This window comes from Nymphalis io, chromosome 25 (assembly GCF_905147045.1).
Source record: "Nymphalis io chromosome 25, ilAglIoxx1.1, whole genome shotgun sequence".
Lineage (NCBI taxonomy): Eukaryota > Metazoa > Arthropoda > Insecta > Lepidoptera > Nymphalidae > Nymphalis > Nymphalis io.
The window spans coordinates 2,621,057-2,726,234 of NC_065912.1; the positions used below are offsets into that span (position 1 = coordinate 2,621,057).

At 34.9% G+C, this 105,178-nt stretch overlaps 3 protein-coding genes across 4 annotated transcripts; 1 reads left to right on the forward strand and 2 right to left on the reverse strand.

The window, feature by feature from the left end:
- Positions 1–890: 890 nt before the first annotated feature.
- LOC126778207 (vacuolar protein sorting-associated protein 16B) lies at positions 891–8,345 on the reverse strand. Its single transcript, XM_050501682.1, has 11 exons — positions 8,201–8,345; positions 7,606–7,747; positions 6,823–7,007; positions 5,713–5,849; positions 5,468–5,495; positions 4,290–4,440; positions 3,665–3,801; positions 3,307–3,396; positions 2,867–3,022; positions 2,234–2,359; positions 891–1,666 (listed from the first exon to the last, which is right to left on the reverse strand). The coding sequence occupies exons 1-11, from the start codon at positions 8,267–8,269 to the stop codon at positions 1,646–1,648; spliced, it is 1,242 nt and encodes a 413-aa protein (XP_050357639.1). The 5' UTR covers positions 8,270–8,345; the 3' UTR covers positions 891–1,645.
- Positions 8,346–8,663: 318 nt separating this feature from the next.
- LOC126778187 (facilitated trehalose transporter Tret1-like) lies at positions 8,664–23,422 on the forward strand. Of its 2 annotated transcripts, none has more exons than XM_050501645.1 (7): positions 8,664–8,725; positions 17,891–18,046; positions 18,251–18,453; positions 18,644–18,830; positions 20,677–21,062; positions 21,570–21,684; positions 22,604–23,422. In XM_050501645.1, the coding sequence occupies exons 2-7, from the start codon at positions 17,896–17,898 to the stop codon at positions 22,918–22,920; spliced, it is 1,359 nt and encodes a 452-aa protein (XP_050357602.1). In that variant the 5' UTR covers positions 8,664–8,725; positions 17,891–17,895; the 3' UTR covers positions 22,921–23,422. The 2 variants fall into 2 exon arrangements, with proteins under 2 accessions (XP_050357602.1, XP_050357601.1); XM_050501644.1 differs by lacking the exon at positions 8,664–8,725 and adding an exon at positions 11,835–11,889.
- Positions 23,423–23,942: 520 nt separating this feature from the next.
- Positions 23,943–93,347, reverse strand: LOC126778113 (ABC transporter G family member 23-like). Its single transcript, XM_050501506.1, has 16 exons — positions 93,163–93,347; positions 55,108–55,270; positions 51,788–51,947; positions 50,869–51,131; positions 41,617–41,707; positions 34,364–34,505; positions 33,408–33,508; positions 32,801–32,901; positions 28,134–28,255; positions 27,139–27,263; positions 26,668–26,842; positions 26,253–26,356; positions 26,084–26,166; positions 25,816–25,969; positions 25,385–25,583; positions 23,943–24,705 (listed from the first exon to the last, which is right to left on the reverse strand). The coding sequence occupies exons 2-16, from the start codon at positions 55,221–55,223 to the stop codon at positions 24,491–24,493; spliced, it is 2,151 nt and encodes a 716-aa protein (XP_050357463.1). The 5' UTR covers positions 55,224–55,270; positions 93,163–93,347; the 3' UTR covers positions 23,943–24,490.
- Between the last annotated feature and the right edge of the window lie 11,831 nt (positions 93,348–105,178).

Genomic DNA, 105,178 nt, shown 5'->3' on the forward strand with positions numbered 1-105,178 from the left:
TGAATGTCATTTTTCAATTGTAATTTTAAAAAAATGCCTTAAAGAATATTACCTTCGTCTACAAGTAGAAGTGGCTACGTAACAAAAACTTTACAAATTAATGCGAATGAAGCAAAATATGAAAGAATAGAATCCTAAAAACTTAGACTTCTCTTTATTTTTATTTAATCATAGTTTCAATTGTCCTAGCCATGACGTACACGTAGAGTTATGGTTGTTATGATGCGAAGATGTGCATGCGTGTATTAAGTTTTTGTATTAATAGAACACTATTAATGTTCAGCTTTAAAATGTAGTTATTGATCTGGAGAAATTGCTTATTTACTTCTTTTTGTGCTATATAATTATGTCACCGGTTTCTCTTTTACTTGCTTTTATATCAGTTTTTGTTTTTTTTTATTTTTTGTTTTATCATTTTCATTATACTTTAATATGATACGGAACGGTGCGGCGCTCTCAACTAAATCAACATAATATAGAAGGAGCAAGCTGAAAATCAGCGCTGGGCATAGCACAGCACATAGCTGAGCTTGCAACCAATTGCGATACGGTCGTCAATGAAAAAGAGTGGTAAATTAGAAAAAATGTGTCCAGTATGAATAATTTGTATCTCATAAAAAATATGTATGTTTTTCTTAAGAGTTATTTTGTAATGTACGACCTATCTGAAGCAATAAATTTTTATTATTATTATTATATAAAAGTTTAAAATAGAGGTTTGTAGTTCAGGAGGTTAGAGCGTTAACAAATACAAACATTACATTTATTTAAAAAATTTATATATCGGCTAAAATATATAATAAATGGAAAAGGGTAAATAAAGAAATTTAATGCTGATAAAAAAATTGAATTTTATTCATAATTTTAAAAGATCTCTTTTTTTACAAAGATTAGATAATGTGTAATATTTGTGTTTTTAAATACATTTTTACATAGAATATAATCTCATAATAATATCGAAGAGAAATAACAAAAACATAAGACTAAGCGAATGTCATACAAAGCGTTGACTTAGAAATTAAACAACTTCCTTACAAAGTTTTCGAATAATAACAGTAAGAGAACAGATAAACATACAATTCTAATTATTTCACAGATAATAAATAGTATTGTACGTAATGCCCGCGCTACACGCGCGACGCGAACGCCCGCGAAGGCCGTGAGCGACTGTATAGTTATATTTTTCACCACACGCGAATCAAAATTCATGGCCGAGGCATTTACAAACCAGATATGAATAAATTCAGTTGTATTCGATTGACACTGTAATTAAAGTGAAAAGGAGTAACTACTGATTTCCTTGCCGGTCTCGGTAGAATCTACATTCAGAAAAAAATACCACGCTTTACATTTAATTCAATACTGTAACATGACGATTTAAAACTGCAAGCCATCTTGAATAAAGAATTATTTGATATAATCAATTAGAATTTATTATACGGGTTGTTCGGTAACAACGGATTATTTTCTGTACGCATATTTTGATTATCCTTCCAATTTTGGATTCCGTCGTCACTTAAAACTATAATATATATGACACAAACTTTATTAAGCTTTAAAGCGATGTGATGTAGATACTCGCGGAGGCTTCAATAAATATGATAAGGTTACATTAGCTTTCAATGCCAGGCAGCCGAGGTCATTTTCAATTCTTCCATTTTATCGACTGAAAATAATAAAAACATACATGTGCTATTTAATTATCATTAATTTACAAAAATCCAGGCAATTATATAACATAAATTTATCCATATTATATATGTACAATTAATTATATTATTAATAAAACATACATAAAAAAGGTAACTGAAAAACAGTTTTAATTTGTTAATTATTATTTATACTAAAATTACACAATAAGTTATGAACTCGCTTATTAAGCCGCTTTGCTAGTAAAATTCGTGGTAAGTGTTGCCATCTGATTTTAAGTTGTCACTATTGACCATAGACATTACAAGAATAATTTATAAGCTATTCTTCAGACACTCGCCATTAATCATGGGATTTATGATGTTATATACTTTGTTACACTGGCTCACTCACAATCGAAACAGGAACACAGCAATACAATTATTAGTATTATTAATTAAACTAGTGTTAAACCTGGAGTTAGGAAGTTGTCTTATTCCCCTGGAAGCTGTTGGTCCTGATCGATGACCAGAGCGAGTAGTCTCATTGGACTGACCACAGTGGTCAAAATTGGATCAAAACACATTAAATATTTGATACTCACCGCATCTCTGAGCGTGTTATCAGCAAGGATGTACTCCTCTGATTGAGGATTCAAGGTCATTTTGTAATTAGTCAGAGTCGCCCTGTCCTTCTGCTTTGCTAGTGTTTCGATTACAACGGAATGTACCTAGGAAGTACTATATTGTTATTGTATTTTTAAGTATTTAAAATCGAAATGGCACAACAAAACGTCTATAAGAATATGCGTGCTGAGTTAGCCTTGAAGTGGCATATAATATGTTTTTATTTTTTATTTTTCTTTTAATATATAAGTTACCTATGAGACTGTTAATATTGTATGCAACGTTGGCTTCCTATTAAAATAAATAAATAACAAATTAAATTGAATTCGGTGATGCGATGTGTTAAATTTTCCACTATAGAAAGAATACTTCTTCGACTTTTGAAGTGTTAACTTAATCCACCGCGTTACTTTAGTGGATTTGTTTTTTTTTTTACCTGACCGCGTTGATAGTATTAATTAAAATATAAAAAGATGAAGTTCTTTTATTACTTTTTCGAAAAATAAAGCAATATAAACTAATAATCATTCCATTTATGATATTTACAATTTATTTAATAAACTTTATATGCAAGAATAATGTAGATATTTAATTAATAAAATAATCTTTACCTTATATTTTTGCCCTAATCTGAGTCGATCCTCTGAACTCTGTATCTTGTTGAGGCAAGTGGCCAACATTTGCTTGCTGGCGGACAACTCGCTCAGTCTCGATAGAAGCGTCTCCATCGGTATGTGGGACGACACTGTTGTACGGCCGAGCCAGTCCTGTTATTGTTGCCATGTCAAAAAATTAAACACGTAAAATAATTAAATTGAAAAAAAAATCATTATTTTCCTATTGGTTATTATTTATAACTTTTTACCTTATATAATTAGAATAAATATTTGATATTAATATAAAATCACAACGATTAATATTCTTTCGTAGAAACTCTCCCTATTCGCTTCATGATATGTTCGCAAATAATATAAGAAACAAAATAATATTGTATCGTTTTAAATGTTGCTAGTAAGAAAAATAAAGTTTTATAATAAAAGTGAAAAAATACCTTTTTCGTAAATAGAGATTCGACGATGTCCCATTTGTTGGAATTCGCGTGAACATTTAAAACCACCCAGTCATACTGCAATGGCGTCACCTGGAATATTTACACAAGAGTATGACACATACATACACACACATAAGCACGATGTGCATGTACAGTGCGTATTAATACTACATCAATTAAAAACGAAAATCATGAACATAACACATTACACAACTATTAAAGTGAATTGTTAGAGAATGTTCAAAAGGTCTGAATTAAAAAAAAAAACTCGCGGCGAGTTTTACAAATCCCTACCACAAAGTAAGAACGATACAATATAGAGGGATGTTGTAAAATATATAAACCATATATATAGTACCTGTTGTCGTTGGCAAAGCGTGAGCGGTGACATCATATTACCCGCTCCCTCGTTCCAATGATTCGTACAACAATAGGACAAGCAATGTAATGTTGATTTGTTGTTCAGTTCCATTTTATTGGCGCATTTCTGCCATTCTATAAAAACAATTTAATTACATATATAATGGACTGTAAAGGAAGTATCAGGAAGGATAGGAAGTATCGCGTGTTTCTTTATCGCCTTGTCTACGTATTTGAAACTAATTATAAAGTATAGCAACAATGTTTAGAATATTTATAATATAAATATACATAGATAATAATATAACTTTTTTATTATCTCTTGACTTAGAGTTTAGTCATATTTTATTATATTTACAATATATAATATTTACAAATAAATCTTTAATTTACTTTTAAGGTTTTTGTATTAAAAAGTATTATACTATTTTTCTACATTATAAAATAACTTAATTAACAATTTAATATTATCTGTGACATTTATTTCTTTTATTGACAAGAAATCATATTTAGAAAAAACAAATCAATCATTTTGAACGCATTTTTATAACGTATTAAACAGTATATTTTGATAATAACGCTGAGTCTCTATTCTTATAAGTTATCTATGACTTATAACTTACCCAATAATTTAACATAATCTGTGACCATTTTAGTTTGATGGGCGTCCACTCCGGGTTGGTTGAAATGATTTGATAACAAATTATTTAGTTTCCTCAACAACCCCTCGACACTGTTCCCTTGTGTTTTCACTATATGCTGGAACTGATAGACCTGAAAATTAAAAAAATCAAATAAACTCATTCAAGGACTCATTATAATATATTACTCAATATAATCGTTAATTAATAACATTAAATTAAAGGTAAAGCTTTCACACGTTTATAATGTGGATACTAAAGGTGGCTTCTCACGATACGTGATTCTGTGTGATTATTCACGCACCGCCGACGACCGCGGACAGCCACGCACCGCAACGACATTCCTTCGGTGCGTGTCGATCTTCAGATTCGAATTATTTTGTTTAATATATTCCAAAGTGCAAAGTGAATGGGAACGTATCGTTGTCGCTACGTCTCTCACACTGCACTTTCGTAGTTATCGACGCGCGGTGGATTCGACACACCGCTACGGACTTGTATGCGATTCTACAGACGATTATCTCACAGTGCGTCAATGCGGGTTGGTCCGCGTGCGTCCGTAATCTCACGCACCGTGGGAAACCACGGAGGAATTAAATTATATAAGGAGTAGAATTAAATTATATCGATTATACTTAATGAAATCAATATATTCTGCATGAAAATCGCAACGTTTTTCCTTTATACTTCATATTGTATAGATTCATAGTAGGCACTCCCGCGTTCCGGGAAGCATGTAAAGCTGTTGGGCCTGCGCCTAAACTCTTTCCGGTCGTATCGGATATATCGGAATCGAGAATCATTATATCTTAACCACTGGGTAAGGTATAGGTCGAGTCTAAGCAATAATAGCCATCCAGTATTACATACACCGCACAAAATATCTTTAAAAGGTTTTTTTTTTTTTATATAGAATAGGAAAGCGGACGAGCATATGGGCCACCTGATGGTAAGTGGTCACCAACGCCCATAGACATTGGCTTTGTGAGAAATGTTAACCATCGCTTACATCACCAATGCGCCACCAACCTCGGGAACTATGATGGTTTGTCCCTTGTGCCTGTAATTAAACTAAGACTAAAAGATTTGAGTAAAGATGTTTGTGTGTGTATGTTTTAATCATTTCAGAGCACACAAATAAAATTATTTATAATCATTACCGCTGCTTCTGGACTCCTTCCGAGCATTCTGAAAATGAAAACATACCGTTATTGAAAATTCGTAATAAACATACAAAAATGTATGAAAACGAAGTATGTTATACACTATATTTCGACATAACTATTGTATAATTTATATAGAATTTGTTTAGAGGAATCTCGTGATAACAGACAAATTAAGTTTAAAATAAGCTATTAGTACTTAAGTATTTTTAAGGTATTTTTTATTAATTATAATAACTTACGCAAGTAAATCGGTGAGGTCTGTGATTTTGCCTTCAATTTGAAGGAAACTAATATAATGATTCAACGCTAACGGTCGCGATGATAACAGCTCATACACAAGCTTCTTATTTAGTGTTTGAATCAGGAAAAGTACCACCTACCAAATATAAAAAAAAGCTGGAACATGAAACTTGTAATACTAGAAAATTCTGGGTGTTTCGGAGAAGGTATATATTTTAGTATATAATTATTACTCATTACTACTTTATTTCAGAAAAATAAAAAAACTAATTACTTTTTTGTGCTCACAATTTTTTTTTGTGTATATTTAATTAACTAGCATGCTAAATTTTAAGTTTTTAAGTTAATGCGTTAAAAAGTTATATAAGCTTCAAAGTAGTACAGTCTCGTACAAAAGTTGTTGTTCGGCAAATTTATCTGTCCTTTAGTTTCAGCATATTTTCATGATTAATTTCACGTTTTTGTTAACTAATAAACCCAATAATTGTCTCTTGTGTTGTGTGACAATTGTCACAACAATTAAATAGTTTTACAAAAAAAAAAAAAATACTTGAGTAAAAAAAAATTATCACCAATGAATTGTAATCTTAAAATTTCGATTGTAATTATGTCTGGAAATAAAACACACACACAACAAACTATTAAGCCCAAACAAATAGACACACCAAAGTCAGACAAAATGAAATGTAATTAAAATAATTTATAATTCCTAAAAAAAATTATAATATTGAAATCGGACTAGTGGAATAATCTTAAAATATTTTTTTTTGGTACACAACTATTGTTGTGTAACTATTCCTTAGTTACACTAAAGTGGCTGAAACAGCAAGCAGCTTTGCTAAATTTTTTTTATTTTTTTTATAGAATAGGTAGGCGGACGAGCATATGGGCCACCTGATAGTAAGTGGTCACCAACGCCCATAGACATTGGCATTGTAAGAAATGTTAACCATCGCTTACATCACCAATGTGCCACCAACCTTGGGAACTAAGATGTTATGTCCCTGGTGTATGGTGGAATGGTTAATATTTCTTACAGCACCAATGTCTATGGTCAGGGGTGACTTACTGTTTGTGGAAACTAGTCATAATTATTTTAATGTACTCACAGTTAAAATAGCATTTCCATCACCAATAGCTATTGCCCCATCCAGTAGTTCAGTTTTACTTTTTAGGCTACGATGTGTATGCAATAAGACACTTCGACCCAGAATTAACCTCTTTAGTGTTACTGCGACTGTTTGCTCTGGTTCAGGTTTGTCTTTTGGATCTTTGCCAGATTGTGCTAATAGAACTGAAAAAAAAATTAGGGAATTTAAACTTTTAATCTGTGGTAAGTAATAATATTTGTATATTAGTAATCAAATATACTTTAACTATTACTTGTAAGAATTTATTAAATATTTAGTTATGTTTTATATTAATATATAATATATAAAAATGTATCGAGATTCGAGATATTGAGAAACAGTTATATGAAACAAATTTTAGTACAAAATCATCAAGTAACAATGATATTAATCAGTAAATGTGTCAATGAATCAAAAAACTCAAAGGAGCATTTTTAAAACATCATTTAACAAGATTAAATTAAGCTTCACTTTAAGTTCACCATCACCATCACCAGTTTGGTATGTAGTTTCTACTAAGAACAACCAAAATCAAACTCGGGAGTATTTTTTACAATCTAATTACACCGGTATGTTAATTAAATAGAATTATTTATCCTGGAAGAAAATCTTTATAACTATATGTAGATTATCATCCAGGATAAATAATAAAATATAAAAATATACTATAATATATAACTTTCTTTAATAATTATTCTCAATAGCTATATAAGGCAATGTTAATGATTGGCTAAATCACTATAATTTTAATCTAATACTTACTTAAATCCAAAACTTTGGGTGAAATTAAACTTGTCAGAGGTAGAAGTGTGGTTTTAACATTACTGACAGTTGAAGTGAACACATTCTGTGATTGTCCTGGGTAAGACTTTTGACCAATTGCGAGGATTTCTTGAGGAGTTAACTGGAAGTAATATTATATACTTATTTTTAGTATTTATCTGTATTGTATTAAATAAATTAACTCTAACATTAGTCAAGGCATTATTAGGATTTACCCACATTGCATATAAACTATAATGGAACTCAACAACATACACAACATGAGGGGCATAACATTTCATTTCTCAAAGTTTACACGAAAGGTTAACATATTTGTGGATAATATAGATTAGTGTGAATTAAACAAAGAAATGTGCATACAGCACACATCATTACACAGAAATCAAGAACACACATGGCCTTTAAAATATTTACTAGCTGTTACTTTATACTCTACTTATATATCTAACAGTGTAAATTTCTTTGGGCGATGGTGCCCTTACCATCAAGTGCCTGTTGCCTCATTGTCTCGGACTGCCATCCTACAGAATTTTGAGAGTTTCTATTACAGATTTAAATACAGAAATCTACGTACCACATCATCGTCAAAGCTAAACGCTTTAGTTTTAGTTTCACTTGTATTCCAATAGTCATCGTCAGCCATATTCACAAATTTAATAAAAATCTTCTATTTAAAAAAATCTTATTAAAAGTAAAAACGTAAACAAACAGATTAACATCGACGTCAATTTGACATTTGTGACAATATCAAATAATGTTGACAACTGCAGAAATAATTTACCTCAGATTTTAAAAATCCCTCAGGTCTGGAAAAAAAGAAAAAAATATTATTATTATAGTTAAGAAGGACACAACCGGAGGACCCAAAAATAACCGAAATTTACTTATAAAATTATTTATTTAAAAGTAAACTAATTAATACAAATGGTTTCTAATGCAACGCGATGTTACAATCAGAATGTTTTTCAAAAATATGTTCCTACATAATTTACTCGATACTGTGAAAAACAAAAGTGTTCTATTGCCGGTGACGCAATTGCTGTCGCTGCGCCTTGTGTCGTCCGTGCATCGTTATGCTTGCACTATATTGCAAGCTATGGTATGTAACTTTATGCATTCCCAATACTCGAAAACGGATAACAATATTGTTATTATTATTTTTTATAAAACGAGTAAAATAAGTGTCGAATTGTCGTCCCATCGGATCATGAGTGTTAGGGAATAGAGGGTGTACCTGTGTTTGCGCACACATTTGTGCACTATAATATGTCCTGCGCAATAAGCTAATCTCTCATGAGATTGGCCGCCGTGGCTGAAATCGGTCTGGAGGACATTTTTATAATTAATAGTATATTCTACAGTAACAGTAACAGCCTGTTAATGTCCCACTGCTGGGCTAAGGCCTCTTCTCCCTTTTGAGGAGAGGTTTGGAGCTTATTCTACCACGCTGCTCCAATGTGGGTTGGTAGAATACACATGTGACAGAATTTCAATGAAATTAGACACATGCAGGTTTCCTCACGATGTTTTCCTTCACCGTCAAGCACGAGATGAATTAAATTCAAGTATATTCTAGATTAGCATTAATTTGCCTTTGCATTTAGTAATAAGCTTATATTTATCGACATCAAATACACACGGCATTGAATTACGCTCAGTAAATTTCTGGGCCATAAGCATGTTGTATGTCAATATGGATCTTATCGCCAAAGTCTTATAGAACTTCGCAATACTTGGTTTCAAACACGTGTTGATGTTGTAGTTCTGCATTTACTAGCATTATGTAGAACTGTATTGGTATCACATTAATCGTCACATTATAAAAATCAAAATGATTTATTCAACTTTTGGTTTTTTGGTGTTGGTCAACATTTGGTTCGGAAAAGAAACACCCAGCCCTGAGAAGAACCGGCGAAAGAAACTCAGCGGTTTTTTTTACTTGTATTATGTTTCATTTACAAAAAAAGAGAAATAACCATGCGGTAATCGTCTCATCAAATCATTAATTGTATAAACACCTTGTGTGTTAAAGGTTATTATACATTACATTTTTTTTTTAAATTTAACATTGGGGCATTTTGAACGGTTTCTGGGATCCTGTTGCAGAAACGTATACATTGCCCCACAAAAGAGTTACAAAAGAGTTAGTTAGAGAGAGTCTATGCAGTCGAGTAACGGGAGTAATTCATTTATGTTTGTTCCTTGTACCAATTTTATGAGTATCACATTTTCTCAAAAAATCATTAATATGTTTCCGTAAATAAATAACATTATGTAATATGTATTGGGAAGAAACCGATAATATTTTAATTTCTTTAAATTTCTGTTTTAGAGATTCTTAAGCTCCTAGGGTATAGATTGCGCGAATAGCCCTCTTTTGCAACACAAATATCATATTGATTGCGGCAGCATTACCAAACAGTACAATGCCGTAAGACATCATACTGTGAAAATAACTAAATATACAAGGCGGGTGGGTAACAACGTCGGTAAACAATCTTATTTTTTAACCGTAAAAGCCGCTGAGCTTAGTCTACTCGCCAATCCGTCAATATATTATAATTGTTTATATTTAACATTACAAAGACACATTTGCATAGATCCTTACAAATATCCCTCTGGCTCAAATAATAATCCAGTTAGGATATTTTATTTCCAGAATCTGTTCTTAAACGAACTCGAAACTCACCGCAATAAACAGTCGTGAAATGTTAGAAAGTGAAATCCGACATTGATCATTATAATTATAACATATCAAGAATACACGCATCAATTTTCACGGGTGAGTAATAAAGTGAGTTCTTAAAGAATCAAGTTACATTACGTTTCAAGCACAAAGTTTCAGTACGTACTATTTTATTTTATTTTGTACTTTTTATTCATTAATCTATATTGTTACAGTGTTTAGATGATATTAATTTGAATAGTTTTTAAGAGTACCTATTACTTACTATCAAGATAATCTGCGAATCCATCGTGATTTATTTCTTGTCGCAATAAATTATTATTATTGAAACACTCGAATGAAAATAGTTGGGGACTTCCTTTATCCCCCAGGGCCTCCAGATCTTATATCCGGCTCTACTAACATAAGTAAATTTGTAAGGAATGATTACTTCTACGATTATCTTTTTAATTGAACAACTATCTGCATGTAACATTATAAAATACTAGCAGCCTGTCCCGACTTCGTACAGATAGAATAAAGATTTTATTCTTAGATATTTTTTAACCAATGTAATATAAACATTCACCAACCAATATTTTATGCCCCTTCAACTTTTCTAAAACCACCGGTTCGAATTTCAAATTATAAAATGTACAACAAACTTTTAAAATGAATGTGGTTATTTATTTTTATATAATTATTAAAAATTTGTGACAAATAAATAGATGTTACTTTTTCAATTTTTCTAAACGAATACGTAAATGTTAGCTATCTATAATACTTAGATAAAATGAAATATTTACTACTTAGATAAAAAAATATTGTATAACATATATGTTATTTCTGGCGTCCAGTTATCTAACGAATTTAGTGATCAATTCGATTTATTAAAAAGCAAATAGTTTTTTTTTTTTTTAATGTATCACTGATTATCACCAGAGATAGAACGCAAGAAAAAACTGCCAAGATAATGTCTTATTGTCATCACTGTGTTGTTCCAATACAAATGTACGGTGACAGTGACAAGATTAAAATATTATATTATTATTATTATATTACGCTTTAACTTCAAAACCTAATTTTGAAAAAAAAAAAACTTCTTACTTGTATTGATTTTGTACACATACCCGCGCGTCTTATTTTATACTATAAAATAGTACCGTTTTCTACTTTAAAAATACCTTTTTATTCTTGTTGTGTTCTAAAAGCCGGTCTAATAAAAAATATTGCCTTAATGTGAACATACCTTAAGTGAAAGTTAAAGCACCTTGCGATAATCATGGCTTTGCCATTCGTATTGAGTGGTCTGTGTGAATGACACTGTGCCTGATGATGATCGCGACGTTTAAATGTTGTCTTGTCGATTAAAAAAAAGTGTTTTATTTAAAAAAGGAATAAATTGTCTATGTGTGTTTGTGATTTAAAAGTTTATAAATATAATTGCAGTTTAAATTATGAATAAAACAAATGAATTTAGAATTTATTTTTATTAGATAAAATATTATAATCTGTGACATTGTGTGTATTAAAACAATCAAAAATGAAGCTTAATATTTCACCACCGTTGATTAGGCAGTATGCTCTGGTTCTAATAGGTAATTTTTTTTGGTTTATTTTATAATAATGCAAACTATGTCTTTGTGACTACTACGTGTTTTTTTTTAATTTATTTTAATGACCAAGGGAACATTGTTTGTCCACAATAAATGTTTTTTTTTGTAATTGTATATAGTGTAAAGTATGAAAATTTAAAATAAAATGTATACCTATTTTGATGAAGCAGATTTTTGTTCTTTTGGAAGGTTAAAGGTTAAATGTATGTTTACATCAAGCTAAGCAGCTATCATTGCATAGTAGGTCATGTGTACATTTAATTTTAAACATTATATTGTAATAACACCTTGCTTTTTTTTTCTCGCTGGAAAAACACATTTATGCGTTTCCCCCACATGAGGTGGTGGGGTATGTGGGACTCGCCGGCGCTGAAGGCGCCGGAATACTCACTAAAAAACCAGCAGTACCCACTCCGTCTTGTCGGGGGACGGCACGGGATCGCTTGCGCATACTACCGTGCCGTCCCGACGGTTGGCCCGCTTCTGCGGGCCTCCAAATCTTTGGCCCCGGCGACACTCACGGCGGGAGGAGAAGATGCGCATAGCGCCGACGTCTTCTCCCCGGTCTTCTTCGGCGAGGCGGGTCAGCGGAGGCACTCTCCTCGCGCTCCCGCTCCGCGGCCTCCTTCTGCGACATGACATTTTCGCAGAAAGATACCATCTCCATCCAGCACCTTTCGCTACCAAGCATGGCATTTATCACGCTCAGCAGCGAAAGGTCTCTGCCGATTAAAGTCGCCAGGGAAAGGCGCTGAGGCCCCCAAGCACACTCCATCAGAGTGTGGCATGCCGTGTCCATAGGCGCACCACACTCGTGGCAGGAGGGCGTTACCCGCCTGACTATTCTGTGCAGGTACTTACCGAGTAATAACACCTTGTTGGTCTAGTAACATGCTTATAAGACTGGACACATAATCCTGAATCCTGAACAAACCAGAGTTTGGAAGTTGGTAGTGCTTCTTCGGAGCCTTGGCCCGCACGTAAAAAAAAAAAATTATATTAAAACTTGTTTTTTAAATTTAGATTTATTTTGTAAGCAGCTAGCATACTCATTTCGTCATACTTCTCACATATTATATATCATACAAGTATCAAATTTAGTTGCGAATGATTCTTTAATTATATCCTAAAATGTAGGGGAAAATATTATGCGATAAGATATGATTACATTGGGAATCGTGTCAGATTTTGTTTTAAAACGTAAATAATGCTTCTTATTAATTTGACCCAACTTTAAATAAAAAATCTAAAATCCACCATACAAATTCACGTGTGTATTATCACAACAAAAAATATGTGCATGCAGGCAAATTATATAAGTAAGTCATTTCTAAACGCGACGCTTAAATGAGATAGTGTACATGAAAAATTTGATATCTCCTAGTTTTCAATACTTCGTCGTGTTTTTTTTTTCATTGTTATTTTATCATTCATGTTGATGTGTAATCGAGTAGAAAGACTTAATATTTAGATAATACATCAAAAAAGCAAGTATATATAAAATTTAAAGCGTGTTATAGCTGTAAGTAGGGGCGATATCTCTTTGGTTTCGTTTATGTACCGATGACAGAGGTATCCAACATACACCTCATACTGTTCAAAGACATAAAGATGAAACTTTAGACAATTTACTACTTTCTACTGACATATTCCTTAGGGTACATGCCCGATTTTAAGTTTCAAGTTTGTTAATTCGAAAAAACTTTACTATAACACATGAAACTTTTCACTCAAGCCAAAGATTTTTGCTTTTAAGAGTTTTTGTTAAAGTATATTTCAATAACAATTATGATAATTATGGTTTTTGGTCAAATTATTAAGTACTTCTTATTCGTATTTTATTCATTCACTCAAATACCTGTCAGCTAAACAACAGCAGCATTTTGTTATTTAAATATCTGAAGATCTTTGTTATACTTAGTGTTTAGATCTAAAATTTGGCTCTTATTGTAACACGCACGCATGAGTAAAAATAATTTCTAAAGCTGGTAACCAACAACGGATATGGACACAATGACAATGACAGTTGACGTATTCCATTATGTTACATCGAACATGGTTTTAAATATGAACTAATCTCTGTAAGGACAAATGAGTTTTAACAAAGCATTTTTTTTTTTGATTTAACCTAAATTTTCAGATATCAGAGCTCACATTTATACTTTACCAACCGAAAAAAAAAAATCCTAAAATTAAACACATTTAATTTCGATACCTTGAAAACCACCTAAGGCCGTTTGTTGATTTTGCACCTCTGTCCATTGATCATATTCGTATTAGCATTGCATCAGATTAGGAGAGCCATCGAATAGAATGTTATCGTTCCTCGCTCCTGTTCCAATATTTTGCTGAATTTTTTTTTAATTTACAAAAATTCAGACCACCAATTAACATAAGATATTATTAATTACAAAAGTAAATTGGACGACCTTGTCACTATTTAACCACTTGTTGAGGTGTTTTATTTGACTTTAAACTAGTGTATTCTTCAAAGAATACTAGTCTACTCATATTTAAAGAGTCATAAAGGCTACAATATAACTTACTACTATTTAAGTTACTTACAAAGCGAATGAGCAGATGTTATCAGATGAGTTAATTTGTAAAGCCAGATAATATTTTTTTGCTAATAATGTCAAGGCATTTCTCTATTTGTAACAGACCATTAGTCGTTTTTAATATCACCATTAGGTACTATTCATGTATGATAATGACATTTGGGTTTTTTTTATCCTTATATCTAATTAATAATCTTTTTTGTTTAGCCGCTGTATATAACTAACTACCCGTGGCAGCTTCGCACGTGTTAAATATGGGCCTACATTTTTTTTATAAGGGCAAATGGGTCACTTGATGATAACTGATCACCGTTTACTTTTACTGGTCACACATTGGCGCTGTAAGAAATATTAAACATTCTTATATACTATAAATATCGAACTAAGATATTTTATCTATTATATCCCTCGTGTCTGTAGACAGTGACTCACACACCCTACAAAACACAACACGAGAATACAAGGTAAAACTGTTTCGCAGCAGAATATATGATAAGTAGGTAGAACCTACCCCGACGGGTTTACTTCTTCTTCTTCTTCGAGTGCCACTCCGACTAGCGAAGGTTGGCAGTCAGGACGGGTTTACACAAAGTTGCAATGACGGCCTATCATAAAGTTGTACTAAGTAACATATATACGTAATACATATTAATTAATGCTATTGGTTTACGCGGTGAACACCAGAAAATCTCCCATTCGGCTTGTTTTTTTCGGACATCTTTCACAATCATTGTCATACTTTAGCTAATTAATCAAAACCATAATGAATCACACCTAAACTTTCCACATGAATCACTCCATTCATTAGTGAAAACCGTATAAAAATCTGTTCGGTAGTTTTTGTATAGCATTAAGACTGACAAACAGACGCGGCGGGTGGACTTTGGTTTTATAATTTGTAGGGATATAATATTTCTTGCTTTTTAACATTCGAGTTTTAGTTTAGTTTAGTTCGATACTTGCTTTTTATATTGTAAAACTTAAATAATAGGGCGGGCCGGTTGGCGTGGTTGGTGGATGCTTGCCTTTCACGCCGAAGGTTGTTGGTTCGATTCCCACCCAGGACAGACATTTGTGTGCATGAACATGTCTGTTTGTTTTGAGTCTGGGTGTAATTATCTACATAAGTATATGTAGTATATCAGTTGCCTGGTTTCCATAGTGCAAGCTCTGCTTATTTTGGGATCAGATGGCCGTGTGTGAATAATGTCCCAGTATATTATTATGGTTATTATTATTTATTTTGTTAAATTAAAATATATAGATATTAATTATATAAGTTTTTTTTGACTAGAATTTAGATTAAAAGCTGTTCGTTTAATTATTAAATTCTTAGGCGAATCAACTTTACACTATACAATCGTATATCTAGAGAAATCATTGAATAGTTTGCTTCGTTCAAGACGCCGCATGTTGCAAGTAGAAACGAAGGTTATGAAGGCTTCAAAGGACAAATATTAAGGTCGACTCGAATCAATTACACTTTTATAAGATGATGTACTATTATACATTTTTGATGTAATATTTGATAAATCAATAAATTTACAACTGATTCATGGTAACGTGTCCGTTGCGATTTTTTGTTTATTATTTTAATGGCTATTATGACTTATATATGAAACTGAAGAGTTTGTTTTAATTTATACATTTAATTGCGTTAAATATCTCATTTATTTAGAAAGGCTAACTTTCCGCCCACGGCTGTGCTTTTAGTCTGTTTCTGTAATGATAAAGTATATTTTCTTTCCTAAAAATTGTGACGTACATACTGTTAACACCAGGAACAAGTATAAACTTACAACCATTATTACCAGATTACACAGGGTTAGTAAGTCTTTTATGGGACAGTGTATACGCTTTTACAACAGGATCCCAGAAAACGTTCAAAAATATTCAATTGTGAAATTTAAAAAAATCGTTAAGGAACGCTTGTGTGCTGATATTACACATCCGATGACTTTTTAAATGATTGCACACCCTGGGAATGAAACGATCGCCTCCAACCTGAAGGCGATCTCAAATTAAAAAAAGGTATATATAATTTGGCTAGTGTTGTATATGTATTGCACTTCTTGTAAAGAAATGAGATATAAAAAAAAACCCACTGAGTTTCTTTCGCCGGTTCTTCTCAGGTCTGAGATGTTTATTTCCGAACCGGTGGTAGATTCCTGACCATCAATAAGCAAGCAAGTGTAAGTGGGGGTGAGCTTCTATATTGAATAAAGATTTTTGACTTTGACTTTGACAAAAAATCATGATTAGTGGTTAAGTAGTTATGATGTTAAAGCGTAAAAACTAACAAACAAACTCACTTTCGCATTTATTATATTAATCAGTAAGGTCAGTTGAGTAGTTTAACCGTTAACGCGCGTAGAACCGCTCGGAGCAGCCGTGCTTTTCTGTAAGAACTTACTTCATTACCCACCCGTGAAATGTTGACAACCGTCTTACGGTGATACTATTTTGTTGCGTGTATTCATGAAATATTATAATTATTATGGTCAATGTATATATCACTAGACTTTTACAACCTTTTTCTGGGGGTGAGTTTCGGGTATTTTTTTACAGAATATCCTAAATAGATTATTATTTGAGCCAGAGGGATATTAGTAAGATTCTATGCGAATGTCTTTGTTACATAATAGCAATTATTATAAAGTGAGGCTTAGTGTGATAATAAAGTTCTTGAGATTGGCCGCCGTGGTCTAAATCGGTCTGGAGGACCTTATTTACAACAAGATCCATAGTGACATACGACATGCTTATATTGCGACTGTTTTTTGTGGTGAGTTTCGAGCTTATTCTCATATAATACAGCAGCTCACTATATACAGCTAGTGATTATTAAAATATAAATAAGATATAACGTATTAAGTAATCTATTATTGTAAATATATTATGTGTTATTTAATTACAATGTCTAAAGACTTATCGTTCCTACTTTACGAAGATAAGCCGGCAGTTATCTCAAACAATGTAATGAATTTAATCCTTAATGATATATATATATATATATATATATATATAGACGTTATATAGATAAGTGCATTTTTTTAACAATAAATATTGACCAAAGTAATAAGATTATGTAAAATGGAGATCAATTATTATTATTAGTTAAACATTACAGTGAGGTACTTTGTTAAACATTATCTTCTTGCTTTATACATTAGCATTAAAAGTATGTACTAATCAAGTAGATATCTAAAGCCGCATTCACACTCGCGAGCATGCCACGTAGAACGTTCGGAAGAGCCGTGGCGAACAAGCTAGTCAAATTGATTGTTGATATAATTTGCTATATAATGCAACAGTATTCACACGCACAATATACTTTTCACTACGTAGATGGCTATCTGTGCTCTTTTAGATCCGCCACAGCCGAAATTTTATCGAGGGGATAACTACAACACTTTTTTTCCCAGTGAACATGGCCGTTGTGACATCTGGTATGAGTCTCGCCTGGCCTTCACCGGTGCTTGTGAAATTGAGAAATGACACAGTGACGCCATTGCCACGGCCCATCACGGAAGAAGAGGGTTCGTGGATTGTTGCTGGTGGTTTCTTATGCGCCATGTTTAGTAAGTAATAGAATTATTACATTTCTAGGCTTTTTGTTTTGTTTTCTTCCGCTTTTATTTCCAAGCCGTCATTTGACGGTTAAGTCATTCATCAGTCAGGAAGGCATTACATCTTTTTATATAACATGATAAAAATGAGAAATATTTTAGTAAATTAAATAAAGGGAAGTAATAATTATTCATATGAAACAACTCCTTTTTCAGCAAATGTCTTCGGAGGAATGCTGCTAGATCTGATTGGTAGAAAATATTGCCTTTTGCTGGCATCGCTGCCCAAGCTCTGTATGGCACTTCTTCTGATATTTGCTGACAAAGTGTGGATATTCATATTCAGCAGAGCAGTAATGGCCGTCGTAGATTCATTTGTATTTATTACTGTCCCAGTATACGCATCCGAGATTGCATCTGTGAGTATAAGCTTGCTTTTTGTTGTCCTACTATAAAAGTTAGGTATTTTATTTTCTCAAAAAAAAATCTCAATTTGAAGTCAGACAGTTGGTACTAGAATTATTTAGAGTTGAGTTACGCCTTTTTCAGGATCGTTAAACAATTTTTGAATAATATGAAACATCAATAATAATATATATTTTTTTGTAGAAAGACCACCGAGGTGCTTTAGGAACGTTTCTTCAGGTATTCTCGTCACTAGGGATCGTGATAACATTGTCGGTAGGACCTTTCCTGTCCTACGCTAACTTCAGCATAGTGATGGCGTCGGTGATAGCGGTCACGACGGTGCCTTTATTCTTCTTGCCGGATACACCTTTCCATCTATATTCAAAAGGTTAGTATCACTACATCATCTTAATATGAAAACAATGTGTATCTGTCTCTCTCTCTCTCTCTCTCTGTCTGAATGCGATAAACTCAAAATCTACCAAACGGAGCTTCATACAGTTTTCACCAATGGGCAGAGTGAAAAAGGTTTTGGTGTATAATTCAATAAGGTTTTGTGTAAATTGTTAAAGATGTCGGAATCATGACAACGGGGAGCTTTACTCGCGTGCGCCGCGTAAACCAATAGTTTTTTTTTTACATAGCCAATGCGCCACCAACCTTGGGAACTAAGATTTTATGTCCCTTGTGCCTGTAATTACACTGGCTCACTCACCCTTCAAACCGGAACACAACAATAACAAGTACTGCTGTTTTGCGGAAGAATATCTGATGAGTGGGTGGTACCTACCCAGACGAGCTTGCACAAAGTTCTACCACCAGTAAATTATATTATGTATTACGATATTAATATTTTATTTGGACTCTTTCCGTGCATAGTAAGAACGGGCAGCTACTTATTATATTAAAGTATTACAGGTATGTTTTTTTTTCCGAAATTATACAGTTGATCATGATGACTTTTAACTTACATACATTGTAAGTTAAAAGGAAGGAATGGCTTTAACCATTCAAAGATAGTATAAACTGGAACGAAAATAATTATCTAAGTCAATATGACTTCAAAAATATCTGATTATGAGTAAAATATTAAAACTCACCAATATCTATGTTTAAAACTATTTCTTATAAAATAATATTTAAGCAAGAATACGATGTTTTCCTTAAGACTCTTATATGAATCAAATTAACAGATAAATTGCAATAATTATAATGTTATAATTTTTTATAAATGTTTTATCAAAACAATAGAGTTTAAAAAGTATAATATGTACTTTAAAGGCAAACTGAAGTCGATGCGAAGTCCAAAACATGTAGTATCAAAATCTAAATACTTTTTTCAACATGGGAGCATTACACTTATTAATTGATAGTCAAATTAGAAACTAACACCTGTTCGGAAAACAAACTCCTAGCCCGGCGAAAGAAACTGGCCGTTTTTTTATATTATGTTTCGTTTACAAATAATTATCAGTGTAAAAAAAATAGCCAGGAGCTCATCGTTTCATTCCCAAGGAGCTAACCTTTGCAAATGTTTTTAATTTAGCAATGCTGAGACATTTTGAACGCTTTCTGGGATTCTGTTCTAGAACCGTATACATACTGACTCTATGCAGTCGAGTAACAAGAGTAATTATGATGTAATGTTTCACTTCGCAATATGAGCTTCATGTATTTACATCATAATAATATGATTTTGTATTATTTAATGATTATGGTGAAAGCTCTCTGTTCAGGGGCCTAAACAAAGTCATACATATGGCGATTGTCGATTTAATGTTTAGAAAGGCCAAAACATATGGATATGACATAAAAATGTTATGTATTCGATTTATCAAGTGATCAGCCCTGGTATGTACAATAAAAATTCTTTGATTACCACACTCGCTCGTTTAAGGAAAATATCGTAAGGAATCCTGCGTTCATTGAAATAATTATTGGGAAATCTGTGTGCTTACTCGCTGATAGGAATTGACCTTGTACCCTTAAGCAACAATTTCAGGAATGAGTTACTAAGTTTTCATATATTAATTTTGTGTTTAAAAGTCATGTTATAATCAGCGGTGAATTGGAACATCTTGATTAAATCATTACGTGTAATTGAAGTTCCGATACATTTTTATTAAGCCTGTTGGAATAAACTTTAAAGTTATACTTAAATGGAGAGGCTTTGGCCTAGAAGTAAAACATTTACAGGCACTTTTACGTATTAACTCAGTCATTTTATTGTTCAGGTCACACAGAAGAAGCAATTAAAGTTCTAAATCAATTAAGAGGATCAGAATTACTTGCTAAGCAAGAAATAGAAGAATATGAGATATCTAAGAAAAATGAAGAAAAAGTTGATAAAATTGCGTTATTAAAAAATCGCATGTTCTTGAAATCAGTTTCTCTTGGTTTTTTGGTTGCTGGTGGAGCGCAACTGGTAGGATTTAACGCTGTGTCATTTTATCTGCAAACAATTTTAGAATCTACGAAAACAAGCGTAAAATCTGAAATTGCGTCCGTTATTATCGGCGTAATTCAAGTTTTGGCAAGTTTCTGCACTACTCTCATCATGAATAAATTTGGTAGGAGGAGTATTTTAATGACGTCTCTCTCTGGAATGTTCGTTGGAATGGTAAGTTAATTAATCGTTAGTTTAACAGCTATAACATAATAAATTAATTGTCAAATGAAGGTAGGAAATATGAGCAAATATAACTCAAAATTGACACACACATTGTCTGTTTGAATTGAGTTATTTTTAATTTATGTGTGAAGTATTTATATTGTTAGCAATTATCTGCGGTGATTTTGATATTCTTTTACGCGCCACATAATTGTTATCTGTCAATGTAAGAAATCGATGTGATCTATAAATGTTGTTTATCCCTTAGCTAATTTGAATTGTTTGTTTGGTGTTTTGACAATAGGTCCTTAAGTTAGTAATTTTGTGATTAACTACGTCTCCTAATTGATATTCCACTTCTATCCTAACATCCTCCTACCCAAGTTAAGGTAAGGGTGAAACAATAGTGGATGAATTTTATTTGACGTCGGTTTTGTTTTTTAAACAGATAATTATTTATATAAAATAAGGTCTTTTAGTATTATTTTTGTTGGTGATATTGAATTTATTTTTCAGTTAGGACTTGGGACTTTTTTCAAAATAAGTGGAGCAGAGGGCTATGAAATAATCGGCTTTATGAACTATTTGCCGATTATATCTTTAATATTTGTCATATTCTGCTACAGCGCTGGTGAGTATTCATTTCGTTTGTACTTTATCTTAGTTATTAAAAGAAAGAGTTTTTAATCGTCAATTCATATTTAACTATGAATATCCCTAATGAATATTTGATTAGAAAAAAGATTCTACCCGCATGAGAGAGGTACTCTATATTATACTCTGACGACGTATATGGAAATTTACATGATGATCGGGTCAGTAGTTAAGACGAGAAAGCGTAACAAAGAAACAATTTTCTTTCACATTTATAATATTAGAGAAGATTTAATTTCTGTTTCACTTTATATCATTTTCTTTGTATAAATTCTGTAATATATGTCGTAGCGTTATAGCCAGCGGAAAACCATATGAAATTTTATCAAAATTTGTTTAGCGATTTTTAAATTGTATACTGGATTTGTAATCTTAAATTATTTATAAAGAATATAATTCTTTATAAAGAATTATTATTTTATATATCTTTAATTACGATAAGTGGCTAGATGTTACTTGGCAATTGATTTCTTATAATTTTGACGAGCATCCACCAACCACGCCAACCGTGGCGTGGTTGGTGGATGCTTGCCTTTGTTGCCGAAGGTTGTGGGTTCGAATCCCACCCAGGACAGATATTTGTGTGCATGAACATGTCTGTTTGTCCTGAGTCTGGGTGTAATTATCTATATAAGTATGTATTTACAAAAGAAAATTAGTATATGTAGTATATCAGTTGTCTGGTTTCCATAGCACAAGCTCTGTACAAGCTTAATTTGGGATCAGATGGCCGTGAGTGAAAAATGCCTCAGGATATTATTATTATATTAATATTATAATTGGAATAGCGACAGCACTCCACCAACTTTTTAAATATATTCTAATAGCTTACATTTTAATGGAAAATTGTGACTTCTTTTTCAATTTAAAATATAATATATTTTTATTTTTAACAGGAATCGGTTCACTGTTGTGGCTGGTAATAGCAGAACTGTTCGAAGGTCCAAGTCGGGCCTTGGGTGTTTCCATCAGCCTAACCTCGTCAACATTTTTCATATTTATAACAACCAAGTATTTTGCGGCAATGACATTAGCCGTTGGTCCGGCACCAACTTACTGGTTCTTTAGTGCTATGTGTGTGTTAGTAGGAATCCTAATAGCTCTGTTCTTACCTGAAACTAAAGGTAAGACGTTTAGTGAAATTCAAGATGCTATAGGTGGAAAACCCGTGTTCCGTAGTAGATCTGATCAGGGTAGTACTGTTAAGGAATGAGTTATGAATAAAGTAAGCTTTTCAGATTTCTTCAGAATAGTGTTTTTTTATTATTATTTTTAAAACTAAAGTGACTAAAAAGTAATAAAAGAAATCTTCGCAATAATTAAATACAAAGTCCGGTAGTAAACGGATATTCAAGAAAGGATGCGTACCATTTTCACTTGCTGGTAGGGCTTTGCGCAGGTCTGGTTAGGTACCATCCACTCATCACATATTCTACCAATAGCAATACATAGTATTGTTGTATTCCGATTGAAAGGGTTAGTGAGCCAGTATAAAGGCTCAAATAACATAACAGTTCCGAAGGCTAGAAGAACTACACGCACACATATTCAGCGAGGTCCCACAATCGGCGACGGGACGCAGTGGTACGAATAGTGTCAGCTTCGATGAAATACAATGATAAGTTTTTATTAATTTAACAGTTTTATTGGCAGGTCTTAAACTTCACTCGTGACTAGATAATTATTGTAAAGACCGCTTTTTGGAATTCGTTTCGAATTTTAATGCGTTTCTAATGTATAAAGGTTTCTTCACTTGTTTATATATATATATATATATATATATATATATATATATATATATATATATATATATATATATATATATATAATTTAGATATATCTATATATATTTATCTTAATTTGTTAATATATCATGTTCTATATATACTTTTAAGGTAAATAATACCTTTTCATTAAATATTTAATATATTTTGGTATTATAGGAATGTATTGAAATAATGTTCGATATGTAATTGTAGGAAATTGTAATATATAAAAGATTGTGTAATGTAAATAAAATTTGTCAATAAATTATTGTTTTTTTTTATAACGTAATATGTTGCCTGTTGCTGTTAATCTCTTTATTATCTATAAATCTATTAATAATATAAAAAAAACTCTATCCCGTTTCTTATCTGTTTGTTTGCTTAGTTTTTTTAATCGATGTATTGACCATCGATGATGGTAATTAAATGTTTGTGCAATAATAATGCAAATAAAAAAAAAACAAAAACAATTTGTACAAAGAGCATCTTTATTTTACAAAATGCACGTATAAAATATAATAAGTGTATTTACACTTTGTAAAAATCACAATGTTTCGTATATCACTATAACGTATAACTTAAAAACTATGTGTACTTAACCGTATTAATGCTATGATACCACATAAAGCTAACATAAGCTATTTACAGCTACCCGAGAGAGCTCTGAACGGAGCTCACTTATCCTAAACATCACCAAAGAAGCGAAAGTTGTGCTAACAACGCCATCTAGTGGTCCGTTCGCCGTCACACTTGTCAAAATTAAGTATAAACTCCCCGAAGTAGTCCAAATAGGGCAAGACTATAGACTTTTTTATATATATATTTATTAAACTTATATACACATTAGCTAGCAAAATAGAAATATATGTCAATGATGATTTTAATATTTTTAAGTTTAGATTTATTAAATTTAAGTTTTTATAAACGACATTCGAACTCGCTTAAAGAAATTTATAATTTCGAAATCGTGTTAAAGATTGCGTTGAGCACAAGAATATTTAACCGTACTTAAGGAAATTACGTTTTCCTATATTTTAATCGAATAAAGCACAACGAAAGTGTACCGATGATCCACGCCACGGTGACGAGGAACCCGCTGTAGACGTCAGGGTTGGTGATAGAAGCACCCTTCTCCATTAGGTCTCGGAGGGACTTGGAGGGAAGAGTGAAGGGAAGCGCGAATGAGAACAGGCGGAGATAGTTCGGCATCCCTTCCAGAGGCCAGAGAATTCCTGTGGACAGACGTCGTGATCAAATTTTAACAATTTTAGTATTATATTCATTCTTTGTTTTTTTTTAGAAACATAATTTGTTGGTGGAATCAAAAACTAAAATAAAAAAATCCTTATTACATATATTATGTTAAACAGGAATACAATATACATTTTATTATGTAAAAGTAAGCAAATAGAAAACAATTTATTAAATAATTATATAAAAAAATACTTTTTCAGTATTTTCTTATTTATTACATATTATGCTGCTAGCATTCATGCCACTATTTTTCGGACATTATTTGAACAGTAGCTATTTTTAATTTTTATTAATTTATGTTCCTTATGCGTGGAATTACACTGACTCACTCACCCTTTAAACCGGAATACAACAATACCAAGTACTACTGTTTTGCGGTAGAATATCTGATGAGTGGGTGGTACCTACCCAGACGAGCTAACACAAAGCCCAACCACCAGTGAAGTTTTTAGTTGTGTATGTAAGTCCTAAATGTACTTAACTCTTATGTAAATAAATGTTCTATCTTCATCATTATCGCCATCTCTTTTGCGGAACCGGGAAATACGGAAAATAAGATAGAGCAACATCTTTTAAAAACATTATTGCCATTGACTAGGGACTACTGGGTGATCGAATCAATGATTGGTTTGAACTAATAATAAAAGAGTAGCTTACCACATAACAGTATCATAGGGTAGAAGCTGCCGGTGGCGATGAAGAAGGATACAGTGTAGCTAGAGCAGAGCACAGAGAGCAGGAAGCCGTAGCACATCCCGCCCAGACCTTGCAGGAACAACAGCAAGCCGCAGGCCCACAGCGACCCACGCGAGGGCAGGCGGTATCCCACGAACGCAATCAACATCATCTCGAACGTCTGTAACGAGCCCGTCGTACTCATAAGAACGAGTTCATGAAAGTGACAAAAATGCAATATCTAAGGGCGTTTGGTGACGGTGATAGTAATTTAAATTTTTACGCTGTCGCGACTTGTACGGAAGCTATTTTTATTTATATCTTATTACAGATGAATATTGGAATTTTATTAAATGTAAATGGACTTTTATTTGACCATCAAAGTCCTAAGCCGTCGTCGTGTATGCACGCACCTGCACGAGTATGACGCTGGACTGCAGCAGGATGTGCACGTGCAGCATCTCCTTGGGCAGCACGCCGGCCACCGCGCTGCGCTCCCACACGCCCTCCAGGCGGTCGGAGATCATCAGCGTCGACGTCACGATCGCCGCCAGGAAGTAGATTATGCTGCAAGTGACTCCATTCTCAGACATCGCGTATGCGTAAAGTAATCGAAGAATTACTTAATGAGGTATATTTATTTACATAAAAGTAATTCAATTGGTTATTGCATGTACTCACGTGACCATAACGCCGGGTGCCATGTACGCGACGATCTCGGAGTCCATGGTGCCGTAAACTGGCTCTTCGAATCTGACAGGGATCTGCAAAATAGCAGACCAATCCAAAGTTAAGATAGGTATGGTTACAGCATGTTTTTATTTTGGGTGATAGAGAATAATTTTCTTACTTGCACGAGTTCTTCATTTTTCCCACAGGCTCGCATGGACCGCCTCGCGAACGATTCGTACGCTTTGTGGATTTGCATCTTCACGAAGTTCGAAATCTGGTGATCTGGAATTGATATTAAAATATATGTTTGATATTTAAGTCTTTTTTTTATAGAATAGGACGTCAGACGAGCATATGGGCCACCTGATGGTAAGTGGTCACCAAACGCCCTTAGACACTGGCATAGTAAGAAATGTCAACCATCGCTTACATATTGCATGCGCCACCAACCTTGGGAACTAAGATTTTATGTCGCTTGTGCCTGTAATTACACTGTACAAGTCTAAACAGTTTATTTATTGTAACCCCCAAGTGGTGTGCACGTTAAAACTAAAACCCAAAGCTGGCGAGCAGCGGGCCGCGCCCGCACTGACCGCTCATGTCGAGCCACACGCTGACGGTGCTGTCGTCCACCACGTCGTCGCTCGCGTGTCCGTCCGTCACGCGGATGGCGAGCGCGGCGCTGAAGTTTCGCGGGAAACGCAGCGCTCCGTACAAATTCCGCTTCGTCACCGCGTACTTCGCTTCTTCCACTGATTCATATGACGTCTAAAAATTATTAAAAAAAAAAAGTTTTTAATGATCCGTTCTATTTCGAATATTTTTAAATAAATTACTGAACGGAAATGTTTTAAAAAATAAGGAAATAAAGTGGCATTTATCATCTAAGGATTTATAGTTGTGCAATGTATAATTATTAATAATATGTTTAAACACAAATATTTCATTACTACTTACTTATTCCACTATTTAATATTCCTCGTTTATTAAAATTTCAATTTATATTATCTTATATTTAAATTGTAGAAATATACTTTAATAATTTGTTCTATGACAAAACTTACAGGAAACAATTTCCGCTTTTCCATTTCTTCAAGGAACCAGCAACTAAGCATGTATTGTTCGCACGATTCGTCTTCCCTCTGCATCACAGTCGTCATATTTCCGTATTTACAAATATCTAATCCAACTGTAAATAATATAAAGGAAATTTTAAATATGTTAGTGATTTTCCGAACGAAACCTAAACTAAATCTCTACCAGTTATTAACCTTAACCCTTCCCAAGCTGGATTACTTGTCTGATATTTGCTACACATATTATGTACATTGATATTTATGAGTTCTACATGTGATGTGATTGTTATACTTTATCGTCCATCTACGGTTATTTCTATGGTCTGTGATCTAGAGTATATGGACTAAATTCGTGTCTAAATTCCATATCTGACTCTGATCTGGAATTATTGTCAAGCAATTCTTAGGAGGCAGGAGTTAGAAAGACAGCAGTATTATTCTATCATGCCTCGAATAGCACATAAGTAACGTAGATCTTGGAGTAGTTCTCCAAAAATATTTCTAAATGAAATTATGATAACACCCCGTCTTAATGTCTTTCCACTGTTCTTGACACCATTCAACGCGCTACACGTAGATAACTATTTATTATAATAATAATGTCCTCCAGACGGATTTCAGCCACGACGGCCAATCTCAAGAGAGAACTACGCAGCAGATATTATTTCTCATAATCCGATGGGACGACAATCCGACACGACCGGAAAGAGTGCAGCCGCAGGACCAACGGTTTTACGTGCTTTCCGAGGCACGGAAGTGTACGTACTTCTAACTTCCAAACTACGGGCTGCTAATGAAAAATTTTTGACAAAAAAACCCGATAACTTTTTATTGGCTCGACCTGGGAAATGAACTCAGAACCTCCGGGTTTGCGGCCTTACATCAAGCCACTAGACCAACGAGGCAATATGATAACTATTTAAGTACCCAATGTATATGACTTATGTGAATGAGCGTGTTTTAAATAAAAAATATATATTTACATGGTGAGAATGCGGCTTCATCGTTGACAACAGCTAAATGTAGATCTATGGGGTCGTGTCCCACCGCAAGGAAGAATGCAACCACTTGTATGATTGGGAAACACACCGCGAATATAAGACCCCTGAAAAGAAAGTAAATTATGTAACACAGTGCAAAAGTATACAGTCGAAAACATATGTTGGTCAGAAAATAAATCTAATATAATGAACGCTGATTGTCAGATGCTATATCCTAATCCAACTAAAGGTGAAAAGACAGATTCGGTGGCCAACACCACGCGGGATGCGAAGGCACTTGAGGAGTTAAAGGCATCCATAATGTCTGCGGTCGACGCAATAAACGCCCGCTTGAACGGCGTCGAGGAGCGCCTCCTTTCCGTCAAGGAGAATCGCCCCCCCTTAGTGGCGGACAAGAGGCGGGAGTTGATGAAGCCAAACGGTCCGACCTATGCCCAGGCGGCCCAAACGGCTTCACCGCCTTTTGTATCATCCACACCCAAGCGGGTGGCCGCGCCTGTGCGGAAGCCGGTGGCTCCAGCCGTACCACCAACACCGATAGTTGGTTCATCTGTCGCCTCGACCGCGACGGAGTCTCAGTCACGGGAGGCCCAGGAGTCGTCCTGGTCCACCATAGTAAAAAGGGGAGGAAGGGAAAGAAACCTTCCCCCACAGCTGTTGTACCCACTACAGCCGCGCCAATGGAGCCAATAGCACCTAAGCTCCGAAACCGAAGTTGGCTAACCCTCGCACGGCTGCAGTGATCGTAACATTGCAGCCGGAGGCGCAAGTAAAGGGTGTCACGTACGCCCACGTACTGGAGCGAGCCGAGCAGGGTGTAAAGCTTCAGGACCTCGGTATCTGTGGCGGACTTAAAGTCCGTCGTTCTGCGACGGGTGCCAGAGTCCTGGAGCTGCCTAGGGCGCAGTCGGACCAAACAGAAAAGCTTGCCGAGAAGCTCCGCACGGTTTTGGATGGGGTGGCCAACGTTGTCCGCCCCACAATGAAAGTGGACTTACGGGTGACGGGCCTAGACGACTCCGTCACTAGGGAAAAGTTAATCGCCGCTGTCGCTCGTGAGGAGTTGCCCCGTTGAGGCGATTAGGTGCGGAGAGATGTCACGCGGACCCGGATATATGGGTATGGTCCGTGTGACATGTCGGATAGCGGTGGCGAAAAAACTGTCTGACAGCGGTCGTCTTCTGGTTGGATGGAGTTCAGCCAGGGTGTACGTTTTGGAGCAGCGTCCTTTGCGCTGCTTCAAGTGCATGGGTCTTGGCCACACCAAGGCACTCTGCTCATCTAGGGCTGAACGTGCGGGGCTTTTCTTCCGGTGCGGCGTCGATGGCCACAAATCGGCGGGCAACAGAACAGGTCCTCCTCTCTCACTCATTGAGAGGGGCTCGGGCTACGTAGTGGCGGAGTGGGGAGAGTACGTAGTTTTAGGAACGTACTTCTCCCCTAATCGCAGCTTGGTAGAGTTCGAGACATATCTCGGATCGCTCAGAGCTGCGGTGGCCAGGCAGTCGCCGAAACCTATTCTGGTTCTCGGCGACTTAAACGCGAAGTCACGCGCCTGGGGCAACTCCGCCACGAATCTGCGAGGAAGGGCTGTCCAAGTGTGGGCACTACTCTCCGGCCTGTCCCTACTGAACAAGGGGCAGGCTCACACCTGCGTGCACCATAACGGGGGGTTCGTGGTGGACGTCTCCTTCGCCACCCCTGTCGTAGCACGCAGAGTGTCGGAATGGAGGGTAGAGGAAGAGGTGGAGACTCTGTCGGACCACCGTTATATCCAATTCGAGATCTCTACCTCTCGCAGGCTGGCAGAACCCCAGAGGATGCCGACCACTTTGCCGAGGAGGTCTCTTGGCCAGTTAGACCGCGAGCTAGTCAAGGAGGCCGCCATTGTGCAACGATGGGGTTCCGCGGGACGGAGGAAGGGTGCCAGCGTGGAAGAGCTGGCGGGCAACATGAGCCGTGCCCTCAAAGAGACTTCTTTGAGGGCACGGCGATGCGGCCATGCCGAGGACCCGTCGCAGAGCTCAGCGCCGGCATGTGTACTGGTGGTCGCCCGAAATAGCCGACTTCGGGCGACGTGCAATCGGGCGCGGCGGGCCTACGTCCATTGTCGAAGACGCAACGGCCTCGATGTGGACCTGGAGAGACAGCTTTTGGCCGCTTACCGCTAACTAAAAAAGGACCTGCAGCTGGCAATAAGTCGGGCCAAAGAGAAGGCGAGGGAAGAGCTGCTGGTCAACCGAAACCCATGGGGGCGAGCATATCGAGGGGTTCGCGGAAAATTCCGCACCCAAACTACCCCCGTGACGGAGACGCTGCCGCCGGAGCTCGTTCTGCGCCTGGTCGGGGAACTGTTTCCCCACCCAGGAGAGTTTATCCCTCCACAGATGGCCCCTCGCTCTGTGATAGAAGACCTAGTGGCTCCACCATTGATCACGGAGCGAGAAATGGAGATGGCCCTCGGCCGCTTGAGGACCAAAAACACGGCGACGGGTCCGGACGGTGTTCCAGAGCGTGTTCTGTGCGATGCCCTGGAATACCTAGGTGCAAGGCTTCGGGAGCTGTTCAACGAATGTCTGCGCAGCGGGCAGTTTCCGAAGCCTTGGAAGCAAGGGAAGTTGGTGCTCTTGCCAAAGGAGGGGCGGGCACCAGGCTCCTCTTCGGCATATGGGCCGATAGTGCTGCTGAACGAGACGGGCAAATTGTTTGAGAAGATTCTCGCAGCTCGTCTCGTTCAACACCTCGACGAGGCCGGTCCGAGTCAGGACAGGGAGGTCGTATGGGCAGGAGGCAACGGGAAGTTGGTCTTGCGTCGGGTAGGCTGCGGCGTTCCACAGGGGTCGGTCCTCGGCCCAATTCTGTGGAACGTCGGCTTTGATTGGCTTCTGAAGGCACCCATCCTTCCCGGTATGGGGGTGTTCTGTTACGCAGACGACACCCTCATTACAGCGACGGGGCAGGACTTTGGTGAGGCGCCCGCCTGGCCGTAGTTGGAACAACTTTGACCGTGGACCGAAGGGAAATGCTGGGCCTGAGTGTCTCCATATCCAAAACGGAGGCTCTCCTCTTCCACGGTCCACGGAGAGGCTCCCCTCTGGGGGCGAGCATCACCGTCCACGGGACGGTGATCAAGGTGCAGGCCCAAATGAAGTATCTGGGCTTGATCCTGGAAGGGCGATGGAGCTTCAGATAGCACTTCGTGCAACTCGGCCCGAAGCTCATCAACACAGCTGCCGCCTTGGGTCACCTCCTACCCAACGTGGGAGGACCGGGATCGCTATGTCGGCGCCTCTATGCTGGCGTAGTGAGGTCGATGGCACTGTACGGTGCCCCGATATGGGTCGATGCGCTCACTGCTCACAACCGGGCCCTACTGCAGAGGCCGCAGAGGGTCATAGCGGTAAGAGCGATAAGAGGGTATCGTACGGTGTCTTAGACAGCGGCGACGCTCCTCGCGGGCGATCCGCCCTGGGAACTCCAGGCGGAGATGCTCGCAGAGGTGTACCGCTTCCGGGCCGAGGCGAGAGACCGCGGCGACCGTCCAGGGTCGGCGGATGTCGGGCGGATCAGGGCTCTAGCCCAGCAAGCCCTTATAGCCCAATGGGAGGAAGATCTGAGGTCCCCCACAGCGGGCCTGGCGACAGTGGAGGCCGTACGTCTCCACTTAAGTCGATGGGTCAAAAGAAAACGAGGCACGCTCTCGTTTAGGTTGACGCAGGTACTTACCGGACACGCCTGCTTCGGTAAGTACCTGCACATGATAGCACGGCGGGAAATGTCACCTTCCTGCCACGAGTGTGGTGCGCCAACCGACACGGCGCAAACACACCCTGACGGAGTTTGCCGCGTGGGGGCCCCTCTGGGGCTATCTCTGGGGCCCCCAGCGTAAAAAAAAAAAGTTAGTTAAGTGGATTAGTGTTGGCCTACTAGAGCACAATTAATACACGGAAATGATCTTTGAATTAATTGCTCTTCAGTAATATTGAAGATGATAATTATGAATTATATACCAATAAGGAAGAAACGAACAAAGACAGGAACTTTATTTAGTAAACATTTAATGTTAGGAAGTCTTTCCGTTCACGTATCGAACAAGTTGGATTGTCACGTCACACACCTTATTGGTTAGCGGACAAGAATGTCTGTCTATACATACACACGTGACTAAAATATAAAATCAACCGAATAATATCCTTAAGGAAAATGTGCTGGGTGACCAAAATAAAATCAAATTTGATAATTTATAAGTTGAACCGTAAATTACGCCATTAAATAAAATTATAGCTCTAGAAAGATGTGAATCATTTGTTGTTGAGGTTTCGTTTTAAGTTCAAAAAAATTTATAAAAATAAAATAATAGTTTAAAAACTACAAAACTATTAAAAGCTATATGAATGTCACTGTTAAATTGTACGGACGGATTTATAATAAATCTAAAGAGGTTTTAAGCTGTTGACAAATTGTGCACGGAGCATTCGAATTGCAATGAAACACAAAAAAAAAGTTTTGACAGCTTAAAACCTGGCTAGATTTAGTAATGGTCCTTATCCGGTAACAAACGATAAGTGATATGTTACCGGACCAGTAAATTACCCGTTTACTAGTTATCACCATCATAAAAATATAATTAAGAAATAAGTATTTCTTACCCTGGATGTCTCGAGAACTGTTGTATACATTTTATAAAAACGGCTTTATATCGACCTTTTGACATATTCTTTTTGTATTCTTTCTCTTTGCTTGTTAATATCTGCAATAAAATATACTTTTTAATATTCAATATAATAAAAATAATGGTAAATTATATCACAACTTCTTTGTCTTAATATAAATATAGAAAAAAATGACACAATACGATATGACGTTGAAATTTACATACTAACAATTGCGGTGACGTTTTTTATAATGCTAAACTAAAAACAACTTGACCGCTATACATATACTTATATCAGTAGATGCAGCGCGCTTCGCAGTTAAATTTCCGCTTCCGCGTTAAATTTAGACTGTTGACATTTTTCAAACAACACACAAGATTAAACGATAAATAAATGTTGACTAATAAAAAAATAAAAAAATATATTGAATAAACATTAATACATAAGGCATGTTTCACAAAGATCTAGTTGAAAATGTTATCTTGAAATGTTAAAAAAAAAAATATAAATTCTACATATATTCAGCTTTTAAGAGCGTGATTAAATATAAAATTTATGTTTTTTTTCTTGAAGGATTTAATATTCTCATCCAAATACTTACATCTGTACTGCTCGTGACTATATTAAAATCTTCTCTGGACTGATAATGGCTATCATTTACTATACTGCTTTCTGGTATCACGTCAGGCGAAGTCGTGAGAGCTGAAATAAACGTCAAAAATGAACCTCCACTTTTCATTTTCTGTACCTCTGACAACGTGTATGCAAATTTTCATAATGATCGATTGAGTAGTTTAAGCGTAACAAACAAACGAATTGACTTTCAAACTTTTAATATTAGTGAAGATCTATGGAAGCATCTATTCAACAACTTTGTTATACTGATTCCTAGCAACCTACCAATATACAATATGGGCGTATCAATATATCATATTCATTTCAATAATAAATAATATTTCTCTAATATTAGGGATTTGTCTGATTTTGTCTTCTATCGCTATGTTCAATATGAGTAATGAGTTATGAGTATTTTAAATAGTAGATTTTTCATTTGATTACGTAATCATATTAAATTTGTGCAGTCGTTATATCTCCGGTCATATCGGACTCACCGTCCCTGATTATGAGAGTGAGAGAGTAGAGAGTGCACAAGTGTGTGCGTAAATATGGGGGGCATTTTTTATACGGGCACACACTTTTGGCAAGTTTTTCTTGAGAATGACCGCCGTGACTGAAATCGTTTAAGTCACCGAGCGTAGGTCTTTATGCAAGCTCGTCTGGGTAGGTACCACCTACTCATCACTCATCAGATATTCTACCGCAAAACAGCAGTACTTGGTATTGTTGTGTTCCGGTTTGAAGGGTGAGTGAGCCAGTGTAATTACAGGCACAAGGGACATAACGTCTTAGTTCCCAAGATTTTTTACAGTGCCAATGTATATGGGCGTTGGTGACAACTTACCACCAGGTGGCCCATATGCTCGTCCGCATATCTAAACTTAAAAGAATATAGTTAAGACGACAATTTTCATTGAATACAAAATTTAAATCACTCACTCGATCTCCGTCTGTGTGATGTTTCGTGTTGCCTGAGCGCCATTTTAAAGAAGGCGTCTTCGAGCGTATCACAGTCGTATTTACGAAGGATTTCATCCGGAGAATCTTCATCCAATAGCTGACCGTCTCGGAGTAGACCAATCTATATAATAATAAATCAGTTGGTAATGCATACATTTAAAATTATAAAGTAAAAGCAATGCCGTTCTGTAAGAACTTACTTCATTGAAAGAATATGTGAAATATTGACAACCGACTTATGGTGATATACTATTTCGATGCGTGTATTTATGAAATATTATAAATATTATGGTCAATGTCGCATATCTATAATAAAAAAAGCCTATGGATAACATCGTCACGGTAGCATGCGCAAGCGGTCCAGTGGCGCTCCTCGTTAAGACGGAAAGAGTACCGCTGGTTTTTTTGTCGGCGTTCCGATGTTCGGATCGTACTAGGCGTCTTGGACACCGGCGATTTTCACATCCCGCACCGCCGTGGGGGATGTAACGCGTAACGCGTTTTCCCAGACGAGAGAACTATAGACAATCACTCTACAAACTTATTTATATAATGCGATAAAATCTACAGGACAAAGGTAGTTAATAATATAATCAAAGAAACATATTATAAGGTCATTTAAATAATATGAGTAATTTACACATTTGAGTTTTAATGTTGACTGATCAATTAATATGATTTATTATCTGCATTTATAGAAGCGTCATTATTAATAAAATGATGAATGCAGAAATAAAATAATCTGCTGTACCTGTAATGGGCACTTTTTTTTTTTTTTTAATTCATTTATTTTAAAGAGGGTTTTTTCTTTAAGAAAATGCCACCCTCATAGTGCTTACAGAACATTAAACTTTTCACATTGCTTAATTACATCATTCATGTCATAGCGTTTACATCATTCTTAATAAGATCATTCACTAGCTTGTACAAAACTTTCGCTGGTTCTGATGTAGGGTCAGCGAGGACACTGTTACATGCCCCCACCTCTCCGCAATAATTAATTAAACGTAAAAAATATATTCTATCAGCTTCGTTTCGAGCACACTCCATTATTACATGATACGTGTCTTCTATTACATATACTGCAATTAGGTGAGGGTGTTTTACTCATAAGGAAACCAAAGTTATTTAATGGAATGTGTCCGGAACGAAGTCGAAGAGCTGTAACAATTGAAGACTGGTCATATTGGCACCATCAAACCAAAGACTTTTCCATAGGCCAGGCTGCATTGTTCTGTACCAGACCCCCTTAGTATGCGATCGCTCATCAAAATACTCTCTCCAAAATTTGTACAATCTTTGTTTAGCCAAATATAATAATTCCGAATGATATGGTAGGCAATGGTAGAAAATACCATTTCGTGCTGCATCTTTTGCTAGTATATCAACCTTTTCATTATTTTCTATGCCAATATGAGCAGATATCCACTGTAATATCACTTTTTTATTTTGACGAGAGAAACTTAGAATAGATTTCAAGATGGCATAGGCTATCGGAATTCCTCGAAAGGTCGAGGTAGACCGAGCCACATGCTGGAGAGCAGTTTTAGAATCTGACAGGATTACAAATCTATCACATTCTATAGAACTGATATATGATAAAGCCTCCACAATGCCTAATAGCTCTGCACGCATTACTGATATCTTAGTATCTACTCTAAGTTGAGAACTAGTATTAGCTTGGGGGTCATAAAAAGCAACACCAATATCAGAGTTATCTTTCGAAGCATCTGTAAACACTTGATAAAATGAAGAATATATTTCTGTAATTGCCCGTTCAGATAATAATTTTAAAACTGCTTTATTATAATTACTTTTACTGTTGTCAATTGTGGCTAAAGAGCATTTAATGTGAGAGGATAAATCCACATTGCTAACCCACGTGTCTAGACTAAACATTTCTAACTTATCGCTTTGGTGGATTCCGAAAGCGTTGTAATCATTGTGAATCATAATAAGTAGTGGTAGTTTCTTATTTCGCCAGTAAGAATTAGTACACACATTTTGAAACATATTTAATAGCCTGATAACTTTATTTTTAGCCATAGATTTACATTTTAGCCAAAATTTAGCTCCCAAATAATATCTTCTGATCGATAATGGTGATATGCAAAGCTCATTTTCCATTATATGGATTGGTGTAGTCTTAACAAAGCCACCAATCAATCTGAGACCTTGATTTTGTAATACATCAACTTTTTTCAAATTTGTTTTACAACTTTTATCATATAAGAAGCTGGCATAATCTATTCTGCTACGAATTAGCCCAAAATACAAACGTCTTAAGTGAATAGGATGTACGCCCCAGCCCGGTCCTCTCAGAATTTTAAGAATATTTAATAAATTTAATGTTTTTATTTTTAAGTCATTGATGTGTTTTGACCATCTCAATGAATTGTCTAGCCAAACTCCTAAGTATTTAAAAGCGTTAACCTCTTCCATGAATTGGTAATTCAATTGTAACTTTACTGTGTACTTTTTACGCCCCCTTTTAAATATGCAAACTTTAGTTTTAGTAGTCGAAATCTCTAAACCTATATCTAATAAGTAGACAGCCATAGTGTTTAATGCCGATTGTAGTTTTTCAGAACTTTCTGTCAAACTATTACATGAAGTAAATAAAAGGAAATCATCCGCGTATTGCAATAAAGAGACTAGGCTGATATTTTTGCAAATTTTATAAGTCACAATATTAAATAATAAAGGCGCTAATGGGTCTCCTTGCGCTAATCCTAGGCTGGTACTTCTTGTCATAGCGTTTCCGTCTAACCGAATTTTTAGAATTCTATGGTTTAAAAAATTCCACAGATAAGTGCACAGTTGTGACCCTACACCCAAGCTATCTAAAATCGAAATAAGAGAAGTAATATTGACATTGTTGTATGCATTATGGATGTCAATAAAGCACGCGATTGTTGGCCTATTTTTAGAAAATCCAATTAAAGTTTTAGTTATAAAGTAAGACAGGTTATCTGCACACTGATATGATTTCCTGAATCCAGTAGTATTCATCGAAAAAATGTTATTCTTTTCGCAAAACCATTCCAATCGCTTGTTAAGAATACTGTGAAAAATTTTACAAAAGCAAGACATTAAGGCAATTGGGCGTAATGACGAAACAGGTTCTGAATCTCTACCCGCTTTCGAAATAGGGACGACGATAATATTTTTCCACTGGCTAGGAACAAAGCCTTTCTCATAAAACAAATTATAAAGGTTTGTCAATACAAGTTTACTATTTTTAGGAAGATGTTTTATCATCAGATATGTAATTTCATCATCACCAGGTGATGTATTTTTAGATGGAATACAGCTTTCTAGTTCAGTCAATGAAATATTGGAACTTATTTTATTATTATGAGAACATAACGCAGGGCACATAGGGGAAACATAATCGGGTGTTAAGATACGCAAAAGTTTGTTTGCCAGATTTCCATTTATTTGTTGTTTAGAAGACTTATAGCCCTTTAACCACTTCATTTTAGACCATAACTCTGTCGATGTAGTTTTTTGATTTACAGACGAGCAAAAATTTTGAAAACAATTACTTTGAGAATTACGCATTAAGTTTTGTGCAAAGTTAATTTTTTCTTTCAAAATATCCAAATTACGTGGGATTGGATTACGACGGAATTTTGATAAAGCTAAACGTCTTTCAGCTACTGCTCTAGATAAATGCTGGTTCCAGTACGGTTTGGGGGAAAAGTTAGAAGAAGGGTTATGACTAAATCTTATTAAAGGGATAGATATTTCTGCTGCCATATTTAAGTAATCTACGAAGGTGTCGTAGTCTTTTTGGGGGTCATTAAGCCAAGAAAAATGATTGAACAAGTTTTCAAGTGTCTGCGTGTATAAGTTCCAATCAGCCAATTTAAAGTTTCTTTTATATGTGTATGGATATGAACAACTTGAATTGGTTGAGATTTTAATAACCCTGTGGTCACTGCAATGCCCATGTGGGCACATTATACACACATATACGTAAATACATTTTATGCTTCGGCCACACCTTCGGTACCGGGCCTAACTCTCTTCTTTACTGGTTCGGAATGGCCTAAGGGTTAAAGTGCCTAGGAGCCTTGAATCTTTAAGTTCAGGCCTGTAAATAGAGGGAGATTGATTAATGAAGAGCCATTAGCCCTGTAGAATCTATATTTCAAACCAGTAATTTTAGCTTTGCACGGAACGGTCCGAGATTTTTATTGTGATAGTTCGTGTTTAATAGCCTATTAATGCCAGTAATAAATAGGCTAATAAAGATTAATAAAGGTTTTATTATTGTACTAGTTTCCGCCCGTGGCTGTGCCCACGTTTGATGGAGGGAGCGGGTGTTAGATACAATATGTCCTTTTTTTTAAACCCTGACAACGTGTATGCGAAATTTCATGATAATCGGTTGAGTAATTTAGAAAACAAAGCGTAACAAACAATCAAGTAAATAACAAAACACGTTTATAATAATTGTTAAAATTAAATTTAAATTAAACTCTTGCCATTTTCATATCTCCTGGTACTTTTGGGTGGCTAGACATGTTCTAAAATCAGAGAGCTAACTTAACACAAACTGGACGTGCATAACAAAGAGATATTTGTCTGCCACGCAATTCCAAACACTATGATGAAATGCATACAATTCGATCTACTATCGCAATCAAATCGGAGCTATTTTGTAAGACATGGGCAAGTAGGAAAAAAAACAATACATTTTCAAGGTTGAAGTTAGCCGATCGTAAATTATCTCTTAACACGCTAAGCGATAAGTCGTAACAATGACTTAGTTAGGTCATAGAATACTAATTAGTTAATGAATTGCAGTAATATAATATAATAAAGATAAATTAAACATAGAACAACCGGGCACGCACCACTGAATTTTCATGTGCTTAATTTGTGATTATAATCCATCTCATGCTTGACGGTGAAGAAAAATATCGTGAAGAAACCTACATGTGTCTAATTTCATTGAAATTATGTCACATGTGTATTCTACCAACCCGCATTGGAGCAGCGTGGTGGAATAAGCTTATCCTTAAGTATGATATCGACAGGCTGTTACTGTAAACATAGAAACTAGTTAATAAGCATTTATCTGTGTTTTTTATAGGCACCTCTCTTTTATGTCAGATTTGATTTGAACCTGAAGGAAGTATTTAGTGTAAATAAGTAAGTCATTTGTAACACTATTCTGTATGATAATTTCCCAATAGTGAAGCGGATACATATATAATTAACTTCGTAAGTCTGATGACATTTGACATTGAATATTCGATTTCAATGTTACAGAAAAAATAAAACTGTTGTTTATAATTTCTAACTAGCTCGTTGATAGGGGTTTGCGCAAGCTTCGGTACTCATTACTTATTCTACTGCCAAACAACAAGATATTGCACTGAAGTGTGTTTAAAGCGTCAATAGCGCCATGGTGTACCGTCTAGTGATGTTAAAGTAGCAAGTTCAATCCCGGCTCCTTTGGCTTTTGTCTTCCCCACTTCTAACGCAAGCTGTGGGCCTAATTGGAGGGATAAATAGTGTAATTCCTTAAAACAACGAGCTATTATCCTTTTTTCATTAAATATAGCTGTGTATTAATATGTTTGTTTTTTTTGAAGAGTGTGTGCCAGTGTACACAACAAACAACCTATTCCACTTAGGGGATTTTTGTTATTTTATTTATAATGATGTACAACACAAAAAATATAAAATTGAGAGCCAAGTTTAAGTATGGGTGGGATTTTTCTAATTTGAAGTCCATTGGTATAATAAATTCATAAGAAATGACCAAATAACAGATCGGACGAAATATATTTAAATTGCAAAGTTTTATACATAAAATACAGCATTGCTTTTTTGCATGTTGTTTATATATAACTTAATAGTTTATTATGTACTAATAATATAATGTTTTAAGAACGCGATTAAGGCTAGCAAAACTAACACGACCTTCTCACGTTGCAATCTCATTTCTATTCTTTTTCTATCTACAACTATAGTATTTAAAAAAAATTCAGTGTTGCACATATTTCACAAATTATTGAAAAGTTTTTAACTATAATTATATGATAATTAATTAACAACTGATTTAAGAAACATATTTGAAGTATGGGTGCCATGTGACAGGAGATGCGGTTTTTCGCGGAAAGAATAATTATTATGCGGCAAAAGCTTTATGAATATAAAACGAAAGAGTTTACTATCTTTATGAATATAAAACGAAAGAGTTTTAAAAAAAACCCGTACAGGCAGACTCAGATTATTTGTATTTAATATTATTTTATAATTCATTATAAAAATTTTGTATTAACGTGAATATTAGAGGTAATTTGTGTATTTTTTTATCGAGAATATTATATGTTTTTTATGTTTTTGATCAGAAACAACCCTTCAACATATAGCTAATATAGTTTACATACAATATTTTATTTTAAACATGGGACTGGATGTAGTCCTACAAAATCAAATAAAAGATTAGCAATTTAGCTATATTCTAAATAAACCTACCTCATTAAGCATTTTTTTCATTAACATGATGAATCGCGTCACAAAAGCCATTAATTATAGAAACATTGTTGATAAATACGATCGTCATATATTGAGTTTTACGACTTCTTATATGACGTGACATATCTATCTTCTATAATTAATGTAAAGGAGTTTTTTTTAGTGCCTGACTGATAAAACTACTAAACTAATACACAAACTAAACCAGAAGACAGCGCTTTGCGCTTCGAAAAATATTTTAGTATATAATATTATTATAAAGAGTTGCGCTGCGCAGTTCCACCCGGTTTCAATTTAGATTATAGATGTGACGTAAATTTCATGTTCTTGTCTGTATAATATAAATGTATAAAATATAGGCAAAGATTAAATATTACTGTCCTTTTTTATCCTTTGCTTCTCAAACGATTATCTTTTTTTTGTTCAATAGCTATTGACAATGAAATAAAAGGGATGGAAACAGAATAATAATGATTATCGTTTATGTTAGCGTTCAGAGCCGTTGATGGATGTTATTATGGGCGAATTATATTTTAATTCGAAAAAATTTCAATGAATTTTTTTTTATCTGCTATTCGAGTTAAATTTTTAAATAACCTTTTTTTGTTCTCTCTTTGTATTAAAATCTAAAACAAAACCTATATTTCAACATACACATTTCAAAGGATTCATTCTTATCTGTAATAGACCTTTGTATTCTGGGCAATTACTAGCTATTATTATTAACATCATACCTTATGAGCCTGTTTCGTCTCGTCGATGTAATGCGTCGTTATTATAACCGTCGTGCCTCCCCTGGCCAGTCCAGCCAGGTACTCCCAGATTCTGAAAAAATATAACTTGGATAATTTTTGAAAAACAGAAATACATAGATCAAAGTCAGGACCAAAAATGAGGGGGGCAGATAGAGATTTATAATACTTTAAAAAGGGATTCTATTAAAACTTGGCTCGTTAATAGAGGAGTTATTTTGGCTAAATTTATACAGTATTATACTATTACCGATGGATTATATAGGATGATGTAGGACTTGACAGATACCTAACCTAATGATTTCGTTCACGCCGGTCACACAGCATACTCAATGGAAATTACGACTCTCCTCGAGTATCTCCGCGGGGCAGACATCATAATATTATGCTCAAGTGTGTGCGGAAACACAAGAGCAGCTTATTCCCTCATCATAACAAGAAAAGACATTTAATCAGACACGAACGGAAAAAGATAATTGCAGGACCTACTTTTTACGTGCATACCGAGACATGGAAATTTAACACTATTGACTTCCAGACACCAGGCTGCTGCTGACACTTTCAAGACTTCCAATAATTTAAGTAAGTTGTGCAAACTTTGGGTTGGAACTCCGGAATACAAAGTCCGGAGCATTGTAAGCTAGCATCTAGACCAACAAAGCATTCTGGTCATGCGATAGTTTGTACTTAGTAGTAGAATAGGACGAACTTTTATATATAGAAAAAAAAACTATAATCAAATTTACATCGATTGCACCTTGCTCAAGTGTTAGTTCAAGATAAAAATATCAAGATGCTACTAATTAGCGGTTTATAATCATCACAACACTAAGCTGCTGATGGAAATAAAACGAAGCGAGTCATTTTACCTTATAAGGTTATCATACGATCTTACCTTTTTATACATTTTTTATCTAATTGTTACGAGGTCTTAATCATCAATTATAAGGGGCATATATATGCTTATATATACTTATTTATGAAGCTGAAAAATCGTTTCTTTGAATGCATAAATTTCAAGAACTTATATCCTATTTGAAAAAATACTTTAGCCTCAGCTTTGCTAGCAAAATTTTAGATTTCACTTTCACGCCTCTCTTGCTACAAGATCACATTTTTTATGTTTTTCTGTTTATATTGAACGGCAGTACTATTTATATTTTTTGTGTTGTATATATTTACAATTTATTCTGTAGAATATGGTATAGTTCTCTTAACTAATACAAAACTGCGTCGTAGCGACTAAAAAAACAAATATATATTTGCAGCATGGGTGATAGGAAATGTTTTTTTGTGAATTATATCGTTTTAAAAAAAACGAAAGTGCTTGACAAAAAAACTCTAAAGGCAGCCCTATATTATTTGTAACCATAACATTTAACCATAAATCAGAAAAATTGAAAAAGATTACAGATAATTTCGCGATTTTCCATCGAAAAAAATGTATGCTTTTGATCAGACGCAATCCTTAAAAATATAACGTAGTTTACGTTCAATGTTTTAATTTTGAACTGGACTTACTTATACAAAAACAAATATTCACAATTTCACTTTATAATGAATACCACATTGAAAAATACTCTACTTTTATTTGGACCACAATCTACAGTACCCATCGTTATGGAGCGAAAATGTCATAATCATCTTGCCGATTTCCATTCCTTGATAACAATGTATGTTAAGTCACTTGATGCTATATTATGTACAACGTAACGTAACAACGTAATGTAAAAATAACATAACAATAGAAAGAGCGTAAATAGGACCTTTTAATCTTCATATACAGAATTGTATGAGTTTTAAACAAAAACTAGTATAAAGGTGTGTGGAATGTTATTGGAATTAAAATTGAATAAACATTGATATTAACTTGCGTAATATTTAACCTAACCTAACCTGCTTTGATCAATTAATATATATTATACAAGTTAAAGACTAACCAGTCACACTTAAGGTAAGCAATTCAATGCGTCTATTTGAGGGATATACTTATGATATAAAGTGGATATATGAGCACTTGATAAGGCCTTGTAATTAACTTGTACTAATTTTGAGAGCCTAGTACTAGTAGTACTAGCCGAGACGGCCTAATGGTTAGAACGCGTGAATCTTAACTGATGATTATGGCTTCAAACCCGGGCAAGCACCACTGAATTTTCGTGTGCTTAATTTGTGTTTATAATTCATCTCGTGCTTGACGGTGAAGGAAAACATCGTAAGGAAACCAGCATATGTCTAATTTCACTGAAATTCTGCCACATGTATATTGGAGCAATGTGGTGGAATCAGCTCCAAGCCTTCTCCTCAAAAAAGGAGAAGAGGCCTTAACCCAGCAGTGGGCCTTTACAGCCTGTTACTGTAATTAATTGTGACTGTGTAATTTTGAGGTTAATTGTGTTAAAACACAAATGGGAAATCCAAGCTGTGCGTCTGCAGCTCGCATGTTTCATGGAGTCGTAAATTCAATGAAGTGTTTTAAGATAGGCAGTTTAAGCTGCTGAGTGGGATCCCGGAGACCCAAAATTTGCAGCATTTTTTATATAATATCCTGGGACATTATTCACACACGGCTATCTGATCCCAAGCTAAGCAGAGCTTGTACTATGGAAACCATACAACTGATATACTACATATACTACTATTCTTTTGTAAATACATACTTATATAGATAATTACACCCACACTCAGGACAAACGGACATGTGTTCATGCAGACAAATGTCTGTCCTGGGTGGGAATCGAATTCACACCCTTCGGCAAGTCAATAGCATTTAATATTTTAAAGAAATGTTAAAACGGTAGATTAAAGCAATATTTCAAAATATTTGATAAATAATATAAAACGGCACGTGTAAAAAATGACAGGATGTTTCGGCTGGGCTGTATTTTAATTAATCGTATTCTTTTGATTTATTTTATACGCGTGTATTTTTTATTTATAAATTCATATTATTATTTTAGATTATTTATCGCACAATTTAGCACTTACTTTTATAGCGTGTTTAAATAATATCGAAGGTCACCTTCTATAATATGTTAATGATGTTCTAATATTAGCAATTTAACCTTCGCTCTTATATGACATATATCTTACTTAGTTTTAAATGACTATATATAATTTAATTCTAGAATATAATTTAAGATATAAAATATAACTGAATACATTAATTTACCATGCAACTTACCTTACATGCAAGAATCTTAACCGATCGTGGGTTCAAACCCGGGCAAGCACCACTGAATTTTCATGTGCTTAATTTGTGTTTATAATTCATCTCGTGCTTGACGGTGAAGGAAAACATCGTGAGGAAACCTACATGTGTCTAATTTTATTGAAATTGTGCCACATGTTTATTCTACCAACAACCCGCATTGGAGCAGCGTGGTGGAATAAACTCCAAACCTTCTCTTCAAAAGGGAGAGGAGGCCTTAGCTCAGCAGTGGGATATTAACAGGCTGTTACTTTACCATGCAACTTCCTCACGACAGCTTAATATAAAACTAATTAAGTACTTAACAACACTAATTAAACACAACACGTCACGACAAGAGTCACGTGTTATAAGTGTTTTAGCCCAGCAGTGGGACATTAACGGCTGTTACATTATTTTGTTTGAAACAATAGAGATATTATCGTTGTGTCGATAAATATTACACCTATAAACAATGCTTCAAACTAATCATTACACGAACATTCTCATCATCGTTAATTATTATAGATTTAACAATACAGTTTATATTTAATTTTCATGTGATTTTATCATTATGTGCTCGCAAGAAACTGACACGCGATGATCTGACCGCTCGACCGATTCCGCCCACAACGGCTTCAAAGACATAGTGCAATGATTTGTTTCACAATTTATATCAGATTAATTTTCGCCGCCGGCTTCACCTGCTCGTTAGGGGGCAGATATTACAAAAAGTAGCCTATCCTTGGGGTTCAAGTTAGAAATATTCCTATACCTTTTTCTTTAGGATTTTACTGGGTTGGTGTTGTACAAGCCCGTCTGTTGTACCACCCTTTTTGTAACGCTGGAAAAACGCGTTACGCGTTTCCCCCACGGGAAAGGGGGTGGGGTATGTGGGGCTCGCCAGTGTCCAAGGCGTCGAGTGCACCCCGAAAATCGGAATACCCACTAAAAAACCAGTGGTAAACTTTCCTTCGTAGCGAAGAGCGCCACGGGATCGCTTTCGCATGCTACCGTGACGGTCTTGTTGTGTTTCGGTTTGAAGGATGGTTAAGTGTAACAGGCGCAAGAGATATAACATCTTAGCTCCCAAGGTTAGTGGCGCATTGACGATGGTAGTAATATTTCTTATAACGCTGTCTATGGTCGATGGTAACCATTTACTATGCTGGCCCATTTCCTCGACTTTATATTTAAATAAAAGATGCTCATTTTTCTGCACTTGTGACACTTATTAATTACATCGAGTTTGAGCATGTCAGCTATTTTGCAATTAAAAAATTGCAAATGACATAGACAAATAAATTTTAAATGTACGTTATGGTTAATAAATACATGACATACATAAGTTGGATTAGAATTGAATCGGGAACGCTTCGTAATCGTTATACATTAGTATAATTGGGCCCGTGGATTTACTCATACAAAACATATAAAATATTAGCAATTTCACTTTATACCCCTTCCGAATGATAAACCGCACATAATGAATACCATTGTTACGTATTGCGGCTTTCTTTCTTGGGCTATTTATTGATAAATAAGTCGGTAGATGAAAATAGTTTTGTTATCATAAATAAACTACTACCAACAACAGAATAATCTTCTAATTTTAAGATACAATACATTTTTGCAAGTCACGTTTAAAATATATTGCATAGCGTCATCGGAAGAGACTAGCGTCTGAGACACAGGCTCGGCCTAGTTAGGGCGCTTGTAACCGTTGAAGGACACTAAATGTATTTTCTATTTTTATTTTGTGAACAATAAAGTATTTCATTTTATTTATTGAAAAATAATCGATATATCTTAGGAACACAACCTACAGTACCCACCGTTATGAAAAATGTTATAATCACCTTGCCGATTTCTATTTCTTGATAAACAATATATGTTAAGCCACAGGATGCTACATTATATATAACGTATTATACAAAACAAAAGAAATAACCTAAATATGAGATTTTAATATTCATATAAATAATTATAAAATTTTAAAACAAAAACTAGTATAAAGGTGTGTGGAATGTTATTGGGACTAAAAATTAATAAACATTGATATTTACTTGCGAATTTATTTTTAATTAAATCAATATCAGCTAACCTGCTTAGATCAATTAATATATATTATACAAGTTAAGGACAAACCAGTCGCAATTAAGCTAAGCAATTAAATGCATCTATTTGAGGAATATACTTATTAATCAAAGTGGCGACATATGGACACTTAATAAGGTATTGTAATTAACGTGTACTAATTTCATGAGGTTAATTATTATGTTAAAATGGAAACCTATGCTGTGCGTCTGTTCGCAAGTTTTGTGGTGTTGGAAGGTTTTAGGGTAAGCAGTATAAGCAGCTAAGTGGGGTCCCGGAGAACCAAATTTTTCAGCAAATGATATTTAAAAAAAACATAAAACGATAAAATAAAGCAATATTACAAAATGTTTGACAAGTATATAAAACTATTATAAATAATCGTATCTCTTTTAATTTATTTTAATATGCGTTTATATATAAATATATATAATAATAATATAAATTAATATTATCATTAACTATATCAGATTTTTTATCGCACATTTCTTGCACTTACTTTATTATGCGAAAATTAAATTCGAAGGTCATCTTGTATAACGTATTATTAATGTCCTTAGTAATTTAATCTTGGCCATATAACATTAGCTAATTGTCCCGGCTTTGCTCGGGTAGATAAGAAGAAAAATGCATTTTGATAGGGTTAGGATATCTATAGAATCTATAGTCAAACATCAAACCATTATATTACAGGTACAGGGACCCGTGTATATAAGGATGGAGAGGTCGTATTATCAGGTCAGTATTCAGTTGCAGCGTTCAGATTTGAAAGGTATGTAAGTTTAAAAGGATGTAAGTTTCTATAGGTGATGGGAATCATTTACCATAAAAGAAAATTGTCGTGATATTTTTATTTATTTAATGAAATACAATATAAATCAAATTCCTGTCATAACAGTGTAGGTAAAATAGGTACTTTTATTTAAAATAATAATGACCGTTTGGTATTTTGAAAATTGAATTATAAAAACATCACAAAATAAAAACACAATTTAATCCACGCGAAGACGGGCCAGATAGCTAGTTTAATAAGCGAGCGAGATCAAGTTGTACGAGTCACGTGTATTCGTGTAATCATCGTGTAATCAAATTTAAATTAACTTAAATTAAAAACGAAGGTTTTCATATATATTTTAAAGCGAATATTTGTTTTATGTAAATATATGCACCTTCACTTATATGTTTTATACATATTTAAAATAATATACTTGATCATTTCAACTTCCTTAGTGGTCTTTCTACTTTAAATAAATATTTGAATGAAATACCTAATACATTTCGTTGAAATGGTACATAAATTATGATAATTCCCTGGCTATCGTGGCCATTTTGGTTACGTTTCTCATTCTCAACGAACAATTGCCAACTATGCAGGATATATTACAGCGATAAAATGTATGGACAAACACAGGTGCAATCTATTCCCTCATTCAATGGAAGTGACTGAAAAGATTTGAGGCGCAGGACCAACGACTTACCTTTTTGAGTCAAAGCAATCAACATTACGACCTCCCACTAACCAACCTTTGCTGCTAGTGAGAATACCATAACAGAAACACCCAAATTATTTTTTTGGGCCAACATGGGATTTGAGTTAAAAGACGTAGGACCACTTTATAAAAAACTCTATTTCGGAAATCTAAAAATATAGCAATCTCATGTATGTGATTAAGATTAGTCACCACCAGTTTTTGCAATAATGATCAAAGTGAGATTAACTAATCTGACTCATACTTTACGCTCATTGGTCACGTATTGATAATTTAGATTAAAGTTTAGTAAATCTTAGTTTCATCAGCGTTTCTGAAACTGGTATTTTTCAGTATAGCAAATTTATTTTTTTGTTATTGTTGGCAATATATTATATATGTATGTCAAAATTTTGAAATAATTTCTGCAAATTATATGACACCAGGGATTGGTGAACGGGTTGCTCGCAGCATTCTCACATGGGCAATTCAGATTATTTGGACGATAAATGTACCAGCCTTTCCGTCAGTAGTGGAGGCAATCAGACGGGGTGTTATTTTTTTTTTTGAATTTTCGTCAAGTAACAAAAAAATAATTCAATAGCTGATATGCGACAGGGCCAATATCATAGCACGTGACCCATGACAAGGCTCTCATTGGAACTAGCGTCAGGTGTCTTGATAATATAAGGAATAATTACAGAAGGTTTAATAAGAGTAAAAATATTGCTGTTTAGAAGAGTCCTTTTTTAATGTGTCATTTAGAGAAATATTTAGGTTAGCACTGTTTACAACAATGAGACAACAACGAGAAAATGTTTACAACAACGAGATGGCCTAGTTGGTTGGCCAACGAGATGGTTAGAACGCGTGAATCTTAACCGATGATCGTGGGTTCAAACCCGGGCAAGTACCACTGAATTTTTATGTGCTTAATTTGTGTTTATAATTCATCTCGTGCTTGACGGTGAAGGAAAACATCGTGAGGAAACCTGCATGTGTCTAATTTCATTGAAATTATGCCACATGTGTATTCTGCCAACCCGCATTGAAGCAGCGTGGTGGAATAAGCTCCAAAAGTACCTTCTCCTCAAAAGGGAGAGGAGGCCTTAGCCCAGCAGTGAGACATTAACAGACTGTTAGTGTAGTGTGTGTTTACAACAAAACTATTTTGAACATATGGCGTAACTAACCATGATGTCTGTTTATTTGTATGCCGTATACACGCCAAGTGTTAAGTTTTTGAATTCTTAGAAAAGTTCAATTAAAATGATATTTAATTATATAATTAGAGCATTAAAACAAAAAATATATAATTTATTAACGCTGATGATGTTTCATATCAAAGTTGCACTTGAAATCTAGTTTTTATGGAGTTGAATGAGATGAGATCGTAATCATCTTAAATAGTTAAGTAAAATAATATATGTAAATAATATTCGTTAAATATTTAATCGGAACGATTTATAAATTTTGCTAGCATTTGTCGTATTTTGGTATTAATCCTTACTTGAATTGCTTGTAATTTTAAAGACATTAAATTAAAATAATTATTTACGCGGAGTTATTATTTATTAATATTTTTATTTTATTCATTAGGGAATCAACGTTATATATTTAGAAAAACATTGTCTTATTGTTTATATAATAATATTGTAACAAAATATATGTCAATTATAGGCTAACTTAAAATTCAAATAAAATATTCTCTAACTGACGAAAAACAAAAAAATACATCTTTATCTTGTACATTATTAACAGAGATTTATTGCTTAATATTATGTCCAAGACATGATTGAAAAATGCTTAAATAGTTGTCTCAATGTATTAAACCTGAGCTATCATATCACAAAATCGAGACAGCGAAATCCTTATAAATGTGAAGGTATGGCAAATAAATTTTATCATCACGCTTTTCAAACTAGTTGACTTGCCTACATTGTTGGCGGCCGTGACTTCAATTTATTGAATTGATAAACGAGAAAAATAGGTTGCTTAGCGAATATTTAAGTTCACAAGACAAGGTAACTGGTAACTAGTAAAGTAATTGTAATATTTATAATATACCGAATTATTTTCAAGATAAGTGAAAAAACGCTTATGTTTTTTTTTACTTCACTAAAATTTATGTTATTTTTGATTGTTTAAGGCAAAGATGTAAGTTTTAGTGAATTGTTTATACAATTAATTAAAATCTACAGATAATATTAACTAACTATATGAAACTCATAACCTTAGTTTATGAATGTCGAAAAATTTTACTTATTTATCGTTTTCAGCATATTTTTCAATCCGTGAATATTGCAAGAGATATACGGTATAGTTGTTTGTGGTACCATCCACAAGGGTTTACATTAAACATTAATACTTTCTGATATGGTTCTGCCAAATGTATTCCAGAGGAAGCTGAGCATGGTATGTTGTTTAAAACGTGAATAAAATGTTATAACAAAACAAATTAATGCAAAAGCTACTCACCGTTCTCTTAAGACAGGGTCCAGCCCTACTGTCGGTTCATCTAATATCAATAATTCAGGATCATGAACCAACGCGGCAGCCAGTGAAACTCTTCTTTGCTGTCCTCCAGACAATGACTTTATAAGTCGACTGCCACTAGGCAAATCTAGAAGATTCAAGAGAAATTCAAACTGTTCTGCTAGCTTCTGCGCCTTCATACCATATATTCTTCCGAAGTAGAAAACGGCGTCACGGACAGTAAACTCGCCAACGAGGGCAATGTCCTAATAAAATAAGTTTATATTAAAGTTCATATAAATAAAACAATATTTTTAAATACTAATTCTATCTATTGAAAATACAAGAAATTAACATAAATACTGTATTATTGCCTTGCATTTTAATAATTACGAGTACGTCAAGAAAAAAATAGAACCAACTATATAAAAAATAGTACATTTTGATTCTGCAATATAACCGGCTTAAGCTAATAGCAATGGCAATAAGGAAATTAAATGGTGTAATTAAAAAATAAAAATAAATTATTTAAGGAACAAAATATCGTGTTAAAAGATACGGAAAAATACGAGAAGGGAATACGATAATCTAAAATAGCATAACAAGTTAAGCCGATTTTTTTATTTTGTAGCCTCGATTTTAACTTATTGTCAAGGCGTTGCTCGTTAAAATAATCTTTTATTTTCAAGATATTTTAAAAGACATAAAAAAATCAATAGATCGAAGGAAAACTACTTTCAAAAATCCTTTCTAAACTATATTTAACGCTCTATATAATTTTATTTACAATAATTGTTGGGAGATTTTAATATTTTAAGATCGTATGTGCGTGATCGTGATACCATTTTTTTATGTGCGAGTTACAAATAAGGGTCAATATAATCAAATTATAATTAAATGTAATATTGGATAACTATTTTACCTGAGGCATGTATCCAACTCTTGGTCCAGGAACACCACTCCCTTTTTCTCCTGGTTTACCACCGAGTACCCACACTTCTCCGCTGTCAAGTTTCCGTCTACCAACAATACATGATAGTAATGTCGTTTTTCCACAGCCAGATGCTCCAAGGAGACCATATCTGGAATTCAAAGGCATTGTTAATATTCTGATTAACAATTTTAACCTTCAGTTTTATATAAAACTCTACTGATTATAATTGAGAAGTTAGAAGTTAAACGCAGAGTGTACTCAGAGGCCCAGGATTCATCGGAATATATGCTCAGTGACCAATTAATTTAATTTTAAAATATTAAGAGCAATAATGTTGTCTTAAACATAATGAAAACGAGACGTTCTTGAGATTTGCAATGTCGTTACAAAATTAAACTAGAATTTAAGTGACTTAAACTCAAATTCGTTTTGCTTCGAGATTTTGCAACAGGTTTAAAAATGTCCTATCTAGATCTTTAAATATATTATTAATGCAACTAAGTATTATTAAAATAAATCAAAATTACAATAAATTAATGTTTCGAGGTTATAACAACACCAAGTTATGAATTTTCTGGAATTTAATCAATTAGCAGTATTGTATATTATTGCAGCAGACAAGTCGTTGGTGATCGAAAAAACAAAACATTTGAAATGATTGTTACGACACCTTTATTGTCCTCACAATAAATTTAAGAAGCCGTTTGCTGGGGCGTGATTGGCCAGCCATGCTGCAGATACGCATTCCAACTGCTGTCTTTGCTTCCAACAACAATAACATTTCAACACATTTTCGTGTGACAATTACTGTTTCCGCGCATACGCTTCCCTGTTACTTCATATTTACCTCTGAGCTCAGAATATTTTCTTAAGTTACCTATAGCAATGCTTACGAGCGTCATAAATTATAAAACCTTAATGCCATCTCTTTAATCTTAATATAGGCTTTAAACTTAAATGAATAATAAAATATTCACGTAAACAACATACTTTTATGATTGGCTGACTTTTTTTTATTCGTTTTAATTTCATTATGTAGCGGATTAATTATAAATTTTACGCGTTATAAAGCCTTATGAAGAGAGATAAGACATAAAAAACCAGACGAGTTTTATAAAGAAAAAAAATTTACTTCGATCATGACGTTCTTAAAAGTGGCAAAACTAATAATAAATATTATGTACATTATAATGCATAAGTTTGCACATACACATAGTAAATTGACCACCTGGTGGTAAGTGGTCACCACCGCCCAGAGACATTTGCACTGCAGTAAATATTAACCGTTCCTTACATCGCGACAAACCACAAACCTTGGGAACTAATATGTTATGTCCTTTGTGCCAGTAGTAACACACTCACCCTTCAAACCGGTATAAAATTTTTTATTTAAATTAATTGTTATTATTTTTTAAAATTAATTATATTAAATGTAACGCTATCTCCGGTTCGAAATGTAGATTCTACATTTACATATATGCGAACGTTGAGCAGAGGGAAATTGATGTCTTGATGATCAAAACGTTTTATACAGCAGGCAGGTATAACGGCAGGCATACCTTCTGTAAATAGCTGCTTTTGAAAACATCTGCACAGAACCCACCAAACAAGAATTGAAATGTTCTCGTTGAATATCATATTATTGATAATAATAGCTATTTCAATTTGATGGGCCGGTTGGCGTGGTTGATAAATATTTGCCTTTCACGCCAAAGGTTGTGGCTTCGATTCCCACTAGGATAGACATTTGTGTGCATGTACATATCTGTTTGTCCTGAGTCTGGGTGTAATTATCTATACAAGTATGTATTTACAAAAGAATAGTAGTATATGTAGTGAACCAGTAGTCTGGTTTCCATAGTACAAGCTCTGCGTAGTTTGGGATCAGATGGCCGTGTGAATGTCCCAGGATATTATTGTTATTATTCATTTGGAATACATTTCACCATATAATCTTGTTTTAGTGTGGAAAAGCGGTAAAAATAATATAATGTTATTTATTCTTTCGAAAACCAAGAAAAACTGAAGATTTTGTTAACAATTTTTCATCTTTGCGCTGCTAAGCTGTGTCACATGTGCGACTTACAAAAAAAGTGTGAAATTTTATTCTCGTCAAGTTTGTATTGAACGTTTTTAGAAGTAGATCCTACTTGAGCCGTTGAGTTATTATATTGAAAAAACCAGATTTTGGCACCTTTCATCAAAGATGGCGGCGCGAGCGAAAACATCTCAAGGTCATAAACTTGGATTTTTTCACCAGAGTACAAACCGAAACGACAAATTTGAAAATTGCAAAATAATCTTTGCAAGGTAAAAATCCACACTGACTGGAATAGAAAGAATATTGATAGAATAGTAGGAGAATTTTAGGCTACTTTTTATAATATAATCTTATTAATTTATTTCATATACTAAATTACCTATGTATATAATATATAACTTTAGAGACGAAATACATATTTACATTTTATCTATTTTTATGGTTTTTATAAGGAATTCAGTTTCTTGATTACATATTCATGCTTTATATAAAATTACTACATAATATATTATGATAATTTGATCATGACAAATAGCACTATTAAAATGGAAAAGATACATACAATTATGTTTATTTTTGTTATAAAAACAGAGTTTCCTTAATAATAAGTATATATATATATATAAATATTCTTGATTATTATTTATTTATTATTAATAATATATAGCAACGAATTGTAGTATACGCGCCACGCAAAAAAAGGGAGTAGATATAGGGCTTAAGAGAGTGTCATTTTATCACGGAATTCGAGTCTGTCTAACTTGTTAACTTCACAGCTTCCATCAGCAATATAAATAGCATCAGGTGGTCCATTTGACATTTGATAATTAATACCTATCATAAATAAAAAAGGACCAATAAATATCTAATGCCCCAATAAATGGAAGCTCGTGGTCTGCTATAATAATATAGATAAACGATGACAATATTTGCCTCACAGTCATATTATTTAATAGATAGATTAGCAAACTTCATTGGAATCTCATCAGCGACACTCTTATATTGATAAAAGGTTTTTATACCTTGATTATAGCGTAACCTATTAGTTTAAATTGAGGACTTATTTCGTTTATTTTATTTTGAGTGATCGAGTAAGAGTCAGTAAGTACAGGCACAAGAGACATAGCATAAGACATTCCCAGGGTGGTGGAGCATTGATGATGTAAAAATTATTCTTACAGTCCCCATGTATATGGGCGATGATCATCATTACCTGACCCATTTGTCAGTCTGGCTACCTAATATAAATTTAAAAAATACTACTTACATAATGCCCTTTTCAACTGTCATATCCAAGTACTGTAAGACCGGCTTGTAGTCTGCCTTGTTCTGCCGTCCATAGTACTTGTAGGCGCGCTTCACCACCACAGCTGGCACGGCCATCTTTAATGTTGTGGTACCAGGTTATGAGAACATCGTTTTCGTATTACCTGGAACAAATGTACGTATAAATATTAATGAAACATTTCATTAATGTCTTTAAATATATTTACATATTATTAAATTCAATACAATTTTTCATTCTAATATAATTTTTATTAAAGTTGTTCAATGGTTTGAACACGTGAATCTTAACCGACGATTGTGGGTTCGAAACCAAAATTTCAAACAAGTATCTTTTTTATCATCATGTTATAATTATTTAATGTCAGTTTAATTAAAACTAATATTTGCTTTAACGAATACATTGGTTCATTAAGTATTTCATACGTGTAATGTGTGTATGTATATGCTATTTATATATGTGTGGGCACTTAGGTGTATGTGTTGTCGTATGTCAAGCAAGGAGACACCATTAAACATTCAGAGACTACCTTTATTATTTATGTGAAACATTGATTGCGTCAGGTGTAAGACCAGCTCTTATGGCGTGACTTCAAAGAGCATGACGCTTGTTTATTCCCTCATGCCCCTCTCCGCCGCTCTCCTCATTTGTATGTACGTGGCGCGTATACTTTATTTTTCGTTTGTAGAGATGTTCATACCAAACGCATATTTGGGCAATGCTTTAATAAGACTCCACTCTAATAAATTAACGCTCAGTTTTTAAGCTGGTTCATATATACACTACAGTTACAAAAATATTATATTTATTTAACCAACGAAAGCTTTCCTATAATTGCATATGGTAGACTTTAACAAATTACATGTAATTTTTTTATTGTTAAAAAGAGAGATATTTCTTGTCTGGTTCTCGATAGAATCTAAATTCGAAACGGTGGGAGCTTAAAATTAAATTTAATCTTTTAAAATGATTTAAAAGTGCATTTAAGATCTTGCTTGAATAAGTAGTTTATTAATAAATTTTAAACATTAATTACAATTTGTGTCAAATTAATTTTCTAGTTTTATTTGCTTTATAATTTTAAGTTAGGAAACGAAGCAAAAAATTTATAAACCGCGTTCCGCCTTTAATTTAAGCAAAATGCTAATTCGTATGATAATAATCGATAAAAACTCCATTACTTACATGTTTCACACATATGTAAGTAGTTTAATTAAATTATTATAAAATCTGCATTCTCGAATCGATGAATACTAACTCAATGCTTTTTGCCATCTATTTTTCAACCTTATATCGACTAATACGCCTTATCTTATAAAATTTATTATTTGACAAAGCGAAAGTATTTGCGACGTTTTGTTATAAACCACCTTTAACAAAAAAAGATCGAATAGATTTTGCCTAGACGGATGTTAGGTGCTGCTAGTTTTTATTTTCTTCTCGTATTTATTTAATTTTAAATAATGATAAGTGTGATTAGACGTCTTTTAATCACCATGGATAGGTTTCAAAGCTTCTCAAAAGAAGGCCGTAGCCCAGCGTTAGGACATGTACAGGCTGGCAATGTTACTTTACTCTGACGTCATAAAATTCAGAAATTTACTGGTGGTAGGGCTTTGTGCAAGCTCGTCTGGGTAGGTACCACCCACTCATCAGATATTCTACCGCAAAACAGCAATACTTGATATTGTTGTGTTCCAGTTTGAAGGGTGAGTGAATCAGTGTAATTACAGGCACAAGGGACATAAAATCTTAGTTCCCAAGGTTGGTGGCGCATTGGCTATAAGCGATGGTTGACATTTCTTATAATGCCAATGTCTAAGGGCGTTTGGTGACCACTTACCATCAGGTGGCCCATATGCTCGTCCACCTTCCTATTCTTTAAAAAAAAAGAACGGGGATAACTTACACATAAACATATCTCAATATCATGGAACCCAGAAATCGTTTACAGTTTTCATGAATGTACGCATCGAACACGCACACGCCTGCCTCACCGCGTGATAGCACGAGGCGAGCGAGTATTAGTGCGGTTTTTAATGCTCGCTTAATCGGTATTGCTTAGTTCATTAGTTATTTCGATTAATAATTAGATCGACGGTGCTCGATAATTTTTAAACATAGATCAAAGGCTAATTTGAAACTTGCGCCATTACGTTGCTCGAAAGAATGTGTATCGGCTGTCCTATTAAGCCAAATCAGTTAAACCTAGTTAACAAACATACATATTAGTAATTAAAAATAAATAAACTTAATTCTGTAACAAATATAATTATATTTGTTACAGAATGTTATATAATAATAATGGTCACAGTAAGTCAAAATTATTACATTATATGTATATTAATATTTTTGCGATAGCTGCACAATGAATAAATAATTAATTAGTTATACATAATTATGTACTTCTTTGTGTGTTTGTGTATATCTATACATATATACAAACATATGTAATTAGTAGTTAATATGTATAATATTGTTAGCGTGAACATTTAAAAATAACTCGCTCGTTGGTTGCTTAAATGACTGCTAAGCCTGTGTCGGTTCGACCCCAGGTCGAGTCAATAAAAGAGTTATTAAGTTTCAAGGAATTATCAATAGCATCTCGAGTTAGGTTGACGGCGGAGTAAGGTTGGAAAGTGGCCCGACTTGAAATCTTTTGTTTTGGGCACTCTTTCCAGTTGTGTCCAAATGGCCGTCCCATCGGATTATAAGAATCAAGAGATAGAAAGTACACTTGTGTTTTGCGCACACATATGTATCTACTATAATAAATTCTGTGCAGTTAGTCTCCCCTTTAAAATAATCATTTCGACCGATATCGGTCAGGGTTTTCCTCATTACAAACGCACTACATACATACATCACATTGATCAACATCTTTAATGTACTTGGTTTCGTAGGTACATAGCGTCGGTGTGAGTGAAACCACGACGCGCAACTTATAATAATAAAGTTATTATGTAAATATAATATGTACAACAGCCTCGTACCTTAATATTTAAGGTCGATGTATTTAGTAAGTCTGTATTATTGTTTGTAAATATTAGGCACAGTTATTCACATATATGTACATATGATATAAATAAAAAAAATATAAGTGTGACACGACATGACAAGATTTTGTGGAAGTCGTCAACGAGCAATTTGTGGAATTTATTGTAACATCTTCCAAATGGTTGCCCAAGTTTATTCAATTCAAGTAATCTATTGAGTGCTAAAAAGCTCTGAGCTGCGTGAAAGCGGAAGGTACGAAGTATCTTAGACGTCGTGGTATGCGACGTATTGAGGGTAAACAAATCTTCCACTGATAAACTAAGGCTCTCTTTTTTGAGGCGTAGGCACGGCGCTCATTACACCACGTTCCTCCAATGCGAATTGTATACACATGAGGAATATTTTCACTCGACAAATGCATTTCCTAACGACGTTTTCTTTCCTAGCATAAAATGAAAAAATAAGCATAAGAAAATTAAGTGGTACTTGCCGGTGCTTGAAGAAGAATCAAGTGTTCTGGTTACTGATACATCTCGGTATTGAGGGTAAAAGTAAAAATCCATTCACGATAGTGTTTGAAACTTATTAAAAAAGAAGTGTTTTTGCTTGAACACGCATGCGTGAACATTAGTGTCGTGTACGATACGGGAAATATAAACGGACGTTTGTATTGCGGTTTTTCTTCTGTACTATTCGTGGTACATTTGAAGTGACATAAATACTCGTGCTTTGGAAACGCGTTTGTAACATGATCATTATGATTAACATTTTTACTAAACATAGAAGCATAACATTAACCAGTTAATAAAAATTCTATCACAGATAAGGTATTATAAAAATATTTAATTATAAGAAATCCATTAGAGAAAATAAGCGAAACGATCTATATATTTTTATTGTTATATGTGTGTCCGTAAAAATTTAAGGTCGAATTGAAAAGTGCAGTTTCTATGTGTATAGTAAAAAGTGGAGCAACAGCCTATAAATGTCCCACAACTGGGCTATGATCTTTTCTCCGTTTGAGGACGTTTGAAGCTTATTCTAGCATCCTACTCTAATGCGAATTGGTGAATACACACATGTGAGATTTCTATCCGAAAAATGAAAGTTTCCTGACGTTGTTTTCGTTCGCTGAGCGCGAGATTAATTAACAGAATTTTAGCACAATTTTTAGATAAGTTTCATGTCTCGTCATCTGCAGCCGGGATCCCCCATCCGAGCTCGAGTATTCTCGGTCTGTGAGTAGCCTTTTAAAATGAAGCTATTCGCAAAGTACTGAAGGCAGAAGAATTGGCAAATATGATCACTCAAGTGTCAAGTCGTTACCATTTCTGAATATATCTCATCAATCTGCTAACTACCTTATTACAATAGTACCGGGTAGGACTAATGCTAGTGGGCCTTGTCTGGTACCTGTATAAATATAAAAATATGCACGTTTAATCGCGATGTTTTCCTACAAAGTCGAGCATGAAATGAATTGCAAATCTGTCTACTTTCTTGCAACCATAAAAATATTTTAATTTGAAACATCATTAAATATGCTGTGTGGTTCCGGCAGAATTGGATAGACACCCGTAACTATGGGTGTCGTAATTGCTGTATAAGATTAAGCCGAATAACCTTTATGGAAAACGACTGACTCAACCACATGCTGGTTCCAATCCACAAACAAAAGCATTACACTACACTGAACCTTCATATTAAAAGTCAATTAACAGCCAGCAACATGTTAATGTTTCAATGCTGGGCTAAGGCCTCTTCTGCCTTTGAGAAGAAGGTTTGAAGATTACCCTGTCACGTTCCAATGAAGGTTGGTTGATACATATATGATAGAATTTCAGTTCAATAAAACACATCCAGGTTTCCTGACGATGTTTTGCGAAATCACCGAGCATGAGATAAATTATTGCTGACTGGGATTGAACCTGCGATTACCGCATTTAAACATGATCGTCAAATGCCAGAAAGTGATATGCGACATTAATAATAATAATTATAACATTTAAATACACGCATCATCGCTTATCACCGTAAGTCGATATTCAACATTTTGCGAATGAGATACGAAGAGAGTTCTTACAAAAATTGCTGCTGTTTCTTTTTTATGAGAAACTTATTATTATGAGAATTATTCTCTCTAATTTCTGCTTCCCCTTCCTTCTTAAGTCCACGCGAGCTGGTTCTTGATGTCACCGACTAACTGTGACATCAATTCCATCACGCACCAAGAAATTTGGCAACTCCTTTCTTTGTCGCACTTCCAAAAAATGGAATTCCTTACCAGCTCACGTGTTCCCCTCCTCTTACAACCCGGGTTCCTTCAAACGAGGCGTGAAGAGGCATCTTGCGGGCCGGTAAGGCGGGGACGGCTAATACAGAACATTCTTCCCGACTGTACTGGCCGTCGTCGCGTTTGGACTCTACTACCACTTACCATCAGGTGGAGTAGAGTCATTTGCTACCCCGGCGCATATAAAAAAAAAACTTGTATCCACCCGCGGCTTCACCTGCATGTGTTAGATAACCTCTGATCTTTACTATGCCCTTGACGAGTCAAACTTAAGAAAGCGTAACAAACAAACTCAATTTTGCATTTATAATATTAGTAGGGATTATTATGACGTCATAATCGTGATTCGGAATGAATTAATTTGCAACAGCAAATGATGGGCAATTCACTTCAATTATATAATCATGTTTTTATCAAGAACTGGACGAGAGAACGAATATTTTTATAATTATTCGGAGTTTCTATATTTATTTTCTATATTTTTTTAGTTTATAATACTAATTATAATACTTACTATATACTTTATCTATACTTATATTATAAAGCGACAAGATTTAATTTTTTTGTGTTTGTTTGTAATGGATGAACTCTGAAACTACTGAACCGATTTTAATAATTCTTTCACGATTAGAAAGACACTTTATTCCGAAGTGACACAGGTTATATTTATTTCAGTAATATTAAGACTAATTGTCACAAACTGAGTTCAACGCAGACGAAGCAACGGACACAGCCATTTAGAAATGTAAACGAAATAGTGGATTGATGGAATGGTAACCCATTTAATTGTCAATTAGTTGCCAACCATGGAACACAATGATGGATTGAATTAGCCTTGCCACTAGCATACCCTTGTAACCAAATCAATTGAATCTGCAGTAGAATAACAAGTCGTGTATATGGTAGTAGAAGGTATCACTCACCAGAACATGGACGAAGTGCTGCTATGAGGTTTAAAATAGTAAAATATCAGTAATAGCCAGTTTAACTATAGACACAAGAAATCTTAGTATTCAAGATTGGTTTGCGCATTGAAGACTTAAGGGGTGGTTAATGTTTCTTAAAGTTTGTAAGAAATTATCATCAGATGACCCACATGACAGTCTGCCTGTTTAATACAATAAAAGTCTAATTTAGGATAACTAATAAATTTTACATAAATAAATATACATATAATTATATAAAATTAAAAATAAATTACAAATTGATTGTTGTACTACTAGATGTAATAGGAAGAGTAAACAAAAATTGACATTTAAATGATAATTGTAAACAAAATATGTTTACGCATGAATTTAGGTTCTGCAAATATGATATATGTGCAGAATTTTGTATCGAAACGAGGCCGAGCCATCAAACCTGTTTCCACTGTCCCACTGAGAGCTCTCCCACACCCACACATGTACGTGTGATTACATTTGTTATAACTATGTGTATAATCTCGGGGCTTTCCATTGGTCACATATTTATTCGTGTATCTGTTTCGTAATATACACATTCAATTTTTAAATATATTATTTTAATTTATTGTAACTAGATTTGACATAGAATTTAACAAGTGAAAATTATCGTGTCCGGCTTTTTGCTTTGTTAAGATTCAAGTCTGTACCGCTGTGCTTTAAGCACAGATGCAATTGTGGATAGGAGGTAGACTAGTTTATACGGTATTTCTTGGTCAATGAGTTCAGGTATCTTTCTTGCAACGGATCTCTTAATAGTACAATAGAAGCGGCTCTTTCTAACTATGTTTCTGCTGTTCTTCGGCCGATATTCGCAGCTCAAGTATCATCATCATCATCATCATCATCATATCATTCATATCATACGAAAGACGTCCACTGCTGGGCAAATTCCTCCCCCAAGGATTTCCACGTTGGCCGATCTTGCGCTGCCCGCATCCAACGGCTTCCCGCGACTCGTTCTAAGTCGTCGGTCCACCTTGTAGGGGGCCTGCCCACTGCCACTTCAATTTAGCAATTCTTCGGGCTATGTCGGTTACTTTGGTTCGCATGCGGATTTCATCATTTCTGATTCGATCTCGCAGAGAAACTCCGAGCATAGCCTTCTCCATTGCCCTTTGAGTGACCTTGAGCCTTCTTATGAGGCCCATTGTGAGCGACCACGTCTCTGATCCATAACTCATCACTGGCAACACACACTGTTCGAAGACTTTCGACTTGAGACACTGCGATATTTGGGATGAGAAGATATCGTGTAGCTTCCCGAACGCTGCCCAGCCGAGTTGAATTCGACGATTTACCTCTTTTTCGAAGTTGGACCTACCTAGTTGGATGGTCTGACCTAGGTAGACATAGTTGTCTACAACTTCTAGTGCAGAATTTCCAAACTTGACTTGAGTGGGTGCAACATGGATGTTCGACATGATTTTCGTCTTGTCCATGTTCATTTTTAGACCCACTTGTTGGGAAACCCTGCTGAGGTCATCGAGCATAGTGCCGAGGTTTTCCAAGGTCTCAGCCATAATTACAATGTCATCGGCAAATCGAAGATGAGTGATGTACTCGCTGTTGATATTGATACCAAGTCCGTTCCAGTCCAGAAGCTTGAAAACATCTTCCAATGCAGCGGTAAACAGTTTCGGAGATATCACGTCTCCCTGTCTTACACCTCTCTCCAGTTGGATAGGTTTTGAGTTCTGATCCTGGAGTCGGATCGACATGGTGGTTTTCTCGTACAAGCACTTTAACACCCTGATATATCGATAATCAATTTGGCACCTTTGAAGAGAATTCAGCACGGCCCAGGCTTTGATCGAATCAAAGGCTTTCTCATAGTCCACAAACGCTAAGCAAAGTGGCTGGTTATACTCCTCCGTCTTCTGTATAACTTGCCGCAGCGTATGTATGTGGTCTATGGTGCTAAAGCCTTTCCGGAATCCGGCTTGTTCGGGTGGCTGGAAGTCGTCAAGCCTTTGCTCGAGACGATTCGTAATGACTCTCGAAAACAACTTGTAAACATGACTCAGCAGTGAGATGGGCCTGTAATTCTTCAGAAGGGTTTTATCACCCTTCTTAAAGAAAAGTACCACCACACTTCTGTGCCATGCTTTTGACGTTTGACCATTGGCTATGACGGAGTTAAAAAGCCTCTGAAGAGCCCTGAGGATCGGTGTACCACCCGCCTTCAGAAGCTCGGCTGTAATACCATCATCACCAGGTGCCTTGTTGTTTTTGAGTTGTCCGAGAGCCATTCTAATCTCGAAAAGATTGACGTCCTGAAAATTTTCAGTGTAGTGTCGGGTCAGTCTTGCTCTGGGATCTGCAGCATGACTACTGACAGGTGATTGAGCTGTCGTGTACAGCTGACCGTAGAACTTCTCAACCTCTTCCAACAGCTCAGATCTTGACGTGACTATTCTGCCATCCTCAATTTTCAGCCTTGTCAGTTGACTCTGACCAACAGACAGATCTCTGGCGAACACTTTAGAGCCTTTGTTCCGCTCGATGGCCTCTTTAATGCGCATTGTATTAAATTGGCGAGTGTCGCGAGTTAGAGACTTTGAAATCTGTCTGTTGATCAGCCGATAGCCGGCAGCATCAGCTGGGGACGTCAGAAACATTTTCCGTCTTTCCTCCATAAGCCGTAGGGTAGAGGAAGAGATCTTTTTGGTTCCTTTTGTACGGCTGGTCTTGAAGGTCTTAGACCCAGCCGTACGGACAGTTTCCACAAGCCTGTCGTTGTATGTGTCCACTTCCTCGCAGTCTGCTACGCAATCGAATCGGTTTTGGAGTTCGAGCTGAAAGGCTTCGGGATTTCGGATTTGAAGAGGTGATGGTCGGAGCGTAGACTTCATCAGTCGGGACCTCTGGAGTTTAACATTGATATTTAACGAGCCTCTTACGAGTCTGTGATCGCTCCCAGTTTTGACTGCATTGATCACGGAGACGTCATTAAATATTTGTCTTCTCGTCGATAAGATAAAGTCTATCTCATTCTTGGTTTTTCCATCAGGGCTCACCCAGGTCCATTTACGCTGACCTGGATTCTTGAAAAAGGAGTTCATCATAAAGAGTCCCTACTTCTCCATAAAGTCGGCCAACATCTGGCCCCGAGGGTTGCGGTCTCCAATTCCATGTGGTCCCACCTTTAACTCATCACCGAATCGTTTGCTCAACTTCGCGTTAAAGTCCCCCATTACAACAGTGAAATGAGTCTTATTGGTATGTATGGCTTTAGATAAATCCTCATACATGACCTCAACCTCATCGTCGGAGTGTGTCGAAGTTGGCGCGTATACCTGTATGACCTTCAAAGAATACCGCTTGGTGATTCTGAGTATAAGGTTCGTCACCCTAGTCGACACGCTCTCGATTTTCACAACGTTGTTAACGAGGTACTTGTGGACTATGAACCCGACACCACCTTGAGACAGTTGATCGCCCTCTCGGAAATAGAGAAGGTTACCGGATTTCAGGATCATCGTATCCTCCCCCTGTCTTCGGACTTCAGATAATCCGACGATATCCCAGTGTAACCTGCTCAGTTCTTCCTCCAGTTCGATGATCTCCTCGTCGGTCCGCAGTGTACGCGTGTTATATGTTGCCAGGGCCAGAGGTCGTCGGTGTTGGTAACACGAAATCTGCCGGGGATTCTTAGCACCCCCTGCCCCGCCGTTACCACAGCTTTTACCAAGGCTAGGAATAGCAGGGCTGCCGGGGACTAGGGGCCGTGGTTTAGTTGCGCGAATCATGAGGGGGTATGCCATAATCGCCACGCTTAGCAGACGGGTTGGCGATCACAGTAAGTTAGTCATAGTACTCAGAGAGACGCTGCTGCCCGTTCTCTGGTGTATATTCCCTCGGGTCGACTTCTACGCCCCCCACGGGATGAGATGGGGTGGAGATATTCGTCGCCGTCACCACACGGCACGGCTCAAGTGTTAGCATAAATAATTATAAATTGTATGGTAAATGTTGTTGAAATTATTGAGATAAGATTATTGATACTTTGATAAGGATTTTTAAAACATTGAGGAAATTGCTAATTTTATTTTTTTTGAAAGAACAATAAAAAATACCGCACGAGGAAATAAAGATAAAAATCTTCGTGGTAATAAAGATAACATTTAAATATTTTTGTTTATTATGTTTTTTTTTTACTTTACGTTTGTTCTATTCGAAATAGGCAAAGATCTGTGATATTAACAGTCTGACTTAATCATTTTATATATCTTTTGAGAAAAAAACAATTAATATTCATGATATAACCTTCTTAAAATTAATAACGAGGAAATAAGATAAACTTTTTCTTAAAAGTACTGACAAGAAATATAATTTAAGAACAAATGTGTATCATATTAATATTGTGTTCAGTTTTATTGGTAGTATTTAATCAAAAACTACTTCACAATTTAATATGGAACCTTGTTGATTATATCTTAAGAATGGATATAAACTATATACTACGTATACATGTGTTGTATTTTCAATTTTATAATTTATATTTTCAGTGTTCAGATAATATGATGGCGGATTGAATGTGAATAATACAAATAATGTAAAAGTTGATATATATATCTCGTAGATCAATAATAATATCCTGGGACATTATTCACACACGGCCATCTGATCCCAAACTCAGCAGAGCTTGTACTATGGAAACCAAACAACTGATATACTATACATACTACCTTTCTTTTGTAAATACATACTTTTATAGATAATTGCATCCAGACTCAGGATAAACAGACATGTTCATGCACACAAATGTCTGTCCTGGGTGGGAATTCAACCCACAACCTTCGGTGTGAAAGGCAAGTATCTACCAACCACGCCAACCGGCCCGTCCGTAAATGTATTACAAGAGAAATATTTATATTATTTATTTGTCATAATTAAATGTCACTTTATTCTCATTTCTTTGACACACGATTATGATACAAAGTATTGTAATAATATTTATAAAAGTATATATAAATTAATTTCATGATAATTTTTATTTTTTAAATTATTAATCCTATACTATACATTTAAAACAGCAAGTTATATAATGATGCATCATGATATATAAAGATGTTTTAATTATACCAATATTGTTTTAATATGTTTATAATGAATAGACGTTACGAGTAATAAAGACAGACAGTACAAAAAGGAGTAACTGAGATGACTAGAGAGGGTAAGAGAAATCTGCATTGACACGATGTTAAAGAAAAAATGGTATGTGAGTTATGTTTAACTATAACAATATGGATTTATTTTGGTCAGAGCACTTAACAACGGCTTGCTCTATCGTAGTGAGTTGGCAACATAGCTATGTTTTATATAATAAACATACTGAAATGCTAATAGCAGCGATAAACATCGTTTGTTTTATTATTGCATCAAGACAGGCATTCAAAGCGAAACAATACTCCCGTCTCTGCCATTGTTTAATATTGGCACAAAAATAAAAGCCTTATAAGCTTTTTATGCATATTTTAATTGAATAATAACTCGACATACAAAAGACTAACCGAGCATTCATTTGAAATTCGAATAATAAATAGTGTCTTATAGGTTTGAATATGAATGTGATAATCAAAGATGTCGGCACCAATGGTCAAACGCCTCTTGACGCAACTATTACGTGCTATCGGATGACCGGAACAGTGTGCTAACCTTAGTTACGTCACGACCTCGCATCGGGCCGGCGAAATTCTCGGTGCAAGTGGTATACGACCTTAATTGAACGACCTCAGTCCTCACATTTCGAACTTCGAATCGATGTCTATTGCCGATTGGCTCTTTTTTTTGACATTTAGTTATTTAACAATAGACAAATTTTGGACACATTTCGAATTTGACATTTCGAAAATAGTTGCTCTATAAATTTATAAATAATTTTACAATCGATGCGTTCTTTTATACGCCTAATTCAAAAATAAATTAATAATATAAATTAAATTTTATTTTAGTATTATAGTACACCTAGCATTATATTAATGTAGCTTTCATATGTATAGGAAATTGAATTTACTTCATTTACATAATATATATGAATTGTACGAGATATTGCTTATTATGTAAACGTAGCGAGAGACAAAATCGTGCACAGGTCAACAATCGCGGACAAAACTATGACAGATATACAAAAACGATGGTCCTCTCGGATCAGACGTGTAAATATAATTATTAAAGGCATTTTTGTTTTTTTTTTTATTGAGAAAATTATTTATAATTGCGTTCAAAATAAAGAAATATGCTTGGAGCTCAGAAGCGAAAGGGATTACGCTAAGATGTTTGCACTGAGTCATCTGGCTTGGTACGGGCGAAGAGATTGATTAATTGATTCGTTGATACTGTATATAAGGTTGACGTACAAACTCCATTCAAAATATGATCAATGCTGGCAATTAAAGTCTTAAATAAAAAAAAAAGATCTTATGATATAAGATCAATTATACGTCACTAATGTATTAAAAAGTTTATATTTAATTAATGTTCGGCATGCAATGTTAGTAGCCCGTTAATGTCGGCTGGGCTGAGGCCTCCCCTCTTTTTTAGGAGCTTTGGAACCAATTCCACCACGTTGCTGGCCGGTGGATTCACATGCAGCTGATTCTCATCTGACTCATAGAGTTTATATCACGATTTATTTCAAAGTGAACAGTAGGGTTCCTCTAAGCACATACTCGAAACTCACTTTAAAAACCGGTCGTTAAATGAAAGAACGTTAAGATTTACGACATTGCGAAATTGACTATAATAATTATAACATTTTAAGAATATACGCATTAAAATAGTAGGTATATGAGCATACGTCGGTTGTTAACATTTCACGGGTGAGTAATGAAGTGAGATCTTAGATTAAAAACATTCTCATATAACAAACGTGCATTTTTATATACCTAATGCTCAAATAGAATTCCTGACTCATTAAATACATATTGAATAAAACTATATTTACCATGATTACATAACCAGCAAAATATTACGTTTCTAAAAAAATAATTAATGTGTTTTTAGCCGGCTTCGAAAAGGAAGGAGGTAATAAACTTAGCTGTTTATTTGTATTTTACGCGATATCTTCGCGGATTGTGTAATAAATCCTTGTAGAAAACGGTTGTAAAAGTATATACGCGAATGAAATATACAAAATATAACACTTAAATACTACAAAAAAAAAAAATGACATACAAATAATACCTAAGCAAGGTACGGCAGAGAGATATTAAGATTTATATACCGACTACATACATTATTCATTAATAAGTTTTCTTCGACGCAAATGAGATTATTTTCAAATGTATGTGTTTAAGTCTGTGTTTGTGTGCGTATTCGCGTGTTGTAAATAGATAGGTAATTTTTTGAAGACACTCTTAATTTATTGTTTGACGGGCCGGTAGGCGTGGTTGGTAGATACTTGCCTTTCACACCGAAGGTTGTGGGTTCGATTTCCACCCAGGACAGACATTTGTGTGCATGAACATGTCTGTTTGTCCTGAGTCTGGGTGTATTTATCTATATAAGTATGTTTTTACAAAAGAAAAGTAGTGTATGTAGTACTTCAGTTGTTTGGTTTCCATAGTACAAGCTCTGCTTAGTTTGGGATCAGATGGGCGTGTGTGAATAATGTCCCAGGATATTATTCTTATTATATTATTGTATACTAAGCCTAGATAGGTTTTACGCGAACTGCTTGTACGGATCTCCGTATAGGATGTCATTCACCAGGTACTATAAAGAAGTACCGAATTTGTAACTACTTTTAAAAAACAACGAAAAGCTCATTACCTAACAAATCGCTAAGTATCTGAATTATAAACGTTGCTTAGCGACTGTTCAGTTACACACTGATTTATCTCTTTCTGTCGTTATTGAGTTGACATTTGAAAGAAGAAGACACAACATTGTCTAACTAATCACCCGATAAGCAATATTTATACATAAGGTCGTTATTTACTTATTATGCAGATATATTTGTATTTAGCTCCGATACACCTATGTCAGTCATTGTTTAAGTTTACATACATTTATTTGTATGTATCTGTAATTATAGTGTTTATAGTTCTAACTATTGTTTGTATTAAATATTTTATATTAATTGGTTTATATCCGCACCTAGTAGCCACGTACATTTTGTGACAAAATAATCGTACATCTTATTATATAATAATATATTTAGTCTAGGCTCCAAAGTCTCGAACATCGACGTTTGGTTGCATAACTCTCATTCTTCTATCGGATACATTTCGGAGAATGTGCTCAGGAATTACACGAACTGATTCCTCCCGCCCTCTTTTACTATCGAACGCGACCAAAGCGCCATAGGTACACAGTGGAAATTCCCCGCCTACGTACGAAGCGCTTTGAATCTACATTCATCACTGCGAAACTGTGGAATGCTTTGCCTGAGCTGTATTTCCTGATAGGTACAATGTTGGTGTCTTCAAATCCAGAGTAAACAGGTTTCTTACAGGCAAACGTGCTATATCCTAGACCGTGTCGATGCTTAACATCAGGTAAGTCAACGGTCAAACGCTGGCCTATTAATTGTAAAAAAAAAAATAACGTTGCGAGTATAATCTGTATTGATTTTAATAAAATTTATTTTACTATGTTCATTGTTTTTTTCATTGCCGAAACTTCTAGTCTATGTTTTTTAATAAATAATAAATTGAGTTTGTTTGTTTGTCCTCTATGCGTTCCTAAACTATTCATCCGATTGTGATGAAACTTTATTGAGATGTTCAGCGTACGTTACCGAAGAATCTGGCATAAAAATATTTTTTTTCTTTGTATGTTAGTCCTTTTAATACAAATTTACGCTTGTCACGTCATAATTATAAATTTAAAGCGTAAGAAACTGCGAAGTGCAGCTATTATATAATAATATTATATACTAAAACCATCGTTAATTTGTAAAAGTTTTATGGATATTTGTTTAGAAGTTCTCAGTTAGGCAGTACAAACAAGACGTCACCTAATTTATTAGTATAGGTTGTGTTGTATTCATTCCCATTTTTTATAATATTAATTCTTTACATATAAAATTAGCGTTTTGTCGTACTGACCACTTTGATCTGAAATATTTCCTCTTTGGTTAGGAATTCCAAATTCAAATTTATAAATTCATTTAGCCGGTACATTTGAGTTTTGAAAACAGTCATTCAATTGTTTTTTCCTCATTATTTTTTTCTTTGGCGTTGCTTATTACCGCACAATGGAAAACATGAAATATCGGTATATTTACGAGTACGAGTTCTACCGTGGCACCAGTGCTGCAGAAACAGGTCGAAGGATTAATGATGTGTACGGCGCTGGTGCCGCAAAAGAAAGCACGATACGTTTTTGATTTCAACGTTTTCGTTCTGGAAATTTTGACCTTCAGAACCAGCCCCGTGAACGGCCGGAGACTAAAGTGGAAAATGAAGAATGAAAGGCTATTGTGGAAGCGGATCCATCACAAAGCACTTCAGAGATAGCTGCAGGCTTCGGGGTAAGTGATAAAACTGTATTAATCCACTTGAAGCAAATCGGGAAAGTTAAAAAACTTGAACGATGGATACCTCATGAATCGAACTTGCGAACACGCGTCGACTGCTGTGTTACTTTGCTCAACCGACACAAGAATGAATGGATTGTAAATCGAATCATTACTTGTGATGAAAAGTGGATACTGTACGATAATCGGAAGCGCTCGTCGCAATGGCTGAACCCTGGAGACCCAGCCAAATCCTGCCCTAAACGAAAATTGACTCGGAGTAAAAGTTACTTGTGTGTGTTTGGTGGACTAGCGCCGGTGTCGTTCACTACAGCTTTCTAAAATCTGGCCAAACGATTACGGCAGATATCTATTGTCAGCAACTGCAAACCATGAAGGAAGAGCTGCTAAACAACCGAGATTGTTCAATCGCTCTAGGCCACTGCTGCTTCACGACAACGCAAGACCACACACTGCACAACAAACAACCACTAAGTTAGATGAGCTACAATTGGAATGTCTGCAACATCCACCGTACTCCCCGGACCTTGCTCCAACAGATTACCATTTCTTCCGGAATTTGGGCAACTTCTTACAAGGAAAAAAATTCAACTCCGATGCGGCAGTCCAAAATGCCTTCAAAGAGTTTATTGATTTTTTAGTAAAGGGATCAATGAACTACCTATAAGATGGCAAAAGTGCATGGATAGCAACGGTGTATACTTTGATTAATTAAATATATTTTACAAAAAAAAAGAATATATTCCTCCTGTACAAAACGACAATTTCATATGTAAGGATCTACTGGTAAGTGGTCACCAACGTCCATAGACATTGGCATTGTAAGAAATGTTAACCATCGCTTACATCGCTAATGCGCCACCAACCTTGGGAACTAAGATGTTTTATCCCTTGTGCTTGTAATTACGCTTACTTACCCTTGATACCAGAACACAACAATACCTATATATATATACATATATATATATATATACCTATATATATATATATAAGTACTGCTGTTTTGCGGTAGAATGTCTGATGAGTGGGTAGTACCTACCCAGACGGGCTTGCACAAAGCCCTACCACCAGTAGACAATGCAAACGAAAGATTCATAGGCAGGATTGTTGAACGTGTTAACGCAATTTACACAACAATGGTTATTGATTGTTGTGTAATAATACATGCAAATACTCAGAACAAACCATGGTTTTCTGAAGCATTTGCGTGATACAATGATGCAAACGCAAATCGAGAGGAAAAAAACAGCAATTATTTACTATACTAAGCATCGTGAATATTCATTGCATTATCACAACAGATAGACGGAGCAAAAAATTAATTTACGTACAATAAAATATTGTTGGTAAAATTATAATTAAAAGTTTCAATTTGAGGGTAAGTGGTTGGAAAGAAAAAATACATGCATAATAATGGCGAGGACTTTTATTAAACTTTAGACGGGCTATTTGTTTGTTAATCTTCTAGTTTTATAAGTTATCAATATAGTATTCCTGAGATGTACAGATGTAGAAGTCGTCATTCGTCTGTGTGTTACATATGTATATTTCAGATCGCGCATAAATATTCCTTAATTATAACATATTTTTTTCAATATTCCTTACAGCCAACTGTAAGAGCTTGCAAATGTTCAATTGACTAACTCCTCTCCACCTGTGGGAAGGTTTGGAGCTTATTCCACTAAACCGTTCCAATGTAGGTAAATAGACACGTGGCGCATTTTTTTCCGAAACATGCAAGTTTACTCACAATGTTTTCCTTTATCCTACCTGTACTAACTATATGACATATGAATATCCTTATGATGCTTTTATCTCTAAGCTTTTTTGTCAAGGTCAGACAGAAAAAAATGACCTATTCCTACCAATACGGCCCAGTTATATTGTACCTATTTACATATATATTCGATTGCCATTCAATTATTTATATGTTGTGCTGTTTAATTTTCCCGTCAATCAAATGCAACGTGTTCAGTTTAAAACAGTTGTGATCCTTTTAAGGAATGGTAATTGTAGATTATAATTTATAATGTTAGTCGAATTGACAATTTGATATTTATAAATATAATTAATATACAGGCACGTATTCTAACGCTAAACTACACATAATCTTCATCACAACAACACTAATTAGTACTCAAGGCTTTATAAAGGGGGCCAGGCTACAGATTTCTTAAACAAAAACACCCCAATTCCTATATTCCTATAAATATTTTATATTAAAATACAAGCAAGCTTCTTGTATTTTACGATATCTCCATATATTTGATAGAAGCTTTTTTTTTAATTGTTAAATTCATTTGGAAAATAATTAATGATGACTCCATTCCGTTGTTGTCTCGGGATCTTCAGTATTTTTGTGTTCCGGTTTGAAATAATTGACCCTGTGTTCAGTGTACAAGATATGTAACTTCTTCCAAAGGTAACTTGACTATGTAAGGAATTGTAAATATATCTTATAGCGCCAATATCTATTGCGCTTGAGACCACTTACCACCAAGTGGCCTATATATAAATTATTCAATAAACAAGAGCTATGTAAAATAAACCTTACTATTAAACTTGATAATATAAGATCAATCATTATATATTACATAACACTACTTAAGATTATGATTAAAATTTGCTAATAGGACACAGATTGAGTTTAAAAATAGAAAGTTTCATCAAATTCTGCCGCAACATCAACTGTCAAATTGAATACGAATACTATTATTATAATACTATTTTAATTGAATTGTTTAGTACGAAGCCTGAAGGTATGATTATAATAAAAAACATGTATTAGTTTTCTAACTTGATGTCCAAAAGAAGAAAAAATAATAACATTTTAATTCCTAATTTGATTAGGTCCTTAGCTGTATTGCTATGGTCTGAGAGACTAATAAATAATTTTATAAGCTTGCTGCTGCTTTTGAGAATTTTCGACAAAAAATTTCAATAACTTTTTATTGGCCCTACCAGGTATTTGAACCCAGGACCTACGGGTCTGCGGCCATATATCTAGCCACCAGACCAAGAAGTCAGTATATATTTATAAATATAAATAACGCATATAACAACATTTATTCCAAGAGAGAATATGACCCGTAATCATTTATGTATGCCAGACAATTGTCATCCTATATACTCTGTTATATAGTTCAAATCGATTGATTTCAAACGTACAAATTCAGTCTTAAACGGTGTTAGTACGTCATACTTATCAATAAAAGGAGTCGTATTATCATCACACTCCATATAATAGCTTAATAATAGTGGCCCTTTGTCAATGGAAAATCCCGATCGAATATGACTTCAGTTACGACAAGAAATTATTTCTAGAAAGATCAGAAGTAATGAGAACTTTACTTGCTACATTATGTTTTATGTTATAGGTAGTAAACCTTTTTATGTTATAGGTATATATAGGTAGGCGGACGGGCAAATGGGCCACCTGATGTTAAGTAGTCACCATCGCCCATAGGCATTGGCGATTATAATAACCACTCATTACATCGCCATCAACCTTGGGAACGAAGATGTTATGTCCCTTGTGCCTGTAGTTACACTGTCTCACCCTTCAAACTGGAACGCAACAATACTAAATATTGCTGTTTAGCGTTAGAATATCTGATGAGTGGATGCTACCTAGATGGGCACAAAGCCCTACCACCTTGTTACATAAGAAAAAAATACAAAGCGTTAATTGTTTAAGGCTAAAATAATCTATACAGTACAGTAACAGCCTGTTAATGTCCCACTGCTGGGCTAAAGCCTCCTCTCCCTTTTGAGGAGAAGGCTTTGGAGCTTATTCCACCACGCTGCTCCAATGCGGGTTGGTAGAATACACATGTGGCAGAATTTCAATGAAATTAGACACATGCAGGTTTCCTCACGATGTTTTCCTTCACCGTTAAGCACGAGATGAATTATAATCACAAATTAAGCACATGAAAATTCAGTGGTGCTTGCCCGGGTTTGAACCCACGATCATCGGTTAAGATTCACGCGTTCTAACCACTGGGCCATCTCGGCTTTTAATAATCTTAAAATAATCTATGGTTTTCTAAAAAGGATGGTTTTGAATGTCTTTTAAGCTGTTTTTGTGTTGGGAGTAAATTAGTCTCCATAATAATGTGATACAAAGAGGCATAGCTACCGCGATCAATACGGGCCCTAGGTAGGCCTGTATATCGACGCATATTATTCATAAGTAATATTATTAGTGCGGAAGTGTGTTTGTCTATTGGCTCGTTACGCTTTCATGTCTTACCTACTAAGCTGATTATCATGAAATTTTGCATGCATATTATCAGAGGTACTGAAAAGGACATGGTACACCAAATATCTGCCGCACCTTCCCAAAGGGGTCGCTGAAACAAGTGTAAAATACATGTATAATATCAAGAATTCTTTATACAAAAAAGGAACTCAAATTTTGGCTATCAATTTGATTGTTACTAACACATAATAGAAACGTCATAATAAAATGACATAATTATACATATGCAATGAGCCGAGAAGGACCAGTAGGTTAGGTTCCACTTGAATGCCCTGAGGAGGATGGCAGCCGGGATGGCCTCGCGCTGCCGTAGCGAATGGCACTAGCGAAGAGTGCGGGGGGGGCGAGATTACCTTCGCCCCCTGAGGAGAGCTCCACCGAGCCACGAGCGGAGCAAAGCACGGGAGAGGCCGCGGATGCATTATATCAACACAATCCCGCAGAATCGAAGATTGTGAGATCGGGCAAACAATAATGAATTTTCATGTGCTTAATTGTGTTTATAATTCATCTCGTGTTTAGCAACTATTAAATGTACCTGCATGGGTCGGATGAAATTCCGCCACATGAGTATCAAACTCCAAATTTACTTAATGTGTGCTCTAGCGCGTGTCAAATGGAGTTAGAAGACATATTAAGCAAATAATAAGGTACTCCAGTTTCAAATTCTCATTATGTATACAAGAATGACATAAATGAATATTATTTACTATGTTTTTCGATTATAAAAACGAGTAGATATATATTTATTTATTATATGTCACGCATTGCCTGGTAAGTGTTGTTGTTAGTACTAAGTACTATATATATATAAATCGTATCGTAAACGTTACGTTATCTATAAAAAAAATAACAGAACCGTTAACCGATGGCGAATGAGGTCATTGTTCTGCTTATCCGTCGCGCTTTACGAACATACAGACAAAAGTATGTACACTTGTCTATTAAAATAGGAGCCTTGTGAGAATTAATTAATTTTACATTGTACCAACACTCTAGGGATTTTTAAAAATGATTATTTCTCATGAAATAATACCTAAATGCTGTTGATTTCCTGTTAGTTTTATAAATAATTGCCACTTTTTTAGTTTATTTTGCTATTAATGTTATCTTTTTTATCTTAGGCTAACGTTGCTACCTTATAATTTATGTATAATACAATTGGGCGTTATGTACGTTGAAACGGCAGATTTTGAATGATTTACGTCACAAGTCCACGCTGGCGATGTTTTATTAGTTACCAAAAAGGACTCCAAGATCATTTAAAAAAAAAAGGTAATTGAATTCGTTTACACTTAGTATTATTGAAGTTCCTGACTCCGGATCTCGGTAGAAGCATATGTTGAAAAAGTTACCGTTTAATAAGTCAAAGTCGTTTACATTCGGACAGACATTTTTGAGATACAATTACGGAAATACCAATGTCATATATGTTAATATGTTATTATAAAACAGTATTTCCCTCTAGATTTTTATATAGAACATATTTAAAAAAAATAGTAATAACTCGTAACTCTTTGTCATTTTAGCTAGGCGGAAATTGAGCCAGCTGATTAGTAGGCACCACCGCCCATAAACATTAGCTTTGCAAAATATGACATGTCCCCATCAAATCACAACACAAAAATAGTAAATATTGTAGTTTGGCGGTAGCATACATGATGAGTGGGTGGTACCTACCCAGACTGACTTGCAGAAACCACAGAGTAAACTCGATATCCATCATCATAATAGTTAGATAACAATCGGCCTCTTGCCTCACACTACCTCTTATGGAATGCTGACCCTGGCAAGTTGGTTCCTGTCATCATATGCTTAATAGTATGCGACTAACATACACATTTCTCACTGGGCTCTTACGTAACCCAAAGATGAAACTAAGTGACTATACTTTATTCTAAATTTTCAAATAAATTCTAAAATAATTTTAAAAAAAACAAAGAAAACAATTTTTTAAAGAGGTTACTTAAAATCCAAGTTCCACAACCAAACTGTTACTCGTTGGTTTTTACTGTTATATTGGTGGTACTTATTTATAATTCAATGTACATATGTAACATTTTACTTACAGGAAAGAACAATGACCTTTCTTTAAATTCATTATGATGTTAATAATAATTATTATTCGTTAAATATTTTACGAAGTTAATGTCCTTCTGTCATTCGTTTCAGGAAATTATGTAGTGTGGATTTTTATTTCTCTGATTGGATATTTTTTATTCGTTGGCATACAGTTTAATAAAAATTTAACTAATCGAAAACTCCTTTCACTTCCTCTTTCAAAACTAAAAATAGGAAACAAAGTTTACTAGGAAGTAAGGTTTAATGAGGATAATACTGTCACAATCGAAAGTGATAAAATATGCAGGCGAACCAAAGTTACTGGCATAGCTCGAAGAATTGCTGAATTAAAGTTGGCTGGTAACATCGCTCAGAGAATTGATGGCCGCTGGGTAGATGCAGCGTAAGTAGGTGGTACCCTACAATGTGGACCGACGGTCTTGTTAGGGTCGTGGGAAGCCCCAGACTGAATATCGTGGAATCCTTTGTGGAGGCCTTTGTCCAGCAGTTGATATTTTTTGGATTAAACGATGATTATACATTTATTTCTACGTATTTATTATTAACAAAGTAATATTATTAACTATAGACTTTAAAATTAATAGGTAAACTTGGTTTATAAGAAAGGTTTACTAAGGAAAGATTGATATTTCTATTGTAAGGAGGCGATGGTTCTAAATTTTCAACTCTGGTAGCTATCGGATGCGAAGCCGCAACGGTGCTTACTTTACTCTATAAATTTAGTAAATTGTAACGTTCTGCGTGAAAAATGATTCTCGGATTTTATGTGTAGAACGTTATCTAGACTATTTATTTAATGTATAAATATCCTGTCTACATATCTGAATAAAATTATATCAATCAAATCAATCATGAACAAAACAAGAGAAGGAAAATATTGAAATAATCAATGGAATTTTATTTAATAACAATCTATAAGTGCATATAATTATACTGAGATGGAATATCTATAATAGATGGAATATCCAAAATGCTTATAAATAAATATTATGAATTACTCGTAGAATATATAACAATTAAATTTGTATATAAAGTAATAAATGGCTTAGATCGAGGAAAACTAAAATAAGATTATATTATGGGGTCATATTAATATTATGTGCATTTTCAGCGCGATACTGTTGTCTAATATATAAAAAGGCTTATATATAACGTATATTGTACGTATATATATCACATGCTAAAAGTGTGACATTTTTATCGAGTAGGCAGCGAGCCCTTTAAATTAAATTTTTGCGAAATCCTCTATCAATAAAATATCTATATAACGTTTCTATGTTATAGCTCTAATGTAGATAGAGGCAGCCGTGTATTGTAGTCTAGGTTGTATGGTTATTTTTTATTTTTTTTTATTGAATACGATGACAACCTACGGAACTACGATGTTATGTCCCATGTGCCTGTAATTATACTGGCTCACTCACTTCGCGTGTGCAAGTGGACGCATTGCTGCTCGTTCCCAAAAGCAACATTCAGAAGTACCGAGAAGAGTATTCCAACCAGTACACAACCTTGACGAACACCATGGCGTACGTCGAATGGCATAGATGTCTTCATGAAACGATTGCACCATCTTTAGGAGTTTCGGGGGCATCCAATTCTGACAAAAACCGAGAACAACCCCTCTCTGCTCACAGAGTCAAAAGCCTTGTTTAGGTCTACAAATGCAACGACTAGGGGGGTGTGTTGCTCCCTACACTTTTCTTGTACAAAGTTGTTTTCACGTATGAGGTGTTTCTTTCCGAACCGATAGTAGAATTTTCTGACAGTCAATAAATAAGTGTACAGTACAGTAACAGTACAGTAACAGCCTGTTAATGTCCCACTGCTGGGCTAAGGCCTCCTCTCCCTTTTGAGGAGAAGGTTGTGGAGCTTATTCCACCACGCTGCTCCAATGCGGGTTGGTAGAATACACATGTGGCAGAATTTCAATGAAATTAGACACATGCAGGTTTCCTCACGATGTTTTCCTTCACCGTTAAGCACGAGATGTATTATAATCACAATATACAAGTGTACTACTTGTATATTGAATGAATCGGTCTGTAAACGTCCAAATGCTGGGCTAAAAGCTTCATCTCCTTTTTGAGGAAAAGGTTTTGGAGCTAACTCCACCAGGTTACTCCAAACAGGGTTGGTGGATACGAAAAAAATAGTATGCACCTGTCTTGCAGGGCTACCTACTAAGGCTTGAACATTCGCAAAGCTATAATAATAGCTTAAAGAAGGCGGCGTAATATTACGTAATTTTTGGAAAATATCAAAACAGTGAAAAAATACTGTGCAATAAAAACGAAAATGTGGAAGATGATGATAATAGTATATAGTAGTGCATTCCATTTATATGTATTATTATGTTAGGTCACCTTAATCATTGTTACAGATGCGGATGTATGTCTGTATGTTAGATAAATCACGGAAACTGGGAAAGTGGATTGATGATGGATATATCATTTCCTCGCGCGTTAAATTATTTGTGACGTTACTGTTGACTTCCTGAGGTGAATTATCTTGAATGTTGGTGTAAAAGGTCGTATAAAAAATGTATTAAACTATAAAGTATGTTCAAGTAGTTTCTTATATTAATTTATGTAACGTAATTTTACAAAAAAAAGAAAACAAATCGACATTTACTTTACTCCAGTTGCTATGTATCACGCACAATTTTCAAACGCAATTTTATAAAATTAAATTTGAAATCGTAAACGAAAATAAACTTAATTGAGTAAGATTTTAGAAGCATTTTTAAATCACCATTTTAAAATTAAAATTAAAAAAATACTTTAACATGTATGCTATTAAAATCGTTTATAAGATTAAATTTAAAATCATATTTAATAATATACTTTATTTAAGTAGGTATTTACAAACTAATTTGAATTCAAACTACCAGTTCGGAATATTTATTCTGTCTAGAACCGGTAAAAAATACGCTTATTACTTTTTTCCACCAATTATTTTATAAAGGTATATTAATTAGCCGAGATGGCCTAGTGGTTAGAACGCGTGAATCTTAACCGATGACCGTGGGTTCAAGCCCGGGCAAGCACCACTGTATTCTTATGTGCTTAATTTGGGTTTATAATTCATCTCGTGCTTGACGGTGCAGGAAAACATCGTGAGGAAACCTGCATTTGTCTAATTTCATTGATATTATGCCACATGTGTATTCTACCAACCCGCATTGGAGCTGCGTGGTGGAATAAGCTCCAAACCTTCTCCTCAAAAGGGATAGGAGGCCTTAGCCCAGCAGTGGGACATTAACGGGCTGTTACTGTTACTGTTATGTTAGTTAAATACAATTAATTATTTAATGTATATTTGTACTATTTCGATGAACTAAAATATTACTTGGGGTAAGAGCTTTGTGCAAGCATGGCTGGGTATGTGGGTAGGTATCACTAACTTACCAGATATTCAACAAAACTGCATAGCTTAATATTGTTGTGTTACCGTTTGAAGGAAGAGTGAGCCAGTTTACAGGCACAAGGGACATAACATCTTAGAGCCAAGGTTGGTGGCGCATTGGCAATTTAATTTTTAATAAAAATGTTAAATATTTATTAGTGCACCAATGGTTATTGGTGGTGGCCAACAACCATCATTCCATTTGTGACAACGACGGTACAGAGTTTGAAATTGCAACTTCATTATTATGAGTAAAATCTTTTCATAACAGGTTCAGTTTTCATGATGTTAATATGATGTCACTGCAAATAAAATGTTAAGTGACGTTCTGTACTTCTGTTTTGCAAGTTTGTGTTCAATTTGCTCTGCTCTGCTTTCAATATCAAGAAAACGACGTGTATACCTACAAACCACTATTTGCCACAATGTCACAACGCAAACGCTATTAAGTAACCCGATTGGACATGAAGCAGTTACATTACGATTGTTTATAATTTTAATACATACATATAATGATTTTTATGCTGTAATTATGATTGAAAACATGAATACCTACCTACGATTACCCATAATTACCTACGATTGGAGCTAAAATTCTGGTAAGCTAAGTTGTGTGCATCTCTTACTAGGATCATATCGTTACCTTAAAGGATACTTTTCTTCCTAACAGGGACGCCTTTTCCCAGCAAATGGGAAATTCACGAGCTGCTATTTGAGATTGTGAACTAGTAAATGTTCCACGGCTGCTAAAGCTCCCCGAAGGAGAAGGCTTGGGGCTTGTTCCACCACACTCCAAAGCGAGCTAGGATATACACATATCGCAGATTCCATTCGACACGCACAGGTTTCCTCACGATATTTTACTTTACATATAAACACAAATTAAGCTCATAAAAATAAGTACAGCTTGTCTGACATGAATGATTAACATGTTTTACTGTTTAGGCTCATTTATACACAGAGTCGTTAATTTTTTTTTAAATATTATTCGTTGTTTACACGTGTGTGTGTGTTATTACAAATTTTATAAACTATTCGTGAATGAATTGTAAGTCATTGAACATAAATTTTCAAAGTTATGTTAAGTTCAAATTAAATATTAATAAGTAAATATTATTCTTTATCTTGATTTAACATGCGATGGGATTCTTGGTAAATACCACGAAGGTCAAGGATTTATGAAATTTTAATCAAAAATTGTTGCTATGGGTACCTAGTTACATACAAATATATTAACTTATATATTATTCAATTAGAGTAAATAGTAGTGTGCTTTATTTTTACTTAGGGGACTGAGTAGTGCTCAGCTCAGAAAAGGGTAGCCCACGTGGGGGCTCAGTGTGACGAAAGTCATGTGTCCTGTCTACGCACCGCTACTTACAACGTTGTCGAAATATAAATTAAATCAAGATTATTTCATAATCTAAAAGCAAAAATAAAATAACTGCAATCTATTTCAATTGATGCAATAATACATCGAATAGCGTTAAAGTAACGGGTCAATAAACCACCGATCCGATACTGTGGAGTCGTTCAATCGATTGCGTTTGATATTCTTACAGCATGTCAGGTGAAATTAACCTTGCGGGCCGCATTCGTATCACGTTCGAATTCGTAACTTGCCCTTGGAACCATTCGATAAACCGCGGATATATATTCACGCTGTGTTTAAAAATTACATCTCTCGCAATTGTTTCCTAGCGTTTGGATTTAGGCGCGCAGATTGTTCTTTGCAAAACATGCTTCAACGATTTATTAGCAATACAAAACAACTCGTCTATCGCACCTAATTCCTAGCGAATTAAAGGTGCATATTCTTCCCAGTGCTGGCGGATTGGTCATGTATCGTCTGGTAGGTTAGTTACAGTTTTTGAGAAACTTCTCCATCTCGCTCTATTCATAGCCCTGCTTGTACATTCAGCGAGCCTCACGACGATGATTTAATTAGGTCTGTCCATCTTATCGGTGTTCGACTGCGAGAACGTTAATCATCTACTCTTCCTTGTACTTGTATTGAAGAGAATTCAGTTCTGTGTAAAACAACTTTTGTAACGAATGACGATTTTTTTTATAGAATAGGAAGGCGGACGAGCATATGGGCCACCTGATGGTAAGTGGTCACCAACGCCCATAGACATTGGCATTGTAAGAAATGTTAACCATCGCTTACATCACCAATGCGCCACCAACCTTGCGAACTAAGATGTTATGTCCCTTGTGCCTGTAATTACACTGGCTAATTCACCCTTCAAACCGGAACACAACAATACCAAGTAACGCTGATTTGCGGTAGAATATCTAATGAGTGCGTGGTACCTACCCAGACGAGCTTCCACAAAGCTCTACCACCAGTACAAAGATGGACTTAGGTGTACTGATATTTCTGTGCAGAATATTTTTCAATACATTCTTAGCGTCGCGATTTAGTGTCTGGGTAATACTGTGCAAAACACAAATTGTAATGAGCTCCTAGCGTCGAACTAAGGCGTCTACATTTGCGACGAACTCTTAGCGTTGGTCTTAGGTGTACAGATGATTATGTGCAAAACATATCTTTCTACAATTTACTAGGATCCAGGCCTTTCATCCTATATAGTGAGATTTTGACCATGATAAGCCTTAATGTCTGAAGATATTTAAATTTAGAACTTGACCTTGATAATTATAGATAGACAACGAAAATCCCAAAAACACCACGGAACAACAATAACTGTTTGTTATTGTTGTTCCGTGGTGTTTCAATGAGGAAATGAAAAGGCAAAGCTGCAGACGAACAGGTGAGCTGTCTTTTATTCTCACTCATTCGTCAGTCAGTAAGAACCTCAAAACACAAATACTACATGATTTATTAAGCTGATCCATTTCCAGACATTGATGCAATCTAGACTACGTTTGAATTTAAATATATTGTCGTCTCTTTCCCCCCTATCGCGTGGAAAGAGAAAGGTAAGATGTAGTAATTTTATTTCTTAACCGATATAATATGGCAGGATTTTCCTCATCTATATTTATTAGAAAAAATATTCAAAATGGCTACGTTTTAGTATTCCTATAGCATACAATCCATATTAAAAACACATTAACTATAAGCTTCGTATGTTACTAACATACCTAATTATAAATAAATAATACTACTTCTTCGACTTCTACTTCGATTTACTGAAATGTCGATTGTTAAGCTGTTTTCACATCTTAAACAAAGCTAATTAAAAAAAAAAACAGAGGTACGGACAACAATGTGAAGATCTGTTTATTTAAGAAAAAAAAATATTGAGTAAGAATTCTTGAACCGGTTTTATGTGAGTTCTTTTACTTAATACTGTCGCTGTTGCCTCTTAGAACGGCGAGGTTTAATCATTGAGTCAGGTCAGGATTAATTCTTAGGTTAAGAATCGATCGAGTTTCTAGAATATTGTTTTTATTTATTTTAGTCTGGATGAAAGTGATGTCCAGTAAACCTATAGCAAATTCCAATGGTGCCGGAGTAAAGATAAATAACTTTGACTTCGAATTGACATGACATTATTGGTCTAAATCTAAAATAATGTCTATGGTATCTTTAAAAATATTTTCACGATTTTTCCGAAATTCCCACAGTATATGATGGAAAGCGTTGGTTTGCTACCATTAATATTGTTAGATATTAGGATGTTTATTATAATTAATGCGATTACAGGTAGTGTAAGTTAAAGTTAAATCTATTTACAGCGCCATCTATTCATAAGATTATTAGTTAGCATAACCTTTAATAATCTAGAACATTCAGTATACTTAATATCATCTATCATTCTTATTCTGTCATAACATATTGACTAATAAAACTCAATATCATATATTATATACATATATCGTATCCATATTTGATCTGAAGAGGAAGCCTAGATGGCACAGTGGTTAGCATGCGTATATCTTAACCAATCATTGCGGGTACAAACACATAAAGGCACCATTGAATTTTCATGTGCAAGTCGCTACACTTGCGAGTTACGACTTTACTAATAATTAGACGTGTATACACATTGTTTTGAAGTTAATTACTTAAATAAGGTTGTCATCTTCTTTCAAATGTCAAATTAATTATGTCGGATAGAGAGAAACCAGTGTTTATCTAGGCCAATTAAGACCTTTAAGTACATAAGATCATTGATGTTTGATCATTACAACTCCTTACTGTTCGTCTCCTGTTCGTTTATATAAAACATTATTATAATTATAACAATCCATTACAAATATTATATATATGACAGTCATTTTGTTTATTCATTTATTTATAACGATCACGTTTTAACTACTTAACCGATCATGAAGTGGGATGTTAGGTACTTCATGTACTTGAATTATCGGTTAAGAAGTTAAGACGTGAGCGCGTAACAAACAAACATATAAACTCACTTTTACATTTATAATAATAATAATAAGGATAATAGAGATACCTCCCTGGGTAAGTATTGCCAACAACATTCATTCATTTATTGAATGTGATATATTTCATCTCTCCCTTAAAAAATTCAAACTGCAAGTAAAAGAAATATTATACTCTCAAGAGCCTTAATTTACTCATGCATTTTTAATTAATTAATTATAAATTGATTATTTATTATTAAATTATGTTTTCTTGATTTAAAAATTAAATTTATATTAAATTAAATTATATAAATGAATTATATAATTTCATGCACCTATTAAATATAAAAAATGTCTTGTTTTGTAATTACTTATGATTAATTTATAAATGGAAACTGTTTTGGTTTATGAATTGTTTTATATTTTTTATTTTATTGTAATTATTTCACTGTTTGTTTTCTGTACACTAAATAAATAAATAAATAAACTGCCTCCGAGCTACTGAGAAAAAGCCCAATAACTCGTTACCAAGCCGACCCGAAATTTGAACCCGCGCCTCGAGATATACAGTCACTTAAGCTACTCTATACCAACGAGGCAGTTAAATGATTTAATGATACAATAAAACTTTAAGTATGTGGTAATTTGGATAACTTAGAAAACAATTGCTTCGTCACAAGGAAGACACTTTTAAGTAATAAAATAATGAATTACTATGATTAGTATTTTTTTCTGACACCACTTTGATGGTAATGACACTACTTGACGTTAATGACACTTTTTATTACGAGTTAAATAAAAATAAATAAAATGAAGTTTTTTCTGTTACATGATCTGTTTTATTTACTAGACTTTACCTATTCACTTCGTATTCCCTTCATATTCGTGTAGGTTTCATACAACCAATATCTAAAGGTACCACTGGTTCGGAATGCAGATTCTACCGAAACAAACTAGAAACCAAAATACAATCTTTCCATCGAAAACGTAACACATAGACAAACCAACAATTTGTTGTCAATAAAATAATATATGTACATATTACATTTTTTTTTGGGGACATTATTCACACACGGCCATCTGATACCAAACTAAACAGAGCTTGTGCTATGGAAACCAGACAACTGATATACTACAAATACTACTTTTCTTTTGTAAATACAAACTTATATAGATAATTACACCCAGACTCAGGACAAACAGACATGTTCATGCACACAAATGTCTGTCCTGGGTGGAAATCGAACCCACAACAATCGGCGTGAAGGGCAAGTATCTACCAACCACGCCAACCGGTTCGTCAAATTATTTATTATATATGTCGGAATATCAGAATGGCCTTTAAAATGATCTTGGCTGTTATCTTCCACGATGGGCGTGATAATGGCGGAATATCCGAAATAAAGACACGTTTTAATTGTTCAGTACACTGTTATTTAATTTCACAGTACAATTACACAAAATATAATACTGTTAGGTTGATTAACTTGGATTGAGAGCCAATAGGTTAGAAAGTGTCTGCCTCGTGTGACTTTAACAAGTCAATGATCAGCTGTCATCACGTTTTACGACACACTACCCTATTCAAGATAACATCTCTTAAAATAATTATTCTTTTATAAATAACTAACTGTCATAAACAATTTGTTATAACAAAAAATCACAATAATTATGAGACCATTAAAAATGAGCAAACTATGATTACTACTTAATCTCCCACTGAAATAATCAATGCGCCGTCATATATATTTTTATCACTTAAATACCGTCTAACAAAATCAAGGAAAATTTAGCTATTTATCGAATCGAATCCATTATTTGTTAGCGAGTTTCGACGTAACACTCAACCAAACAAACACTCGACTATTAATGCAATAGTATACGTATTATCATAAGAATATAATAGAATATATAATACATAGTAAATATTTTCTAAGCTGGTATTTTGCATTCCCGACATACAAGTTCAGCCTAACCCACTTTTTAAGGTCAGAAGTCTAAATACATACAACCGTACACATACACTTCATATATTTTACAATAATATTTAGTAGTTTAGATAAATCAATAAATCTTAAGCTAAATTATTAAGAGGGACATTATGTTATTAATTGGTAATATTATAAGCTACAGCTTGTAATATATTTTATATAAGAATTTCCATCGGCCTAACTCGTAATTAAAGACAATAGAAATATACTAAGATGATAATATACATATATATATGTATATATCGCTATATAAGCAGGTTAAAAGGAAAAAACGGTCTTATAACTATGCGTTCATTTATTCAAAAGTTGGTTTTATTGTATATATATATTGTATATATATATATAAAGAAGGGTACACATCTCTCGATTCACTCTCTCTCGTAATCACTGGTAGTAGGGCTTTGTGCAAGCTCGCCTGGGTAGGTACCACCAACGCATCAAATATTCTATCGCAAAACAGCAGTACTTGGTATTGTTGTGTACCCGTTTGAAGGGTGAGTGAACCAGTGTAATTACAGGCACAAGGGACATAACATCTTAGTTCCCAACGTTGGTGGCGCATTGGCGATGTAAGCGATGCCAATGTCTATGGGCGTTGGTGACCATGACCTTCAGGTGGCGCATATGCTCGTCCGCCTACCTTTTCTATAAAAAAACTAATGGAATTGCTATAGATAGTTAAGAAAGCTATAAAGTTTAAAGCAACGATGATATGAAGTAGCGAAGTCACTATTTAGCCAAGAGTAAACAAATTCAATCATAGCAGAGTCGCTGGAACAACTCACCGAAATGCTGCGTAGCCTAGGCGAGTCTTCCCGGTGTGTTGGTCTCGGTATAAACTTGGACAAGACCAAGGTCATGTTCAATAGGCATGTCGTGCCGGGACCGATATACGTCGAGGGGAAACCTCTCGAAGTTGTTAGTGAATATACCTACCTAGGACAGATTATACAAGTCGGTAGGAACAACTTCGAGAAGGAAGCCGATCGAAGAATTTGTTTGGGATGGGCAGCATTTGGAAACCTTCGTCAAGTCCTCAAGTCGTCTATACCGCAATGTTGTCTTCAACCAATGCGTCTTACCTGCCATGACATACGGTGCCGAAATGTGGACACTAACTGCGGGACTAGTCCACAAATTCAAAGTCGCTCAGCGTGCTATGGAGCGAGCTATGCTCTGAGTAACTTTGAAGGATAAGATCAGAAATGAGGTTATCCGGAAAAAAAACCGGAGTCACCGACACAGCTTGCAAAATTAGCAGGCTGAAGTGGCAGTGGGCTGGTCACGTATGTCGTAGGACCGATGGCCGTTGGAGCAGACGAGTCCTAGAGTGGAGACCGCGAATCGGCAAGCGCAGCGTAGGGCGCCCTCCAGCCAGGTGGACCGACGACCTTAAGAAGGTGGCGGGCACCAACTGGATGCGGAAGACGGAGGACAGGGAGCTTTGGCGCACCTTGGGAGAGGCCTATGTTCAGCAGTGAACAACGATTGGCTGTTGATTGATTGATAAACAAATTAACGAAGTAAAAACAAGGAAAAATCAAGTTCGTAAACAATATTCTAATTTATTTCTCAGTATGATATAGCCGACATGGACCAATGGTTAGCTCATAATCCGAACCTGATTGTGGGTTCAAGCCCTTCTTTTTTTTTTCTTTTTTTTTCTCGCATTGGAAACCTTCAGAAAGGTACCCGGGTCCTATGGGGGTGGAACCGGGTTATGTGGGATTCTTAGTGGGTTCAAGCCCTGTGTTAATAATTCATCAAAGGCGAAGGCAATAATAATAACAATATCGCAAGGAAACTTGCATGCGTTGGACATCCGCCACATGTGTATACAGTACTATTCCTGTCAGGTTTATTGTTGAACCGATAACACCTTTTTTTAGGTTTATCCTAATATTCTATATACCTATATTTATTTATTTATTTATTTATTTATTTATTGGAAATAGTTACACCATCGACTTATCACTAACACATTCACTTAGCATTAGATACAGGGTATTAAATCTAGGTGAATAAATCATTACAGGTGTAAACAACATTGATAAAGCAGATATGTAACATCGTTCACTTATATATATGACCTGTACAAGTATTGTACCATATCCGATATCGAACAGATGATTAACCCAAAACCCAGTTGCAATAACAACTGCACCTGCGTGCCTGCCTGTGTCAACCGTAATAACATTAAATTGCAAATACCTACATCAATAGGTTTGTATTGCGCAATATGTACCTACCATAATGTTCGCTGGTGCTATGCATCGTAAATATTGTTAAGACTGCATTTTTCGTGAATATAATTTATTAACTCTTAATAAACCAAAAACCCTTTCAAAGTGACAACTGACACATTCCTGGCCAAGGGAAAAAAAAACATAATTATAAAAAATAACATTGCCATAAGCTAACTAAATGTTACAGGATAAAGAGTTCAATTAATCAGTACATACATCGATCCTATAATTTGATTCTGAGATATGTGATATTAAAATACAAACATTAATTCTCAAACAACCTTCTCTGGAGATTTGAATGAAAACGAATACAGCGTTGATTTCTGATTCTAAAAATATCTTATTATAAACTACTCAATGACATCATCTAAATAAGGCTTTTATATATCATAATATAGGTTAAGGATAGTCAAGGTCGTATGCCTTTTATAATAATACTCTAAAATTTATTGTTAAATCCATCCCTTAGGGTTAAGGTAATTAGGAACGTTTGCTGAAAACACAATCTTCCTTTTAACAAATTTCCTCGAAACAAACGAAGAATAGTATTGAAAAGTCTGTCTCGAGGCAAAATGTTTTGCGGCGCGTGACCAAACAGTAGTTATGTTCCTTAACGAGTTACTATCCCGTACAATGCTTTAATATATTCATGTGGTCAATCTATCTCAAAACTCGCGTTTCACGAAACACGGATACAAAGCGTGACATTAACGTGAGACTTAAGGCAATATTTTCTAGAACTGGACACAGTATGAAGCTTACAGAAGTGATAGATTTTTTTTGAAAAAGGAATGGGGGGTGAAAACAATAAGGATATATATATAAAAATAGAATAACCCCTTTATCCATGTATATATTATTTTTGGACACGTCTCCTGACAAGGAAATGACTCCATTGAGCGCCTTGTTATTCAAGGCAAGGTGGATGGCATCAGACCACGTGGAAGGACGCCCATGCGATGGACCGACCAAATAAAAACAACTGTTGACGGTCCCTTGCATGAATGCACCAGGCTCACCACTAACAGGGACTTATGGCGAAGGCTCGTGAGGCGAATAACATCTGCGCCGAATAATTCATAATACTTCATGGCGACCACGACCGCTCTGACAAGAGTGTCACGACGCAGAAGGAGAAGAAGAATATTATTTTAAGATATCCGGGTATATACCGCACATTAGATAATCCTTAGTACACGATACATTTAAAAATAGCCCATAAATTGTAGAACTTAAGTATGACTGTTTGTTATACGTATGATTGTATGATTTGAAAGAGTTTAAAAAAAGGTTTCTCATCTCGGAAGGCATATTTAAGGCCATTGTTTAATTAATAACCGCGACCTAATTAAGACGTGTTCTCATGAATTGCGTTACTTATTTAATTAGTTATCGTTGTGATATATAAAATAATGAATAAGTAAGGTTAAATGTTGAGATTATTTATGGGTTTTTAAATTATCCTTTGACTTTAATGTACGTTTAATATTTATGCGCCTTGTGCATATTGACACTGAACAATGTATCCGATTTAAACAATATGGCTGTTATTTATCTATTTTAATAGATTTATGACTTTACAAAGTTGAAAGGATGGGCTGAATAAATATTTCTTAGATAGATAGTAGAAGTTAAAAGAAAAAAAAACAATAAAAAACAAAAATAAAGTTTTATATGCGTGTTTGCATATACTTATCCTGAGAACAAAGTCTGTATATCATTAAAAAAAAACAAGATATATACTACTGACCCATGAGTTTTTTATCTAGTGACAGATTTAACTGGTTGGTATTGAAGCAAATAATTTGGCACAGAAGTTCCTTATATAACAAAGATGATCCACTAAGATACCTTTATTTAAATTTCACCCCTAAAGGTATGAATAGGGTTTGTATATAAGTTCGTTATATTTTAATCTTAATATAAAGTTAAATATATCACTGTTTTAGCTAATTCATACATCAAGGGTCAAGGAGGGGGTGAAAATTTTAAAAATGTAGTCTGTTAATTCCTAACACGTTTCCGATGGTTCACGGCAATATGCTTAGAAACTTATTCTTTTAAAATAAATAACAAATTATAATCTTTTTTTATAAAAATCGAGACTTCTCAGCTTTCAGTAATCGACAGCGGAGATTATTTTATGATAAATTTTAGGCATGGCAACCCTTATTTATATATATAAATTATTAATTATGTAATAACTAGTTTATTAAACATGTCACATAAGCTTTTAATACAATAATATTACTACCATTCATTAGGGCGCAAGTAAAAATTAAGTAACAATACTGCAAAATAATGTAATCCTGTATTTTCCTTATTTATCAGTTAAGTGCATTGGGAAAAATTATGAATATTACATTTATAAAACATATTATCAGTTTTATGTGACATAATCGTATGTAAAAAAAAAACCTACTGTGTTTATTTCGCCGGCTCTCAGGTCAGGGTATTTTCTAGGTAAACTGTGATTGTTTCGACTTGAGTAATGCTGCTAAATTGATAACGAAATAAAGTTTATAATTAACATATTGTTATGAGTACATACCTAAAAACACAATTAAGAAATCTGGGAACATTAAAAATTTTTTTTCGAAACGTATACACCCAAAAGATTATTAAGAACTAGTTCACGCAGTTTCAAAAACATAAGCTCATATATGAAAATTTTGTATTATATTATGTGATCATTTCCCAGTATGTATATAATATGCATATTTCTTTGTTTATTTCTAATTAAGTAAATAATGTTTCATTTGTTTTAGAATCGAGTTCAATACGATGAAATATTCGCGCGCGATAGCTTTACTATTTTTTCTTTTTTCGTTTGTCAATCAAACTATAAACAATTTACGTTATAAAGTAAAAAAGAGAAATAAAAGCTCTTTGTTCACCAGTCAACGATATTTGCTAATAACACGATCATTTAAAAAAAATAACTACAACAAATTGTGAAACCATTCAACGTTGGTTCAGTTTCTCGATCTACACGCAATTACGATTGCCATTGAATTGATTTTTTAATTGATTTTTGACGAAGAAAATATTTATTAAAAAACTTTAATTCGCTGTTCGTGTTCGAATTTTAAAATATAGTTTTTTAAATATCAGTACGTATTTTTACACGATAATGGTCAGTGTTAAGTGTAGAGTGCTTAAAGAACACCTTAAAACGCAATCATGAATTAAATAGATATTATAATCTGATAATATAAAAAAATCTTTTGAAGTAGGCTATTGCTGCTTACGCTTAGAACATAATAAATAATCAATTGGTATATGGCATATTTCGTATGTTTTGCTTAAATGTACAGTATTAGTCCGAGTAATTTAAGGTAATACATAGTTTTAACAGAGACTTGTTCTAATTTTGATATAAAATTGTACAATATTCTCAGTAATCATTGAATACTACTATTAAAATTTGATTAACCCGTGTCAGATGGATTAAGACGCTTTTTTTTTCTTTATATGGCTCCAAGTCATATAGCCTAATCGAATATTATGATTCATTACGATTCATTTGAAATTAAATGAACGATTATTCAGTTATTTTATTTGCACTGACCTTTCTTTCTAAATGGTGCGACTATTTCATAAATTGTCCTCATTATTTTTTGTTACGTTTGTTGTAGCAAATGAAAAAATGTTGTTATGTAAGTATTTTTTTTTATTTTGCTTAATTGTCCTAAGTATAAATTATAGAGTTTAATAAATTAGTTATCGTATATGTTTGTATATATTTTTTTTAATATACTTGCTTTAAAATTTAAATAGCAAAACTTTTTATTGTAGTCGTAATATTGGTTTAAGATTTCTTAATGGTATGAATTTTTTTAATAGGTAAAATATTTATAAAAAAATTACGTAAAAATTTGCATTACATACGAATCATTAACGATTATATGAGAAGCTAATTTTTAAAAGGAGAACGTTGGCAGCAATATGATAAACACAACTCACCAAATTAAAAACGTTTCACCTCCTTTTACTTTTCAATACGCACTGGCACAATATATTTTAAAATAAAATAAAACTGTTGATGATTAAATCACTAGGGATTGGAAATGGAACGAATGTTTTATTTGAATATGGCGCGCGTTTTGACTGTTTTTTTTTTAAATGGGAGTGACTTACGCACGACGCGTTCGAATGTTAACTGCCAGATAGCGGTCGAAAGATCGCTCTCTCCAACGTAAATGTAGTGTTAAGAAACCTTGAGAGTCGGCAAACTGTGCATCATTGTTTTCTTGACAAGTAATAAAAAGTTACAATTTAAACTTTGGAATTAACAACAAAAATATATATAGCATCAACTTTATTTTATATTATAAAAAATTAAATAAGCAAAGAAAAATAAAATATTACGAGAAAAACATAAGATAATTTTATTTTCAAATTTAAGTTGCCGGTTTTTTAACAAAGAGGATACACTTTGATGAAGGAAAATCACGCTTTTGTGAATTTCCAGACATCCAGGTGATGTGGATGAATCCAATATTTTTTATTGGTGTACGACATTTCTTAAAGCTGAAAAGGCTAGCAAGTAGATGAAATATAGAAACGACAATAACCAAGTTGTTTTTGACAAATTAAACCTTAAAAGGAAAAATGATATAAAAGATTATTATTGCCAGGTGAGGCCTTCAAAACATCTAAAATAGCATGCTTACCCGGCCCGTTTTACCTTCCTAACCCTCACTTTAATAATATGTTTCTATTGTAAATATTATTATAGGGATTACATTTACAAATTAGTAATTACAGTTATTGAAATAATTAATCTTGTTTTAAGTAAAACCAACAATTATCTAAAGAGGGTAATGTTTATTTACCTCTCGTTTAATCAATAATCGTATACATTTGTAAAACTAATAACAATAATCATTCTATTAATAAATGTAATAAAAACATTTTTTTCAATTTATTTTATAGTAATTTATTATTAATTATTTTTAATATTATCACTAAAATTTATTATATTTGTCTTGGAATCAAAATTGTAAAAGACGCTGAGACAAATTTATATTTATTTTGTGAAGGAATGTCTTATTGTTTTTCAATATTCATAGAAATATATACATATACTATTTTGCATCAACTTGATACTGCATTTTAAGTCGACTTGACGTATTTTGACATAATGCACTTTAAATCTGCTTAGCAACCAAAATAATAATGAAAGGGATAATACATTTCTCACTGTATACTATTACTGTTAAAAAGAGATAAATATATATTTGTTTAAACATTTCATAGGTATAAATGATGACGTCAATAATGAAATTTGACACTAGTAGCCTTATTGTTAAATCTATAATTATATGATATATAAAAAAACTTCTTACACAGCAACATGATCTAAGATCCTAGTGCCTTCAATTACACAATGGCGTGGTTGGTAGATACTTGCCTTTCACGCCGAAGGTTGTGGGCTCGATTCCCACCCAGAACAGACATTTATGTCCATGAACATATCTGTTTGTGCTGAGTCTGGATGTAATTATCTATATAAGTACGTATTTACAAAAGAAAAGTAGTATATGTAGTATATAAATTATCTGGTTTCTATAGTACAAGCTCTGCTTAGTTTGGGATCAGATGGCCGTGTGTGAACAATGTCCCAGGATATTATTATTATTGTTATTATAAACCCTAAATGACAACGAATCATAGCACAAAGTATTACTGTTTGGAGGTAGAATAAATGGCCAGCAGATTGTAACGACTGAGACGGCCTGCACAACGCATGTATACATGTGTACAAAGCGATGTCAAAGTTTGATTTTCTGTACTCTTTTTCATTATTAATATTCTCTTGAAGAAACGATATATATATAACGATATATATGATAGGTCACCATGTAATATTAATTTATATTTATTATAAAAAAAACAATCAAATAAATTAAAATTTTGCCATTTCTATTACTTCTTAATACATGTCTAGGTCGCGGATGACGTCACTCCGAATATGCCTTTCTTTTCTGTTATGATATCCGAGTGGACTGATTACCTTATTAACGAAACACTCTTATTTTACTGTTTAATATGACTTACATTATATTTGTAATATAAAAAAAAAGTTACTGAGTTATATGTACAGAAAAGAAGTTAAAAATTTGTTTGATTTTCATACATACAAAATTTTATTTTACTAAGTAAGTAACTACTAAGTTTCTTGCCAGTTCTTCTCGACATGCTATTTCAAGAGGGTGCGACCTTCATTTTTAATTAATCCTGTTAAATGAGGATTCAAAACTATTAAATTAACTTTAATTTATTTTAACAAATGTATGTTATTCTTGATCAAAGGCATATAAATATCGATGTATGTTTTAAATAAGCGTAACCAATACATATCTTGTATGTAAGCGTTATCAAGTACTTATATACCTATTTTTTTTTTTTTTATATTCGCCGGGAGGGCAAATGACTCTACTCCACCTGATGGTAAGTGGTAGTAGAGTCCAAACGCGACGACGGCCAGTACAGACGGGAAAAACGTTCTGCACTAGCCGCCTTCGCCTTGCCGGCCCGCAAGATGCCTCTTCACGCCTCGTTTGAAGGAACCCGGGTTGTAAGAGGAGGGGAACACGTGAGCTGGTAAGGAATTCCATTTTCTGGAAGTGCGACAAAGAAAGGAGTTGCCAAATTTCTTTGTTCGCGATGGAATTGATGTCAGAGTTAGGCGGTGACATCGAGAACCAGCTCGCGTGGACTTAAGAAGGAAGGGGGAAGCAGGAATTAGAGAGAATAATTCCTCAGAGCACTCGCCGTGATACAGTCGATAGAAAGCGCTCAGTGCTGCTATCTCACGACGCAATTGTAAAGGTTCAAGGGTGTTTGTGACCTTTACGTCGCCAATAATGCGTACGGCACGTCGCTGCAACCGGTCCAAGGCCTCAAGTAGGTACTTAGCGGAGCCATCCCAAAGGTGCGAGCAATATTCCACGCAAGACCGTACCTGTGTTTTGTACAGCAGGCACAGTTGTTGTTGCGTGAAAAAGCGCCGCACCTTGTTCAGAACTCCGAGTTTCCGTGAAGCTGTTTTTATAACAGCCTCGATGTAATCCCTTGGACTAAGGTCGCAGCGAACGTCAATCCCCAGCATGGCGATTTTGCTTTGCATCACCAGCGGAGTACCACAGAGGGAGGGAAGAGGGGAAAATGTTGACTTTTTCGCCGTGAGAGCGCATACCTGTGTTTTCTTGGCATTAAACTCGACAAGATTATCAGAGCCCCATTTGGCGATGAGCTCTAACGTCCTATCGAGTTCAATGACAAGATTCTCCCGCCTCTCCTCAGTTTCCGCCCGCCCAGCCACTGCGCGTCCGTGGTATCCACCATGCACTGTACTATCATCTGCATAGCAATGTATGTTCCCAAGGGAGAGCATATCATTGATATGCAAAAGAAAGAGTGTGGGAGATAGCACAGATCCCTGGGGGACCCCAGCATTCACTACATAGAATTGTGAAGCGCAACCATCTACTAAAACACGAAGGCTACGCTTGTGTAGGAAGCTGGCAATCCAGGTGCATAGCTGAGCAGGCAGACCATATGCCGGTAGCTTGGAGAGAAGACTTCTGTGCCAGACCCTGTCGAAAGCCTTGGAGATATCGAGGCTGACAGCCAACGATTCTCCATGCTTGTCGATAGCTTCACCCCAGAGGTGCGTTACGTACGCTAGAAGATCACCTGTGGACCGTTTTGGTCGAAACCCGTATTGACGATCATTAATTAAAGAGTGATCTTCTAGGTAATGGATCAGTTGGTTGTTTAAAATCCGTTCCATCACCTTACAAAGTACTGAGGTGATAGCTGTTGGCCGATAATTTGCCGGGTCAGACCGATCCCCTTTTTTGGGAACCGCTTGCACATTAGCTCTTCTCCAAGCCTCCTCAATTTATAAACATTACTTACTTATTTTTTCTACCCCATCCCTTCCTTATTATACAGTCTACAAATATTTTTAGTATATATATTTAGATGTATGTATATATTATATTTTGTTAAATTAAATGATATTTTATCTTCATGTTTGCAATAAATAAATGTCCTCTCGAATTGGAGGGCGTTAGTTGCTACGACACAGTATTATACTAATGTAGATACTATCGTATATATTGTTTATTATTATTATTATTATTGCCCTCCAGCCAGGTGGACCGATGACCTTAAAAAGGTGGCGGGCACCAACTGGATGCGGAAGGCGGAGGACAGGGAGCTTTGGCGCACCTTGGGAGAGGCCTATGTTCAGTAGTGGACAATGATTGGCTGTTGATTGATGTTGTTTATGATATGTATAATTTGTTAAAAAAAAAAATGTAATGTGATATTTTTTTATTATTTTTTTAATTGCACACACCCTTGGGCACAGACGACGGTGTGTTTGTAATTAATTATTCGAATATTATGGAAATCAAAATAATCGCTTATTTAATTTCGATAACTGTAATAAAATAACGGCTTACCACTTAAAGCTATCTAGACAACATAGATATTCAAAAGCAAACACAGACAAACAACCGTAAGACCTGTTTAAATATTTGTCAGGAGCGGACATCGAACCCGTTAGCATTTACTAGTGATCAGCGTTTATTAATATTGTAATATTTACTATCATAATATTAATCGTACTGGCTTGTAAATAATTAAAATAAAGGTTACGTGATTATGGCAACCATAGCCTTATAAACATGTCAACATTCCTCAATAAATAATAAATATTAATAAATTAAAATGAATAATGAAGCGTCAATAGATTAATGGTTTACCGACTAGCGATGTGAAAACAGCAGGTTCGATCCTGCCTTCTTGATCAAGCTAACACAAGCGCTGAATTGAAGGGTTTAGTAGGGTTAAGTGTAATTAGTCATTCCTTTTAAAACAGCAGGCATTGCTAGTGAACCAAGATGGCTCAGTAGTTAAAAAGGTGATTTTTAATTGTTTCAGACGTATATTACATATATCATATGTAACCATAGATCAATACTGGAGCAGCGCGTCGGAATACGCTCCAAACCAAAGGAGGGGAAGCCCTAGCCCAGGGGAACATATACGGGGTGTTACTTTACTTTGAATGAAAGTTAAATCCGAATAATAGTAACAGTACTCGGAGAACAATTTTAATTAATATAAATATAGCTGGCTTTATTCAAAACGCCATTGTTTCGCAAATCCATAATGAATGTCACACAAGATTCAAGATCTCATAGTTTCAAAGTTAAATCTTCAAAGTCAGTGTTGTTTGTGTATTTTTACTCCTCCACAGGAATACACCATAACCTGGTATGGATACAATCTATACTAAAATTATAAAAGCGGAAGTAGCTAAGTCTATCAGCCCGTCTGTCTGTTATGATTTCACACATAAACTACAGAACCGATTTTGATGAAACTTTGTACCCTTATTTTACCCGTGCGAAGCCGGGACGAGTGGAAAGTAATATTTTAAATGTGAAACTGTCGTTTTTGATGCAATTTTTATATGACGAAAGCTTGAACCCCAAGCCATAGCTATGCTACACACATTAAAATAAATTAATACAAATTAAAGATGAGGTAACACATAACACGTCTTTGGAGACGCATTTACTTATTATTACTGGTGGTAGAGCTTTGTGCAAGCTCGTCATGGTAGGTACCACCCACTCATCAGGTATTTTACCGCAAAACAGCAGTACTTGGTATTGTTGTGTTCCGGTTTGAAGGGTGAGTGAGCCAGTGTAATTACAGGCACAAGTGACATAACATCTTAATTCCCAAGGTTGGTGGCGCATTAATGATATAATCAATGGTTAACATTTTTTACAATGCCAATGTCTATGGGATTGGTGACCACTTACCATCTGGTGGCCCATATGCTCATTCGCCTTCCTATTCTATAAAAAAAAATTATGACTTCAGCCACGGCGGCCAGTCACAAGAGAGATTAGTCAACTGCGCAGGACATATTATAGTAAATAAGAGTGGGTGTAATCAAATGGACTCCCTATTCCCTCACTCACATAATACGATGGGACAGAAATCCGACACGGTATCAAATTAAATCAAGTCACTTTATTCAACATATAAGCATTACTATAACACCATTAGAAACCACCGGTTGGGAAAAGAAATACCCGGATCTGAAAATAACCGGCGGAAGAAACTCAGCGGGATTTTTTTTACCATATTCAACGGCTTTACGTGCTTTCCAAGTCACGGGTGTGCACATACTAAGAGTCTTCGACAGAAAAACCGAATAACTTTATGGCCCTAGGGCTTGAAGCACAAGACCAACGAGGCCGTCAATAATCTTGTAAGTAGATACGTCACTTAACATGGCAGTTCCATGTATATCGTTGTTATGTGTTATAGTGTTTCCGTGAATCGAAAATCACTCAACAAACAACGTGCTCTGCTATTGACATATGTATGTATGTATGTATGTATGTATGTATGTATGTATGTATGTATGTATGTATGTATCTGTTTGTATAAGTAAATATAGAACATATAGGAAAATCGCGGATTCAAAACCGAGCACCATTGAAATAATTTGTGTTTATCTATCATTTAGTGCGTGAGTGTAAAATATTTTTTTTTGTTATTAAGGTTCTGCTGATTTTTTTTATATTTCTTTTAGTTCTTTTAGTAACTGCATACAAATGTACAGTAAGAGTTCCCTCGCGAGACGAATATGACATGTATGTGGTACCTACAGAGACGTAGCTTCGTAAGGCCAGGTGGTGCAGTGCACCAGGACCCCGGAGCTTAAGGGGCCCTCTAACCTCAGCTTTAAAAATAGAGAAGCATAAAGAAAAAAAAAATCTTGTGTGGATGGGGAATTTTGTTAAAAAACATTTTATCCTTTTATTGATTTCATATGTATATTCTATATTGCCATGTGCGTCGTTGTTCATTTATTCCCATTTTCTTCTATTAAACACATAGAGAATCTATCCCTCATAGAGGCGACGTATGGATTTAGCTTACTAGAGATAAGTTGAACTCACTGTTTCCTGTTCTTGTTCCTATCTATAATTTTGAAGGCCAATATAAGTTCAAGCTACACGGAAAGATGGGATGAGGGCTCGATTCTTTCCTTATGCACCGAGGCCCTTGTCCACCTAGCTACGCCACTGGGTACCTACCGAGACGGGCTTACAGAAAGCCCTACCACCATGAGAAACTCCTTCTCAGCTTTGACTATATGTCGGCTGAAAAAAGCTCCAAAACTTTGCTTTAAAATGAGGTAAAACCATTGCCAATTTAAATTCTAATTAAATACGTTACGATTTCTGGAAAAATCTTTTCTCTTATGCACATCCTATTCATAGATAATAATTAGCCATAATATTTCTGTGTTTCTCTTTGTTCTCAGGAATACTTAGTATTATCATAATGTGTTAAAAGTCAATATTTGCAAAGTGTTAAACTTGTTTCTAAGTACACATAATAGGCGCGTCAAACTTGATGCGTAGTCAGATAATCTTTAGTATATAAATGCCTAAAATCATTGTTTCACTAATCGTTCATTTTTTAATACATATACTCCTGTATGTAACGTTTCAAAATTTCAGCTGGTGTTGGTTATAAAATAGTTGTCTCTGTCCTTCCTTGAGGTTCAAGCTTGCTTCATACCAAATCGCGTAACAAAGAGATAGGCAGAGATACTTTCTCATTATTATTTATATTATAATTTTGCATTATTATTAGTAATATTACTAGATAGCTACCGGCTTAGCACGGGTGAAATATTTTTTATATCGTAATACATAACCATTTGTTTATGAGGCGCCAGTAAAGCTCCCAGTCGTCATGATTTTGTTTTCCGATAGTTTTCACAATTATCGTCATATTTCGGTCAATTTAATCAAAACCTTTATGAATTTTATACAAAAACCATCCTCATGAATAATTCTGGCCATTGGTGAAGCTTATATAAAAATTCGTTCGGTAGTTTTTGAGTTTATCGCGATCAGACAGATAGACGCGGCTAGAGGACTTTAGTGATAGTATAGATGTGAGGTCGTGTAAATTAACCATTATGGCTATCACTGTATTACTGTGCTACAGTAGCAACTTCTTAGGGGAGTATTTATCATGGAAGGAGATGAACCACAATCAGGTTTTTGTATCAGTCAGTAGTACTATGTTGGAAGAACACACTCAAAACTCACCGTAGAAAACGGTCGTGAAATGTCAGAAAGTAATATGCGACATACACCGTAATAATCGTAACATTTCAAGAATGCACGCATCGAATCAGCATCTTAAGCATATATAAGGCTTTTGTCAGCATTTCACAGGTTTAATAAAGTAAGTTCTTATAGTCTAAGCGGTGACTGTATAAAAAGGCGGTAATAAAATATAAGGACTAAAATACACTCGATCACCTATTGGATATTAGATAAATAATAAGCTATTGGCCGGCGGTCCGTAACTTGACTTGACAGCCTGTGAATGTCCCACTGTTAGGCTAAGGCCTCTTCTCCCTTTTTGAGGAGAACTGGAACTTATTCCACCACGCTGCTCCAATGCCGGTTGGTGGAATACACATGTGGCAGAATTTCAGTGTAATTCGACACATGTAGTGTAACTTGACCAATTTTTTTATAATATTTGTAAAACATAAAGCAATGTTTCATTATTCGATTGTGTTTTAATCACTACAATATAAAAACCACGACTGTTTCTGGCAAACCATCACCCTCATAATATTGATTGTAATGATAAATTTTCTATATAAGGCTTAAGAAAAAATCAAATGTCAAAATGTTTCTTTTTTATTTCAATTTTGAATAAAATTTCAAATCAATCGGACCTGTGAAATTTGCTAACACCCTTTTGTCAAGTAGAAAATGAGCTGATGATCTTTAAACGTTACATGTTAAACTTATCACACCTCCTTTTTACGTCCGGGTGTAATAATACATAAATAATACAAATAAACAATAAAAAAATTTAATTGAGTTTTGAACGAGCGTACGTAAAAGTTCAAATAATTCCGTTTATTTGTTTATATTTGCCGACAAATCTGTGCGAATAGTGCTCGAGGCGACGCTGACCTTTGTAAAAGGGTTCGCATTGTCTCCCTTTTCGCTTTATGCGATGTAATTTTCTTATCTCGGCATGATAATACAGCGGTTTGCGCGATATAGTTGTGGAAATCGTTGAGTTTCCATATATTATATATCCCATAGTGCGTAAACTGCTAAAATAAATGAAATCATCATATAATGAGGTTTGCAAATGTCGATAAAACGAGTAAGTATTTATTACAATACAGTTTGTATAAAGAAAAATAAATTAAAATAATTGTATAGACGGCGACGAAAAGTTATTTATAATTTATGAGGTAGGCGTTGGGTTCAGGTGTTCAGTATAAAAAGGTAGCTTATGGACTTTGTTCTTTTTAGGGTTTCAATCGTGCTCAAAACCCGATCAACGGTATAATCTTGAAAGCGTAACAGACAAACAGAGATGTCACTTTTGCATTATAATATTAGTATAGACTTATCTAAATTACCTAAAATAAACGTTGATATATATTTTTATTAATACTTAACCAGTAGATAAGTATCGTATCATAAACAAAACATTTATTGTTCTTCGCTTGGTTAACCAGCGACCTTAGCTTAATATCGCGTTTTCTATCAACTGGTAATTAATTGATGCCCACAATGCTATTCTGTAAGAGCTCACTTTGCATCTCTCTCAAGCATGTTGAAAACATATTTGGTTGATAGTGATGCACTATTTTGATGCCTTTATCCTACCATACGGCCTTAACGTGTTTTACAATAATTACTAGCTATAATTTAATATTTTTTCCAGTTTCGAATTTGTTCTTCATTTGGTGGTAGGACTTTCTGCAATGCTGTCTAGGTAGGTACCACCAATCACAGATTCTACCGTCAAATAACAACACTGTGTGTGTTCCGGTTTGAAGGATGAATGAGTGAGTGTAAATACAGACACAAAGGACATAACCTCTTAGTTCTCGATGTTGGTAGAGCATTGACGATCGCGATGTAAGGAATGGTCACAGTGCCAATCTTTATGGTGGTGATCACTTACCATTTGACAGTCTGATTTAAATATTTCCTAAAAATACAATATATACTGAGAATAAAAATAAGTTTTTAATATCCTGTCTTATATTTTCTTATATTACATTTCAATTCAATTATTCAAGATATATTTAAGCTACAATGCGCACAGATTAAATTAACCATTAACATCAATAAGAAACTCAAGATCAACGGACAACATTTCGCGTTATATAATAATTTTTTTTCGCAATCAGATACCGGCTGTCGGTTGAACGGTAATAAGTGGATCTACCACTACCGTAGCCAAATTCTTTATGTTTTTAAACATTTTTATATTACTATTACATACATCCTTAGTAATATTATAAATGCGAACGTGAGTTTATATGTTTGTTATGATTTCACTTCTTAACTACCAAACCGATCTTCATGAAATTTTGCAAACATGTTTTCAATGGTACAATAAGGGACATCGGGACATCGGGTCATAATGTAATTTGGGCGTAACATTTGAATTTGCAGCGTTCGTAATTCTTTTGTACATTAAACTAAACCATTTTTACATAGTTGTTGTACTGCGTAATGTGGTATATACAATCTGTATATACATTACAATATGAAACATACATACTCAACTCAGTGGTAGGGATATGTGCAAGCTATATCACATCATCACATAATTATTCTACCGTCAAACGGTAATACTTAGTATTGTTGTGTTCCGGTTTGAAGGGCGAGTGAGCCAGTGTAACTTCAGGCACAAGGGACGTTATTGTGATGTAAAGAAAGGTTAATATTTCTGCCGGCGCCAATGTGTATGGTGGTGACCACATACCACCAGGTGGTCTATCTGCACGTCCGCCTACCTAAATTATACTCTGTTAATACAATCGACGTACAAAATATTACAGTATGGTGTATGTGTGCACTCATTTTTAATTACTTTTAACGACAAAACAGTGTAAAAAATAAACAGTTGGCACAAAAAACCAGTGTCCGAACACTTTCCTGTCTTGTCGGATAGTGAGGGGAGGGAATAGAATGCTCATGAGTTTTCGCACACACTTGTGCATTGTAATATGTCCCGCACAGTTGGCTAGTCGCCTTGAGATCATGGAGTCATATATATAGGCCTCTGCATCTTTGTCAGATGATTTAAGCAAGCCACTCTCCGTGTTGTTTTCCACCTGCAAGACAGGTGAGCGAAGTGTCCTCTCCGTGGATGCTGCTACGCCTGGGCAGGCGACTTTATGGCAACACGGGCTTGCCCAGTACCCATGCCACCCTCTCCTCCTCCCCAGCAGGATCCGCAGGAATGACGAGTCAATACGTGTGGTGCTGGTTTGGCCGCAGGTGACTGGCTTACGCCTAAACGGAGGCACCGCTCCGGGTTTAATATTAGTTTTCCTTCTTCTTTGGCGTGACGCTGGGATAATTTTGGGAAACAACGTATCAAGGAGAGGGGTGAGGATACTGTGATCACGGAAGATACAGGAATGTGACACTAGTAGCTAGAGCAGTCCGGGGTCGGGTACCCGTAGTGATTCCAACCAGCTATCGGACAGATAACTGGTAGATCCACCCTCTGGACAAAGATCATGGAGTCAATTCCACTAACAAATTGTCACTTTATCGCAATCGAAGCGAAACGTAATCTAACAATAATTCAGTTGCGATTCGATCGGAATAGAATCGGGAATGTCTCGTAACGATTTTCTCTAGAATTGACCTCAGAACGACATCAACACTACTAATTTATTTAATTTGAAAACAAGTAGATTTTTCTTAATATAATGATGTTATTTTTTGTCCTAAACTTGTTTTGCGGATATCAAACAGCTGCGAGACTTGAATGTCATCGTAATAATTAAAATTACATTTTAAGCAAGAATATTATTTTTCACATATTTCAACTGTTTTTCCCTATTATGTTT

What these genes read in the sequence shown, in the direction of transcription:
- LOC126778207 (XM_050501682.1), bottom strand. Translation starts at nt 8,269, where the DNA reads ATGGCTGACGATGACTATTGGAATACAAGTGAAACTAAAACTAAAGCG. An exon ending in ACCCAAAGTTTTGGATTTAA is followed by an intron (nt 7,008 to 7,605) that starts GTAAGTATTAGA and finishes TTTTTTTTTCAG; the next exon opens with TTCTATTAGCACAATCTGGC. An exon ending in CGCTTTGCCAACGACAACAG is followed by an intron (nt 3,397 to 3,664) that starts GTACTATATATA and finishes TAAATATTCCAG; the next exon opens with GTGACGCCATTGCAGTATGA.
- LOC126778187 (XM_050501644.1), top strand. Translation starts at nt 11,835, where the DNA reads ATGAAGCTTAATATTTCACCACCGTTGATTAGGCAGTATGCTCTGGTT. An exon ending in TTTCTTATGCGCCATGTTTA is followed by an intron (nt 18,047 to 18,250) that starts GTAAGTAATAGA and finishes CTCCTTTTTCAG; the next exon opens with CAAATGTCTTCGGAGGAATG. An exon ending in ACGCATCCGAGATTGCATCT is followed by an intron (nt 18,454 to 18,643) that starts GTGAGTATAAGC and finishes ATTTTTTTGTAG; the next exon opens with AAAGACCACCGAGGTGCTTT.
- LOC126778113 (XM_050501506.1), bottom strand. Translation starts at nt 55,223, where the DNA reads ATGGCCGTGCCAGCTGTGGTGGTGAAGCGCGCCTACAAGTACTATGGA. An exon ending in ATCACACAGACGGAGATCGA is followed by an intron (nt 33,509 to 34,363) that starts GTGAGTGATTTA and finishes CGTTTATTTCAG; the next exon opens with CTCTCACGACTTCGCCTGAC. An exon ending in AAAATGAAGAACTCGTGCAA is followed by an intron (nt 26,167 to 26,252) that starts GTAAGAAAATTA and finishes GCTATTTTGCAG; the next exon opens with ATCCCTGTCAGATTCGAAGA.